This window comes from Rhipicephalus sanguineus, chromosome 1 (genome assembly GCF_013339695.2).
Source record: "Rhipicephalus sanguineus isolate Rsan-2018 chromosome 1, BIME_Rsan_1.4, whole genome shotgun sequence".
Classification (NCBI taxonomy): Eukaryota; Metazoa; Arthropoda; class Arachnida; order Ixodida; family Ixodidae; genus Rhipicephalus; species Rhipicephalus sanguineus.
This window is the reverse complement of record NC_051176.1, coordinates 124,450,538-124,579,104: the sequence shown is the minus strand read 5'-3', so window position 1 is coordinate 124,579,104 and position 128,567 is coordinate 124,450,538. Positions and strand designations below refer to the sequence as shown.

General features: G+C 48.6%; 1 protein-coding gene across 1 annotated transcript; it reads right to left on the bottom strand.

Moving 5' to 3' along the window:
* Positions 1-20,222: 20,222 nt before the first annotated feature.
* Positions 20,223-116,825, bottom strand: LOC119397347 (neurogenic locus Notch protein). The gene is made up of 20 exons (XM_037664783.2): positions 116,446-116,825; positions 90,893-90,974; positions 59,229-59,506; positions 57,940-58,135; positions 57,702-57,835; positions 56,934-57,629; positions 46,204-46,431; positions 44,672-45,019; positions 43,652-44,383; positions 43,251-43,479; positions 40,800-41,001; positions 40,023-40,176; positions 38,776-39,879; positions 38,520-38,658; positions 38,211-38,370; positions 36,077-36,240; positions 35,602-35,985; positions 34,346-34,608; positions 24,749-25,050; positions 20,223-24,491 (listed from the first exon to the last, which is right to left on the bottom strand). Exons 1-20 carry the CDS (start codon positions 116,522-116,524, stop codon positions 23,184-23,186), a joined length of 7,182 nt encoding a protein of 2,393 aa, XP_037520711.1. The 5' UTR covers positions 116,525-116,825; the 3' UTR covers positions 20,223-23,183.
* Positions 116,826-128,567: the final 11,742 nt, after the last annotated feature.

The window sequence follows — 128,567 nt, the reverse complement described above, 5'->3', positions numbered from 1 at the left end:
AAGGATTCCCTCAAGGTATCTACCACCGTTTCACCGCTTCGACCCTTGCACTCCATCTGGTCTCCGACTCGGACTTGACAACAGGCACCACATTTTTTAGTTTCTCCCAACGCTGCGTTGAGCGAGAAAAAAACACGTAAAGTGCTTCGATGGTCCCAAAAAAGGTCATCATCATGATGTCTTCTTTGGCAGCATGTACTCCGACCAGTTGAGCGAATGATTGTCGCAGTTTACAAAGATTGCCAGTTGGTTTTTTTCCGCTATTCTTTGACTGACACCACTTTTTTGTCCAGCCATCACGGCAGCGTTGTCATAGCACTGTGACCGACAGTCCTGTAGGTCCATTTTGTCCTGTTCTAGCTTGCTTAGGATCACGTCAACGAAGCTCTCAGCATCTTTCTTCCTTACCTGGATAAAACCGAGGAAGGACTCCTCAACATTAACTGATTCTTATCGAAGTCAACTTCCACGTATCGCACAACCTCTGACATTTGCTCACGGTGTGCCTGGTCGGGAGTCGTGTCGAACATAATGCCGTAATACTTGGCTTTACGGATTCTTTGCAGCAAGGACTCGCGAACTGTGGAAGCCATCATGTGGATGAATTCGTCTTGTACAAGAGGTGATAGGTACGATGTGGATCCGGGATGACTTTCAACGTATGTGAGGTGTTGCTTTATGACGGGGTCGAAAACAGCAATTACTTCAAAAGACCAATGAGATTTCCGACATTGCTCTCGTGGCCTGTTTGAAGACTCTCTCGGTGCCCTCGCAATGCCAAGTTCTGTGTAGCAAGGAATTTTATGCAATGGGGGACTCTCTTCAGAATTTCACGCCACTTGTGCTTTTCTTTCTCCATCTGTGACTGAAGGTCGGCATCAATTGCTCCTGCGGCACTCATTAAATTTCTTTCCATTTCTTTCCACTGTGTGAAACACATTCGGCGATTCTTTGCATTTTCATGAAGAGTAATTCTCTCGGGTGCCTTCCACTTAGTAAATCCCCCTTCTAGCTCTAAATATGATAGCTGATCTGAGCGGGAAAAAAGGAGGCAACAAATGCAAAATGCTGCCTTTTTGGCGGGAGAGTAGGCTAGCCACGATCGGTTCACTTCTTCACCACGACCATCGCCTAACTTCTTCTTAAACTAACCCTATTGACCGGTTGTTTGTTGGCAAGAAAGGTCCTTCCCGATTTTGGAAATACTTGACACCGAGTTTAACTACTTCCGTTTTCAGAGCGTCAGACACGACTGCTTTTCCAGTACCCGCGTCAAATTTTAAGAGCCTAGGTCATGGTTCTGAACGAGCTCTGAAATAATAGGTTGAGGCTGTTTCGTGCAATCCAGTTCGCTTGGCTTCATAGCATCAGGTTGAACATGCCGAAGTCCAATGTCACTGTGCCGAAGACCAATGCCGAAGTCCAATGTGCCGAACATGCCGAAGTCCAATGTGACAGGAATAGGTTGAAGTGGGGAGAGATAGAAGAGCAGCTGAGGCAGGAGGAATTGGTGGTATATGGGCTTGTAGAGACGCATTTTAGGGACATGTAGCAACCACCTTGCAATCCGGACTACGCATGGGAATATTGAAATAGAACAGAAGGCAGCAGAAAGGGGGGTGGAATCGGGGCATTTATTCATAAGGGTGCAGGTTGGCAAAGGGTCAAGCAGGAGTGCAGGGAACATTTGTGGCTAAAGGGAAAGGTGGCAGGGCAGATGACGCTCCTTGGTTTTGTATACTTGTGGACAGGACCAAAAGCCAGAGAGGAAAACCAAGAAATGGTGGAGTGCATAGCAAATGATATTGACGAACTAGGAAAAGAGTGCGAGATAATTATACTGGGAGATATGAACGCGCACATAGAGGATATGGATGGGTATACTGACTCAACAGGCAAAACGCTGATGGATATGTGTGAAAGGCATGATTTAATCATTTGCAACAGTACTGAGAAGTGTGAAGGGCAGATAACATGGGAGGTAGGAGGGCTACAGTCAACGATAGATTACGCACTGATGTCACACAATGTATGATAGGCTAAGGGTAATGAACATAGATGAATATGGCTCCAGAAGCCTAGGTAGTGATCACAAGCGTATCAAGCTGAGTTTGGAAGAGAAATGAAAATAGGAAGGGGGCAAGATGAGCAACCACAGGGGAACTTTTATTCAGAAAGGCAAATAGAATAGCAACTAAACAAATTGAGAAAGTAATCACCGAGGATACTAAAACAGCGTGGACGTACACAAAACTAACTAGACTGAGCTAGAGCTTGCTAAAGTACGAGCGAAGTCGACCGGGAAAAAGAGACAAACCCAAGAGCTGGTGGGACGAGGAAGTTAAGAGGGCCATAGTAAAACGTCAGGAAGCCTCCAAGAAACACAGATACGCTAAGCAGAGGGGTGAACCGGAAGACGATGTCGAAAGAAAATGGGATAACTTCTTAAGCTGTAGAAGGGAAGCATCCCATCTCATCAATGAAAAGATTAGAAGAAAGGGGGACCAGTGGGTGGCAGAAGTAAACAAGAAGGATAGAAAGGCAGCTGCAAAGTTCTGGAACCATCTCAACTCCCTGAGTAACAAGACAAGCCTAGAGGCTAGAGCAGAGGTTATAACTACAGCTCAAGATGTCAGGCTAGAAGGGGATGAGGCAATGGAATATATAAGAACAATGATGACAGAAAAATAAAAAAAAAAACAAGGAAGCGCCACATGCACCCTAACGGACAAGGATAGAGCAAGTAGCGCAGTGGCTCCACTTGGACAACGAGAGTGGGAAAGGGCAGAAAAGAGAGTTCCTAGTAGCACATCAACACCCACTGATGGCATCCCAATTATGCTCATAAATAAATTGGGTCCGAAGTCTAAGCAAACATTTAGAGAGGCAGCGAGCAAAACAATAATGGATGGTGAAGTCCCCGATGGGTGGAAACTAAGCAGGATGAGCATGATCTATAAAGGAAAGGGGGACAAAGCAGACATAAACTACCGCCCTCTAACAGTGACATCAGTGGTTTACAGGCTGGTGATGCAAATTATGAAGGAAAGACTGCAGGCATGGGTAGATGATGAGGGGGTGCTGGGGGAACTGCAAAACGGCTTCCGGAAACAAAGGAGGTTGGAGGACAATCTGTTCTCATTGACGCAGTGCATTGAAATTGCAGAAAAAGAACACAGACCCCTGTGGCTGGCATTTCTGGATATCAAGGGAGCCTACGATAGTGTGATTCAAGAGGACTTGTCGGAAATACTGGACACACTAGATGTGGAAGATGGAATAACTAATCTCTTAAAGGATATTTATAATGGTAACACGGTAGTTATAAAATGGGAAAAGCAGGTATCCAAGCCTATAGAGATACAACGAGGGCTTAGACAGGGGTGTCCCCTGTCACCCTTGTTATTTATGCTGTGCCTAAGAGGATTAGAAGCCAAATTAGAAGGGAGTGGACTTGGCTCCAGCCTCTCATTTGTCAAGCAAGGAAAACGCATTGAACAGTCATTACCAGCATTGATGTATGCAGATATAGTATTAATGGCCGACAATAAGGAAGATTTGCAGGGATTGATAGCCATCTGCGGTAATGAGGGAGATAGGTTAAATTTGAAGTTCAGTAAGGAAAAATCGGCAGTCATGATTTTTAATGATAACCAAGGCAGTGAGCATAGGATACAGGAGGTCACGCTGGAAATAGTGGATAAATACAAATATCTTGGCGTATGGACAAGCAACGGGGCTGAGTATCTAAGGGCGCACGAAAGATACGTGGCGACTAAAGGTAACAGGAATGCAGCTGTAATGAAAAATAGGGCACTGTGTAATTACAATAGGTATGATGTTGTGAGAGGGATCTGGAAAGGGGTCATGGTTTCCGGTCTGACGTTCGGCAATGCGGTCTTGTGCATGAGATCAGAGGTTCAAGCAAGATTAGAAGTTAAGCAACGTGGCATAGGTAGGCTGGCTTTGGGAGCACACGGGAATACACCAAATCAGGGGGTACAAGGTGATATGGGATGGATATCATTTGAGGGCAGGGAGGCTAGCGGCAAGATAAAATTTGAGGAGCGATTGAGAGAAAAGGGGGAGGAGCGTTGGGCTGGGAAAGTTTTCAGCTACTTGTACATGAGGAATGTCGATACAAAATGGACGAAGCGGACCAGAAAATTGACAAGTAAATACTTAGAAAACGACAGAAGACCGAACCAAAGGGAACTATCGGTTAAGATTTTAAGAAGAAGGTGAAAGAAACTGAGAGGGACATGTGGAAACTGATGATGAGTATGAAATCAGCACTGGAGACCTACCGAACTTTCAAGCAGGAAATTGCGAAGGAAAAGATCTGCTATAATTCTCGGGGTAGTTCTCTGCTGTTTGAGGCCAGGACGGGAGTATTGCGGACCAAGACGTACCGAGCCAAATACGAAGGAATAGACACGTTATGTAGTGCGTGTGGAGAGGAGGAGGAAACGGCTGAACACTTGATGGCGAAGAGTTGTCCAAAGCATTGGGGTTTAGGGACAGTGAATCCGCTCGTGGAATGCGGCATGCATCTGAAGATCAGGTGGGAGGGCGCCAGTGGGGAGAAATGTGCCATGTGATCAAAACCATAGAAGCCCCATAGTTCTCTGCGGCACAGCGGCAGAACACGCGTGAAATCCGACGCAGAATCGCTGCGAAGCTCGCTCGTGATTGCAGCGATGGATGCGATTTTGAACATCGCAGAGAAGCGCTCGCCACGGAAGCAAGATTGCATTTCAGTGAGTCCGAAAGGACCCCCGTGCTCTCGCGGCAAATCTTTCTGCGTACGATATGTCTGGCAGCAACCGACGGAAAGCGAAGCCATGCTTTTTGTCGACGGCGTGCGAGGCGTCCACTTGACGAATACTGTTTATGTACACGCGTATTAAAGGCGAAGCATTTGTTAGCGAACTTCTGCGACTTTGAGCGTATCTATCTATCTATCTATCTATCTATCTATCTATCTATCTATCTATCTATCTATCTATCTATCTATCTATCTATCTATCTATCTATCTATCTATCTATCTATCTATCTATCTATCTATCTATCTATTTTGTGCCCTCCAGGCCGTTTCGTTAATAGGATGTACACCAAAATTGGTATAGCGTAACATGACTGTATGACGAACATAAATGACAGGTCATAACATGAAAATCATGACATGCATGTCATGAACGACATGATTTACATGCCACAGTCTTGGTGCTCTGGCGACCGTTTCGCTAGCTTGGCATACACCAAAATTGGTATTGCGCGATATGACTGTGTGACGAACATAAATTACAGGAGTTAATATGAAAATCATGACACGCATGTCATGTACAGCATGACTTGCGTGCCACGCTCATGGTGCGCTCGCGGCCGTTTCGCTAACTTGATATGCACTAAAATTGGTATGGCGTGACGTGACTGTGTGAAGAACATAAATAACAGGTGGCAACATGCAAATCATGACATGCATGACATGTAGGGCATGATTTAGACGCCACGATCATTGTGCGCTTACGGCCGTTTTCTCAACTGGATATATACCACAATTTGTATGGCGTGGCAGGAGTGCGTGACGAACATAAATAGCAGATCACGCATCGTATATATATATACCAGAATATACGTTTCACTAGCATGGCATATACCAGATTGTACATGCATGCATTCATGACAAACTTGCGATATATAGTGAACTAGATGTCACGACATGAATTACTTCGATTGTCTCAATGACAAACAAGACGACGTATGCAGCTCTTTGCTGGCTGCTTCGCATTACATCGATTCCCACATTGTGTGGGATCTGCTGGTTTTTTCATTTTGAGTTTTTATTAATGGCGATTTCCGTTTGGAGAACTGGAGCAAAGGCGGCGTGAAGTGAGGAGAGACCCGGCAGGGCCACGCAGGGCCACTCAATCCGCCCGTGGAATGCGGCACACATCCGAAGAGCAGGTGAGAGGGTGCCAGTGAGGAGAAATGTGCCATGTGATCAAAACCATAGAAGCCCCATAGTTCTCTGCGGCATAGCATCAGAACACGCGTGAAATTCGACGCAGAATCGCTGCGAAGCGCGCTCGTATAAACGACGTCAACATCACCGGGGTCAGACTACACCTGGTCCCTGAATTATTACCACCCCACTCATAGGCAGAAGCAAAATAAAAACGAATGAGGGAGACATCACGATGAATAGCTCTCGACCGGACTGCGTCTGTTATCCCTACGAAAAGCTTGAAGGGACGTTAGCAAATATCCCCTATTGAAAATTCATCCACCATGAGGAATGGTGGATTCCACCATCCACCATTATGGTGGATTATGGTGATGGAAGATGGTGGCACGTGGTGTATGCTGGATGCTGGCGTATGATGGATGCTGGAGAATGACGGAGCGTACAACGGCTCTACAGCGTCGGCACCGTCGTGCCTAGCCGTCACGCATAAATAATTGTATAGAAGGCGATGTAGATAGCACTAGTACAAAAAAAAAAAAAAAAATGAAAAAAAAAAAAAACGTCCGCCACCGGGAATCGAACGTCCGACCTGCGGATCCCGAGCCGAGTACTTTACCACTACGCCACGCTGACTTTTTTTTTTCTTTATTGAACCACTACGCCACGCTGACACTTGCTCAGAGACTTGCAAAATGGCTAGTCAACATACTAATACACCGTTTGACTTCAGCTTTGTATGTCTCATACTGGAGACAGAGGGGCTCTTCACATCCTACTAAAATTTGCGTAGTTATTAAACGCAAACAAACTGCTGCCGGTAACGAAGGGCACGTCGATAATGGCAACAGCGCTAACTTTTAGAATTCACAACGTAAGTCCAGAGAAATATGTCAAGTGGAGCGAGGAGCGCGAGTATAGTCAAACGGGTGTTACTGGGAAGTTTTAATAGCCGTTTCTCGCTTTTTCCAAAGTGCGACATGTGCAGAGGCTTTCTGTCGACTCTAATCTCATTCGATAAATACGCGCGTACGATTGATTGAGTATTGTGATGTTTTTTTTTTTTTTTTTTTTTTTTGCGAAGCGTACAGCGCAGCCGTGCCAGCGCACTGATCTGACGCTGTATCAATAGCTACAACTTCATAACTGCTGGGCCAAAACAAGTGCAGTGCGCGGGAAAAATATGCCATCATATTGGTTCAGTACAGGGCCGTACCCAGGAATTTTTTTCGGGGGGGGTTCGCGTGTAGAACGGCTGCCATTTTTTAAGATTTATACTGGCTTATTTTCGTGAATAAAACAAGTACATCGCTTACTTGTAATAATTCGATGGTACTTTTCAATTATTTGTACCCAAATAAAGAAATTGGTATGTCAACCTCAAATTCTGGTTAAAGCAAGAAATAAGTTTGGACAATAGCACCACCAAAGCTGGGGACACCGCGACCAACGGCTCCTGATGAAGTAACACAATGTAACCGCGGTACAAAAAACGGTATGTATGTGTTACAAGCTGCCACTCTAGCGTCGCCAGCGCAAAGTCGGCGACGGGAATGGCAGCAGGTTAGGTCGTTCCGTACGTAAGCAGAGACAGTAAAGAGATCAGAGACGTGTGAGGGGAGGCGAACCAGAATGTGTAGGTGCCATGCCACTCACCTTCCTTGGGCATTGCCCAGTGGTAAAGGCGTCACTTTGCCCAGCGTTGAACGTAGAACAAAGGTCACTTGGAGTTGCACTGCGGCCACCATCATTTCCCGGCGGCGCATGGGTGTCCTGCTTGTGTTCGTTCTCAGGTGATTCATATAAACCGGTGCATTCTCCTGAGTCGCTACAGAAGTTCGGACGCGCTTGGCTTTCCACCAGTGCTGAGGAGGGCGAAGTTTTATCCTTCGAAGGAGGCGGTTCTTCTCCGTCCGCTTCATCGGTTCGAACTTTCTTGAAGTAAGACGCAAGACTCCTTTGCTTCGTTGTTGCAGAGTGTCTTTTCATTTTGCTGCCGCAATCCTGTGCACGCACACAGAAGTGGCCAGTGGCTCCAAAAAGACGTTTGCGACTGCTTCGACTGCCTGGCGTGAACGGCGGGCGATGTTTTCTTCCTCTCTTATCCACTTTGCAGTGGCTAGAATGTAGAAGTGTGATGAACGCGCCGGCTCCCGCGTGGCGCATGTGTTTTCTGAACGCCGCTACAGCTGGTGTGCATGCAGGCCCATTATTGTACTCCAGCTGCAGCAAACTGGGTTAACGCTACTTAAAGACCTTTTCACAGAAGACTCCACGGGCACTGCATACTCCCCTTAATATACGTGAACCCCCAAGAATGCACTGCCGAAACATTTGCACTCCCCTGGTACAGTCCAGAAAGGAGGTGTTGCTCCGTTCCTGTGAAAAAGTCACCTTTTCACAGACGGCTCCCTGGGCGCCTGCATAATTCTCTCTGGGCTGCGCTAATTAAATAGCCGTGACCCCCCAAAAATGCACTTTGTAGGCTGTGACGTCAGCCTCTGTACTCCCGCGCGCAGCCCAGCTTGGCGGCGTTTTTTCTCTCCTGTGAAAGTTGACCGCTGGTGCCGGATTGTGTGCCGGCTGTATCCTCGCTTTGTGCGCTTTGTAGGGAGGCGCATATACCTTCTGTGTACAGAAGAGGTAGATGTCCTTGCGTGTGGTTAAAGTTGTTCGAAGTTGCTCGGATATGCCAGTCTTCAGTAGATGTCATCTTCGATGATTCGTTTCGGTGGCGAGGACTACAGTTTGAGAAAAGTTTACCCTGCAGCCTGCGTCCTCGGAATGCGCCGCTGAGTTTTTTCCGCTTAGGGGTTTCGTTCCCTGACAAATTTGCGCACGTCGTGTTGGTGTTGCCGTTGCTGTCGAACTGTTTACCTTCACAGAAGGAGACGCGCTTTTCGTAGGAACCCAAAGCCGACACGTGCGGTCCACACAGACGGATAACTTCTCCAGCGGCAATGCACAAGGAAAGCATCTGGAATCAATAAAGGAGCTGCTACGGGGTGAAAGACGAAAAAAAAAAAAAAAGACTGGAAGGAACGCGAGGGCGAAGTGCAAAGCTGTACAAATAGGGCAGGTGCGCGTGCGGGGGAGGGAGCGCTGAGGTGTTCTGGTAAAAGGGTAGGTTTGAAGAAAGGAAGAAGAGGGAAGCAATGCCAGGAAAGTTGCAGTGTAACTTTGGCAGCTGGTGGTCGCTGTGAAGGCGTGTAAATATTTTAGTATCACCCGAAAAGTTAAAGCATCAAAAAAATTTCGGGGGGGGTCAGAACCCCCTCAACCCCCCCCCCCCCCTAGTTACGGGCCTGGTTCAGTAAGGCGCACGAATTGACAAGTCGATGTTCTCGCATACGTGTCAGAGAAGCGCCGGCGAGTGCGACCGGCGGCGGTCGGTGACCGGAGGCGTTTGCTGGAACCGCGTCGCGTCTATGCTCATCGCTCCTTGTGCGGACACCGTACACAAGAAAAAAATGCTTCATTTAGGTTAGCCGATGCCACAGGTGTGCTGTAAAGTCATTCGTACTCACCGGAATCGTGTATACTGAAACCAGAAGCGCCGATAACACGTAGACGGACTCGGTCGCTACGCTATGCGTAACCTTTGGTGGCAATCATGGTGGTAGAATATGATAGTGGTAGTCATACTTGGTGGGGCTTATCTCGACGCAGGCCGAAGGTAAACGTTCGTGCATTTTAGCTTTGCATGCAATTTCACTATTACCTTAAAGTGCCGCTGAGGTAACTGAGTGTGCAAGAATTGCCAGAGTTGTGTTTCAAGCGTGGCGGTATCAAGCGCAAGCTGTTTTCTGGTCTCCCCGCTGGAAGGACTGATTTACTTCTCGGAAAATGCGCGGCGATGTAACACAGTTGCTGTCGCTGTTCACACCGACACTTCTAGACTTGTAAACATCAAAATGCAGCAGCAGATCGCGGATGTAAACCTGATAAGTACGTGCGTAAAATGTAAACATTCACGGCTGCTGTGCTCCAGAAACCTTGTGGCGGTTATTGGCGCCGCATGAATAAAAAAAAAATAGTGCTGGAAAGCTTAATGATCGGTGTTGGCTTCTTTGAACTGCATATATTTCTGCACATTCAAGAGGAAAACATTAGAACTGACAGCGATTTCACATAATGTCACGTTCACTTCCATCATGCCACCGTCATCCACCATGCTTCCATCCTGCCACCGTCTTCCAGCTTGTTCACCAAGTCATCCACCAAAACATGTTTTGCTCGCCACCATCAGCCAGCATTTTCCACTTAACACCAAAAGAAGCTCGCCACCACCACCACCATCTGCCACCATTTTTTCCACTCTCGCCATCATCAGCCATCATGACCACCACAGCTTCCACCACATCCACTATTCTTTCCACCTTGTCCACTATTGCTTCCACCATGTCCACCAAGATTTCCAGCATCCACCAACCCACGATTTTCAATAGGGTCATTCAGTTTTTCGTTATTTTCTCGCTTGTTTAAAGCTCAGTTCACAGTAAGAATGGCATGAATGTGATCGTAATACGACAATTTGTCATTACAGTTATACTTCCTGTATCTCTTTCGTGTTATTGTGCACGAGGCCCATCACTGGAGGCACGGGCACTGCAGTCGTTGTGAAGTGCTAAGTAGGAAAACTTGATGCCACCTTGCTTCACGGAACCTTGCTCTGACGACGGGAAGCCGGCAGCCGAAATGCGTTTTTTTTTTCTTTAGGGTTCCCGCTTTAATTAGGCTCATTTCACAGCTAGTTCATGTGCACTGGAATCTAGAAACAACAAGAGCTTGGAAAGCGTGACCAATGTTTTTGGCGGCATGCTGCTCTGGTGCTGTGCGCCACAATTAATGCATAAAACGTGCGAGGGAGCAGGGTGTATTATCACATTTACGGTGCAAGTGTTTCCAGGAGAGAATACGCCAACACAAGAACGACGTCAGGAAGATGGAAGCGCAGCGCAGCGCTCTTGCAGAGCACCGTGATAAGCACGACCATAAAATCGACTTTGACGGCGATTCTGTTATAGAAACAGAAATGAATCCGGGAAGAAGGCTCTTGCTCGAGTCTTGGCATATTCAGCACACACCTGGAAACGTGAACCGCTCGCTTAAACGTGAGAGAAAGGGAAAGCCGGTGCCGTGGTGAGAGAACAAGACGTGGCGATGCTTCCATGACCAACTCAGTCACCCTTTGAGGAAGGGACCGAAGCGGTCCCGAAACGTCGGGCTTTCTTCAAACTGTGGCTGGAGCCATTTCAACTTCCACAATCTTAACAGAATCGGAACAATTCCAACTACTTCGCAAATCGCCTCGCACGTCCCCGGCGCACACTTTGCAAACACCTGTAAGTTTCCAGCAGGAATATTTTCCCACAAAACCTCTTGTTCCCAGACTTTTTCTCGCTCTAAGCGTGTTCACTCTCCACATTCCATGCGAAGGTGGGAAATCAGCCTCAAAGCTTTTAAAACATACTGCAGGAAAGCCAAGCCTCATTGTAAGTTCCCTTTTGCACAGAGAGAGAGAGAGAGAGGGGGGGGGGGGGTAAACGAAAGGAAGGAAAGAGAAGGACATGTGTTAGTGCTGAATGGGAAAGTAGTTTTAGGAGGTTCAAACGGCTCCAGCCAAGTTTATAGAGAGCCCGACGTTTGTCAGCTTTGCTGAGACGCTTTGCTGAGACGATTCTGCACCTCACGATTACACTTCTGAACTACATATCAGGATCCACCTCTCTGTGCTCCGGTGGGGGCTACGCCCCCCCTGGGAAAGTTCGGGGGGGGGGCTCGAGCCCCCGAGCCCCCCCGTAGTCTCCGCCTATGCCTGAAGCACACGGCACAAACTGATTTTGATGCTTCGTGCTGCAATCCCCTTTTCGTGAGGTAGAACTTCTTTCAAGTTTATTGTGAACAGCAGCGCAAATCTTTCCAAGTCTGTTAGGGGCGCTAAAAACCACTTGCACGCCGTAGCGGGCACCAACTTTTTTTAGACAATGGGAGAACTTGTGCACATAGGGAATGACAGCGACGTTTCTTTTTGTGTTTTCATCCTTCTGTGTTTTCATCCTTCTTTTTTGTTTTCATCCTACGGCGTGCAAGTGGTTTTTAGCGCCCCTAACAGACTTGGAAAGATTTGCGCTGCTGTTCACAATAAACTTGAAAGAAGTTCTACCTCACGAAAAGGGGATTGCAGCACGAAGCATCAAAATCAGTTTGTGCCGTGTGCTTCAGGTGTTGTCTACAGCATCCCAGTGACGTGTGGGCGTTGTTACATTGGACAGACGGGACGCTGCCTAAACACCCGTCTTAGAGAGCATAAAAATACTCTAAGTAACAATTATGGGTCACATCTAGCTGTCCACTGTAAAGGTTGCAAATGCACGCCTCTTTTTCATAAAACTACTGTTATTTTTAGGCACAGGGATGATGCGGCGCGTGAGGTTATGGAAGCATTCTTCATTAAGAATGCTGGGGAGAGTTGCATCAGCTCTCCTTCAGTGGCGCTATCGCGAACCGAAATTAGTTTTTTGGAGGCGGGGTAGATAGACGCTTTTTGGCTTTTGTGTTTTTGTTTTTCTGGTTTTGTTGGCTTACCTTGCTGCTGTCTGTCTGGTATTATGACGGGAGAGTTTTACCTATCGCTATTTCTTGGTTCTTTTGGTTTTCTTGCCCTTGCGCATGTTGGTATGATCCCCACGTGGCGGCGATAACACACATCATTTGGGTCACCTTCTGTATGTATTCTTTTCTTTGGTTCTTTTAATAAATCTGCCAGTTGCGAGTAAGCGCTCGTCTGTGAACTTCTTGTCCTTTGTCCCGTCTTTTGCGCTGCTCTAAAATAATACTGCCATGCATGTGTGATGCTTCAGCCAAACTTGTTGGGCCAGTCGTGACTATCGCTGGCCATGGCACATGGCTTCATTTCTTCATCCAATATGGAGCGCAGTGTAACTGTACCAAGAAGCAAGATAGAAAGAGAAGAAAAAAAGAAGGCAGGGCCTGTCACATCAACATAAAAACACTCCCTTGCCTTCAGCAGTTGGGAATACGCGTTGCTTGTGAATGCCAGCCAAGGCGAAGGAAGAGAGAGTTGTGTTTTGGCAGTAAAGCTTGATTCCTGGAGGCACAGTAACAGCCAGTTCAATTTCTTCTGACAAGTCCAATAATGAACTGATTAAAAAAATTATTTTAGTAGAACACTCCCCTAATGACACCTTATAACTTCCAGTGATTAGCCAAAACTTGCAATGATGCCTCGTGAGGTGCTCTTTAATATAGCAACACTTATAGTTTAGTCTGTTCAGAGGTAAGTGGGTATTAAGGCCTTTTTAAGGCTTCCCTTACGGAATTTGATGAAACTGGCACAGTCTTGTTCAGTTTCTTGTGCCGATTCCAAATATGCAGTCATATTCATAATTGGCCATTTAGTTACAATGTTCATTATAAATCATTTACAGTTGTTTCTGGGAATTATAGGGGAAAGAACTGACTTTGTGAACATAGCAAGATACTAACAAGCGTAAGGTTTACAATGGTAGGAATACTTTTGGTATGAGAAATATTACCAATTGCACAGCACTTGAAAATGCTGTGGTCAATATGGGGCTAATTCGTTACAGCCATGAAAAAAAAATTATATTAAAATGTGAAATTTGCTCCTATATGTTAATTATGCATTTAGCTACATGCTATAGCAATAAAATCTAATTCTCAATCCCCTAATGACTGAGAAACTGATCTCAAAATTCATGTTCTGAAAGAAAGAGAAATATGAAACAAGCCTCCTTTTTAGTGGATACAATAAAAAATATTAAATATTTTTGCTCAATGTTTGGTGGCCGCCAGGGATATAATCAGTCTGCCTGTAGTTGGAGCATGAGCCATTTACCCACAGCACAGCACAAAAAAAAAGCCCCTTTTTTGTTTTGTTTTGTTTTTTACATTCAAAATATACGGCTTACAGTAGAAAGATATTGTTCATCTTGAGCGGGCTATTCATGCTTTGGTTGCTTTTTGAGTGCTTGCTCATGCTGGCTTCGTGTTTTGTAAGGGGGCGATTTTTATCGTACTGTCTTTGTCATATATGCTTGTTCACAATAAAATTTTAGAAGTCAGCACTCGTCTTTGTTGGTCTGTCTGTCTCTTGTCTTCACATGCAGTCACATTTTGCAACTGGCTGCTTAAAGTTCCTCTGCACCATGTGTCAGTTAGCAAGAAAAATGGAATGTGCTCAGACTTGCTCAAAAGCCATGTTTTTTTGCTTATGGCTCACTTGGACTCTCGAAAGTTTTACTAAACCAAGTTTGCTCTTACTCACTCATAACAATTCTGCTTAGTCGCGCTCACTCTGTCTTATGAGATTCTCCTAAGCTGGATACGTAAAGTACTGCATCCAAAAGTTTTTTTTTTTTTTTTAATAAAAAATTGAAAATAAGGTTTTCATGTCATGAACAGACTTTGTGTGACTGAAATTTATTAAACGGCTTCGTATGAAACTTGGTAGAAATTTGTTGTTTCAAAACAACCAGTTAGTAAAGTGAACAGCCCACTGGATATCCCTTTCAGGTGCAAATTATGATGGACTGCCTAAAAATGTGTCAAATTCATGCAACATTATTCCAAGGAACTCAATATTACATCCGAAGAAAGAAAGTGAGGCAATTTGTTGTTTTGCACAACTTTCAGTAATTAATGGCTATTTGCATGTAATTCATTATCTAATTTTTCTGCAATCAGTGAGGTTCAGTTTTTGCGAAAAAAGAATCAAATGTTAGGCTCAAAATGCATGCCCAGTTTGTTTTTTGGTTGTGTACGTTTCGAGCAAAGAATAATAATACTCTTGACGTTGGTACCCGCTACGGTGGTCTAGTGGTTATAGTGCTCGACTGCTGAGCCGAAGGTTGCAGAATCAAATCCCAGCCGTGGCGGCTGCATTTTCGATGGAGGCAAAAATGCTTGAGGCCTGTGTATTTAGATTTAGGTACACGTTAAAGAACCTCAGGTGGTTGAAATTTCCGGAGCCCTCCACTATGGCTTCTTTCATAATCATATCATGGTTTTGGGACGTTAAACCCCAACAAATATTATTATTATTATCTTGACATTGGTCCTGGAACACGGCACGTCGAACGATCGTTGAACATGAGAACATCTCCAGCAACGTGATCCTCTGCAGCAATACACAGCACGATGAAGTTAAATGAGCACTAGTTGTCCACTTAGGAAGCCTGTACAAATGTGCGCACTGTGTTTCAAGCTATTTGAAGGAACACGCGGTGTGCGACGCACCTCCGTAGTTGATGTGTACAATTGTACATCCCGCCGCTGAAGGGGATTTGCGTTGTTTTCGTAGTCCATGTTTATTGGGGATTGGAGAAAACAGTGTGCAACCATTTTAGCCAAAGCTGGCTATGCCAGCTGATGCATCATGCACAAACGGTGGATTGCTACAGAGAGGACATATTGGACAGAAGCAGAAGTTGTGTTTCGACTCGTTCAAGAAAACTCGGAAGAAAAAATATAAATGAAGGGAAGAATTGATCAGTCTCATAACTTCAGTCAGCATGTAGAATTAAAGCCCAGTTCTAAGGAGGGTGCCAGCCAAAATATCTGCATCGTTGTTGCCAGGGGTGTAGCCAGGATTTTGATTTTGGCAGGGGGTCTGAGCCCCCTATATTTTTGTGTGTGTGCACATGTGCATGTATATATATACAAACTAAAATTTCAATAGGTAGGACCCCCCCCAACCCTGCTATGCCTATATTCGCTGTAATTGCTGTCCTGTCAGCCAAATCGGATGCTCACCATGCTGAGATGATCAATTTGCTCACTTATGTGAGAACTAACCAAGAGTAACAGGAGCAAAAAGCATTTTATTTGGCTACCCACCTTACTACCATTGAGTTCCCCAGCGTACCTTTTGACACGCCCCAAAATTTCGCAAGTCTCCCAAGAATTATCAATGCAGCCTGTGGGGTTGCACACGCAACCCATTGTCTTCAACGCGGCGGCACCTCGGCTTCGCGCTACATTTGTACGCGCAGTGGCGAAGGGGGTTGCGTAGGAGAGGGCACTGTGCCGCTCCCGCTGCCTTTCGTGCTCTGCTCCCTGGCCGAAGTCGAGATGCCCAGTTTTCCCTCCTTGCCCTTTTCTGGAGAGACTCCTCTCCAGACCCCGGGAACGCGCGCCGCTTTCTTTGGGGCCTCTGTCTTCGGTTTTGGGAGATGTGACTGACCACATCGGACCCAAGCCGTGAGCACCACCGCTGCCATAAACCCCTGCAGCGCTCCGGCCATGGAGTGCGAACCACCGCCCCGGACCGGAGTGCAAAAGCAGCCACGCGAGGTGAGATGAGCCTTTATCATTTCCTCGACGTGTGCTTGCTATTTTGTTATTGTTTCCCCCGGTAGTGCGGAACACTCCGCCTCTGAGGTGTTAACTTGATGTGCTTGCTACTTATTGTTGCAATTGGCATCTGAGGTGAATAAACACTTCAGTTGAAAGACTTGTCTCTGTCCCCACTGGCCTGAAACCCGCCGCGGTCGCAACTCAACGCGAACCGCGGGATAGGGGGTCACAGCTCTGACTGTTAGGGCTGCTGCGTAGCACTAGTAATGTGGGCACAGTCTTAACAACATCTACATGACATCCTTTCTAGAACTTTGGAACTTTGTTTCTCTGATAAAAATATCTCCCATGCTCATATATTAGGTCACTACAGTGCAAAAAAAGAAAAAAAAAGAATGCAACACTGTATTGTTAACTTTGCCTCATTCAAACTAAGGGAAAGTATAATTTCTCAACATTCTGATTCCATGACTCAGCTGTAACGGTTGATCATTTTTTAGAGCGCAGCTTTTAGGCGCCCGTTCCTGCGTTGAGGGGCGTCGACGTCGGTAGGGTAACCGAGCGGACGGGTATGTGCCACAGGAATTGGGCAAGCCCCACTACCATGTACAGCAGGTGCAAGTGCCAAACGAAAACAAACACGTGAAAATGAGACAGAGAAAGAAAGAAATAGAAAATAGAGAGAAAGAAACAGAGAAAGCAATAGAAAGGAAGGAAGAGAAAAATAGAGAGAAATAAAGGCAATAAAGGCATAAAAATATTGAGAGACAGAGAAAACCATAGAAAAAGAGAGAGAGACAAAGAAAGGGAAGAAACGAGGACGAAAAGAGAGCAAACGCAGAGTCTGTCGATACCACGAGCCCCAACACGAAGCTGCACTCAGAATTTACATTAGTAAGTATCGTAATCGTCGGTGAATTTTTTTTAGGACACCACATGAGTTGCTCAAGATGAGGCTTGAATTTGGAAAAGCTAGCAGCCAGCGATTGAAGCCCCACTTCAATAAAATCTACATTAACAGGAAGTTCTGTGTATACTGTCATATTGCCTGCCAAGTCCATAAATTAACTCCTGGTAGTCTGTCAACTACCAATGCTAACTTGCATGCTGCCAGTCCTAATAGTTCACGTACGACACAGTTACAGCTATTCCATGCTATAAAAAACATATTCATGTCCATCCTCTATTCTAAGACACACACTGTGCATAATAAGCATGACCAACTTTCTGCAATTATTGACATTTGTTTGATTGGTATTGTTGTACTCGCAAAGACATGGCGTTGAAGTGAAATTGCCGATCACAAAATATTGAAGCATAAAATCATCTACAAGTTCTTCCTATACAATAGTGGAGTGACCTCTGCACTGGTGGCGGTGTATTAATAGTTGCCTGTGATGATCGTATCTGTTGCAGCAAAGCACATTCTCACCCTTTAAATTAGCAAACACACGTATACATGCCGGACACAGATTTCCTTATTTGCACATGTTACTTCTCACTCACTTCATCCAGCACCTTTTGTTCGGACTTTCACTAACCTAACCATAAGGTCTCCCTCATATCCATTGTTCATCCTTTGTGACTTCAACTACCACACTCTTTATTGCTGTACTGATTTTTCCTCAATAATCGGCACCTCTCTGAGTGCTCATCTTCCAACACAGTGAATAAAAACGACTTGCCAATATTCTGGACTTAATCCTCACTACAGCCCCACACTTTGTTCCTACAATAACTTTCTTGTCAGGCATAAGTGATCATTGTATAACGCAGTTTGACCAACGCATTTCTTTTCATTTCGTTACGTCATCGAAACAAATTTGCAACTATAACAATGCTGACATTGACTCCTATAATAGAGTTAGAATTGTTCATCACTGACCTCTTTTCTAATTCTTTACTCAAGAACTGTTGATGAAAATTTGTGCTTATTCAAAGTTTTTTCATGAACTGATGCATCCCATTTTTACAGATGTTCCCTAAACAAAAATGAGAGGCTTTACTTAGTAAGATATCCAATGATGCAGAGCATTGGCAACAAGTACAAGCAGGCTATGGCACTAGCTAAGAGCGAAGTTAATCAGTTTGCTCTGCCATCAATTTTTCCGAGATAATACGAAAATTAACGGAATATATTTAGCGACAAGTTGTCCTTGACTTAACAGTGCAGTTAAAATAGTGTTTGAAGGCCTGCGGCTATGGCAGCCAAGTGTTGATGTATTCGTGTCATTACTTTCACCAACAACCACTGCTTGCCCTTACATCTCAGCAGCAGATTACATTCCTATGAACCCTGTTTCTTTTGATGCAGTGGGTATGGCTAAGCTGAAAACAAAGCTAAAAATATATTCCTTCTCTGGCATGGATAATATCAATTCCAAGTTTCTCAACAACACTGACTTATTCAATAACCCTTTCACTGCCGGGTTTTTTTTGGCACTGTTCCGCACTCCCTTCCTTTTTTTTTTCTCTCTTTTATTCATGTTATGTTGATATTTTGTTGTCAATGCAGTAGGATGCTCTTCAGGTCATGTAAACATTTTTATTGGGGATTATCTCATCAAATAAAAAGTATCACTCACAAATTAACGATTACAAGAAAATTACAAGCAATGGACTAATTAACAAAATAATATAATTGCCAATAATTAGGACTGGCTGAGCCACTAATTATCCATTTTATTCATAGTCTGAATTCATCAAGAGCTCCTGAATTTCGTCTGTCAAATAGCGCGCGCAAGTGGCACACTGACTCGCCGTGGCTGTGCTGCTGAGGCACTGGCAAAGAGACGCGAACCAACGCTGATGATGATGATCTGTATGGCTAATTACCCTTTGTACCGGATGTACTCATTATTGGTGTCTTAGCCTAATGAAAATAAATAACAATAAATACATACGCAGTCAGGAAGCACACACCTCCAGCACCATGCGTGTCTCGTCCTTCCACCACGTCTTGTTTCCTCAACACCTGACGTGTCCAGCACAGCAGCTACTGCCGCGTCTTGATCCACCATTTGCGCAGCCCCTCCTTGGTTTTATGTGGAAGCATGCGCCCCATCTGTTGTCGAAAATTTCGCTACAAGGTATATTTGTTTACATGTTCTCTCCATAGACGGCAGGACACGCCCGCATTACTTTTTTTTGCAAGATTTGTCTCGTGAGTGGAAGGGAGTGATTGAAAGAGGCAAAACGAGTATACTCGGGATTGGCAGGGCTTGTGCGTGTGTCGTCACCAGAGTTACCTAGGGATTTTCAGTGAAAGGGTCTATACTATCACACATTTTCAGATCCCACTGACATTCCATTTAATTATAGGCCCGTAAGTTAACTGCCACCACACCCTGCAAGTTCATGAATTGTGTAATTTGCTGACATTTTTTTTTAAAATCAACTCGTTTTTCACCATCTACCAGCTTGACTTTAGGATTTTTTGTTTTTCATTTGACACTCAGCTTCTGGCATTTACTAATGATTTATTCAGTAAAGTCCATAATGGACTAATGACAGATTCTATATACTTGAATTTTATTAAGAATTTTGATTCAGTGACCACAAATTGTTCTTCATCAAGTTGAGTAAATTTAATCTTGATACCAATGGCTTATAGCACTGGATTGAATGCTTCCTTCCTCATCTGTTCCAATTCTATTTGCAGAGTTCAGTTTTATTTTACTTCGCCAAGGCAAACTAACTTATCAAATTAGTCACTACAAAAAATATGTAAGGTCTTCAGTGTACTTTATGATAATATGTTCAAAACTCCTGATCAAAGGGAATGTTTCATGTTGAGCTGGGGTGTCTTCACAGGTAGTTGATGGCTACAAAATTTTGCACCTGTGTTATAATAGCAACGGCTGGTGGCAAATGCAGATCAGCTCAGTTAGAAAGCTCAGCGGCAATGACACGGTATATTCAAAAAACTGTCTTTATTGTGCATGTTTCTGTTGAACAGTATGAAAATGACCAAGCAGGCATCTCTATGAACACAATTTTTCTTCTGGCATTGTCAATGAAGGGAATTGTGCATACGCATTATTTGGCAGGATTGCATGTACATGCACTGCTAACTTTCCACCTTGTTCTGTATGCTCTTGCACTCTTGGACTTTGTACATATGTATACATCTTATATATATAATATATATATATATATATATATTTGCATAGTCCCACATCACATATTGTACAGTGCATTCGATGTTCCTCATAGCCAGCCTGCTTTTCACACAGTGGAAAAACACTTTCAGCATTTTCAGTGAGTGGTAACAAGCTCTCTATGTCAGAATGAGCTTTACGATGAGCCAAATGCATACAATAAGGCAGAGGCACAGCAAGAAAAAAAAACCTATTTACAATTACACATAGGACAATATTTGCTGAGTATCCTGCTGCATGCTAGATCAATGTAGCCTTTCAACAGCCTACAGGGCGATCAGCGTTGCCAGTTAGTAGTGAGGATTGTAGCTACAATAGTGCACAAGTGTTTTGGCCCCATCTTGTGAAATAAATATGTGGCAATGATAAAACAAAATTGGAGTACTTAATCTGACAAAACTGTAGTATACTGGCAGTTCTCCAGGATTGAGCAAGATTCAACACTTACAGAAGATACTTAAAAGGCTGTAAGAAACAATTTTTTTAAACAATTCTCAGTACATTTACGTGTCTGCTACACTTGTGTGTGTGCTGACCATGGTAAGCTGTTAAAAAGTTTGAATACTGATTCACTGCTGATTGTTAGTCGCAAAGAGCAGCTGAAATGCTGTGATCAGTTACTATCACAATCTTATTTACAAGTGATAACAATACAAAGAAAAAACCTAAGTTAAACTTTTGTCAACACAGCACATTCTTACAATCTTGAGTAACTGTGAGCAACTTAGCGTGTGTTCGCTGTAGCAAATTAAAATTAATGTCTGCAAAATCAGTGTTTATTTCAAAGCATGCATAATACTTTTTCCATGTCATAGAGTCTACAATGGAAATCTGCAATCTGTCAAAGATGGGTTTCATTTTAACACCATGACTGTCACTGCAAAATGCAGAGCTTTTATCTTTCTTTTTCCGACTTTTAGATTTTCCTGTGTTTAATTATATAACAGCAGTAGACTTAGATAACAAAACTACAGTTCTTGTATTAAAGAAAACTGTACACAGGCAGCTCAGTAAAGAGCTTAAGAAAAAGAAAGGTCAGGCCGTTTGAACCTACACTATGTTGAAATGAACTGTCATCTGATGGACAGTTATCTGCTGCTTTGCAAATGGTGGGTGGACTGATATCTATTAATACAGTCAAGGATAAAGATAGGTGTACCAAACACTTCACTGCTGAATAAAAATAAGAAAAAAGACATTGCGGTGAATTTGGCAGTCAGAAGTGTGCCTGCTTATCATGGAAATGCACAGGAAAGCGAGGATGAATATTCCTAGCAGCCTTGTTAAGTTAAGAGTGAAAGCTTTAGAGTGACAATGAGACTCCACCTCTATTTGCCCCGGAGCCCTTTTCTATTTAGGCATTGTAGCACTTTTGAAGCAGCACTTTTGAACATTCTTTGCACGGATAACTCAGTCTTATGTGCAACATTGAAAGGCAGTACCAAACCTATCTAAGTGCTGGAGAAAATCTTAAGTAGTTCAGATGTAGTTCAAGTGCAGATGTAAAATGAGAGCACACTGCCTGCAACGTGGGAAATCCCTTTAGAAAAGTTCATAGTATTGGTTAGCACCACTGAAGTGCACAACTCATTTAAGGCATTTCTGTTCGATGGTCGATGAAGAATACAATACAGAAAGCACTAGTAAAATATTGGCAGAATTGAAGAACTGGGAGGGTGTTTCAGGGTTTCTGTACGAGAAGAAATTAAAAATGTTGACAGGGTAAGCTTACAGGCAGTAATATGACCAGAATTGCTTTACTTGGGTGAAACTAATTTTAATGATTAAGCCCTTTTTTTTTTCACTGTGCAAAGGAGATGTGACTGAAATGAGGATGCTGTGACGTATCTGTGGAATGACAAACAAAGATCTCTATACGATCTGAGTATTGTTAAAGTAACAGGCTGGAGAAAGAGAGCTGCACGGAAGTGTTAAAAGTTGTAGCAATCATGTAAGGGGGAAGATTGGCTGTTTAATGAGCACAGACAAACGTTACACAGGCAAGAATGTCAGAAAGGTCAACTCTGGTGGCAAAATATCATTGATGGGGACTGAAAGATCAAGAAGCTGACATAAAGAGTAGATGACTGATAGGGCAAACTCAAGTAAACCCACTGAAAACATGGACAGGTAAGTTAATCAGGCCTTTTAAAGATGAAACAGTTAGGCAAAGCGTCAAAACAGATTTATCATAAATAATGCTTTATGCTGCTAGACAGAAACATACCTAGCAGTTTTACTCTTAAACATGTTATGATCCACTGGTATAAAAATAACTCTCTCGTCTCAAATTCAGCTGTGTCATGGGACACTTAGAACTTCAGTGTACGATGTTGGAGGCTGACTATGTTAAAATGTACTGGGACAGAGCTACCTCATGTCCATGGCACTCACTGCCTGAAGTGTGCTTTTGACTTTCATCAAATCAGTTACCAAGCAAGAGCATTCCTCCAACAATATGTATACAGTGTGACACGAATGGGCATTTCTATACATAGCAAATCTATAAACCTACAAATTAAAAAATAAAACATGTGTACACGGCATCTTTGTGAGCGTCTGCATGAAGTCCATCACAAAGATGTCCAGCGAATCAGTCTTTCACCGAAGAGCACAACACACACAGTGTCCTTGGGAAGCTCAGTTGAGTAGTCCACCTCCCACAATATATATAATATATATATATTGTTTTTTTCAGTCTGCACTGCACATTGGCTTAGATAAATACAGAGTCAGTGTGAGTTAGTCCTGGCTGCTGCATCGTCTGCTGCTTGGAGTCAGCCGATCCACCGAGTGCTTGTCCCAAGGGACTGGAAATGCCTTCTGACCAGTCGGACTGTGCTGAATGGGGAGAAGAACTGGACCACTGTCCTGGTGACTCTGGTGATGGCGTCAGGTAGGTCTCACCCGGATGAAGGTAGTGCTGGGGTGTGACCTCAGCCCCACTGCCATGGCTGTGCTGAGATGGCGGTGTAGGGTAGTGGTAGTAGGCTTGCTGTACTGGGTAGTCGTATGTCGGGCCCCCTTGCTGCAACTTGTGCTGGTGTGCAGCTCGCATGGCAGCCATATGAGTAGGTGATGTTGGAAGTGAGGGTCTCTGCTTGGCAGGTGAAGAGGCCATGCCATAGCTGCTCATACTGGAGGGCACAGAGGTCTGGCGTTGATGCTGCTGCTGTTGCTGTGACATGGCAGCAGGACCTGTGTTAGCATAGGCTTGCAGATCATACACTCCAGCATAGACAGGCCCCACACAATCCTCATAGCACGGTGGTTGCTTGGTGAAAGTTGCCACAGCCTCTTGCGGCATAAACAGGGGTCCTCCTGGTGACTCATGAGGTGAGTCAAGCGAGTGTGCAACGTCTGGCATCGGTGGTGGATCCCTACATTTCTTAATAGATGGTGTCCTCCTCTTCGGAACAGTGACTGCTGCAGTGTCAGTTTTTGGTGATGTTGCTGACATGTCAAGCTGCTGCAGGGCACTGCTAGCACCATTCTTGGCCTGTGGCTGCCGTCGCTTGCCCTTGGCAGATTTAGTGGACCCAATGACTGTCGGGCTTGACAGCAGCATTGGTGGGCTGGACAGCCCTGAAATATGAGGGCTTGGTACATACTTGTCTAACAGATCGACAATATCAAGGTGCATGCGATCACGAGCAACGTCACGTGGCCTCCTGTCCATATGGTTGGTGATGTCTCGATTTGCTGCATGGTCGAGCAACGCCTGCACAGCTTGCAAGCTTCCTTCACGTGCCGCAAGGAACAGAGGGGTCTCTTCATGCACATCTTGAGCATCACGGTTGGCGCCATGAGCCAAAAGCATACGCACTGAAGCAACATCGTTGACAGCAGCTGCCCAGTGAAGTGGTGTACGTGAGTCGGAGTCTGCTGCATTTACATCTGCTTCTGCATTGATTAGGTCTTCTGCCATACCCTCCATAGCAAGGCGAATGGAAAGAATGAGTGGAGTCATCCCATTGTTCATCTTGGCATTTAGATTTGTGGCACGATTTCGCAGAAGGATCTGCTGGGAGAGAGAAAAAGAAAACACGAACATATAGGACAGGCTTCACCAACCTTATGCCAGCTACCACTTTTGAGTCTGCCTCAGTGTAACTATTGCCTGTTGTCAAGCATAAGGATGACAACCACTACATCTTGTTCACACAGAACATAATATGACAGCATAATTCACATCTGCAATAACATTTTGAGCAATGTACCCCTCATTAAAAATCAGGGTAAAAGAACATGACTGCCTGTGTAATGTCAAAAAATGACTACCTGAAACACTCCTACAGCATCAGCTGCAATAGCTGCATGAAGTGGTGTCCTGCCAGAGCTGTCCTGTGCATTGGCATCTGCTCCAGCATCAAGAAGTCGTTTGGCAGCATCAGCCCGGGCGTAGCGAGCAGCAAGGTGCAATGATGTCTCGCCCGTCTTCTCAGTGGTGCTGCCAAGCTGGGCACCTTGCATTAGCAGGTCTTGAATCATGCTGGCAGATCCAGTATCCTCTTCTCCTGGCTCCTCCCCAGTATCCACACCACCACCACGAAACGATGCAAGCATCAAAGGTGTCAGGCCACCTGCAGGAGGTATAATTTGCGTCAACTCATTTTAAACTGTGCTCTAAATCACAGAATGTGCACACATGTCATACAGTAAAAGCTTGTTAATTCGGATTTCTAGGAACCGGAAAAAAATGTCCGAATTATCGAATGGTCGAAATAAACACAATAAATGCAAGAGTTTTTTCAACATACCTTTACTTTACAAGGTAATCGCGGATGCGTCTCTGTTTTCGAGCATAAATTCGCGCGGACACAATTTTTCTGAGCCCTTCAAGGTGCTCAGCAGCTTGCATGCTGTCTGCGGTCTGCTGTCTGCCAAAACAAAATTCTTTGAGGACGACGAGGGCCTCCGCGGCTTCCTTCACAGTACGAGGGGGCCTGTGTGGCTCATAGTGTGGCTGCTCCTCTTCGGGCTCTTCATTCTTAGATTCGTCACCATGCATCACTTCCTTGACGATTTGCTCATCAGTCAGAGAGCCGGCAGTGGCAACGCCATCAATGCCGATATAATCGTCGAGTGTCACTGCATCAGGCATAACACTTCCGAAATCCTGCCCGACGTCGGCACCGTCGTTCGGCGACACTTCGGCCACTGCGGCATCGCTGGAGTCAGGTACAACAAAGCCACTGTGCCTGAAACAGTTGGCAATGGCGTGCACAGGCGTGCTCTGCCACACATACGCGAAGAATGCTAACTGCACTCAGGAGACTCACGTCGTATTGTTTGCAGACGTCATTTCACAGGAGCTACTTCTTGTCGGGAGAGCCCATTTTTCAGGGCACGCAAAATTTCTACTTTGGTGGTGAAGTCCTTGGCCTCGTACTTGGGCTGCTTTGCCGGCGTTGCCATCGGCGGAGAGTGCGTTTACACGAGAAGTCAGCACAAAAGCACCAGCAACGATCAAGCTAAAGGAGCCGTACTGAATCGTTCCTCGATAAAATGGCGTTCAACGATGCAGCAGACCAACGGGAACAAAGCAACAAAAATGACACCGCGCCATACCCACACGCGCACACGCTATCGCACGCGAAGAAAAGACTTTCAACCAGTCTCAAGTCAAGCCAAGCCGATAATTGATGTCCATGGCAATGCAGCGTTTGAGCTTCACTTTTGTTCTGAATGGTTCTTTTTTCGTTTTCGAGCCTCGCCAGCGGCCCAAAAGTAGCCGAATTATCCGATTTGCGGTCAAATCTGTCTGAAATAACGAGCGCCCGGTCTCATAGAGTGATGCATATATTTACAGGGACCAGATGACATGTCCGAATTAACGAGTCGAATTAACGGGCTTTTACTGTACTACTACTACTACTACTACTACTACTACTACTACTACTACTACTACTACTACTACTACTACTACTACTACTACTACTACTATTATTATTATTATTATTATTATTATTACAGTGCAGTATTATTTATGTCAAAATCATGACTACAAGGATTATGTGAAAGGAGCAGGAAATGGATGAAAAAGGTATATGGGCATTTCTTGCACTACATAATGCAGTAACAATTTAGAAATAATCACTGTTGCTTTTGGCAGTTTATCACGTAATACAACTGCCATATACACAGTCTACCACTATCAGATCACCTACTGAGTTAAGTTATGATATCTTTCACTCCATCACAATCTCCATTGATGTCAACAGGGATGTAGTGAATCAATGTTTGATGCAATGCAAATATTCTCGAGCGTCATTAAAAGATATTGTGAACTTTCATGAGATAATAAGTCATGGGATATTGACTATTACACATAGATTGAAACGGTCTGCAAATTTTGTTTACACTACTAAAATATACTGAGAGCCACAACAAGTACCAATGATTTTTGAGTTTGCTTGCTCATGATCACATGGCACAGTTTTCCTAAAAATCTTCAGTTTTTAATTCCCAAAAGTTATTTTTCGATGTGGCGATAATTTTGTGATTATGTTTGTTGTAACTTGGTCCCAGGTAAAGTGTTTCACCTAAAATTATTTCATCAGCGCAACGAAGTTTCAAAATGTCACATGCCTTTCTTATACCCCTTGGCGAACAGATTCATCTCGAAATCATGGCAGTCTAAATGTGACTGGACGAGTCTTTCCTCATGCTCATTTCAGTGTGAGCAATGATTCAAGGATCCAATTAACATTAGAGTGCTGCACAGGTGCACCTGCATTACTACTAAGCTTCCAGCAAAAGGCTTTCCCCTCACTGTCAGCACGTGTATTATACCTAAATGAATGTATCCAGGCCTTCTTAAAGAAGCTGCATATGTGGTCATCATTAGCTCTGTGTAGTCTGCAAGCTTGTCATTCTCTAACCTGGCACCTCTAAGCATGCTCTCATATGGCCTTTGTCCCTGCACACAGCCACAGGAGATGCCAAGCATCCTCTGCATCTGCATGTGGAATGTGTATGCACACTGCAGTTTAAAGCTACCATATAATCCCAGAATTTAGATAAAGTTTCAGCAAGTGCACTTATTGTGAGATGTATGGTTAATATATGGCTGATAAAGCTTGTTGTGTTTATTATATATTTTATCCATATTCGTGCAGAACCTGCGCCAACGAGACGTGGCACCTCTGCCTCTTCTGTTCCTGCACTTTCATCTTTAATCCCCTCCGCTCTCGCCATATGCTCTGAGCCATGCTCCCACGATGGGAGGCAAAAAATCGCAGCCTTTTTTTTTCCTTGTTTACAAATGATAAACCATTTTATATATATTAGAGTATGAGAAAAATCACTGGTAGCAGGTTTGTAATAAAACGAAGTTTAGAAGAAAGTCAATTACACAGCTTAGGTTGTCACTGAGAATAGTGGGTTATAAGCTGATCTGTCTCTTCAAAAGAGACATTGATACAACACAGTTACCATATGCAGTAGACTCGCGATAATTCAAATGCTGATCATTCAAACTTTCTGTTAATTCAAACAAACTTAAAATTTTTGATTAGCAATGTTTTCAATATCTTTTCAAGCCCCTTTAATTCAAACTGCTCTGATTCATACTTTTTGCTTGTCCGTGCCGAAAGACATCTACTGCTGTAGTCACTTCTAGCTGAACATTTATGGAACTTAGTAATGGGTTGCACTCTCCAGCACCTTCTAGTGGGTCGTCCTCTTTGGCTTCTCCTGAAAGGACACAGCTCACGCTGAGAGTCCGTGTTTGGCCGTGACTGTCGCCATTACGTATTGTCGCTGAGTGCCGGCAAATAAACACCTTAGCAATGTTTTTATATCACTAACAGTCTCAAAATAAGGCTAATTACCTACAAAGCAGCCAAAATATCCAAAACGACATATATCCGAAATATCCAAAATATCCACTAACAATCACATGTCAATTGCTGACGGAAAAAAAAACGAGGCAGTCTGGCATTAGTCTATTACATGCAGAACACTTCTTAAGTTGCTATAGCCGCAGTACGCTGGGGTCACAGGGAAAAGCGTACTAAGATTGGGAAGGGGCTACCAGCTGTCACGGGACATAGCACATTGTGTCCCTTAATTACACACACATGCACATGCCGTATAATAACGAGTACCAGTATGATCACTGACATCTAATAACTTTACTGGCAGTTACTCAGAGCTGTCTATGACATTGCTGCGGCCCTGAATTTTGAGGTCCCCAGGTTGGTGGATATGTCATTGATGTAATTGTGGTCGCCATCTTCGGGTACTAGCACACTGATATGCTCCGTAAAAAGGAAGCGTTGATTTCTCATTGCTCGAATGCAGACAACCACAAGACGCTGTGCTCTTGCCTGTAGGTTCTTTTTTTTTGTGCTGTTGCTCGAACGTGCACAGCTGCTGAAGTGCAACTTTGTTGTCAACCAAGCGCCGATGGCTTGCCGTAAGATAATCAGATAAAAATCAGTCACCATGGCCACCATATCTACGTACTTACACACAAAGAAACTGCATCTCTGACGTCATGAGAAAACGATGTAATATGTGAACGTTTTATTGCAGCACAAGTTGGTATGCTGCCCCGAGTCATATTTATCAGAACTTTTGATAACTGAAATAAATTTCTGGAGTCCCGCTGAGTTTGAGTTATCAAGAGCCTACTGCCCACAAAACACGAAACCTCTATAAAATGTTTTATAGAGGTTTATAGAGGTTTTAAACATTTTAAAGACGTTTTATAGAGGTTTTGTGTTTTATGGGTGGATGTCTGGGACTTCCAAGATCTCACAACATTCACTGCCCATCAACACCTACGTACAATTTGCATTTCTTATGTAATAAATTTCACCTACAATGATAATACATATTTTATAACCTCTCTAATGGAGTTTCCAGCCAAGCCAACATTGCCAGTTCATTTTGCTGCGTGTCATATATATAATGCTAAAGGTCAATGCAGTTCGAAAACTAGATAGTATAGTGCCAGTATAGTACTAATACAAAGGTAGTCTTGGGACCACAAGAGAAAGAAAAAAAAATTATCATGAGACTAGGAAACAGCAAAGACATAAGCATTCATTATACATCATCCCTTATGCTAATTTTCAACTAGTTTCACATATGGGTCCTTTCACTGGTAGTCCACTATTTTGCAACCAAAGGCACTGTAGAGCCGGGTTGTACGAGACGGACACGTCTTTTCAGTAACAACGTCTAGTTTATTCTGCCCAACAAGAGCGAGGAAAGTAGAGCAAGTGCGCACACTGCACCGGAAGTGGCGAGAGTGAAAGAGAGAAGAAAAGGGAGCTCGCGGTCCGGCACCGAACCGAGGCGCCCCGCAGAGTTTTTACGACCGCGGGGGTGTGCGACGGTGGACGCGTCGCTACAGATTGCTCCCCCCTTAGAGAGGAAGCTGGTGCGACGAGCGATTTTCAGTTCAATCGTCATCCCAATGAACACGGCGCAGTGGTGGTGACGAGAGGCACGATGGAGAGGAGGAGCCGTTGTGTCCAGCGGAGGGAGGCACGGCGAGGTAATTAAGCGCGGGTGCCTCGCTGAACGCTGGCTTGAGTCGCTCAAGCGCGATTGTGTCGCGTGTCCCGTTCATGTCGACGACGAAGTTGGCAGGCCGGCGCTCCAACACACGGAAGGGGCCGAGGTAGTGTGGTTGAAGCGGGGAGCGCACAGGGCCGTACCGCACAAACACATGTGTCGCTGTTTGTAGGTCCTGAGCGATATACGCTGCACGTGGCTGGCTGCGTGTAGGCTGCGGACGAATGTGTCGAAAGACCTCGCGCAGCTGGTCGACGTATTCAGTGGCCGTTAGCTTGGTGGCGCTGCCGCTTTCTTCGAAGAAATCGGCAGGCAGGCGAAGCGAAGTGCCGTAAACAAGCTCGGAAGTGGAACAGGAGAGGTCCTCTTTGAAAGAAGATCGAATTCCAAGAAGCGTGAGAGGGAGGCGGTCAACCCACTTGTCGGGGCAACTGTGCGCCGTGAGTGCTGCCTTGAGATGACGATGGAATCTCTCGACGAGGCCGTTTGTTTGGGGATGGTATGACGCTGTTCGTAGGCGTGAAATACCAAGAAGTTTCAGAAGCTCCGAAAAGAGGGACGATTCGAACTGACGACCCCGGTCAGACACAATCGTTGTCGGACAGCCAAAACGGGATATCCAGCTGGAAACAAAAGCTTCTGCGACTGTAGCGGCAGACATGTCGGGCATAGGCGTCGCTTCGGGCCAGCGGGTGAAGCGATCGACACAGGTGAGAAAGTAGCGATAGCCTTGACATGAAGGTAGCGGGCCAACGATGTCAATATGCACGACGGCGAAACGTTCATCGGGTTGCAAGAAAGGCTTTGACGGGGGAACGGGGTACCGTTGAACTTTGGCGCGCTGACAAGGTGCACACTCACGGACCCAATCCCTGATGTTGGCGTTCATGCCCGGCCAGACAAAGCGTGACGAAATTAGCTTTTGGGAAGCACGAATTCCGGAGTGAGAAAGACCGTGATAGGCATTGAATATTTTCTTCCGGAAAGGGCTGGTTAGGAATGGTCTGGGTGTGCCTGTGGTGGTGTCGCAAATTATTGGCACATCTTCAAATGTCACTGCTTCGAGTTGAAGTGATGTGGACGCTTCGCGTAGGTGTTGAAGCTCGGTGTCGTTTGATTGGGCTGCAGCCAGATCTTGGAGGTTGAAGGGAAATGATGTTGAGGTAGAGCTTTTGGAGCGACTACGCGTGATGGCATCCACGCGACTGAGGGCGTCCGCTGCAGCGTTGTCAACACCGCTGATGTGGCGTATGTCGGTTGAGAACTCCGAGATGAAGGCCAGCTGGCGCACCTCGCGTGGTGTGTACAGGGAGTCAGAGCGGCCGATTGAATAGGTGAGAGGTTTGTGGTCAGTGAAAATTGTAAAAGAGCGGCCTTCAAGTAGGTGTCGAAAATGCCGCACGGCGAGAAAAATGGCGAGCAACTCACGGCCGAAAACACTGTAGTTTGTTTGGGCAGAGGTCAAGCGCTTGGAGAAAAATGCAAGGGGCTGCCACTCATCGTTCACCTTTTGCTGGAGTACGGCCCCAACCGCAGAACAGGATGCATCAGTCATGAGTGCCAAGGGGTAACTCGGGTTGGGGTGCGACAGCAGTGTGGCTTCAGCCAAAGCGTGCTTGATGGAGTTGAAAGCTTCGTCCGCCGCGGTGTTCCATGGCAGTGCAGTTTCCGAGTGTTTGCCACAAAGCAAATGGTTGAGGGGTTCCAACAACGTAGCACAGTCTCTAATAAATCGGCGGTAGAAGTTTACGAGCCCTAGAAACTGGCGAAGTTTGGTTATTGATGTAGGCTTGGGGAACTCGACGATAGATTGCACTTTGTCAGGAAGAGGGCTAATTCCAGTGCTGTCCAAGCGATGGCCCAGAAAATTAAGAGATGAAACCCCGAACTCACTTTTGGCAGTGTTCACAACGATTCCGTTTGCTGACAGGCGCTCGAAAAGTTGACGGAGATGTTGCACGTGTTCCTCGTGGGATGTGCTTGCCACCAGTAGGTCGTCGACGTAGGCGAACACGAACGGCAAGCCGCGTATAACCGTGTCGATGAACCGCTGCGATGTCTGTGCAGCATTTCGAAGGCCGAATGGCATTCTCAAAAATTCGAAGAGGCCAAATGGGGTGGTAATCGCTGTCTTAGGAATATCTTCTTCTGCTACTGGAATTTGGTGAAAGGCTCGGACTAAGTCAATTTTGGAGAATACTGTTGTTCCATGTAGAGCTGATGTGAAATCCTGAATGTTAGGTAGGGGATACCGGTCCGGAACGGTTTTTGCGTTCAGGGAACGGTAGTCTCCACAAGGTCTCCAGTCACCTGACTTTTTGGGAACGAGGTGGAGTGGAGACGCCCAGCTGCTAGATGATGGTCTTATTATTCCAAGTTCTATCATGTGTTCGAACTCAGCCCTGGCAACTTTGAGCTTATCAGGAGCAAGTCGTCGCGGGCGAGCGAAAACAGGTGGACCAGTGGTGATGATGTGATGGCGGACATCATGTTGCACGGGTTTTGTCCAGTCAGGTGGTTGCGTGATGTTTGGGAACTCTCGAAGAAGCTCAGAGAAACGGTCATTGGCCACTGTTGTAGTTGGGGCGATTATGCATGAGTCATGGGAAACGACACCATGAACAGAGAGAAGTGTAGTAGTGTCTAGCAGTCGATGCCGTTTCACGTTGACCAGCAGTCCATGGTGGTTTAAGAAGTCAGCGCCAATGAGGGCACGGCGTACGTCAGCGACGAGAAAAACCCAACGAAACACGCGGCGCAAGCCGAGGTTTAGAGTGAGCGACCGTGATTTGTACACGGGGATCTTGCTACCGTTGACAGCTTGAAGGTAGGAGATCGGGGGTGTCGTTCGGTCGGATTTTTGAGCCGGAATGATGCTGACCTCTGCACCAGTGTCCACCAGGTACTGCTGGCCTGTGATTCTGCACATGACGTGTAGTAGGCGACTTTCTGGTTGGCCTTGACCCGTCGTCGCCGTTAATGGTCGGCCTGCTTGTTTTCCTGCCACGAGCAAGGTTGGAGACAGTGACGCGCGTCCTTCCCAAAACGACGGTGGTAAAAACACATCCTTGGTGGTGTGGGAGACCGGGAGCGTTGTTCTCGTCCATACCGCGGGGTGCTTGGGCTGCGGTCTCTTCGGTGACGTGGTGGGGTGTAATGACGCTCCGCAGCACAAACCAGTTCTTCCAAGCGATGGCAAAGTGCGTCGATAGGAGAAGCAGGGGCAGATGGTATCTGTGGAACGACACTCACGTTGTTGGATGATGGCGTGACGTTGCACACATATGGCGTCGCTACCTCCAGGACTTTATCTGCCAGGCTGGCCAAACTGTTGAGGTCCAACGTGGATGCAGTGGCGAGGACCATTTGCACATTGGCCGGAAGGCGCTGCAGAAAGAGTTCGCGCAGCAAGTTGTCATCTGTGGGGGTTGTGCTGCTGCTCATCAGTGTACGCATATGACGAAGAAGCTGGCTTGGCCGGCGGTCCGCCCAATTCCTCCGCGGAGAGCAGTTGTTGGATGCGAGAACGCTGTGATACCGTCGTTCGCTCCAACAGAGCAGCCTTGAGAGTGCTGTATGGTGTGGCGGAGGGCGGTCCTGAAAGCAGGTCACATACCTCTTCGGCAGCGGCAGGTGACAGTGCCGAAACAACGAGATGGTACTTGCGTTGTTCGGTGCGCACGCCAGAAAGCACGAATTGTGACTCTGCTTGCAGGAACCAGATCGAAGGGTTGCGGTCCCAGTAAGGTGGGAGTCGGAAGGAGACCGCAGAGACGTCATGATCGGTCGTGCCAGTAGCTTCCGTGTTGGGGTGTGTCTCGTTGCGTGGCATGGCTCTACAATACTTCGGCAGTGCCGCGAATCACGTCCGGGTCACCACTTTGTAGAGCCGGGTTGTATGAGACGGACACGTCTTTTCAGTAACAACGTCTAGTTTATTCTGCCCAACAAGAGCGAGGAAAGTAGAGCAAGTGCGCACACTGCACCGGAAGTGGCGAGAGTGAAAGAGAGAAGAAAAGGGAGCTCGCGGTCCGGCACCGAACCGAGGCGCCCCGCAGAGTTTTTACGACCGCGGGGGTGTGCGACGGTGGACGCGTCGCTACAGCACAATCAGGCTCGTACATAATTACTGAGTATGTGCAGGATCTAACAGAAAAAAGGAGAAATTTATGTGCAGTGGTCTGGGGAAACAAAAAACAGCTGCTCAGCTACTGATTACTGTCAATGCAGTAATGTTTTTTCTTCCCTTTTTCCAAGCGTTTAAAACACTTTTCTTTCTTCTTATACTATTTGTAAAATTTCAGTTTGGTACTGTCTCAACTCAAAGAACTTTTGAACCATACATACCAGGTCCTCTGACGTCAACATTGTGGTCAAGATCACTGCCTTGTGGTGGGGTGAGTGCTTGCAACACTTCAGGCAGGCGCACGTCTGCAGCATCCAAATGTTGCTGGGTCCATGGTCGAGGGTCCCGTTCATCCTCATAGTCCGAGACCACCGTATCCCCACATCCCGAGTCTGGTGAGCCACGTGCACGCTTTGCTGGCGGTCGCTCCCCCTCATCATCGCTCCATGCCTCTGGTGGTCCATCACCGTTTGCTTGAGCGACTCTGCAGTCCAGTTTGAAAGAGTTGTGAGTGGAAAAGCAATAGCACTTGTGCAACTCACCAATGGAAATTCGCCAAGTGGCCATTCTTTCCATTTGTGTCTATTTATTAAGCCAAATTAGCCTGATTTTGGCCTCGGCCAAAATTAGAGGAGAGTTTGGTAGAATCTGTGATTACTTTGTAGATTTAATTGAAAAATAAATATTGAGTCATGGGGAGTTTTAATATGAACAGCACCAGTGAGAGCACACAGAATATATTGCACAATATGTCTAACACCTTATGCTTCAACGAGTACCCTGCTTGTAAACAACCTCATAGATATGAGCAGGCCTGCATACTTGCATGCAACAACACACAAGCAACCGTCTGTTTGCAGGCTCAAGGATTAAAGGGACTGATGATTGGCCAATATGTGCAAGTGGAAAGACTGAATTTTGGTGACAGTGTCAAGCATTCTTTTCATGATTTGAATAGGGGTTTGTATTTTTAAATTGTGTTTGACAGTCACAAAAACCGGCACGTCGCACAGCCTGGCGACAAGTCTTGGTACTGCGCTAATGAGTTGTTCGGATTGCTGTACATAGTCTCCTGTTGTTTAGGCGCACCACATTTCATGCTTAAAATTAGTCTGTTTATCATTAGGTATCCCCACTTTATTCTATGCTTATTACGAAGTAAAAAAAGTTGAAACTCAGAAGCGGTGCTGCCTTCACAGCAACAAGTGGAGCCATGCCAAACTGTGGTGCATGAGCAGCGAACTACAGTGTACGAACATGAACTGCTATTACGCTCACCTACCACTGTTTGCAGCATGTGTTGCGTGTATGACTTTGTAGGCGCTGCAGATCGAAACATTCTGATGAAAAATGTTTCACGGTATTTTCTGCATTACCACTCTATGATCAAACACTCTGAGCAGCAAGCTTTCTGTTGCACTAAAGAACAAAGGTACCATAAAAATTGGTTGTCAGTCCCTTTAAGCTTGTTACTTGCCTCATCTCCTGCCCATCGGGACCCTTGCGCCTCGAGCGGCGTCTCTGGCCATTGCTGGTGCTCAGAAATCCCTCGGGAAACCATGTGATGCCCCGGGCGCGTTTCTTCTGGGTGGTGAAGAGGACACCAATAAGGAGCCCAGCTAGCAGTACACCGATGAGACCGATGACAATGTTCAGTGCGCTAGTACGGTTGCCTTCGCCTCCAGCACCGCCCTCCTCTCTACCGGAGCCGAGTACTTCTTGGATATGAAAAGGTGTTTCCAAGGCATGTCTAGCCTGAGCCGCTGCCAAAAATTCAGCTGCCTTGGCTGCAGACTGAAAGCATTCACTTCCCTGGGACTTGAGGCAGCGGCGATTGTCAATTTCAAGGTGTACAAGTGTTCTGTAAAAGCAGATGGAACTTGGCTCAGCATTTGTGCATTAACATTCAGGTGGTAGCATCAGCAGAAACACCACATGTCATCAATGCTCACCCAGTGCGCGGTACAGGAAGGACAGAGTGGTTGGGCATCTGACCTTCAGTTGCTTTCCATGGGTAAATCATGGCCTGACCATTAGGGTCCTTTTTGAAGAGCACATTCGTACGCAGTGCATGTCCAATGTCACGAAGGAATGCAACAGTGTTGTTCTTGAAAACCTGTAAGATGAAGCGCAAGTGTTTGGTAATGTGCTCACTGAAACTCTGAGGATGCTTTAGAATTTTAGAACTACTCTTTATTTTCACATAGCTTTCCTTACGGCAGTAGTGGTTGATGAGATTTTCCAAAAAAATTGAAATGACATAACTTCAAGACGCTGCCAGTACAGTGAAACCTCGTTAATACGTACCTGCCGGGAACGCGGCATAACTACGCACTAAACGGTAGTACGCATTAAACACCAAGTACAAATTTGCATCTCCTAGCGTACGCCATCGCCCAAATAAATAGAGTGCCACAGCAAATATTGCCTAAAGTACCCACCGCAAAGCCTTTTCTTTCCTGGCACACTCGCACGACCGCCCGATAACGCGTAGTGGCGACGCCGAAGAGCATTTCGAAACTATTGCAGGGTCCCTGATACGTGGTCAACGCAGTGACCGACATAGCGACAGAAGGGACTGTGTGATTTCCGCGGTATATGTGTGTGCGTCTAACTGCGATCTGCCACTAAACGAAAACTGACAGTTCCAGTGAAACGCGGTACGGCCGCGTGGAGCCGGGAGCCGATCGTCTCCCGGCTAGTTGTGTGCAGCGCGTCGCCTACTCGGCTCACGCCGTCACTACCGGGCCGCTTGCTGTGCCGCACGCGCGCATTTATCGTGGGAATTTCGTTCGTACCCACTTCGCTCCAGATCGTGCACAGATGCGGCGAGTAGCTTGTTCGGTTAACGCAGCGATGACGAGCTTCATGCAAGCGATGCGCACTCCGCGATTCTCTAGCGGTGCTGGCAGCGGACGGAGGCGCGTTGTGTGGTCGCCTAATAAAAGCTTGCAGTATGGTTACAACCGCGCTACGCTTGCAGTATCGTACACGTGCGTTTAGTGTGATAGCGTCAATGCAGCGAGGTTTCTCGGCGCCCGCGACCCGCAACGCTAACTACGCAACAGCGATCTGCTTTCGTTTCTACAAAGCGGTGCGCGCCTTATGACGGCTTAGTAGCGTTTGCTGTCGGACTGAAGTTCTTCGACGTGGTTGAAGTTCTTCGACCCTACCCGAGCATTTGTGCCATTAATTCAACTTCAGCCTTGAAGACGGCCGCGCACAACGAAGCGGCAGCGATCGGCGGCCCAGCGCGTTCAGGTTGTCGCCTAATAAAAGCGTGCAGTAGGCTTAAAAAGTAGCGCTGCGCCGCACGCGTGCCCGAGCAGATAGCTGAAGATACTTATTGTGATAAGGTTGTCGGCGATAAGTCATGTCGGCGCGTTCGTCGGTGGCCGCCACCTCGCCTTCGTTCTTTCCCGATGCTTACCCGCAAAGGCGTCGCCGCAATCGCGCGGAAGTCGGAATCGGGGATCGACTGATCTGCGCACTTCTCAAAAAGGCGGAAGACCTTTGGCAGCACATTCTGGCGTCAGGAAGTTGAGCAGCACAGTAAAATTTTATGGCACAAAAAGTTATCGCGGTACGCAGGGTACGCACTAACCGGTAGGCATAGGGCGAACCACTACGGCTTAAGCGGTCAGCGAATGCATTGGGCTCTATGGGACTCGGTCGGGGATTCGTCGCAGCTACGTTTTAACCGTTAGTACGTGGGCTCTTTCTCAAGGATTAACAAATCCTTGAGAAAGAGCCCACCTAGCACAAGCCGGGACAGTATGCAGGCACACAATCCTGGTTAATGGACAAATGCCACTACATTACAACAGCTTTGCACAGCTTAATTGCAAGGTCATGATATCACCACAGGTTTGCTACAAAATGCATAAGCATACATAAGGCCCTGATAAGGCACCACCTCAATTGTTGCTGTGGGTGCATTGTGGTTTGATAAAGGCCTGCAGAAGCCTCCTTGTTTGGCGTCACATTTTGCTCCAACAGATAGCTTATTTAACTGTCTTTTCATATATATGTTACCTGTAATTTACTATGCCATTAATTATTAGGCAATAAAACCAAGAAACAAACCTCTGGCTCAATGGAAAGCATGATGACAATGGAACCTTCAGCAAGGTATGGCGGTCCTTTTTCACAGTCCAAGCCATCCCAGTTGCATTCTTCGTTGTTGCAGCCTTGGTCACAAAATCCATTACCATAGTTCCTCATGCAGTAAGTGTCATAGTGTTCACTGTAAAACAAACCAAATAATATGACTCTGTCAATTATATTTATGTTAGAGCAAGTGGATATTGCTAAGACTACTATAAGCCACGAGTATGTCAAATTTTCACTCAGATAGTCTTTGCATTGCTGCTGTAGTGAACAAATCATGCTTACTTGCAAGGTTGAAGATCTTTCTGACAGTCAAAACCATCAAAGAGGCAGTCAATGTTGTTGCATTCCATGTTACATTTACCATCCCTAAACACCTCCCAGCATTTGATGGCAGCAGTGCAGTTCATCCAGGGGTTGATACCTAGCAGGAAAAAATTTGAAACAGTGTCAGTGCAGAAAAATCAAAGCCACAGAAAAATATACTTTAGTGACTGTTTGACCCTGATGTAATAAATGGCCTCATGCAGCCTGAAATTACCTAATGAACAGTCTCCGCCGTCAAAGTCGCAGGCATACGTGTTGCACTCTTCATCACAATGACGGTTGCCTGCCTTCTTCTCACACCGACGCATGGTGCACTGCTTCTTTTCTTCTTCTAGGGATTTCAAAAATATGTCATAGATGCCTTCCACAGGTGGTGACAGACTTCCTCTGTAGCCACCATCATACTCTTCACAGCGAGGTCCTTTCCACCTGGCAGGGCAGTCGCACTCTATCCTGCCACCTGCAACTTCTCTGCAAACGCCTCCATTTCGACAAGCCCCTAGTGTGCAGGCACTCTTACTGAGTTCCTCTTCAATGATTTCACATAAGCTACCAGATGTCCTATGGGGGCAGACACAGGAGTGTCCCCGACATTGACCTCCATTACGGCATGGCCACTTGTCACTGCAGCTCTGGTTGGCACAGGTCTCACCACGGAAACCTTCTTGGCAGATGCACATTGGTCCACGAGGTCCAGGATGGCAGATACCACCATTCAAGCAAGGGTTTGACGAACATGGGTCCACTTTGAGCTCACAGTGCCTACCAGCATGCCCTGGGCGACAGTCACAGCGGTAATCATCAATTAGCTGGACACAGTCCAGTGTGCCCACAGGATCACAAGGCTTTGAGAGACACTCGTTGACATCTCCTTCACACCGTGGTCCCACATATCCTGGCCTGCATTCACATTCATAGCCATTAACTCTATCAAGGCAAGTTCCACCATGATGGCAGGCTCCTTCAAAGCATTCATTGACGTTGTGTTCACACAAGATGCCTACTGTCCCATGACGGCAAGAGCAGGCAAATTTGTTAACGAGATCATGGCAGGTGCCTCCATTGTGACATGGATTAGGGTCACAGTCATTTATATTGTATTCACAGTTGAGCCCTTGGAAACCTTCTGGGCAGTCACACTTGTACTGGCCTATTAGATTTTGGCAGGTGGCTCCATTTTGACAAGGGTTGCTAAGGCATTCATTAACTTCACGTTGGCAATAGCTGCCTTCATAGCTTTCAGGGCAGACGCAGCGATGGCTATTTCCAACGTCTTCACATGTGCCGCCGTGCTCACACAGGTCTGTTACTTTGATACCTGCACACAAACAGCATTTTTCAGGTATTTTGCATATTCATAAAAAAAGAATAATTTTGACAACAGCTGCAACAACTGCACAAGTTGATGTTTATGTAAGCATTTTGTTCTCAGGTATTGTGGTTCCATAAATTCAGACTAACCTTTCTGGGATGCAGCATCTTCACATGAGACCATGGACACATCACAAAGCAGACCAGTCCAACCAGGTTTGCAGATGCACTGGTATGTGTTATTAGACTGCTTACAAGTAGCTCCATTGAGACAAGGTGTTTTGGCACACCAATCCACCAGCATCTACAAAAGAAAAAAAAATGTGCTGTCAGGATTACCTATAGCTTCATATAGCTTCATTTCGTAAAAACCTATAGCTTCATTTCATAAAAAAAAGCTATTAAAACTATACCTTAATTTCTAGCTAACCCATAGCTTAATTTGGTAAAAAAGAAAAGCTAAAAGGCGGCTTTGTAGCACCATAGAGTGACATCAATAATACACAATTATATTTTCTTGGCACATTACTACAGTGGTGCAACAATCTGGCATTCTCCCATGGCCAATCCAGACTATGAATTATAGATCATATGAAACACTGGATTTGGTGTTTTATAATAAAACATAAATGAGTTTGCAAAGCTTTTGTTTAGCACACACCATAAAAATTAATTTCATTCAGAGTATCAAACTATTTAGAGCAAGGATAATTGGCATTCTTCTAAGGGTTTACAAGTTTAAGACTTCACGTGCCATTCACACATTCAAGTCCCGCAGCATGTCCACAAGCTTTTACTACTGAAATGTGTAACTTACATTATGAACGATAGTTTCAGCTAATGAAAGATACAAGCTCAATATGTTGCAGCTCAATAATTCACATTCAGCGTGAAATTCCAAGAAAACAGTGATGTGTCACAGCCCACCTCACAACGAGGTCCTGTGTAGCCAAAGGGACAGTGACAGGTGTGGTATCCAATGTGATTGACACAAGTGGCTCCATGCGCACAGGGCTGGGAGTCGCATTCATTGATGTGGTACTGGCAGTTTGAGCCTGTGTAGCCTGGACTGCACTGGCACGTATAGTTGTTTACACCATCGACACAGGTTCCACCATTCATACATGAACTGCACAAGAGAAAGCAAGGCACATAAGTATTCTTGTCAGTACCATTTGTGAGCTGCAGTAACCTTATGTCAGTGAAAGCTCCTTTATAGATTAAATTTCTCAATGAATTTTCTTTAAAATGAGTAGCTAAAGCTCCACATAAACAGTACGCCCAATGAAATTGACCTGCACAAATGCATAGCTGATTGTCCAAACCATATTCTTCATGCCCTCACTCACATCAATAAGTTCTCCCCCCAAAGATTGCTACCCCATGACACAGCAACAGTATAAAATATTAAGCTGCAGCCCCTAATATCATAGCTTCTAAGCCTTCTCTTGAATCTATAGGTTTTCCAGTTTCCATGCGTAAGCAGTAATGCCAGAAATAATGCTGAATTTTTTAAAAATTAGAAATTATTTTCTTAATGACAAAATTAACTTGCAGAGCTTCCAAAAACAATAGCATAGTTCAGACACAACTAAAACACATTACGAGCTCAATCCTAAATTTCATTTCACACACCTGAAAACTCCCTTCACATCGTATTGTCATCTGCATCATGTTTGATCATGAAGAGCTGCCGTTTGAAGCCAGTTGAAGCTTGTAATAGCAGTTGCCCAACTCCTAGTACAAGCTTGTGAATGTTTCCAGTGATCTACTTTGTGGACACCCTATTTTGCATTTGTCCATCATCTAATTGTTATTGAGTCATGGGACAGCATGTACAAAACATATGTGGTGCTAACTAGTCAATTATGTTATCGGAAAGAAGTAATGTATAAGTGCTCACACGTTCAAGGTAAAGTAATGGCAGGTAATGAACCCATAACATTTAGCACATTCAACCTTCATTGGACACAATGGCTGTAACTAACAATTGCCTCAACATATTAGCCACTAAAGACACATGTGGGCAAAGGCTATTTTAATTTACCAGTGCTATTATCTGGAGCACAATACCTAATGATGTTAGATCAACAGGTAATTTCACTACATCTCTGAAGAAAATGCTATTTCAAAATCAACACTCTCTGTCCAGGTAAACTTCATATCTAGCTGGTATGTCAAAAACAAGCAGGTTTTCAGTGTTGGTTTGTCAATATTGTGCATAGATATATATAGATATATATAATGTGTACGTGTCTGTTGTATTAATATGTCACTGCATTGTGTGTTTTATTGGAACTATGGGTTCAAACAAGTTTTTATACAGTTCGGTAAATGTAATTTTCTGATATATATATATATATATATATATATATATATATATATATATGGTGTGTGAATTATATATATAATTCACACACCATAGCTATTAAGAATATGTTAAAGGCTTTTTTTTTTCTCAATGAAAAAGTTAAATTATACACACACCATGGCCAAGTTCCGCCCATTGTGAATATAAATCAACATTTTTGCCGCACGCAGCTGGTTGAGGTTCGCATTTCTGTCACAATAACAAACAGCAAACGTATGTGCTATCATCGACAAAGTGCATGTGGCAAAATTGTTTGCATGTTTTTAGAAAAGGTACAAAGCCTTAGCCTATAGCTCATTTGTTCATGTGGAATACCTACACAAACAGCACTACATAATTGGTAGTATGACTAACAATTAAATTTAAGGGTTTTATTTGTTAACTTTTGACTCATACCTGCAGAAGCGTCTTTCTGCTGGCAGAAGTATAATGGAAGAAAGTGAAAAATCTTAATTACCTAATCTAAAAGGAAAATTTATCAGTGGGCTAGCTACTTAGACACACATATGTTCTTGCATAAAACTATGAATGGATGAGACTGAAGCAAGTACACAAACAGAGGACACCAAGCACCTGTCCTATGTTTGTGTACTGGCTTCAGGCTGACCTTTTAATAGTTTTGTGCACAAATTAAAGTAGTCTAGAAAGCCACTATATTATTAGCCAAATGTGTGAACAAATATGGTGAAAGCAATAAAGGTTAATCAGTCTTAGTATGCATTTTTTAAACTAAATCATGTCATAGATTACTGTGAACTCAATCTATTAAAGCTGGTATCTCTACCCATGGCTGTCAGGGTTAATTGTGCAACTGTGGCAGAATCAAGGGTTTTTGAAGTCTTCTTTTTCTCCTAAACAACTAAATTTATATAAGGTACAATTAACATTACTTTGCCTACCTAGACATGTTCACAATGATGCATAAAGCAGGTTTATTAGAAACTGTGTTTTAAGAATTCATACCACATTTATATGCTCTAGTGCATATGAGAATATTAGAGGCTCACCTTGAGGTGCAGTCTTGATCATTTGTTTGACAATTTGTGCCACTGAAACCAGGAAGACATGCACAAGCATAGCTGTTGACATAGTCATTGCATGTAGCTCCATTGAGGCAAGGGTTGCTGGCACATTCATCGATGTCTACTGAACAGTGCTTGCCACCAAAGCCGTCCACACAAAGGCAATTGTACTCTCCTATTCCATCTAGACAAGTGCCTCCATTCTGGCAGGGATCTGTTCGAAGTACAGGTAGTAAAAGATTGAAAAAACTGTTAGAAAACACACACTGCAGTAGCCCTGTATGTAGCCATACTAAAAATACTAAATAATGATTTCTATAAGCTGTATACGTAACTTCAACTTATGTCACAATCTACAATGACAAATTCACTAGAAAAGAACTCACAGGATGCGCAGTCATCAGTGTTGATGAGGCAATCCCTGCCTTCGTAGCCTTTGGTACAGGCACATTCATAGGAGCCATTTGTGTTGATGCATGTGGCTTCATTGCGGCACGGCGATGACACAGCACACTCATCGATGTCCTCATCACAAAGCCTGCCAGTAAAGCCAAGCTTGCAAGAGCAGGCAAAATCTAGGTAATTTGAAGATGGCGAGCACTGTGCACCATTTCGGCACTTGTTTGGTGAGCAAGGATTCAGTTCAACCTCACATGTCGGTCCAGTGAAAGGCACTTCACACACGCAGCGAAATGTGCCCACTAAGTCAATGCAACTTCCTCCATTGCGACAAGGGTTTGGACTGCAGTCATCCAGGTTGGTTTCACAGTTGCGCCCGGAGTATCCTTCTATGCAGGCACATGAGTAGTTATTCAGTGCGTCATGGCAGCTGCCTCCATGCTGGCATGGGTTAGACTGACACTCATCAATGTCCTGTTCACAGCGATGGCCACCATAGCCAGGAGGGCAGTGACAGACAAAATGATTGACTTCATCTTCACAGGTACCGCCATGCTGACATGGGTTGCTTGCACATTCATTCACATTGGACAGGCAACGAGCATCAAAGTAGCCACGAGGACAGTTGCACTTGAAGCCATTGATGAGATCAATGCAAACACCTCCATTTGCACAGGGGTTGCTGGCACATTCATTGATGTCTGTTTCACAATGAATACCTGAAAGCAGACAACATATTGTGAGCCACTCTTAATTTCTGTGATGTTTCTTTTGCTGCACAATAAGTCATGTGGTCATCATAAATACATCAAGTTTGTTATCAACAATGAGCGATCTGATTCGTGTGCAAAGCTGCGCATTTTGGTAAGAAACGTCAAGAAGCATGCTATTAGAAAAGTTGTATCTGTGCCAGTTGATTCATCTTGTGTAAAGCAGAGCACAGCACAGAGTAAAGCATTAAAGACAAGTAGTAAGGGAAACACATGCCATCTTTATATGATACATACCTGTGTATCCTGGAAGGCACTCGCAAGTGTAAGAGTCAATCCCATCCACACATTTTGCACCATTTCGGCATGGGTTGGAAAAGCATTCGTTGACGTTGAACTGGCAGTCTGGGCCAGATGTACCACGACGACAACGGCACTGGTAGCCATTGACAAGGTCTTCACAAGTGCCACCATGCTGACATGGGCTGCTCAAGCACTCATTGATCTGGTTCTGACAGAGAAGGCCTGTATAACCTGGGTGGCAGTTGCACGTGAAGGCGTTTGTACCATCTACGCAGTCTCCATGATGGCATGGAGAGGACTGGCAGTCATCCATATTTGTTTCACAGTTACTTCCAGTAAAACCTGCAAAGGATAAAGAAGTCTGTCTAATAATGTTTGAACTGTTTATATAGTGCCTCTTCCTAGGCAGCAACCAGTGCCAGTGCATACTTTTGATGAGTATGTCACATGGTTTAAGGCTGTGAGTCTTTCTAAGTTCTCTTCCCAACTTGTCACGCTGTAATCTTACATCTTAACTTATGCCGGTGTTACACGGTCCCTTCTGATTGCGATCGGACCTGATCTGGATCGCATTTATTGATCGTGATTGGCACAAGCTGTAGAGAGGCGCCTATCAATGTTGAGAAATATGATCTTGATTGGGCTTAATCGCAATCAGCAGTGCACGGTGTGACGCTGGTATTATTTAATTATTATTTTGTGCATGCAAGTATCCAGTATGATATGTCAGTTCAAGAATCTGCATGTTTATGATATGGCCAACACAATCACATGGTTGTGCAGATGGTTTCAGTAATTGTGCAGATAAATTAACTTGATTGAGTATCTTAATTCAAGCACACACTTAACCATTTGTCATCATGTCACTGCCCTCAGTCAGCGCCACATTAGATTATGAACTTGACCACTTTTTACCTGAACACCACGTATGGGTCATGTGAGAGACAGAATATTAAATTCTAAAGTATTTAACAACCTTTATGGCACTTTGCTGTACAGGTTGTTAAATGCCATACAACCTGTATGGGATTTAACAACCTGTGTATGCCACACTAAGTATGACATCTACTTAATGTACAGTGCACCAGGATTACAACCATTGCTGTCATCTCAACAGAAGCTTGTGCAAGAGACATCCTGCACATACTTTTATTATGTTGTTTGCTTTTGTTGTTAACATCACATGCCAACATATCTGGTCTATGAAAGTTGCTGTACAGCCATTATATATATAATGGCCCTTAATCTTGACCCTAAACTGTGGCCCTTAATGACATTTACACATTCAGCATAGGAAATTAGTAATTGGCAAATGAAGGTTTATTTGTGTATAGCAGGCACTACTACTAATCAAAAATGACCATAACTACCTGTATCAGTCAGCATGCACCCTTTACGCACTGCATTAATTTCATGGAGCACTTAAAAGTTGGCTGTTTCACCACCCAAGTTAAAATGTAAGTGACAAGAAAACAGCAAATTATTGCTTTTAAAACTTAAAAGCTGGCCTAAAAGATGAAACACACCTGGTGGGCAGTGGCAGGTGTAGCTGGCGATTCCGTCATGGCATGATCCTCCATTACGACATGGAAATGAGGAACAGTCGTCTTCATTGGTCTCACATTTTTTGCCTGAGAACCCTACTGGGCACAGGCACTGAAAGCCATTGATGCGATCGCTGCATATTCCTCCATTCAGGCATGGGTTTGGCAGGCACTCATCTATGTCCACCTCACAGTGCACTCCCCGGTAGCCTGCATTCAAAGAAAAAGTGTGCACTTATTAAAAGGAACAGGTACACTTGCTTTGATAGTTCAGTTTTCTGTTTTGAAATACAAGTGAATAATGGAAGCAATTTCTGTATGGCATTCCTGATAGGCATATATCCAATGCGTTCCCAACGCAAGTATAGGTGCCTATCTGTGAATAGCACCTTCTTGATAAACCATAAATATTCCAGAAAGCTATATTTTCTGGCCAGATGCAGTGTGCCCCTCCTCATAGGCGTGCGCAGGGTTCCCCTTCTGTGGGGGCAAAGGTTCGTCGCAGCGCCCCCCTCCCAATTATGTCAATGTATGGTGCTGACATTGCGCACCCCCCCCCTCCTATTACGTTAGAGTGTGAGGCTGACTTTGCGCCCCCCCCCCCCCTGTGCGCACGCCTATGCCCCTCCTCACAGTAACGTTCCTAAACATTTAAACTACCCCATACACCATAATTTTAAACTCTGAACGTTTGTGTTGTTCCGTTCTCCTCCATACATGGGTACCTCCGACTGTGTATTAGTCGCGAACGTAGCCTTGAACATATTTATATAGATTTAAAGCAAGCGCGAGCGCCAATCTCTGTTGGCAACACCTCGCGACATCGCCGGGCCCCCTGTGACGTTTAGCCTGTTCTACAAGTAATGTCGATGTCACTACAGACACGTTTGCGGGACACACACAACTATGATGGCGGCGCACGATGGGGGCTATCGTCCCAGGAGAACATGCCTGGTATGTCACACCCTGTTACCGCAGTAGACACGTCGTATCATTATCATTCCATCCCACAAGAAGGGGATGGATGGATGGATGCTATGAGCGTCCCCTTTAAAACGGGGCGGTGACAGGTCTGCCACCAGGCTCGAAAAAAAAAAAAAAAAAGCTTCCTTGTTTCATGTTGGCCTAATACCTTATCTACATTAATTAAATCTATGTTATTATACCAAAACAATATAAATTCACGGTCCATCTCTCTGCCTCTTAAGGCAGAATGACCTTATTTTTCCCCCATTATTTATTTTTGTTCTTTATCTCTACTTTTCTGCCACCAATACTCTAACCGTCTCTTACTTATTTCTATCGCGGACGTGTTCAGCTTTCCATTGTTGTCCCTAAAACCCAAGGCTTCCTGTAGACTCGTGCCCACACGTATACCTGGTTGAATATCGCCACATTCAATCAGTACATGTTCCATCGTTTCCTTAGTTCCCCCACAGCATGTACATTGTTCTTCGTTACTGAATCTCGCTTTATAACTACGCGTTCTAAGGCAGCCCGACCTTGCTTCAAACAGTAAAGCGCTTCCCCTTGAATTATCATAAAACCTTTCCCTCCTTATTTCGTTTTTTCCCTTTCGGTAGTTACTCAGAGCCGGCTTCTTTTCCATCGCTACCATCCAAGAAGTCCTCTCCGCCTCTCTGACCTTCCGCTTAATGCTCCTTGTTGCCATATCGCCCGCACTGCTAGCCGTATATTTACTGGTGAGCCTCCTAGTTCTTTTTCTCCACTGCGTGTCAACGCTTTTCCTATACAAATACCTGAAAACCTTCTCTGCCCATCTACTGTTCTTCATTTTCCTCAGCCTCTCTTGGCCCAGATTCAAAAAGCGCCCTCTGAGCGCCACTAAAGTTCGAGCGCACGTGATAGTACGTCGCTCCACCACGGCGGGGCGCTAGTTGCTTAGATTTTTAAGCGGATGTTTTGAAGTGATTCAAAAATTGATCAATATTAATGACGCTTGCAATAATTGTGCGTTACGTTAGAATTTTTGCTGTTCGATTTTGTGAATATCAATGACCCACTCATTAAGGTACTAAAGTCGCAAACTAATTTGGCTGTCCGTGGACCTTTAAAACATGCTGCCGCCGTGCATTTTCCAGGTCGGTAGTAGAGAAAAGGCTAAAAACATTATGTAGAACCTGACGTCTGCGGTTGCAAATATTAAAAACAATGTGTCTTTGAGTAGTGATCATGAAAAGATCACATCAACATGAAGACACTCCAAGAGGTGGGATTTTAGACAATCATTATTAATGCAATATGATGAGCTTGTACTTTGCGTATAAATCCACTAAAGCTGGTGCGTAAATGACCGCTTATCATTATTCAGACATGACAAATGAAGAGAAATCATTGTGCGTGTTCACACCCCCTTCCCCAACTTCCTTCTTTTTTTTTTTTTACTTGGAAGGTTCTTAACCCAGTAGTGCCACTTCTTGTATGCGCAAAACTAATCGAGCTTATTGACAAATATGACACGAGAAAAAAAGGGAATATACATTTATATAATTTTTTCATGGAACTGGATTGCTTCGTTTGTCTGTCATGAACTCACGTCAACATGATGGTTTTGTGTATTAGCCATAAAGAGAGAAGGGGCAGGGGACATCTAGTGGGACCATTTATTTTATTTGCAATAAGTACGTATAATTTACGTTACATTTAAATACACCAATCAGTTTACTCGTGGTGCAATAACTTATCTCTAATTAAGAACCAGTCGCGTGTGTACAACACTGCCTCAGCGATCGTGTTATGAATGAAATGGCCGCCATGGGAAAACAGGAAATAGGTGTCGGTATTAAAACGCGGTTCAGGCCTTCCACGGCTCCGTGTATTTGAGTGGTCGGACGCTGGACTGCCTGTCTCACGCCGGGTCGTGTACGCAAGTGCCCGTATCAACATCATCTCCATTCTCACGAAAATGCTTGCCGCCGCGGCTCTTTCCTCCTTGTCTTGCGCGAGACTTTCTCACTCGCTTCTTGTGAGAGAAAGGCATCGGCGGGCCCGCTCCGATAGGTTTGCGTTTTTATACACACTGCCTCGTTGCGCTGGCACAGAGTAGACCTCTCGCCGCAGTCGGTGTACACGCGTTGGTCGGCGCGCTCTAATCCACCTCAATCGGGAAATTATCGAGCCGGACTTGTTTGTTATGCGCTTCTTTTCTCTGAGAGTGTCCCTCCTCTCCATTGGAGAGACACGGCAGCCGCCGCCAAGGGTCATGGGAGTGGTCTCCCCCCGGCGGGCCTTGCTCGCTCAGCCCCACTTGGGGGCTGGGAACGCCGCAGCCCAGTTGCTGCCGCTGCTCTAGAGGCACACTGCCGTCGCCGCATCCATCTTCAGCCTTGCGCCCCACTCTCCTCCTCCGCGCCTTTTGCCCTTGCTCACGCACGTGATCACTCCGCACACCCTTACTCTCTTCTTTTTCACACAGCCGCCGCGTAACATGACCGAGGAAGCAACGGAGAGGGGCGCCGCTGCAAAGGCTGCAGAAAATAGAGGAGGAGGCCTCAGGTAGGACGGCGCCAAGCGACCACCGCACCGCGGCCCCGTCCAAAAACGAAAAACCAGTTCCGTGCCTCTCTTTCTTGAGCATCTCGCGCGCGTGCGATTTTTCTTCGAAGCTACTGCCGCGGTATTGAGTGGCTGCTCTTGGCACGCAACATTCGTACCGACTGCCGCTCTAACGTTCACTTTTCTCGGCGGCTAAACTAGGCCGACCGCTCGTGCCGCACACACTGAACAGACCGGAAAACTTAGCCGAGGCATAGATAGGCATCATGCTGGAATGTTTTGCTACCTTTCGAAAATCACAGGCGATGTCATACAGTGCGAAATATTTTCAAATGCGCGGACGGAACGCAGAGGAGACGGTTCTAATAGCCGCCTCACTAAGCACGCGTCTAAATAGGAACGTTAGGTGCTCATGTACCCAACAAGATACCCAATCAGACAATGTACCCTCGAGAGAAATATGCGTCATAATTGCTGCGGTAATTTCTCATGTCAGCGCGTTACCGCAAGGTTTCCAAATGTCAGTGACTCGCGCAGCGGCACGTTACCTGCGTCTGCTGAACACTTTCCTCAGCTAAGCTCATGGTTTGGACACTGCTTACCACAGAATACAGCCACTGGCAGGCGTCTGATAGCATATCCTAGTACTTTATTTTAAAAAGAAAAGTCTCGTGCATGGAAAGGAAACTCTGATTGAAGATCGCACGTGTGGTCGTTCACCTCGATCGGCGCGCGTCATGTCGTCGCCACGCATACGGTGTCGACCACGTTGGTGCGACCAACGCAATGCAGGCCCGAGGTCATGAATTACGATGGAGCGCGAAAACATCTGCACTGCGGTCCGTGCGCGAGGGCCTCTTGCGAGACATCTGCGCCTGAAGGAGGAGGCCGGCACTTCCGGTCGGATCTGGCGGGAATGAAAGGCCGCCCGGAGAGGAGGCGCACATCCCTCGTCGTTTTCCCATGCCCACGGGAGCCTCGGCCAGGTGCACGGGGCCTTTTTTCAAAGAGAGACGCCGCTCGCTTTCTGTCGACTCACGATTGCGCCGCCCGCTTCCTCCGTCTTCGGGAACACAGAGCGACCCTCCCCACCTTGAAGATGCACGCATGCGGGGCCGGTAGTTTCCGGTATTTACCCGTCATAAATGCTCACGTGTCGATTGCAATATATTAGGAATTTGGTTTAGGCCGAAGACATCGCTACATGCTGGTCGTGGCAGTGGAAGGCAGGCAGCTGGTCGGTGCATTGGCAACAACCGCTTGTCAACAAGCTTAAATCTTTGCATTGCCGTATGTTGGGCAAGCACATTTAGCGCCAGCGGGTGAACAGACAAGGGAGACGGTGACAACACAAATAAATGCACTAACTTCAACAATATTATTCCCCGAAGTATACGGAGGACTCTTTCCGGGTGACAAAGTTGTTGAACTTGGGGCATTGTGTTGTCACCGTCTCCCTTATGTCTGCCGTCCGCAGGCGCTAAATGTGTTTTCCGAACTTAAAAGGGCACAAACTGTAGTTTGCTGAAATATTCTTTCAAATCATCTGCACGCCAGTTAATCTGATTAAGAGACTGACTATATGAAAAGAACAATCAAGGTCAAAGTTTACTTTAGGTGCTCATACGCCAGTACGTCAGTATGACGTCACTGATCTTTTTATTAAATGCGAAGCATTTCTTAGCGAACCTCTGGCACTTTGAGCGTTTCTATCTGCGTATCTATCTATCTATCTAGCCGCCTACGTCTGGGTGCTCTCATGATCGCCTCCTTAACTTGGTGTAGACCAAAATTTGCATGGAAGGGTAAGAGTACTTGACGAATATGATTGCCGGTTCAGGACATGAATAACATTGCAATCCTGTCGCGTACGTCGTCAAACCCTTTCCACTAGACACGTGTGGCACATACCCGTTTACCACGGGCCGCGGGGTACGGGTATGCGCCACAGGTGATAGACAGTTTATATCTACCCAGGAACAGCGAGGACAGACATTGGTAACTTAAATGCTAGATCGTTAAGGAAAACCAACATCGGCAGCGTTGACTCAACGAATGGAAAGAATGAAAATTAGGATCCCAGCCGGAATCGAACCAAAGCATTCTGCGCGGCAATCAGATATTCTACCACTAAGCAACGCCAGGTCTATAAACTGGCTTGGAAAAACAGCATACGCAGGCGTTATATCGGTGCAACGTCAATTGTGGTTGTGGTGCTGGCTGTCTAATTTTAAAAGAACGCAATAAACACTACATGATAATCCTACAATGTGTACTCCTACGATGCAGGCGTCATATCAGATTAACGTCTGTAGTTCCAGTGTTGGCTCCGCTTTTATAGCAGTCTAATAAAGATTACGTTTGTATTCCTATGATTGAGCAAGATATATTGAAGCATTTCTCGACCCCAGAGGAATGCATTAACGAAAGTTACATATGATATCCACATCACCGCACTGTAAAATGCACTTCGTCCGCCAGAACGACGCAGTCTCCTCTTCATTTCTTACACGAGGCTAGGCGATGGCCTCATGCTGACCGAGGATGATGCCAGATTGATTGACAGCCGCTTTGTGGATTAGGCTACGTAGGCCACATACGCCCAGGTAGCCTACGAATACGACAAACACCAGCCACTGAGGTTGGTCTGCGTAGCACTATCCAGGCCTACCAGCCTCGACGGCCTATACCTCACCAACGCGAAGGGTGGCTTCAGGTTCCGACATGTCGCCGGCTCTGTCGACGGACAATTTGTCGACGAAATGACCGAGGCATCCACGAATTTCAACAGCTCTACTATACCACATACTTCACTACACATGGACCCCTCTTCACCACGATCACGACCGGATACTATAACAAGTCATGACCAGCTGCTGGTGCTCACTGATCACGGTGATGACGCCCTTGTTCAAGAACTGTCAAGAACTTCTTCCACACATGCACACGGGTTCGTGAAACGTGCGTGTGTTCTCGGGACACGTATAAGCACTACATATCACCTTAACGCTTCTGGTGTTGGTAATACCCACGTTGCCATTGGCAGCGTTACCCAACCGTAAACAAGTGGTTATATAACACACATGCGGCTCTTCAGCATATATATGTGTGCGCATAAAATTTATACAAATCTTTAGTATCATTTTGTAACGTGTCGCTCATTTAAAAAAGTTACGCCAGTCACCTACCCGCCGCATGCTTCGCATAACATCGACTCCCATGGTACGTGGGATCTGCCGAATTTTTTCGTTTGAGCCGTCCTGGCGCCCGTGAATTATTAGCTGACAGAAGTCAACTAGGCCCCAACAAACTGCGTCAAACTATGTGACCTCCTTCCGGTAAGCTGGTGGGTGTCGCGACCCATCCTTTCCTCTTGTGTCATTTTGGCTTAAAGCTTGTTGAGCCAGTCAGTACTTCTGCATCTTCACTCACCGCACGAACTACAGAACAAGGACCGTGCACAGTGGTTTCTTTGTATTGCAGAATCATAATTTAGTAATACAGCTCAAGCAGGGGCGTAGCTAAGATTTTATTTCGGCAGGGGTCCAACCCATCTACAACATTATGCACGTGTGCCTCTCTCTCTCTCTCTGGCCACGCCTATGAGCTACTGCCCCTTTAAGACTGCAAGCCTACGAAACAATCTTATGGAATTGCAGTGCGCGCTTGACGGTGTGAATCAAAATTACGATCGTTCTTTTGCCCCCTCCCTGCTGCTCAGAACTCCTCCTGGTGTTTTTCATTCAGGATGAGAACGATAGACCTGTTCATAACACCAGTGGATGGGGAGGGGGCGGATCGCCAAGAAAAAAAAATAATAACCAGGGGCTGAATTCACAAAACTTCTTTTTTGTAAGTGTGTTTTCCCATTCGTCAGTCGACTTCACTAATATGTCCCACATAGTGATTGGCTGAAATATTCTCTTACGAATATTTTTAGCGTAACACGTTCTTGTGAATACGGGCCCAGCTGCTGAGCAAGCGAAAATTGTCCAGAAAGAATACATTAATAAGTGCGTCGAATCCCGAGACACAGAATGCCGGAAAACCCGGATATCAAACTGTGAGCATTCGAGGCAAAGCGGCAAAGAAGTTGCACGAATGCAGCAGCCAACACATGACAGCTTCGACCGCAACGCATGAGAGCTGAATTGCAGGAGTTTTCAACACTGAGTGGATGAGCTCTTGTACTACATATGCATCTTTATACAGTACTGTGCTAGAAACGTCTGTCAAAAAAAAAAACTAATCTGTGAATTAAAAAATTCCCGCATATCCACGAAGTGAATGATGATGAGTGGGCGAAGCACTGGGGATCGTTCGGTAACCGTGAATCTCCCGTGACATTGCCCACTCGCGCATGTAAATTGAGTGAGAACGCGTGTGTACAGTTATATACAATGTGTTTTATTGGTCATAACTCGCATATCAGTGTTCAGTTGTGGATTCCGTTTTGTCTTCATTATTACTGCTTTGTGGTCCGTGAAATGTAGAGCCAATAGTTCTTCGATCGGATCTAGCCTGAAGTTGGCAAAGACGAGGTCGCGCCGCGCCCGAGAACGGTCTATTTCGGGACCCTGTGCGCGCTCTGTAGACGGTTTTGCGCATGTTGTCACCTGTTAATCGATGCGCTTGTTTTACGAGCAGCTTTCGAGCGGCGCCGCGCCGAGTACGGTCTATTCTGAAACCATATGCGCGCTATGCTCGCTCTGTAGACGGTTTATGCACAGCTGTTCTGCGCCTGCGCTTCGACTGTAGACTACGGCGGACGGAAGGACATCGTGAGATCTTAAGTTGTTTCGCCCCTAAAATGATTATAAATTCTGGGATTTGACGTGCCTTATCCCAAGATGTGACTATGAGGCTGGCGGGATTAACTTTTAGCTCCTGAGATTGTTTAGCGTGCACCTAAACCTAAACACATACGTGCGTTTTTGCATTTCGGCCCCATCGAAATGCGGCCGCCGTGGTGGGTAATCGAACGCGCACCCTTATGCTTAGCAGGGTGACGCCACACGTAGCGGACACCAGGACGTATTAGCACTAGTCAGCTCAGCGCTTTCTTAGATCTGCCGATTACGGCGCCCGAGAGTGGTTCAGAGTAAAAAAAGAAAAAAAAAACGTAGCCGGCAGAACGACAGCGTTCGTTCCTGCGAAATGTTCTTGCGTAAGAACAACTCTGCGAGGTGGGGCCAGAACGGGTGTTCGCAAAGCTGTTGGTACGCAAACAGAATTCACAGTCGGCCGAAGTTTCCTTCAAGCAAGTGGTACGCTCACAGCGGCACCGCCGGAATGACGAGGTGATGATACGCGTGCGCGACTGGGCGTACGCTCTATGGGCCGCGTTACTTCAGCGCCAGCGAAAACTGCGCATGGCCGAACCTTTCTCACGTCCTCCCTGCGCAGCATCTTCTCGTTTTCCCGATGCTCCTAGTTTTCTCACAGCGTGCGCACTCGACTTGAAAGAACTGCTCGCAGCTTCTTTTTTTTTTTCCCCTTTAGTGATTTTCTTTCTTTCCCTCGGTGCGTGTGTTCATATACATGCGTCGGCGCGCCGTAATCGCATTTGCGCCGCGACTCCAGGCAGAGTGACGCGAAGTGGCAAAGGCACGATTATTTTTTCGCGTGCTCTCGACGTGGGAAGATTGCTCTGGGAACAACTCGGGAGAGAGCTCGCTGCGGCTCGCTTGTCCGCGCCGTTTTTCTCCCAAATTTTTACTGGGTCTACGACGTGCACGTTTGTTTAGCGCGTAAGGCTTGGTCGTATCTGGCTGCGTGTCGCGTTCAGAGGGAGCCAACGCATACACACGCGCGCGCATACGTTCCCTTCTGCACTCCGAGTCAACGATCTTCTACGCATCTTCTGATCAAAGGATTTTTTTTCTCTCAAGAAGGGAAAAAGCACGATGAGAAAATTCAGCGCGCTTTGACGTTACCTTATTCACAGATTAGTTGCTCACGATGCCTCGAACGCGTGTTCTCAGGTGTATGTATTTTAATACTAATTCTACAAATAACTATACTCCTGTCCATTTTGGTGTGATCCCATTGTATTAAAAAAAAAAGTGTAGGCTCCCGTCGAACAAAACTGCCAGTCAGGCCTCTCCTCATCGGTAACGGCCTTGGTCCGAGTTTTCCTTTTTTTTTCTTTTTTTTTTGTTCCAGAAGACGTGGCGCGCGTGCTCACAGCTGACCAAAACATCATCAAGCAGGACGCGCTGCCTTTGGCGACAAGCTGTCGGTTGTAGCCCTCAAACTAAACTATACGCGCCTTGTACATTTTCCTTCACGTCCGCCCAATAGACGGTGTGGCCCGTTTTCAGCCTGCTCGCGCGAGTTGGCGGGTGCCTATTGAATTTTCGTAAGCGGTTAGCCTCACACACTTCTGCAGGCGTTGAAGCATGTCTTCCCCCTCCGCTGCTTCCTTCATTTTGTATACGTCAGAAAAAAATATGTATATCGCGTAGCATTACGTACCAAAATCACGACATGGTTATGAGGCACGCTGTATAGGAGGATTGGACCACCTGGTACCTCGATTTTTGGCTTACAAGTTTCACCTTCATTTATGTTCCCGAATCATTCTAATTGCGCATTTGACGTACATAATGTTGTACATCCGGTGCCTCCGTAAGTTACTCACAAGCGTGAACCTATTTATAACTGCAAATTATTATTATTATTACACGACACTCTCTTTGTCACATAGTCAACAGGAACGCTTCCACAAGGCTGTTTTAAAGGGAGGATGTCTACATCCTGCTTTCATTGCCTCTAAAGTGACCTTATTAACATATTTTAGGAAAGCAGTGGCGTACTTGCCTTCTCTGTAACTATTGCTTAAGCTACATACACGGTTTCGTTTCGTGTGGGCTGTCCAATAACAAAGAATGGCAAGGACAATATATCCAGCGTTCATTGTCTGGAGGCTGAATACGTGGCCCTTGCCATTGTTCGCTCTTGGCAGATATAAACTACACGAGCTTTAGTTTCCATGAAAACTGACTAGCTGCTTGTTCAGTCTACTGCCAACATTGACTCTCTCCAACCACCGCCTGAGGAGCTGACGTCGTCAGGATGGCTGAGCAGGGGCGAAGTCTGTGCTCCTGCTCAGACCACTGGAGATGACGTAAGCACTCGCAACATGAGCAACAGAGGCAGCATGCAACTCTAGGGAGCAACAGGGGCGCACTTACCAGGCATGCAGACGCAGCGGAAGCCGCCACGCTCGTCCAGGCAGGTGCCTTCGTTCTGGCAGGGGTTGGAGTCGCATTCATTGATGTTCACCTCGCATCGGGGCCCGGCGAAACCACGGGTGCAATTGCAACGGAACGAGCCTGGTGTGTTGACGCAGAGACCCTGGTGTTCGCAAGGGAAGCCCTGGGCGCACTCGTCCACATCATCGGTGCAGTCGACGCCCTGGAAGCCATTGGGGCATGAGCAGAGGTACGTGCCGTCGATGGGACTTGTGTCGCAGATGGCACCCGCGTGGCACGGATTGCTGGCACACGCGTCGTCCAAGTGGCACAGCAGTCCTGTTTTGCCGGGGGCGCACTGGCAGTAGAAGGAGCCGACTCGGTCGTGGCACGTGGCACCGTTGAAGCACGCGGCCACGGCGCAATCGTCGATGTTTTCCGAGCAGTCAGCGCCCGTCCAGCCGTTCACACAGATGCATGAGTAGCCTCCTATCGTGTTGGTGCATGTGGCGCCATTCTTGCACACGCTAGGCCGCAAAGCGCATTCGTCCACGTCCTTGGTGCAGTACGGCCCCGTGAACGTGGGCGGGCAATGGCACGTGTACGAGTTGACGCCGTCCAGACAGGTGGCGCCATTCTGGCACAGGTTGCCCGGACAGTCGTCCACGTTCGTCTCGCAGTTGGTGCCCGTGAAGCCTGCGCAAGAAACACTTTTCAGTGCCGTCCGTATCGCAACGGAGAATCGTGTTTTCGTCGAGCGAGCCTTACCGGGAGGGCAGGAACACTGGTAGTTGAGCGAGTCGATGGGCCGACACGTTCCACCATTCATGCAGGGGCTGGGCTCACACGGGATGTACTGAGATTCGCAAAACTGTCCAGTGTACCCGGCTTCACAAACGCAACTGCAAACAAAGAAAGAAGCCATGCAGAATTACTAACCGTTCCTCCTGAAAGTTTTCCACACGCGTAAGATAATATGAACGTGCCGTATAATCCCGAGACTTACCTGAAGGAACCCTGGGTGTTGAGGCATGTTCCATGCATGCACGGTCTTGTTTGGCATTCATCCACGTCGACTGCGCACGAGGCTCCGCTGTACCCAGGAGCACAGATGCACGAATACGAATCCTCCTTGGACTGACAGCTCCCGTAATTCAGACACGGCTGCGATGCGCAGTGGTCAACCTTGTCGCAGTACTTGCCTGCATCAACAAGTATGCCCAGATCAGGTTCACTCATGTGCACTGCACAATGACTAGCTGAATGTAGTCGGTTAAGGGGACTGACAACCGACCAGAACGTGTCTCAAGACACTGATGGAAGTAAAAAGACTGAATTATAACAGAATCGAGTATGAATTCCTGCCATGTCCGTGCGATGGAGGCCAAGTAGACGGTCACGTCAAGCTATCACAGGCTGCCGATATGCAATGACAGGGAGAATGAACGCAGAAATTGCGCGAGAAGGCCGAGCAAGAAAATTAAGGGGAGACGACCGGTGCCATCTCTCGCATAAACCTTGAAATAACGAAAGCAACCACCGCAGTGTTCTTGTGAGAACATTTACATGATTTACAGGGACAATAAGCAACTGCTGCCCTTAGCGCCATCTAGTATGTAAGAGCCCTACCTACTGTTGAGTTCGTTGTTCCGTGAGTGCGTGCGTGGGCGCGGCGTCCAAGTCCGTCAAAATAAAACTAGGGTCGTGACTAGGGCGACCAGACGTTTTACCGCGATTGCGTTAGGGCGCACGCTCGAAGAATAAATAACCAGTCTCTGTCAAAATTAGGAAGAAATCACCATTTGTTTTACGTATTTATTTCGGGAAAAACTTCTCTATATCGGGTTAGGTGCCAAGTTGGTTTCGTTAATTCCATCGGGTTAGGTGCCAAGTTGGTTTCGTTAATTCCGGCTGATGACAACATTGAACCATATGGGTACCTCTGACGGGGAATAGAAATTTTCTTCGTTAGATCAGGAACTTCGTAAAATCAGGTTTCGTTAGATCGAGTTTCAACTGCACCATACAATTTCGTTGTCAGTCCCTTTAGCTTCAGGGGAAGCTGGATGCTTGGGAGTGATGAGAAATCGTTGAACAGGTAATTTCGCTAGAGGCAACGTTTCGACAAGAGGACTTGTCTTCGTCAGATCAGCAGCTGCCTTTCTTAGGGAGACCTTATGAAGACAAGACCTCTTGTCGAAACGTCGCCTCCAGCGACATTTCCAATTCAGCTATTCCCATGACGATTTCGTTGTCACATAATATTCTATATGCCCTCTATTTGGCGAGACTCACCTCGGAAGCCGTTGGCGCACACGCATGTGTAGTTCTGCAGTGTGAGCAGCTGGCATGTGGCCCCGTTATGGCAGGGCTGCGAGTCGCAGGCATTGGGCACCTTGATCTCGCACATGGTGGCCGAGTAGCCCACGGGACATCTACACGAGAACTTGGGTCCGTTTGTGACACTCATCTCCACGTTGCACGTGCCGCCGTTCTGGCAGCGGAAACCCGGGCCGCCGGTGTGGCACGGATTTGCGTGCTGGCAGTACTCGCCGACGTAGAGCGGAGGACAACTGCGAGACAGAGAAATACGGCATCGTTGAATATATTGGACAACCCATGTAGTACGGTGTTTGTGCTCACAAGGAACGCGATACAGCCAGGGAACTCCTACCGACGGCGCTGCATACCGCAACAAACGTGACAAACAGACATGATGCCCTTGCCATCCCCGCCCAGCACTGAAAAAATCCGATCTGCTTAGTTCTGTTTCAGAGCTATTAGAAAATGCCCTGACCACAAGCCGCCTCTTTCCTGAACGGTCTCCAGATGGCCACGCATAAAGGATGCAATCCGAATTTGGCTACTGGCATGTCCTCAACAGCCTGCCAATGGCTTCGATAAGAAATTAGCTTTGTCGCGTTTGCAGACAAAGGTCAGGGCTCACATCGGGACGAACACCTCCTGCGCTCCCTAATTATCGACAAAATGTTGAGCATTGCAAATCTGTGCCCGTTTTGCGGCGACGGCGGCTCGCGAGGTCGAAAAGCGTCAACGGTGCCTTTCAGCCGAAGCCCGTTCATCGGTGACGAGAGAGCACTCCGAGGGCAAGAAACGTCCGCGGCCTGCCTTGTCGGTTCGCGAACTACGAGCACACGGGTGTGCACCCGTGTTACAGTGAACTGTACCCACGGCGACCGAACACTGCGAAAGTCGCCACCATGCCGATTCCATAAACTGCCACCACCCCAATTTTCATGCTCGCGCTGCCCGTTTTACTAAGCAAGTCGGCTGCGGAACCTTGCGAAGCTCGCAAGATCACAATGGAAGCGGCCCGCTGGGAGAGAATGTGCGGGGGAAGGGCCCCACAAATTCAAAAGGCTCGGGGCGGAGTTGTTCGCTCTGGGATTGGACCCCGCTTGCTTCTCGCCGATGCTTCGCCTTTTTGCTTTATTTATTTCGTCTGTGTAGCAAAGGTTCCACCGGCGTAGACGACACTGCAGCGGCGTGTTGCACGCCAGTGCACAAAACTGCGCACCATCGCGAGCTTTGTCTTCTTGATTCGCCAATTATTTGTTCCTTTCTTCCTTGGGCAGTGCGCCTGGTGAACCTGACGGCTTAACTAACGCTAGCTTTCATACGAGACAGAAACCGCAATTCGTTCATACAGCAAGTAGCAGAAGTATACAGCGTCATGGATCGTCATTTTATAAATAATTTTAACAATAGTAAAACAGACGTCAATACTATCAGTGCAAGTTAATAAGCACGCACATGCCTCGTGATTTGCTACTGCAACACGGCGAAACCGGTTGTCCGTGTGCCGCGGCGCTAGTGGTTTCGACTACACACTGTGAAGACGTCGCGTAACGATTGACTAATCAGCGTCTGGCTAGCGACTAAGAATGGTCTCGGGGCGCCTACTGCGTGTTGTCTGAGCAGCGAGCAAAAGGTATTCGTTTCGATGATCGAGCGAGCGCCAAATCGCCTCGGACAGGGAGGCTCTCAGCTGCCGTCGCTGGAGGAATAATACGTGGCGCGTCTGCCGAGTCGCGATGCGGTGCGAGGAAGGGAGGGCGGATTTCTCGTCGCCGTCGAGCTCACCGCGGGGGTCCCCCACTGCTACTTGCTTAATCTGGCCAGGAATCCTCGACCGTCCCCGAAAATAAATGGATATCCGCCAGGGGATTAGATCAGTTCGCCGGTAGCCGTGACGGGGGCTACCAATCGACCATGTTCTTGCGCGTCTCAGAGGCGTGTGCGGCAGCACACACCTCTGAGGTCTTCGTTGGAGACCACTACACCTCACCCCGCTGCCACGAAAAGCCGCGTGTTGCTTAGGAGTGGGAAGCGAATATGGTGAGGAAAAGGTGCTACTGTAGCAGCCCCTGTAGAGAGCACGGAACGTCTCTCCGCAGCTGCCGTTCGGCCAACCGCCACGCCAGGGGCGTAGCCAGAAATTTTTTCGGGGGGGGGGGGGGTTCAACCATACTTTATGTATGTTCGTGCGTGCGTTTGTATGTGCGCGTGTATATATACGCAAGCAAAACTATATATACGCAAGCGTGTATATATACGCAAGCAAGAAAAATTTCGGGGGGGGGGGGGGGTTGAACCCCCCCCCCTGGCTACGCCCCTGCGCCACGCTCTCTCGATCAGCTTTCGCTTGTAGTTCTTAGCGCTACTGGTTACATCCTTTGTTAAAGAAGAGCAGGGAAAGCGAAAGAAAACCAAAAATAACGCCATGGAGGCTAAAGCAAGGTACAAGAGGTGATGCATTAATTAATTCGAACGGTTTCCGCAGTTAGATGTGCCGGGAGACAGGAGCGACGTGTAGAATGGTTGAACAAGCCCAGACGGTTATGAGTAGTCGGAACAAGGAGGGCCCGTATCGTTCATGCGCTAGAATTGTTCTAAGAGCAGATGTCAACCAATCGCGATGTTGGGCATACCATTAGCGAAGGCGGCCGAGCCGCCGAGCTAGCTCTCACTCTCTCTCTCTGAGCGTGCGTAAGAGAGAGAGAGAGAGATCCGCGATGAAAGCAACGTACGCACTTCGGTTTCTTTCTCACAAAAAGAAACTCGTATTCTAGAATTCTTTGTAAAACAAGGTTCTAATTGGGCGTTTCTGTTTCTGTTCTAATTCTAATTCTGTTCTAAACAAGATTCTAATTGGGCGTTTCTGTTTAAAGTGTCCGGCAGCTGTGTTACAGTTGTCGGACACTTTAAAAATTCAACATCAGACCCGACGGACACGGAACAAAAGTGCTTATTGAGATAAAATAGTCACAGCCCGCATGACTTACACGGTGCTGCGCTAGCGTATTAACTACTGATAAAAACGGTCACAATGAATAAGGGAACACATGAGACGACAAATGAGCCGTTATGGCGTTGAAGTGGAAATTTTCGTGCGGACATCCTTGTGTTGACAAAAAACTAATGTTTGTGTATCGGAAACGTTTTGTAGTTATTAAATCCACTCCCGCGTTGCATTGTGCGGAACGGTTTTAAAACCAGAAAGCAACGGCGCAGAGCTACGCTTGAAAGCTGTTGACATCGCATGTGAGCCTCGTCGCGCTGGGTCTTTCACGAGCCACATCCACTGACTGTATACATGGTGTCCAGCCACCAGGCGTGCGCGAAACACCCGACATTTTAGGACGAGGTAGACGGCGTCTGCAGGACGACGTAACACCCACATCGATCTCCTGTCATGGCAAAAGACGCCAGCAGTCGACTCGCTTTCTCGTAAGAAATGCATCGCGTGTCACCGCGCATATAATTTGTTTTCCTCTCCAAAGCTTCGACTTCAGTGTGCGCGGAGCAGGTGCGCGCCGTTGAATCATATTGGCCGCGAGATCGAGCGGAGTCTCCGCCTGGCGGCTGCTGGCTGAACGGCGCCTAGTGTGGATTGCTCCATGCGTCGTCTGCTAGCCACGTTGTGTTAGCATGTGCGCGTACGTCGTGCAGGTGCTCAAAAGGCGGTTTGTTCCGTTGCGTTAGTGCAACTTTAACCGCACGTACGTATGCCTAATACGATGTAAAGAAGCATTTGGCCTTGATCGGCTGTATATGTACATCCTGCGATACATTAATGGTGCAGGTCGGGTCCCCTTAACGGCCCTCTCACATTCTGTATATGTACTGTAATAAGATCAGTGAGTGCACTTGTCGAGAGTGCTGTGTGTGGTCGTCGTGCCCTCCGTTCACGAGAGTCATATCAGTGTAGGTGCCGCTATGCGGTTAAAGCGCATTGCAAAGTGCACTAGGCGTGCCCTAAAGATGAGAAGTATTAAATCTCATGTGAATATAGCCTTTTAGCAGCTCGGTGGTAAAAAAGGCTCTCGTGCACTTGCGCGTTGTGGTTACGTGTATAACTTCGGGACTGTCGTTATAGGTTACGCGACGAGCTTTAGTTGTGTGCGGTACTAGCCCCACTACACAGAAATATTTCTGTCAAGTCACGCCTGACACTTCGGTACTTAAATTGTCCCCTTAAAAGAACAGAAAATAGAATGACCCGGAAATCGCAGAACTGAGTTGCCTAGCGCAGTTTAACTTGTGGCGAAATTTATATAAAAACACCCGTGTACTTAGATTAAGGTACGCGGTAAAGAGCCCTGATGGTCAAAATTAATCCAAACGGCGTAGTTTACATTTATGTCGTAGTAATTTCAAGCGAAGCCACATCTTTTTTCTTTACATCTTGAGCGTTTGTGTTGCGTTGTTATAGATTGACGGAAGACTGCGGACATTATTCATATGAAACACGTACTTTGGTCCCGTGAAATAACCGGGCTTTTGTTCCATTACTGTCGTGCAAGTAATTAATCGAAGAAAGTTCCGTGCTGTACAGTTACCTTTGTGTACTGTTACTAGAGTAAAAACAAGCGTGTGCGTGTTAAACGCCTCTGTAGCGCTAAAGCGCTGTCAGCCACGTAGGTTTCCTCAGTAAACCTATCAAATGTTATACATTGGAGAATTGAATAAGAAATGCGGATGAATATTTGAGCACGCAGTGCACAAAGTGCTATTTGAACTCATCGTGCAGGAATACGGGCTTTCTTTTTGTTCTAGAAGTAAATTTACAGCGCAAACGCAAACACGCACCACAAAGAAAGAAACGACACACACAAGCGCTGTGTGAGTCGTTTCTTTCTTTGTGGTGCATCTTTGCGTTTGCGCTGTAAATTTACTTCTAGGATTATGAACCAACTAGGCCCAAAAGAAGTTTTACTGAAGTTTCTTTTTGTTGCGGGGTATCCAGATGAACAAGAAGTAAATACTTAATTCAGTCGCGCTACAGCAGTACGTATAGTAGGTGGAACACAAGCTAAACATGTGCAAATAAAACAACAAGGAAACGTCATCCGTTGCGAAAACGCCGACTGTTGCCGAAGGCGGGCAACCCATTCGTTGGCAGAATGCGCTACTCTCACAAGTAATAGTAACGTTCGGCGCGCTACGTGCATTAATTAGGGAATGAAAAGCGCACATATATTACCAGAAAGCTGCAGTCAACGCATTTTGTTTGCCGGAAATTGGGTCAAATCGCTCGCAACAAAGCGCTGTTGTGCGCGTTTGTATACGCGCCGACAACCGCCCATCCACACTAGCGCGGCGACGGTGCTGCCACCTGTAGCCCGATCTCGCGGCGAATAGACGTCATCTCTTTTTCGAGGCCGACACGAGAGACTTGTGCGTGTGTGTTTCTTTTTTTTTTTTTAATCTGTATACGTCAGTGTTAGCGGCTGTTAAATAAGTACTGACACGATTTCGAGACATCGCAAAAGGGACATTTTTGGTTTCCTCGGTATGCAGCGTCAACGCTGTCCACACACCGGAGTGGCAGAACACGTATAAAATATTTTAATTTGACTTTGAAGTTTTCGTCGCTGAGCATCTGCAAGCCAGCGCCACTGCAATGGACGACGAGTCAGGACAGTTCCCCCGAGTTTGCGAGTTCTGCGTCCTGCATGCAGCCTAAATCGTAGAAATCACTGTCAGGGTAACTGGACAACAATTCACTCATCGTTGCTTATGTGCACCACGAGCAGATGACCGATTTGCCGCTAGTACGTCATGAGTTTCTGTATCCCCGTGACGCCACACTGCTATGAAACGTCACTGAGAGGCCGCCCCCTCGATATCGAAACCGAAAGTGTCTTTTTAGGGTAGCGGTAATTAAAATATATACGATGCATTCCCAGGCACCAGAATACTCGTTTTAGGTTTCTCGACACCAGTATTTTTATTCAGAGCAACAATCCGAAAATTTTTAAGATTCGTGAGAACGCTTTCAGAAATGCGGTTTGTCCACAGCGTTTCAATTGCAGCCACGGCGATGCCACTTGCGGTGCCATTCTTGTTCGGGTCGAGGCAACGCTGAGCTGACCGGACGACGTCAGACGTAGAGATGGGACAGAAGCGCCGTTATCTGCGTCCCTTAGAGATGGTGCCGTATAAACGGGCGAGCTTAAGCGCTAGAGTGACATGCCTGCAGGATGAAGCCAGTTTGAACGATTGTTCGAAGCATTAATTACAATATTCATGCACTGCGGCCGGCCTCTCGTCACCGGGCAAGTACAAGGACCCATAGGCGTGCACAGGGTTCCCCATGGGGGGGGGGGGAGGTTCATCGCAGCGACCCTCTCCCTTGTAAGTCAATGTACGAGACAGATTTTGCGCCCCCCCCCCTCTTAGGTGATTGGGGGGGTTCAATGTATGGGGCGTATTTCGCCCCCCCCCCCTCTTAGGTTATTAAGGGGGGCGGCCGCCCCCCTGCCCCCCCTGTGCGCGCGCCTATGCCAGGACCTCTTAATGTCACCGGAACCTGGTGCTTCTTATGCACGAACTCCTAGACCCGCATATGTCCCGGATGTATTCGAGAAGATATTCCACGGTTACCATCTAGTGCTTGTGCTCCAGAGCATTCTAATGCGATGGACAGCAGTTTCTCGTGCAAGGGGGACACGGGACTTTTTGCCACTGGCTCCGCAGCTTCGAAGACTCCTAGGTTAGGCACATGAGCAACGCTATATGCTGGAAGCAGAAAAGACACGATGTCTATTCTGGCGGCTTAACGATATGCGCATACAGAAGCGGTGTGGATGTTCATGTCTCTGAGTAGCCACGCCGGCATTCTTGCCCCAGAAAGAACAGCATCCCCTCTCAGGGTAGCCGTCTACCAATGCTGCGTACAGTTTGCGGACGTTGGGGTCCCATGAATGGGGCTCTAGATTGCTGCCCATTCTGTGCGCGGCAGAAAAAAAAATGCAACCCCGGAATCCCGCAGAGTCTGTGCACACACTGAAACGAGGCGCTCCGCGAGATCGCGCCCCCGCCGTGGAGCAGTGGGAGGAAGGGTGGGGGGTAGGAAAACAATTTGGGAGCAGTGCCGATGCTCGGGAAGAAGCGCTTTCTCCTCTCTCTTATCTCACTGCCCGCGGGCGACAGCGGTCGAGGGGAGCACCCACGTCCGGGAAGTGAGTGCTCGCCAGAGAAGCGCGGGGGAAGCTGGTCGCAAGAAACGGAGCAGGCAGCTCCGTTTCTTGCGCCTAGAAAAATGCGGTGGCTCTTCTTTGAAGATGACGGGAAACGAGCTGCTTTCGCGCCTACAAGAACGCTCTCCCGCCCTTGACGATGTTACAATACGTGAGAGAGCAAAAGCTAGCCAGCCGAATTGGAAGTGCTAACGCGTTGCTCTCTACTTCACCTTTAAAGTAAGGCCTAACGAAGGCCCGCGTGCCTGCAACCTGTGTGTTCTGATGTACCAACGTCGACGTTTCAGTGTATGATCTGTGCTTTTTTCAAGGCAGCTAGAAAGGAAAAACGCACATCTCGTGTCGATTGTCTTGCGCGCACGCTATCACCCGTTCACGCATACACACACAGGTGACGACAGCGGTGCCCGACGAATACCCGGCATACTTCTGAATCGTTCTTTAAAGGGACACTAAAGCCAAATAACAATTTATGTCAGAGTGAAAGCTCAGTGTATGACAACTTCTAAAACGGCAATATTATCGACAGCAGTGCCCTACTTACCGAGAAATTAAGCTAAATGTATCACATGATGAGCGCCACGAGTGGGACATTTTCGAAGTGATCCCAAACTAGCAGCAATAAAAAAAGAACCTTCCGTGCATCAAAAGATGTAATAAAATGCTGTTTGTTCGTTTCCGTTTGATTCATTGAAAAAAGAACCTCTGTGGCGTTGCCATGGGGAACGGCGCGCGTGGTTCAAAGGTTCCGTTTTCGCCGAACTGCGCTTCGTCCGGCGCCCTGCTTCGCTCACGCGGTCGCGTCTATAAGCGGTAGTTTCGGGATCGCGTACTGCCGCGTGTTTTGCGCGCTCGTGAAAGTCGCTCTGACAGAAAGTTCGACAAAATACCGCATGCAACGACGCCGGTACTACGAGCCCTCAGCAGCATACCGCGTTCATCGGGGCTCAAGTCGCTGAATTGGAGCCCAGCGTCGCGAGCCAATGTCTCGTTGTCAAGTTCTCCGTCCACATCCATTGCGGCCATTGCGGCGATTGCGGCAAGCTTCGATGGCCGTTATTGCTGCTGTGGGTCCCGCTACTTTCGCTCTGCTGCTACTAGTGTCGGCGGCCGCGCTGTAAAGGCGGGCAACGTTGGGCGCGGCAGCAGTGACGTATGAAAGTCGGATTTCAGGCGGGTGACTTGAAGTGCGCTAACGCAATGCGGACCACTAAAACGTGATTTTATTTCAAAATAAGCACTTCCTTGGCATAAAAGTAGCACTACGAGACTTCTGGACCGCTATTTCAACAATCAACGTCGGCTTAATATTTGCTTTTAGTGTCCCTTTAAAAACGCTGGAGCAAGTGAGAACCGCTCCAGCGAGCTCCCATTTTGTCGCGCCGTAGCCTGAGCCTGTCTTTACAACCGCTCATTCGTATACGACCGACAGCGCACTACATGAATGTTTCTTGGCTACACATACAAGTTCTTTTAAGGAAGCCAGAGCTTGCGGCTATAAAAACAATGCGCGCGTGTGCCCGAATGCCACTCTGAGCAGAAATTCGCTTGGGAAGGCAGCTGTGTACGACCAGGCCCGTAGCCAGGGGGAGGGGGGGGGCGTCCCGAAATTTTTATGATACATGGTGTTTTACCGAAAATAAATAATGAAAATAGGCGTTTTTCTCAAACAGTCAAGGCTTTGAGCAAGTGCCCCCCCCCCTGAAAATAATTCCTGGCTACGGGCCTGCGTACGACAGAAAGTTTCCTTCAACGCTTCCGCTTCTCCATCACAAAGCACGTATGCTATGCGTCGCTCCATTCTCGTCTATAGCATACGGTCATCTGCATCGGCCGCGAGACCTTTGTTGCCCTCTCATCTACCTGTCAAGCCAATGCTGTTCCCACGCATTACGAATAATTTTCCACTGCATGCAGCCTGGCTGTAAGTGGCCGCTTCAGTTCGCGTGACGTATGGTCACCTGGTCGCAATGTGCCCTCGTGACCCGCCTTGAGCGTGCGCTGATTCTCTCACGCGCCGCGCGTCCTCGGCCGAGATGCGACCAGGCGCCCGAGCCACGCGGCCAGGCTCCCAGCCTTGAAGTCGTCGAAGAAGCGACCAGTCGTCCTTGCCGGCACCGCTGTCCAGCAGCGCGCTCATGCAACACCATCAGCGACCCGCTTCGTTCTTGACCCCGAAGGTATCGACGACGCCACAATAGAGAGACTGCTTTCGAGCGAGGTTGCCATGCTGTTCATGTACAGTCAAGCGGCAGATGATATTCCGGTGGTCGGCACAGGTGGCTTGCTATATGTACACCCGCCCACAAAAGTTTTCGGAACACGGGCTCCACTGAAAATGTGAATTTCTGCTCTGTTATTGCACGGCGCTTCTGACCTAGCGGTTAGCTGTATAGGTCGCAGCAGGCACTACTACAGGATTTGGAGGGTATGTTGTCACACAAAGTGGGAATATAGCTTTCTCGAAAATTTAGCGTTCCGCAAACTTTTGGGGGCGGGGGTACATACAGGTGATAACTGAGCAAGTTCAGTAGTCAGACCTCGCCGTGGCACGCATGCGTGGTTTCTCGAGCGAAAGGTACTTGGGGACAAAAAGAGAACTGTCTGGCGTGCGCAACGAACGGCGATCAACCAGCTCTCGCGGCTGTCGGTCGTTGAAGCATCTCCAGCCCGAGCCTGGTGACCGCACCCGTTGGGTGTGCACGCTGTTGCGTCTTGCAAACGTGTGCCCCACCCGAACATTCGCTGGACCGGCCAGGGCGCGGCCGTGCGCTACCCGGCCGGCGGGGGTCAAGGGATGGGTACACGAATTCACCGAGTGGCATGCCTCCATGCGCCACTCGAGAAGCATGCTGATGGCTCACTCGAATGCTACTCCACCTAGCTCTGCGAGGCACCGGCGACACAGTCGGTGTGCTGTTGTCCCCCCCCGGACGCAAATCAAAGAAACCTAGGAGACCGGTTTATTTCTGAGCCACGAGTAGCATGCGCTCAAGCGCAGGCCGGCTCGGATGGCGAGCGAGCCGAGATTTCAAAGCGCGATGCTCTCGGCGGCCTCGCACAGGGCAGCCCCGAGTTATGGCTGCCGAGGCCCGTCCCAGGGCGTGCACAGCGAGGCGAGTGTGGTCTACCGGTCGGACGGGTTCTTCGCCGCAGAAGAGGAGCGACGCCCATCTAGGCATGTTTGCCGCCGCTGCCCTGCCCGCCGAGGTCGACGAATCCACGCGGCCAGCAAGCTTGCTTGCTCGTTCGATTGCTTCCACGGCGGCGGCACCGTTTATTCCGGCCTGAGTTGCGCGGTGCCGCCGAGGCGCGCCCAGCGATGGCCGCGTCCCTTTTCATTTTGCTCATCCCCCCTTTCGCCCGTCGTCCAGAGCGCTCCTTTTTCTCTCTCCGCCTCATCTCGAGGGGTGCGCGCATAATAAAACGAGCGCTCGGGCGAAGCTCCCTCCGTCACCGTCGCGAAAAGACGCCTCGTCGTATCTGGCTCCCCTTTCTTCTGCGCCATCTGTCAGTCCTGACGGAAGGAATGCCTCCTGCTGCCCTGCGCTTTTGTTTGTTCCGTTATGTTTCCGACTTGGTGTGTGTGCCCCACGCACTCCGCTGCAGTCCGGTTCCCCATTATTGTCGACGAAGCGATGTTGCGTGCGTCGCGCCGATGCAATTTCGCAGGCGGACACAGCTGCGGCCGCAATTTTTCAGCGCCAATTTAAAGCGCGCACGCGCGCCTGGTGCTACAGCTTTTCTTCTCTCCGGTACCCCACCCCCCTTCTCGCCTTAAGGCAGCACATTTCCTCCACCACAAAGCCCGCATCTTTTTATAACGCGCGGCAAAGAGCTGTTCTCACTCAGCGTGACCGTAAAGCCACACTTCGATTTCTAGTCACAGCTGGGACTGGCGATGAGAGCAACGGGAACGCAGAGACGGGTTGAGGAGACAAAAGAAACGGTTGGAGCTACCACCCGACATCGACGTCACTCAAACTGCACACACACGTCAGCGTACTGGCCGTGGGCGTTCGTTGCCCGTGCTTGACCTCTGTGACCGCGTCGGTGGATGCCTCCTCGGGACTCTGGTGCGAACCCTTATTTTTGTAAGCATCACGACAAGCGATGAGAAAAAAAAAAAAAGACTGACATTTCACAGGCGGCCTTCTGTGTGGGACACCTGCGTTCAACGCTTCTCGTACTCCTCTGTTGTAGGAGACAATCAGGCGGCAGCGCGCAAGACTGCAACCGACAAAGCAAGCGACCCTAAACAAAAGTAGAGCCATGGGAACTGTGAGAACCGCAGTGCACAGCCAGAAACATGCGCATCGAGCGTTTCTGGAGAAGGCGAAGCGGCAAGAGAAGCGTGAGAAATTTTACGCCCTGGCGGTTCAAATCGCACATTTGCAGCCCTTGTCTTTGCATACTGCTGCCGCGTTGGCTGCTCACAAAGACCGAGAGAAAAAGTGTCCGAGAGGGCCATCGCGGTCGCGTTAAGTAGCTTTGAAGACGCCGTCCTGACCGACGACACGCACGGCGGAGGTCGCTGAACAAGAAACAAAAACACCTGCTCAGTACCACCGAACGCCCCGCAGTCAAAACAAAGAGCGTCCCTGAACTTTTGCCAACGCTGTCACCGATAAATTTCAAAGCGAGAGACAATTTCGGCGAGAAACGAGCCATAAGGTGGGAGGCGACGAAAGGCAATCAGGAAGGCGGAAAGCGAGCGGCTCTCTTTGTGCTGGGAGCCCTTTTTCTGCCTTTTTTATTTTTCGGAGCGGGCGGAAAGTGAACAGCGTTAGGACGGGAACGCGTGGGACGGCAGTCGAAGAGCCATTTGCGAGACCCGAACGCTCCGCTCCCAGTGGTAGCGCACAAAGCGCTGGGCACAACAGGCTGCCTCGACTGAAGTGAAACCGGAGGTATATCTTGACGTATGCTTTGCGTGCGACGAATAATACACAACGTTCAGAATTAAGCGAACGCTAGCATGCTTTTGGACATCCATGGAAGTAACATTCGAGAGTTTCATTGAAACGCGACTATACAGGAACGCGTGAACGAATGGCGCAGGTTATGTTGGCGGTGTCGGGCATTCTCAAAGCTTCTCTCCTCTTTTAAAGTGGTTTGGACAGGGAGCCTTGATATCGTACTTGCATCATACGACTGTTCTGAAGCTATATACTGCGTATAATTATTCACTGCCAAGGCGCATTCATCCTCATTGCTACCGCGTGGCAACTGCCATACAATAAGAAAACGTGCCCTCCCGCCTATTCTGTTCGCAAGGTACGAAGCCCGTGCGAGGCTAGCAGCTTCAAAAATCAATTAAAAGTATGGTAGGCGTCAAAAGGTGTTCGCCACAACAGCACACGTTGTAGTATGCACACTTTCCACTGACACAGCCACGTGTGCCGCCTTATTAACTCCTATCAGCCAAGGGAGCTTCGAGCACCGACCGCATGGAGCTCCATATACATGGAGTGCGCTGAATCGGCCCGCGCGCCGCGTCATGCGGCCCCGATCAGGCACTGCAATTTTGCGGCGCCAAGGCGGCATGCAACGCCAAGTCCTGTCGAGCGCCATTTTGGCGCTGCCTCGCTCCACTGAGCACGCATCTACCGAAGGAGGAGTGGCACGGGTCAGCGTCGAAGAACAGCCGAAGGGGAACGGCGGCTTGGCCGCAGGGGCAAGGCCCAGGGGAGGCGCATTCCAGCAGCACTCACATGCCGCCGGCTAACTAACCGGGAGCCGTAAAGATGCCAGCATCCTCGGGGCAAATGAACAAGACCGGGAGGCCGCTGCGGGCGAAGCTAATGACAGGCCTCCGGGCGGCCGCTGCCTTCTCCTGGCCACCGGGCGGCTCGGCAGTAGAGGGAGAGGGAACACATGTATAACTGGCAAGGCGGCGGCCTTGGCGCGGCTCCGGCTCGCGTTGAGCTCGCTGCTGCCCACGTCATGCCCAGAGATGATGCCAGGCTCGGAACATGCTCACCGAGTCGGGGAGGGCGGCCGTTTCGTGCTTCGCCATCCCTCGGGCGCATCCCCAGGTGCGCTGCGTCGTGCACGGAAGGGCGCTCGGCTGATCACTTTCCGATCGCAATCTCCGGGTGCGCACGCAACATGCAGTACGGCTCGAAAATCAGCAAGACATTGGCTGCCCCTCGGGAATTCTCCGTGGTGTGCTTTGTTGTGGTGAGGCTCGTACCGCAACTTGTTCTCGCGCCCCGCGCGTCGCTTGCAGCGCTTCCATAAAATCCGAAACTGAACTGATAGAGCAAAGGCGACATGCGTTATAATAGAGACAACTTACACATATTACACGTATCAGACTAGTCAGTGTCGCGGAGATTACATTTGAAAACTTTTTGAAACGTGCTCTTCATTTCTTTTTTTTTTTTTTTCGAGCCTGCCATCGCATCAACTTGAAAACTTCGGTGCGTCACGCAATTTCCCCTCTCCACAGATTACGCAGCAAACTCGAAATGTAACCATCCATTCGCACGGCAAGAGAATACAGAACAAGGAAACCTCGGTCGATTTCGGTGATTTACATCAGTCATTCGCTAACATGTCCATCGTCAGGTTAGGCTCGCGGTACGAATACATAGTTTTCATTGACGTCACCGTGGTCGCCATCTTGGAGTAGTAGCTGGTTGAGATGCTGCGTGAACTCTTACTCGAACGCGCGGAGGAAGAAACGGTGACGTCAGATTAGTGCCGGTGCCCCCTAGCGTTCCTTTGTGTTCCCCCTTGGCGCGTGTGGCGAACGGAAGAAAGCGGGGAGAGCACAGAAGAACGCGGGGACCGAACGACTGTGTGTCCTCCCCAGCACTGACACGCTCTAATGAGATAAAAAGTCAGGGTGGCCGCCATGTTGAGGTACTCTGTGACGTCACGTGAAAACTATGTATACGGGTGCTGTAGCATCTGGGTACTTCGATCAAATACAGTGATTTTGTTCCGACAACGCTCTTTTATATCGAGGATTTCACGTTCCGTTTGTGGTCTATTTTGTCCTCCAACACTTCTGAGCACTATGCGCTACAACATTAAAATATGGTGTCTATGCGAGTTCTCCATCTCTCCGATATTGGCATGCTAGAATAGGCCGTGCGCGGACGCACATGAACTGAAACGCGGCAAACATGCGCCCACGGTGCCAAAGTGTTGGTCATGGCCTGCCACCGGTCAAGAGCTGCGCGACGAGGGCGCCTTTAGGCGTGCCACGAGAGTGGGCCGGCCGACCTCGCATCGCGAGCCAGCTAGTGCCGCCAAACGCGTGCGCGCTGGCACGCTGCGCTGTGCGAAATTATGGGCGGTGTTTCCGCTCCCACAGGCCGAGAGTGCCAATTCTGCAATGCTTTTGAGAGTCGCAGGTCGATGTTATTTACTGCATACATGTAACGGCGGAACATTTCCGAGCCTCGCGTGCGTGCTGTCTCGAGATATATAAGCACGCGGGCACGGCATCCAGGGCCGTATACGCAACTCTGGCGTTTTGCAAATGCGTCAGAGTGGTTTCATCTCGGGCGGATGTTGCTGCAGCGCTCGAACAGCGATGGTATAAAGTCTAATGGAGTGGGCGGAATTCAAGCACCGATGATAGCCGCCGATGCTGAGACGGCTCGCCGCAGACGTCGAACCCACAATCTGCATCCACGTGTCTTGTCGAGCTGCTGGATGGACGGGTGGCTTAATGCGCGCGGCGGTCGTTTCTGGGCGAGTTGGTCCTGTCCGCGCAATGACCGCAGCGCTTGTGCGGCCGCCTCGGTGGTTCCGCAAACAAAGCGACTTCCCAGGGACGCCGCAGGGGCGGCGCACCGCTGAGCCGCCGGAGCGCGGTTTCTTTTAGCCCCATTGTCCTGGAATCCTCCCGTGGGCAGCCACGGGGACGCATTAGGCTCACCTGAGACCGCGCCTAACACGACGATCGACCAGAACGGCCGAGACAGCGCCCGCTCCAGGAGCTTGAATCATGCCGAAGGGACCATTTGGTCGGCCTCCAATGTATAACGATCCGATTCCAACCGAGGCGGCCACTCATTGTTTCCCAGGAGCTGCTCGCTGGGATGACCCCAGCAGTGGTGCATGTCGGAGCAAGGCTCGGAAGCCGGAAAGCACAAATGCCGCTTCGCACGCGACTACTAAAATTCTCCGCGAGGCGGAGGAGGCGCGACATGTTTGCTCGACTTGCTTTGTTCTCCCGCAGCGGAGGATCGCATAAAAAGTGTTCGCAGTGACAATGCATAGATAAACACGCGCCGCCAACCGATTGGGGTAGCAGCAAAGCTTGCTCGCATTTCGCTCGACTGCCCTCGCGGAAGCGCGCTGAAGGACCATCAGCGACGAGGTGGCCGCTGAGGCTCTACAACACGGCAGCGCGCACTCGTACGGGGCGTGCACAGGCAGTGGTGCTGGAGGACAGTCGCAAGCACACGACGGCGGAAGATCGGGAACGGCGGCCCGCCGCGAGGACACCGATCCCGTCGCCGCAACGCGTGCGAAATCCGCGCGCGCCCCAAATAGGCGTCGCCTCGATTGGGATGCGGCGCACGTCGGCGGCACCCCCGTCCGCCGAAGGGCGCGATTGCATGCAGCCACCACAAACCGACCGAACAGCGGCGGAGATAAGGTCCTCTCCCAAGCCAGTGAAGAAGAAAACAGGCTGCGGCTCCTCTCGAGAGGAAGAAACCCGCCGGGGGAGACGACCGCGGCGTCCATCCCGGCCCAGGGCGCGCGTGATCGCCATGCAGAGATGGCGATGCCGGTCAGCGGGAGTGCGCCTTGCCAACCGGTCCGCGCGGCTCCACGCCGCTGGAATGCTGCGATGCATCTGTCTTCGGCGGCAACGAAGATAGAGAGAGGTCGCCGATCGGCGAACTTGTACAGAAAGGCCGCTGGGACTGCGAGCGACCGCACTTCGGAAATGATTACAGAAGCGCACATTGCATTTAGCTGTGCGCGTTTGTGGTTTCCTGAAAGCTTGGCCACGAATAGGGGACGACTCGATAAGAGAACTGGCGTACGCTCACCGAACTTCGTTATCGCAGAACTGTGGGCAAAGAACGCATACTTTCGTTGTACAAACACTTCTTGACGGGCGCGGAATACCAAATACAACGATTTCGTTATACCGGTCATTTCGATATAGGCGCGAAATTCGCGGCCATGCAGATAGTGCGCAGTATAAAGCATCGTTTTAACATTTGAATTAGAACTGAATGTAATGAGATCACTTGAGACAGCGCGCTGTCTAGCATATGTATTTATTTGGCTGACTCGGGGTCGCGTATATGTCATATATCAACCTGCTCCCAGTATAGCTGCGATTTCCTTGTGTTCAGGTACGCCTTGGTATAGCGCCGCTCTGCTTTTGCTCGCTGAGAAGCGCGTAACTTATCAAAATGGAAGAATAACATACTAGAAAACGAAGGCCTCACGAGAGCATCTGAGTTTGCATTAGAGCAGAAAGCGCAGGATCTCTAGTGAACCAAGGAGACAGCGAGCGATAAGATAAGTCAGGACGGAGAGCCTACAGGCTGACGTGCCCCACGTCACCTGGCGGAGCGTAGGAATATACGTGCGGAGCGCCGTGTGAGTATGCGTTGCCATAAAAGGCGCGCTTCTGCCGTCTTCGAACGAGCAACAAAGGCTGTCGAGCACAACTCAGCGCTCGCCCGCCTTTCTCACAGCCACTGCCGTTCGTCGACGCTAGTCGACAGAGGGAAAAAAAAAAAAAAAAAAAAGAAACTGTGTACTCGGGTAGTGGAGGTGAACGGCGTTCCCGTGTCGGTGTCTGCAGGCAGCAGACAATCGTACCGTCTGTCTCGGCCTTAACTGTAAGCAATCAAGCACACTTCCGCACCAACAAGTGAGCAAAAAACACTGTCGTAAATATTATATTGTCTTCACTACGCTCTGCTGTAACAAAAAGCTGCGGTAACTACGAGTGTGGAGAGTGAGTGAGCGAGCGGGCAGCTAGTGACTACGCAAATTCGTGCGTGCGTGTCTGTGTTATGAGAGAGAAACCCTTGGGCTTTGTACGTAACCTGCCGCATGACATGATTTTTTTTCCTCGGAGGGGCCAGCAATGACCACCGATCCGCGGTGAAATAAAACGCGACCTTCGAGGTCTCCAAGTGGATACAGTTTTGAGCTTGAGGATCCAGCCCGAGATTCTTACGCGTTCACTTTCTCGTCTCGTCAATGTCGATCGGCCAGCCGCCGGAGGTCTTCGTCACCGCCGTGCGTGTGCAGCAAGAAGCCTCCTTTCCCGGAATGCTGCCCATCAGCCGGGCCACGTGACCTCGCCGTTGCCACACTCCCGTCGCTGGCCCCGTATAATTTCGTTCTCGGCGTGCGGTGCGTGGCCCCTCCTCGGAGGCTGCTGTCCCGCTGCTGGCTGTGGCGGCGGGGGCCGCACCGAATCCGGTTCGTGACCCACCCCGGTGAACCGCGAAGGCCTGTGTGCGTCGTCGGACGGCCGCTCACGAGCGCGCGTTGTGGCCGATTACCACACGATGCGCGTGCAGTCAGCACGGTGGCGCCTTCGAAGAAGCACTCACGTGACCGGAAGAAAGTAGTAACCCGCGAGCCCGGAAGTGCGAGCTTTCAAAGCCGTGCCTTATTGCACGCGACGTGTTTTCACGAGTCACGACGCCCCATAACGAGTTTTCAGCAGACGCCAGTCACGTAACGAATTTATCGACTGAAATATTATTTGCGTTTTTTCTTTTTCTCATCCTTCTCCGATTGATCAAAGATGAGCATGGTGCATGTGCAAGTCCCGGTCAAAGGGCTTAGGAAAACGTCACGGCAAAAGCTCTGGTAGCTGTACGAGTGTCTCGTAAGGCTATATGGCCAGGCATGAACATCACTCGTTCGGCCTCTCGAAGAACCTGTACCGCGGCGTTCCACAGTTTACCTTCACATGGGAAAGAGGTGTCATGGCCTCACAGTGTTACTCGGAAGCACTGTGTAACGTTACAGCGAGAAGGCACATTAGTCTGTACCGCTATCTACACTGCGCTTCACACGAACTCATCAGCCAACTGAAGCCTGCGCGGCTCTAAACAACAGCCACCTGTTTGATGCTCAGGAGGCATCCGAGACCTTTCTCAAAAGAACGGGTCGGGAACAGCGGGAGCGACTGTGGCTCAGGGCTGGCGAGGTCGCCGCAGCGAGGCCATCCATCCGCCGAGCGCGGTTTCGCCATGGCATCTCGATGCGCACCGGGGAGCCGCAAGCTCCGCGCGGCCGCGGTAGCCGGCGAGCGGAACGACCTCGCGGACCGCATGCAAATGGATGGCGCCGAGGAGCGCATCGGCGGCCGTTCCCACCGGTGGCGACGATCGGCGCCGATAGCTGCTTCCCGCCGCTGCTAATGAGACGCGCTCCGGGCGGCGCAAGATGCAAACGGGGTGAGCTGCTCATGAGAAGCAGAACCATCTTTGCTCCACTTTGCAAGCCCGCATCTTCCTTGTTATGCGCGGCATCTGCAACACGTAACGCAGCCTGATTTTGCACAGCGACTTGCTCCGTGCATCACCCGTGTTCGGAATGCACGCCCCATTGAACACGCTCAAGACCATGCATCGATCCGGGCGCATTCCTTGCTCGGGGTGTTATCTCGCGACGCTAGTAGTTGATTGCGTGCTTTTCTTTACTTTCTTTTTGCATGGATACTCTCTCATTCGCTCATGTGACAGTGCCAGTCATCTATAGCGCTTAGTTGACCATTTTATACCACGCGTCAAAGGCATGCTGTTTCCTTGCCCCGGGGGCGTAAAGTAATTCTGCCTGTCGTTCCGTTGGTTGCCTCGCCCGACGTCCTTGCGAGAAGCACACCACACCACGCACGAGTCCTTGCCAGGAGAATCGGTCGAAACGGCCGCTCGCATAGAGGGCAGTCGTCACGCCCGGCATATGACTCCGATGGTGCAACGACACTGGATTCAGGAACAAGGCACCTCAGATGCTTTCTTTTTTTTTTTTTGCTTCTTCTACGAGCGAACGGCATTGCGCAATACACACAAATGGATGCAGCAGCGTTCTGCGGCATCTGATGTTTAATTCTACTCTGCTGTTATCCATTTCTTGGTTGCCGTTCTTCTCAATGCGGCCTTACATTGCGATGCCAGTGCCTAATTGGAAGCGCATGAAGCATGTACTCACCTCATGATCTGGCCTGTACGCTATGTCTTACCCTTCGTCAGTTTGCACAACATTAAGAGTCAAACAGGAGGCACCTACGTGGCCGTCTTATCATCAAGGGTTGCGTTCCCATACAGCAGCTGCTTGCTCTGGGCGTACGGCAGATGTCGAGGTGGCCCCTCTTAGAAGCGCGCCACATACACCGTTTCTCTCGCGAACTAAATGTTTTTTCCCGCGCTTTGTACAGGATATATATATATATATATATATATATATATATATCTTGCCCCGTTGTTTTCGGGGGCGCCATGTACGTGAGCGCCATCCTTGCTGTATGTCGACGACAACAAACCGCTTCGCGGGCGAGTCGTGCCGCGGACTCATTTTAATTCTCGTAGTGAATCGCAACACACCGCGAGGACTCCGCTGCTACGCGACAAGATGGGGCGGCCGATAGACAGCAACACACGCACACGAGTGCTGGTGGTTTCAAGACACGACGTTCACTAACTGCGTCGCTGCGAGGCAAATTAGCAGTTCGATCACGTCTTCCTTCCGGCTTCGGAGAGCGCCCTCCCGCGCGCGCGCGGATCCGGTTGGCTTCTTCGACAAGGAGTAATGCAAGCAGCCAAGCCGCGTCCGACCAATGGTGTCCCATGTCGCATTCTCCGTTTTTTTTCTCACGGTGCGACGACGGTTGGGCGCAAGCGCACCTTTTTCTTTCTTCTTCGATTAGCACCAACAGCGATTGGCCAGAGTCAGGGCGCTCCATTTCCGTTTTCCCATATCTCGGGCTTCTTTGTCGTCCCCGTGTCCCACAGGACGACGCTAATCTGTCTTCGTTCATCGACGCTAGTCGGTGTGCGCGTCGAGTATCCGCCTGCGCCGCCGTATACTCCATGTTGCATCTGCACGCGCTGTCGCGAAACGCACTGGGAAAAAAGAGAAAGAAAGGAGAATCGACAGGAGCGCGCAGGCGGGGCCGTTTAGCCGATATACATATAAGTGTACGTGTACCGTACCTGTCGTTCTCACCTCTTGTGGTTTGGTCGCTCGTGCAAAGGCTTCGTTCGTGGCTGCACGCAAAGCCACAAGAATAAGTAATAGTTAAGAAAAAAAAAAAAGAACGCTCGAGTTCCAGATGTGGGGTCGTGCATGAGGGATACACAGCGTGGCGAAATGCAGAAAATAAAGGGGCGGCGCGCCGAATGGCCGTCCGTCCTTGTTTGCGCCTAATTGGCGCCTTCCTGCGTCGCCCCGGAACATGAGCAACGGCCGCTCGTCCTCTCCTTCATTGGTGTATATAGCCGTGTCACGCCGGGGCCCCCCCTTCTCTCCATCCTGTCCGCGCTGCCGACGCTCGGGTGGGCCATCCCGGTCCAGTTTGCTCGTTTCGCTCATCTCCTCACCCTCTAGACCTTGTTTTCGCTCTTCCGTCTGCTGCGCTCCCCTCCCTTTTCCTAAGTTTGCCGTCCTAATCAACGCTGCACTTCGCCGCGGCCACAGCCCGTCGGCTTCCGCAGGGTTCCGAGGAGGACGCTTCATTTCCGTCATACAGACCCACGAGGCGTACAAAAATAAGATCCTCGTCAAGGGGCCAACGAAAGCTTTAACGCACCGAGCGACACTGTTTGTCTCAATGAGGATGACGGGTGGTGTGATATCTGCGGAAGTGGCGGCGCGCGCTAATAAAGCGCCCACTTGATGCAGGGTTCACTAGCGAGTGAGTGTCTGACGTGTTGCTGGTGGCGTAAAAGTTTTCATGCGGAACTTTTAGAGGTGGGGAGAAAAACAAATAATAAAATAAGAACGCAACCTATTTAATACGCAAAAGCTACGTCGCCAGTGTACCATTAGAGGTGCAACCAAGCCTACGACGCAGTTGTTTTGCAATAGTTTCACTCTGACGATTACGAGAGAATGTACGACGAACACACCGCGTATCTCTTAAATTATAAGCACTATCGCCTGATCGAGCCCATAGGCGGCGACGGGCCGATGACTAGCTACGTAACACATCATGCCATACCTCCAAGTTTGTACGCAACCAGGCGCGCGCTGTACGAGTCTCTGCACCGCCGCGGCACTTTCTTAATAGCGAGGCGTCGCGGGTGGCCTTAGACCCGTGAGTCGCTCGCCTCTAGACTCTGCTGTGCGGAGGAGGCCAAGTTCTCGAGGCGCGCGCTTCGACGCCGCCGAGCTTCCTGGAGATGCGCGGTGCTTCTCAAACAATGGAGGCCGAAACGAAGAGTGCGCCGAAATGTGCCGACCGCGATCAGGAGACGGCTCCCCCTCGCCGACCGGGCGGCGGCACTCGTGCGCCGTCCTGGAAGATCGGAAAAGCGGACGACAACGGCCCGGAAGGAGGCAACGGGCTTTCGCCGTGGAGTCGCGCGAGAAACCGACGGTCCACGGTACGTGGCAACTGTCGACTAGCAATAATGACGACAAAAACAATAAGGACAACGAGGATTCAAGGTTTGATAAGAGCTATCGATTCAATCATTTGCGTCTTTTTTTTTCTGCCTTGCTAGTATTGTATTGACGTTCCCACGGGACTGCAGTATGTGTAAATAAATAAATAAATAAATAAATAAACGCATAAATATGATCAAGTCTTTCTACATTTAAAATGCCGTCACAAAATCTCTCCCATGCGACGACGTGAAAGCTTGTAAATTCTAACAATATAATAACAGGAGTTCTAATAACGACCAAGCGGCGACCATTGCAAAGTTACAAACTTTATGAATTTTGCAGAACTCCGTGTTCTGTGGAAATCACGTGTGGGGATCGACTATGTTTTGCATTCACTCCACTACAACGGATTTTCTGTTTGCCTATTCGGCTTGCCGTGAGTTGAGCGCCACTTTCTCCGCTCGCGTAGTGGATACGGGGGACATGGGAAGGTAGGGATCAAGGGCCTGTCGCACTGCGTGCGGATCCATGCATTGAATACGAGCTGAGCGGAGCCCTCCTCCCAAGGCCAAACGCCCAAGTCAACCAAGCAGAACGGTCGTGAGGGCGAGCTGTCTGCTTCCCCACTCCTGTCTCCTCGCACGGGACACGACTGTGCACAATCGCACCGTGCCCACTCGGTTCCCAAGGACGCGACTCCAAGACGCGACCGCGGGAAGCGGGGAGCTTTGGCTCGACACTCTTGCAGCCACGCGCGCATCGCATTTCAAAACGCGTACAACAGCGGGATTCGTATCCGAAAGCGCCGTTCCGTTTGCCGACGACGATTGTGGTGGTGGTTATACGGGTCAGGCCGAGGGGGGGGGGGGGGGGTTCGAAAAACTCGATAGCTGCGCGGAGCTGTTCTTACAGCAGGGCGACCCGCGAGGTTCTCTCGGAGTGCGCCCCCGGAGGCAAAATGAAAAGTGGTTGGGCGGAACTGACACCGGGGTTCCCAGGGTTTCGCCTCTGCGAGCACCACGTTCTCTGTAGACAATGTCACAATGGTGTGCTAACAGCAGCTTCCGACTACGCACCAGAAAGGTCCATCGCGAAGCGTCACGCAACGCTGCTTCTGTGTGCACGATGTGGAAGAGAAAGATCAATGGCGCCAGTTGAACTGTGCAAGTTCTGTATAACTTCTTCTTCGGACGGGTACAATTTGATACGAAAAGCACAACGGCGGGCGCCCACGTGGTAACAACGCGCAAGGCAACGGGGCGCGCGCGCAGGGATGTGCAAGTTTTAGCACGAAGAAAAATGTAAAGTGTAGGCAGCGTTCTCGGTCGCCATCCTCGCTGCGGCGAGCGCCCATCGAAGGGACGGCGATCCGCGCTGCCGACTGGGCACCGTTGGCTCGCGGCCTGACCTCGGTCGACTCTCGCAGCGCATTTACTCTCCGCAGAGCGCGGCCGGTTCGCGGCACTAATTGGGTCAGCCTGCGCCGGTGTGTGTCCTTGCGAAGCTGGCTCCGGCAACGTCGAAGACCGGAACATCGTGGCGCCTTCCCGCGATGCTCGCCGACTCGTTCCGTCGGTCCTACGTACAGAGAGCGGTGCATCGGCCGTGATGAGCTCAAATCTTACGCTCTCTTGTTGCGTGGGTAGGCCGTCTGCTCTGCGCCACGGAGGGGGTCACGCGCGGGTCAATGCAGAGTGCCCGTCGTGTTCTAAACTGTGGTTGATCGCTCGCGAAAGATCAGTGACGCAAGCCGTGCCTCGGTCGCGCTTCCGCCAGCGCGGTTCCTCGGTTTCCGTCATGGAAAATATAGTTGCAGCGTTCTCGAACATTTTCCAAGTTGCGGTGCGAATTTTGGCGCTAGACCACACGTAACGAACGAGAGCAATCAGCGCATAGCGGGCGGGGAAGCAACGTTAACGTGAGGGTGAATATATTCTACGAAGCACGTAACGTGTGTGTTTATCGAAATTGTTAAAAAAAATAGATAAAATAAATAAATAAATAGAACTGGGGTCTCGAATCTGAAAATTTTTCGTTTATTATAGGGGTGTGAGAATATTCGAAACTTTCAGCGAATCAAATATTGCCTTATTCGATTCGCACTCGGAAATAAATAGTCGCCATTCGTAAATAAGAGTTATTTCGAGTACTCAAGCCCTGCCTATGCGAACAAATTTAATGCTAATAAGCTAGCTCCAAATGCCCCGTTTGCCTCGTAATGTGCAATGTAATGACAGAGGCAGGCCCGTAGCCATAGGGCCGAGGTTCCTAGACCCCTTCCCTCCCCCCCCCGAAATTTTGGTGAAGTCGGTGTTTTTACCAAAGATAAATAATGAAAATATGTGTTTTTCTCAAATAGTCAAGGTTTTCAGCAAGCCCCCCCCCCCCCCCCCGAAAAAAAAAAATATTCCTGGCTACGGGCCTGGACAGAGGGTTGTTAACATTGTGAATATAACCGTACTTAGAGATCGATATCCACAATCTAAAACGGTAGTTCATTATCGGAAAACTATTAGTTTCGTTTCTGGCACTGTTCGATCTCTAGCGTAAAAACTGTGCGCATGGGGGTGTGAGGGGGAGCAGAAAGAAGCGTTTCAAGCGCTAGCTAATTGAAATCTGCGCATTTCTAGTAGCACTCTGCATGCTGCCAGGACAGAATAAGTGAGCTTCCAACTTCGTCTCCATTTATGTTCGGCACAAAACGCTGCAAGTATACAAAAACGTTAGGGGGCAGCTTGCACTTACTCGCGCAAGGCCTGGGTCACAGCAGAGCTGGTGAGCACGCTTCAGCTGCTCTTGTTAGCTATCTGTACAGAATGCTTGGGCGGTCATTTTGCGCGTGCCAGTTCATGATGATAATTTTCTATCTACGACACACGGCAGACCTCGACCATAACAGCCCTGTTGTAAAAGGTATGACTGTTGATGTCACGCTGCTTGAATATGATCCTTTCTGGCTTCATCCTTCGTCTTTTTTTTTTAAAATGCGAAGCATTTCTTAGCGAACCTTTGGCACTTTGAGCGTTTCTATCTACGTATCTAATCTAGCCGCCTACGTCTGGGCGCTCTCATGATCGTCCCTTAACTTGGTGTAGACAAAAATTGGCATGGGAGGGTAAGAGAATTTGACAAATGTGACCGTCGGGTCATGACACTGAACATCGTGAAAATCCTGTCGCGTACGTCGTCAAACCCTTTCCTCCAGACACGTGTGGCACATACCCGTTTACCACGGGACGCAGTGTACGGGTATGCGCCAGAGGAGATAGACAGATTATATCTTCCCAGGAGTGGCGAGAACAGACATTGGTAATTTAAATGCGAGAGCGTTAAGAAAAACCGGCATCGGCAGCTTTGATTCGACGAATGGAAAGAATAAAAATTAGGATCCCAGCAAGCATCGAACACAATCATTCTGCGTTGCAATCAGGTATTCTACCACAGAGCCACGCCAGGTCTATAAACTGGTTTGGAAAAACAGCTTATGCAGGCGTAATGTCGGTGCAACGTCAATTGTGGTTGTGGTGCTGGCTATCTAGTTTTACAAGAAAGCAATAAACACTACATATGTACCCCTACGATACATACGTCATACCAGATTAACGTCTGTGGTTCCAGTGTTGGCTCTGCTTTTATAAAGTCTAATAAACATTACATTTGTATTACTATGATTCAGCAAGCTATATTCAAGCGTTGCTAGACCCTGGAGGAATACGCTAACGAAAGTTACGTATGATATTCACATCATCGCACCGTAAAGTGCACTTCCTTTTGATAATACTGACGTATCTGCTTTAACGTGAGTGCTGACATTACGTCAGACCATAAGTTACCCTTTAAACGCCAGTGTTGTCGTCGTGCCTGGTAAGCCTCCGATGTGCACACAATTACTACACTTACAAAAACACGTCGATCCTCGTCGTATAACTTGGCTCAAAGCCAAAAATGCAGCATAAAAGTACTCGCTGACTGCTTCGCATGAAACCGATTCCCACAAGGCGTGGGATCTGCCGATTCTTTTTTTCTGACGTTAGATAGCGTTTATTAATGTTTAATTTAACTCTTTTTCATGCATTTTCCTTATTAACTACAGTGTGGCGAATCCTCACCGCGAATATGGAGTCAGGTTCCTTAGACGACAACAACAGCTTCGGACAATGTTGCCCCGCTTCATGTGTTATTGCAGCATAACCAGTCGCCCCAGACCGTCAACTTGCATGAGATGCGGGATTCTCCAGCAAGCAGCAATTTCGGGTACTTTAACGTCGAGTCAACTGCGCATATCTGCGCGACCTTGTCGAAAAAAAAAAAAAAAAACACTCGGGAAATGTTGCGCGTCCCATTGCACGGAGATGTCGACGGCAATTTGACTGCCGCAAGGCGCTATTTATGTCTTCCGCGACGGCCCACCGCCAGCAGATAGGGAAAAAATAAAACTCGCCGCGGTCCCATTTTGCCGCGGTAGCCCATCGAACACGGCGTGGCCTTCTTTCCCATCCCTTCACGCAAGTCGTTCGAGCGACGGCGGCGCACCGAAGACCGCAATCGTTGAAGGGGGACTGTCTCATGGCCTAGCGTGCATTCATTTTGACCAGAAGGCAATAATTAACGCGTCTCTTCCACGTGTGAGGCGCTTCACTGGAGCCTTAACGTCCAGCAACACGAAACCCTGTGCAGTGCCAATTACTGTAGTCAACGCAGCATTACTCGGAAATTACAGCCCTACAGGCAGATGACGCTCAGTCAAGCTTGTCGAAGCGATATGGTAAACGCAGTAAACCGAGACTGTCGGAAGCGTTGATATCATCCAATATTTCCAGCGCTATTAAGAAGAGAAAATAGAGCAACAGTTCAGCGTTCTTCCCTTTTCCGAAATCCCTCTTTCTTGTTGAAAGCCCTTCAAAGACACGCTCATGCAATGTCGCGGCATCGTTCGTTGTACATGGACCCTGGCTCGAGGCACGACCGGCGTTTCTGCAGGTGACGTCATCACTCCCTTTTCCTAAATATTTGATGCCCGGCCACTAACAACGGACTGCCCAAATGGTAGCCTGTCCGCAGTACCGATACCCGCGGAGCAAGTACGGTATCTTCGAAAGGCCCTGAAGTCCTGAGCACGGCGCTTGTTGTTAACGGCACGGCGCGTTGCGCGGCGTCTATGGTGGCCACCACGTAACCGACATTCCCTGCCTGCCAGCCAAAATCTGGGGAGCAGCATCGGGAGGGGAAAATAAGGGTATTCAGTAAAGGGTCGCTCCCCACCGCCAACGGTCGGTGGCCCGGTCGGCCGTGAAAGGAGGAGGCTGCATCTCCCTCGGTCGGCAGCCGGCGGACGCCAACCGCCGCGCAACACACCTGCCCTGTCACGTGACTGCTAACGGCATCGCGCCCCGAGCGAACGACAGATGTTCACCGAGCGCGATGCGGCAAACACCAGCCAGTGCGTCCTTTAACCATTAAATATCCCCCCCGCTCACTCGTCTCCGCAAGGCTCGTGCGCCAGCGGCGGTTGTACCATACCAGGTGCCAGCGCGGTCCTGTCGACGGCGCTCGATTGTATAATTCGACGCGGCTTCGGAAGGCGCCTTTCGCCCGTGCAGCCGAGCGTTTGTCCTAGAGGAAGCGCGTCATTTAAACTGCCGGCCAGGGACGGCGTCACACGGTGCCCGTCGGGAAAGCCGAGAATGCACCAGAAGCCCAGAGAATTCAGTTTTTAAATTTAGCGCTTTTCCTTTTTGTCTATTTTAGTTGTACTGATTATCGCGACGACACGCCACATGTGGCTGACACCGCACACTGCCGAAATCGACCGATGCGCCCTATGCCAATGAAAATCGGGCCACAACAATACATCTGTACTCAATACCGTATAGAGTACCGTAATATACTGCAATAGACCGATCTCACCAGACCATCTGCGCATGCGCGAGTTTCCGACAGTGGCACTGCCGCCATCTTAGTTGTAGTTCTCGGAGCGCTGCTGGTGCGGCTGCTTGCTGCGTGCTTCAGGTATATTGCCGTTTTGCACCAATCCTCGACACGCAAGATGATTGAACGCGGTGGAAAACTGTGTCTGCACCTCCAATGTATGTTATTTTATTTCAGGTTAAACTGCATCCTAGCGCTAAAATAAAAAAAAGAACAGTTGATAGTGCTTACATGTGACGAGGTCGTCTCGTTGGGTTGATGAGCTTGGGTCGTTTTGCTGAATAAATATTAGTAATAAAAAAAGAAATCACGTTCCCGTCGTAATGAGAGCAAATATCTTCTTCAGTGAACGCAAGACACGCAAGCGACACAAGCTACAGTATCCGGGAAAAAAGACTTGCCTAAACTGTGTAGAACTCTCCGCTACACGACAACAGGAGAAAAAAAAAAGCCGAAGGGACGAAAAACAGAAGCTTATTGCGCTTTTTTTTTGTCGAGGCGACTGTTTTCATGTAGACTGTGTTGTCAACGCAAGACTTCGATCACAGTAATAAGTTAAACGTGAATGAAAAAAACTGTCGCCGTGAACCAGGTTAGAGGCGCGTCCGCTGAACGGTGACTGGCCGCTCATGCCGTTTGCCAAAGGTTAACATCACAAAAATCTCGTGAATGGCATAATATTTCCTGCTGTACAAGGAATGGATGAGTCAGTAAGAGATTTTGGCGACACACGCAATGCGGCGGACAAGCAGTAGCTCGCTCCGGCTGGCGGCGGAGGCCTCAGCCGGTGGCTCGGCGCCGGTATCGTCGCTAGGCCTACCGCTTCGAAACGGCAGTGTACGGTTAATAGCCCACGCTCATAAAGAAGTTCAGCTTTGATACCGCTGTTGCCCGCTTTATGATGCGTTCACAATAATATCGCATATTGAAAGGAATAGGGAAATCCCGGCGGCGGAGTTGGGTGCGATGCCGGCATGGCCGAGTTTTCGCCGTGCGCTCCACGGCGCGAGCTGTACACAGCATGCAGTTATAATCTTGGTCTCGTTCATGCTAGACGCTTGACAGTCGTCATCGCATTTGGTGAGAGGTCGGTTTAGGTCTCCCTATATATTAAAGCGATCTCTGTTGAGCCCGGAAAGGACGTTGTATCCAATCTGTCGCCGCTGGCGGCGATCGCCCAGGCAAGGGGATCGAGCTCGCGTTATATGAACTTTTGCTGTCGCCGATCGGTCCATCGTTCGCGCAGCAAGGTTGTTATGACGCAATAGGGCACTGAAAAACCACGATGCATCATGCACAGGGAGTTCACAAACACGTTGAACAAGAAAGTGCGCGGTAGTTGCGTCTCTGTCCGACTTCGTTGCCTGTCGCACACATTCCTGTCGGAACTTGAAATCCCAGCACACAGCACGTCAACCCAACCATCGCAAATCATCCAAATAAGGCCGCTAATGCAGCTCGCCAAAGCACCAGCTGTAGGCAGCTGAACGTACCGAGTACTACAAGTACCGGCATGCACTGCGGCAGCGGTGGCGTAGCGCAACTCGCGGTGAGATCGGTCTATTAGTACTCAGTACCGTGGCTTCGCCCGCTCTGCTCTCAGCTCCGCGTACGTGTCCCATTACTGACTCGTATGTTACAAACATACTCCACCCGCCCAAACTTCTTATTATTTTAATGCTCCGGTTAAATGCTGAAGCCAGCACTCCCGATTAGAAGAAGAGAAAATAACAATTTCTTAATGTTTCTTGCGTTAAAAAAAGCTTCATTTGCCTAAACTCAGAGTTGAAAGTGCAACATTAGGTTGTAATGTTGATGCTACATCCTGAACTGTGAGCTTGTAGTCTTTGAAACACTTATACACATACACACCTCGTCTTAAGGGCACGTCTGCATCGCAATTTAAAAAAAAAATCATAAAATAAAGGAACGCAGTTAACAACTGCTTTTAGTTGTCTGTGGACGACTGAATACTCTATAGGTCAAAGTATTTTGTCAATTTCAAAAAAATGGGACAGTCAATAGTAATGCTGAAACCACTCGCAAGTAATTATAGTAAAAGATCGTTTATTTTCAAGAGGAAATGAAGAAAGACACAAAATCCCTCTGGCCGCACCTTAAATGTTTACTATCTGTGCGGTATCGTAACTCTGCTTATCGTGCGGATGACAAGTTTAAGATGACAATGCTTTCCTGATGCAAAAAAAAAAGGCTCATTAATCGCCCATGAGTTTCTTGTCCCGCGTACTCCCCGCGTTCCCATGGCAACTTATTTGCCAACCTTTTATACGCCCATGCTCTATGCTTGTCCAGAACCCTTCTTTCTTTCATTTCTTAGTTCCTTTCCATTCTCCCAATCTCTTCTCGCTGTATTCTCTCCCCGTTCACATATACTCAGCCGCGTTTGATGCAGCTCGCTGAAGACACAAAGTATTTTTCTTAGGTCCCACAAGTACGCTACGTTGTTGGCCACAGACATCGATCACAGCGTCGATTTCTAATCCTGAGAACGGCCGGGCCCTATGACGCACACGACGCCGGTGACGCCTTTCTGACGAGGACGCACCGCGCTCAGGAAGTCAAGACAACAGCGGCAGTTCAGTATGCCGGGCGGAACCATGAAGCGGGAAGTGGTGCAACCGCTGCGTCGTCGCTTCACCTGCGCGGCGCCGCCGACGCCGGGATGAGGTCGCAATACGGCGCGTGCTGCATACATTCTCTCCACGAGAAATGGCGTGTAACACATGCATACTTACGGTCTGCGTTGGCCTTTCGTAAACGACGTGGCATAACATGGACGAAACTCTTTTTCAATTGCAAAAGACATGGAAGAAATTCAGCGGGCCGCGGTCCCTTCAGGAGAGGTCGCTTGTTTGCTGCTCGCCCGGAAAAGTGTGGCGACATGTGCTGTATCATCTACTCCATGCAACACACACGTTTAGCTAAGCTATCAGGAAGTTTACGGGAGCACGAAAAAATGAAGAGAAAGCAAACGAGCAAGAGAGATATACGAACGCCGCCTCATTGCTTTTCTCGTTTGTCCTTCGTTTCGTTAAGTTTCTATATTTGCTCTCACCTTGCTACGCTGTTTTTTTTTTTTTTTTTTAGCGGTCCCCGCGCATTACCAAACTTTCGCCCGTTCGCCCATCGACCGTCGGTGAGACAATGGCCTCTCAAAATTTCTTAACACACGCCTGGATGCTGTGAAAAGCGCGGCATGCGGTATGTTCGACAAGCTGTAAACATCTAACGCACAGCAAAAAAAGCAAATCATTGAGAAGCATGCGTTCACTGCCTTTTAATAGCCCAGAGCATGCACGCGATGGCTAAATGAACTTAAAGCAACAACCAAATCTCAACGCTCTTTCTCAGGGCGTTCAGACTTCGTTACAGCTTTTGACAACACTCGGCGGCGAGCTCATGACAAGAAAGATGACTCCTCCTGCCCCAATCCCATTTTTCTTTTTTCTTCTTTTCGCTAACAACGTTCGGATCAATGGTATCTTCGTCTTTGCTACGCATGAGTTTGTACTTTGCCCGCGATCTTATGTCTAATGATGTTTTTGAGTGCCCGAGCTGGGGCCCGCAAAACTGTTCATAAAGTGGCTTCGCGTAGGCCTCGGTCTTGTCATCCATATATGCAAAGCTAGCCGTCGCGAAAGCTTTTTTTTATCGTTTTTTTAAAGATGTTTTGCGCTTTCTTGCTCGTCCCGCTGGAAGGTGCCAAAACATTTCTCAGAACCAACAATCGCTTTTTTTTTTGTAACTAACATTTCCGCGTCACAGTTCCCACACAGGAACGTAACCAGGATTGAGGCTTGTGCCGCCCCTCGCCCCCTACACGCGCCACACTAGTGTAGGCAAATCGTGCGTACTGTCCAGCTGGGGCAAGCCATACGTGCTGCACGCCCGCAAAGCCGAAACAACTTGCGCGCGCACGAAGCCGCTTTCGCATGTACTCACTTGCAATGTGACTCGCCGCTTGGGTTGGACGACACGCAGGAGGCTCCATTCTTGCATGGATTTGGCGAGCAGGACACGAAAGCTGCGACAGAAGAGGCACGGGAAAAAAAAAATGGTGTCAGGTAATCTGCGGGCAGCATGGGACAAACAGCATACTCTAAACAGAGCCGTACAAAGCGTAGTTGGCGCACTCGAACGTCGACACCCGAGTGTCTACAGAGGTGTCTTGACAGTCACACGTAAAGTGGCACTCCACATGCTCGAGTGTCATAGCCAGCCGGAAATTACTTGAAACTGAGTGAACTTGATTATTCGCAGCTGTATGCAATACATCCGTGCTTAAAGGGACACTAAAGAGAAACAATGAATCGGTTTAGATCGATAAATTGTGCTCTGAGAACTCTAATGTCGTTAATTTCGTCATCACAGGTTTATTAATAGAGGAGGAAATTTCCCCGCGGGACGTCACGGATTTCAAAGTGTACTTATCGTGTTTTGGCGCCATTGGCTCAACAAAATTACCCCAAACTTGGTGTGTTAAGTCTATGGCTCCATCAGAGGACAATGTACTTCATTTTTACCGATTAGGAACTACGTAGTCCCTAGTAGGCGCCGTCAAAACATGTGACGTCACGGCGAATGGTGCGGAAACTTCAAGGTGGCGTCGCCAGCCACATTTTCTTTTTGCGAGTTTTCTCGCTTACTAAGCGTCTTCTCGCAGCAAGTGTGGTGTTTTTGGTATCGTGAAAGAGTACTTTACAAATATGAGAAAAATCGTTTTGCTCTTTAGTGTCACTTTAAGACCAGAAACGTGGCCCAGTTAGGTCTTGCACGACACATCGTGCAAGCTTGAAATGTTTCGTTGGTTGTTCTTCCTTTTTTTTTTTATTCTTGCGGTGCTGTCATAAATCCCCATCAAGGACAGGCATTTCGGAATGAAACAAAATATTCTGGGCCCGTCGGCTTTGAAATGAATAGGAGGCCGAAAAAAATAAAAAATAAAGAGGAAACCGTGAGTCCGTTTTCGGTATTCGCTTCGGGTGTTTCAGTCCGTACCCGTGGAAGGTACAACTCGCCAGCTCGGACTTAGGGGCGCGCGCAACTCGCGCTCCTGGATCAAGTCCGGCGGGCGGCTAAGGCCACTGGAACCCTGGACTTAGGGCCCCAGACACAAAGACACCAAGATATGCCTTCCTTTTTTTCCTTAAACAATGTTACACATGTATAATCCGTACCTCGCCTTCACGTGCAAGTTATTTTCCATGTGATAGAAGTCATCTTCGTCTGCGGCACGTTGCTTTCGGTCCTCGTCGTTTGATAATAATAACGGCAAAAAACGACTCGTTGGACACCGAGGTACTATGGTATAACTTATACTCTCAGCTAAACTAAGCACAAACCCGGTTCGCGGAATTTTTTTCACGAGGCTGGCGCATGCGGTCGATTGACGCTGTATTTTGATCGTGCGTATTGAATATTTACCAAGGGAGTAAAAGCGAGCTGCGGCGGCTTCTGAACAGCCTTCGATCGACTGCTTTCATGTTCCGGATAGATAAGCAATTTCACTGAACAAAAGCGGGAAAGAGAAAGACAAAGGGTGAGGAGAAGAAAGATGGCCGTTTCCGTTAAGACATTAGATATGCGACTGAGCTTTTTTGACTTTCAGGAATTATAGGCCCATATATCAAAAGAACCCCCTCGCCTGTTATAGCCTCTCTCGGCACACACACAGACGCCCATGTACTGCGACTTCGCGGCGGCCCTAAAACGCACTACTTTATGAGTACGGCCTTCAGCTCCTTTTTCCGATCGCCTGCGTGCCGCGCGAGCTTGCTGCGCGCTTTAGAAGTTCGTCGTTGCATATTTTTTTTTCTTCCCCTCGCTTCTGCATGCGAGTCACTCTCCTACGAGGCGACCAAGCTGGTCCTTTTTTTTTTCTTTATTATTTTTCCTTCGTATTCCCTCCCTGTCAAGGCTCGCTCCTTGCTTCTTGTTTCCACGATGCGGCAGCTCGGCGAGCTCGAAACAAAGTGCCAGTCACCAAGCGGGGACACGCACTCACGGGGCTGCGTGCGACAGGGCAAAATGCGAAGACGTCCGGCTGACAGAAAGCAGGCCGCTCCGTAGACCACGGCGCCGCAGCGAAGCAGTGCCGGTGGGAGCGAGCGCCCCGGCAAACGCGTCATCCTCAAGCCAGGCGCCGAGAGGGGAGCAGCGCTGTTACGTCCTCCCACACGACACCCACCGGGGCCGTTTCGCTGTTCCAGAGGCTTCCGCCAGCTTCTTTCACATATTCTTTTTTTCGTCATTAAGCGAAATTTAAATGAACCTTCTACGGGCGATGCCGTACGGCGTTAACAGAAATTGACGAGGCTGCACGCATGTAATCGCTCAACCCGAGCTCTTTTCTTTTTCGTTTATATATATATAAAAGTGCGACGAAAAAAGCACTCACGCCTACACAGAGAACACCATGTTTTCGTCGACAAGCGCAGCTGCGAGCTTTTCTCCTTAACGTGACATTGTTCGGCAGGGGCGTAGCCAGAAATTTTTGTCGGGGGGGGGGGGGGGGTTCAACCATACTTTATGTATGTTCGTGCGTGCGTTTGTATGTGTGCGTGTATATCTGCGCAAGCAAAATTGAAAAATTTCGGGGGGGTTTGAACCCCCCCAACCCCCCCCTTGGCTACGCCCCTGTTGTTCGGGCACGCAGCAGTTTACATTGTTCTAGGGGCAAACAAAAGGCGGTAATCACTGCGCTTATGTCTGGGCAAGAGACTACGCTTTCTACGATTGGTCCGCAATCTCGTTAACACCACTAATTAAAATCGACGCACCACGTGTCGCATATGAAGCGTCCCGTAGCCGCCATGCGCGTTTTGAAGCCCGCGAGTGCGGCAACAGCGAGGGCAGAGCGTTGTTCCTTTGTTCGGCTTTTCGGTCGCCGCTGCATCGGGGAGCCCCCTGCCGGCGGGACTCGTCTCGTTGGTGGGCTGTCGCCGTGGGCCTCTTTCCCTCCATTCCGGTTCCTGGGCCCGCTCTGCTGGAGACCCAGCTGAGGCCAGACTACTACCGGTTCACCTCTCTCATGCCCGGGCTATGAAACAATATGTATTCTCGTTCACTCTTTACCGGCTGCTTACGACTATGCGCACTCTTCCAAGTACCAGCGTGGCAGGCACATGATCAAACCACACGTCACCTTTAAAACGGCTGCGATACATTCTGAAGATGTTATAATCTCAAACAACAGCACAAGGCAACAAGTGCGAGGTGGTGTTTTGGTCTGCTTTCCCAGTGGACGCAAGCAGCGACTACCAACGCTCTTCTTTGACTTTGTCAGTATATTCACCTTCATTACTTAAACTCGTTTATACAGGACAGATAACCGATGGTCAGTTAGAGCGACGGATTGGATTCCAAGAAACGGGAGACATAAACGTATACCAAGAAACGGGGACGGCAGAGGGTTAGATGGAGTGAAGAAATCGGGAATTTCGCAGGCATATAATAGAGAGTTTTAGTTTAGCGCGCGCAAACCTGTACGTACGCAACGGCCTGCGCGCTGCGTACGTTAGAGTTGAGGCTGTCTCCTACATTTTTAGTTTACCGTACGCAACAACCGAAACGTGGACTGCGTCTAAGCGTCAGCACCTTCGTCTGGATGGATGGATGGATGCTATGAGCGTCCCCTTTAAAACGGGGCGGTGACATGTCTGCCACCAGGCTCGAAGAAAAAAAAAAAAAAAAAAAAAAAAGCTTCCTTGTTTCATGTTGGCCAAATACCTTATCTACATTGATTAAATCTATGTTATACCAAAAAATATAAATTCACGGTCCATCTCTCTGCCTCTTAAGGCAGAATGACCTTATTTTTCCCCCATTATTTATTTTTGTTCTTTATCTCTACTTTTCTGCCACCAATACTCTAACCGTCTCTTACTTATTTCTATCGCGGACGTGTTCAGCTTTCCATTGTTGTCCCTAAAACCCAAGGCTTCATGTAGACTCGTGCCCACACGTATACCTGGGTGAATATCGCCACATTCAATCAGTACATGTTCCATCGTTTCCTTAGTTCCCCCGCAGCATGTACATTGTTCTTCTTCGTTACTAAATCTCGCTTTATAACTACGCGTTCTAAGGCAGCCCGACCTTGCTTCAAACAGTAAAGCGCTTCCCCTTGAATTATCATAAAACCTTTCCCTCCTTATTTCGTTTTTTCCTTTTCGGTAGTTACTCAGAGCCGGCTTCTTTTTCATCGCTGTCATCCAATAAGTCCTCTCCGCCTCTCTGACCTTCCGCTTAATGCTCCTTGTTGCCATATCGCCCGCACTGCCAGCCGTATATTTACTGGTGAGCCTCCTAGTTCTTTTTCTCCACTGCGTGTCAACGCTTTTTCTATACAAATACCTGAAAACCTTCTCGGCATGTTTTTCTGCGCCATCTAGTGGCTAAGAAATAAACTACAATAGCCGATCATAGTTGACACAAGTCAAAGCACGAGATAAGGCAAGATTTTACGCAAATTTTGTTGAGGTGATCTGTGGTGAACGATGACGGTTGGTACAACTTCTACGAGGCGAGCAGCAGCGAGGGAGGGAAAATGCCTTCCAGCATCCTTTCGAATCAGCGCCTTTTGGCCACTCTTTCATGGGAAGAGAGACGATTTGATGCTCACAAACCGAGAGCGGTGGCTTTTGAAGGGCGACTGCAATCTTGACGACATCGAATATCTCCTGCATCTTTGCAGCGATCACAGTCCACTGCATTGGGTCCGCGGACGGATTCAAGCTACTCACGTAGGCGAGGAGCTCCAAATCGAGGGCAATTCCGAAATGGACGCGGCATTTATTCGCTGCCATGACCGCCGTGCCGCTTGTGCTGCTGTCGGACGCAGCCATTTTGCTTGTCTCGACCGGTCGAGATCTCGCGAGAGAAGCGCCCGTAAGGTACGCAACGGCCGTAGCGGGCGCAACGTAAGCGCCGAGATTTAGCGTGCGCATCTCTTGCGTGCGCAAACGCACGCATCTCTCTTAGGTTCAGCGCATGCGCAGTCTTGCTCTCTCTCACCCGTTGTGTGCGCAAGGCCGTTGCGCGCGCTAAACTAAAACTCTCTAATGAAACCAGCTCGCACAAGATGGGGTAAATTGGATATCATTGGCAGAGGACTTCGTCCTGCGGTGGACATAGGCTGAAAATGATCGCTTGCACCGTGCACTGCTGAGTTGCAGTGTTGAGTGCACTGTTGGCTTTCTGCGTGCAAGCAGACAAATTGACATCTTGCAATGCAAAAATAAAATTTACTTCGCATGCGCGAGATGATATATTTTCCAACCGAACATCGACCAGAAACTAGCAGAAAGAAGCATTCTTTCCATTCAACACTCTTGCCCGCCCTTTCTTTCGTTTCTCCCTTTCTCTTTGTAAACGGCACAGCTTATTATGAGACAGCCATTACAGCAGCATTTTTTTTTATTTCGTGGTGCTCGGGTACCTTTGCTGGTACGTGGAGAGGCGGACGCACTTAGAGCGAGAAAAGCATTCCGTGAACGAGAGTTTTCGGCTCGAAAACGCCCTTGTAGGAAAGCCAACTTACAAGATTTTTTTTTAAACGGTCAATCAAAATTTGGAAATGAAATAACGCGACGCCCAACCACTAAGCGGCGGAATATGTTAGCACGTGCTTCTATCATATTCTTCGAAGCCGGGCACCACGTGATTGCAGTGTAGTGTGAGCAGAAAGGGCGGCGATTGACGCGATATCGGTGACTCACCGATGGGCACCTTTAATTTGTCTCTCTCTCTCTCTCTCTCAATTTTTCAAACCGGCGCGAAAGTCGTCGTCGCTCTCGCAGTAGGGAGTCGTGTTTGCACAAGGTCGACAACTTGATGAGTTTGATCGGAGCTCAAGAGCGTGCAGTTACACTTTTCCCACGAAACAGGGCGCCTTTTTCTTCTTACTCGTGGCGAGAGATTTCCTTTACAGCGTTCCCACGAAGTGGGACTCCCGATGCCCGCCCGTGCAACGGAGCACGTATTGCGACATGCCCGGCCCAGTGCGCTTTATCTAATTTGAGGTGCACGAATGCGTCTCGGCTACGTGTCCAGGGTGGCGGACACAACGCGCCGAAACTAGGGGGAAAATGAAGAGGTTAACTGAATCCTCGATCCAAGAGGATCCAGCCGTGCTCACGAAGGACAGTGTTATGCCTCAAGGACGCGGGGCCCTTCTGCGAACAGGCCGCATGCACGCTGAACCCTGACAGGAACGCGACAGCAAAAGCAGGAGAGCAGATAGAAGAGAGAGACGCGTGCACACAGTGTTCCACTGAGTAGAATATTGACCGCATCAGTGCAGCCGGCCACCCGAATTTCACCCTTCTGTTTCTCGCTCGCATCGCTACTTGATGATGATGCAGTCACTGACCAAGTCGAGGTGAAAAATAAGCAGAACGTTTCGGGACGGACCCGTACGGATCCCGTGACAACTTGCCGCGTTTTGGTCATTACGTTCGGCGCACCGACGGCGAAATGAAAGGGAGTCCCGATGTGGCGCGGTTTGTTAGGCATAAAAAAATTCTGGGAAGAAAGCTTCAACGGCGAGTTTACACACCGTAGCTTCCGCAGCGTCATCGTCGCCTTACATCAAGGGGACGCAAGTAGATTGCATAAAGCAATGAACCCAAGTACAAGCCACAAAAGTATGGCTGTGTATGGGGGGGGGGGGGCAAAATCTGCTCCATACATTGCCCCCCCTAGTCACCTCAGAGGGGCCTCACTAAGCGTTTGAGTCGTACTAGGCTTGCCTCTGTTAGCAGCATGCATTGCTGCTGGAAACACTTTCCCACAGCTGACTTAGCATCATAGACAGCCTCACCAAGCCGCAACAAACGGTGCTTCAGTGTCGGCCAAAGCACACGGACAGAAGCGACCGCGTCGCCTACCCTGCGTCGGCGTCACGAAACATCAAAGATGCACGCATGCAAGGACGACCGTGGGAGCACGGCGCGAGGGTTCCGAGCGCCTTTTGGCACAATCACCGACGCGACCGGCGTTGACCTCGATCGGGAACCAAAAGCGGCTACCAGCAGGTTAGTCCTCTCAGCAAAGTGGCCCCAGAATTGTGGACTGCCCGAATTTTCCGCGCGCTCATGCGTGCCCCAGCTTGCGCACGCGTCAGCGATGCAGCTCCTTCCTTAGTCCGTGGATCTGCATTCCTGCGTGCCGCTCTAATCCGGACGCTACTGCCGTTTAGACGAGGTGCACTGGGGCGCGACGCCCCAGGTTCGATGACGAAGCGGTAATTTTGGGGGGCCGACTTGCAACAACAAGGTGCTGCCACGCAGTGTCATGCGCACCACGAGTGAACTGCGCGGACCGTGCGGGATTTCGCCACGCCAGCTCCAGGGTCGGGTCAGTCGACGCGAGGCGTTCGCTATAATAGCTGCGAGCCAGTTCAGGCGAGAATCTGACCTTATATAGTCGCAGGTGTATTCGATGAAATTATCCTATACAGAAAAGTGCTACGATGGGACGAGTAACCTTTTCCTCGCAGCGCGCATGGTTGTAGCCGAGTCATTCGAACAAATAGATCTGCTTGTGCCAGGCTAGTTCAGTCGGTATGAGCGGAGAGCCCGGTCGAAGTAAATTGAGAAAAAAAAAGAAATTGACAGTTCCCGCGAGGAAACTCGAGAAATTGAGAAGCATGCAACGTGCAATGGAACGAAAAAGAGAGGTGTAACATTAAGAGACAGAAAGAGAGCCGACTGGATTAGAGAACAGGAACAGGCGGCATTCTAGACGACATTAAAAAGGCGCGGGCAGGTAACTTAATGCGAACGACAGATAGGCGATGGTTAGTTGGAGCATCGGAATGGATAGATACCAAGCGATGGGAGACGCAGCCGAGGACGCCAGAGCATGGGCATGCGCAGGGTTCTCCATTAGGAGGGGGGAGCGCCCCTCCCCCCTCCGTTGGACGAGTCCGAAAGAAGAGCTCCACAATAGATGCAAAAATGAAAATAAAGCGATGACGTTCTTCTCAGAGCGGAAATGAAAATTAAAATAAAGCGATGACATACTTCCCACAGCGGCCTGCCATTAGTCCCCGGCTTTCCGGGGGTAAAGATGGGAAGCAAACATCTCTTTGAATGCAACATTAGCGATCCTTCGGAGCCAGTCTCGAGTATCGTCAAAACGCATGCGTAGCTGCAACCCTGGGCATTAAAAAATGACGTGGAAGGTCCGACTGAGCAAATTTGTATGGGGCAGAATTAGCGCCCCTTTTAGGTGATTAGGGAGGGGGGGGTGCCTCACCTGCCCCCCTCGTGCGGCAGAGTTAGAGCGAGTGACAAAATAAAGTTCACAGCCATAAAATGGAACCAGCTCGCACAAGAGGCGACGCCGGGTGAAATGTAGGGACGTCAACCAGACAAGAGCCCAATTTGCTATCCTACGCTGTGTGTGCTCGATGTATAGAGCAACCAAAGTATTTAGCATTTTGGACACTGTAGGTGCATCGTTCGCATTCTTCAGAAGCCGCTGACCGCGCCACCGCTAAGCACCAGCGCACAAACGCAGTCGCCGCCACATCTGTGTCTTGTGCGCGCGTACGGGAGCTTGGGGTCTCCGCCCCACCAGCAAGCTTTCTAGCCGCGCCCTGCAGGTCGGTCAAGCCCGGTGGACGAAGAGGCCGCAGCGAGCAATGAGGGCAACGGCGCACCACCACTGCTGCAGGTACCGGCCGGCTGGCTGCAGGGCATCGCGGGCGGCCATTTCGGCTGCCCGTAATGACGGCCGCCAGTGCAAGGAGAGGAGGCGGCCGCGTCTCGCTTCCTTTCCCGCCGGCTAATTTCTCACGCGGTGCAGGGGACGAGCTCATCCTGTGTGTCCTTCTGCGCGTGACATGGTTCCCATGACTGCTTCGCGGTGGTTTATCTTGCTTTCTTTTATTCGCCCGCGCTCCGCGACCACCGGTCGGCCGTCCCTTTTCGCAGGGGCTACAACGCTTCATACGCCACGCCTGCTGGTCGCCGGATCATAGGGCTGCGACAGATCGAGGAAAGTGAGGCTGCGAAACCTCCGGAGGCCAATACCCAGGCATATCGAAGCCATGGCGCGAAAGGCCCGTGGAAGTAGCGCTATCATTGTCGTTGTTATAGAACGTCAGCAGGCGCACGAGCGTCGTCCACCGCCTTCCAGGTCGCAGGGGCGTTCCGTGACCAGTCAGCGTCGAAACGGCCACTTCGATGCGCCCCATCGCGCTGTTTTCTTTCGCGGCCTGCGCACGATCGGGCGAATTCGATTCTCCCGTGCAAAGTGCAAATGCCAGGTGACTGTATAAGGCGACTGACACACCGCACATGCTTTCTGAAAAAGAATACGGGTGCCCCGCGAACAAAGCTTTGTGACTGTTCCACTTGTGTTATACTTGGGAGCAGTACCAACGCGTTCCAGTGCCAACACAGCGACGTTACCGGCTGTACTCCTGCGGTAATCCCCGTGTACGCGCAGTTGTGGGGAAGCGATAACGGTAAATGAATCTGACTGGACACAAGCCTATCCTCATTTGCGAAGATGCGCCCCACAGTGCCTCGGACGTCGTTTATCTGCGTAGGCATTTTCGCCTTAGCTTTTTAAACTCTCGACGCGCTGAGGCGGGACATTAAAAAACGGCGCTTTGTACCCTTAGTGTCGTCATTAGTTTACAACCTCCTTCCAACAAACCATTCTTCGCTTAAGTGGCTGTGTGCAACGCGGTGAAACAAACCGGGGCAGAAGTGAAAGGCTCAAAGACGTATAATGGTCAAACATCGGCGTCGGTGCCCGTACGGCGTGAAAATATTTTAAAAAAAAAAAGGAGAAGAAGAGGCAACGACTGAGCTGTGTGTGCGCACTTCCTAGCGAGTAAAAGGTGAAGAAGGAAGGCTCAGCCGCGCAACAGCGGACGGTCAGTTTGCGCGCGGTCCACAAAGGAGGCGTGTTCGGAAAACCCGTTCTTCGGCCGAACCCGCACGGCGGGCCTCAACAGGAGACCGCGGCGGCGTTAAATAACTGCGAAAAGGCTCGGCGCCCGGGCGCATGCAAATGGTCGTCCCAGCATTGTGTTCCGGTGATATGACGTGCCGCGGCGACAGCGGACGAGCTGTACGCCCCAAACTCTTCTTCCCACCCCGTCTTGGAAACAAAAGATCGCCGCATCGACTACTACTGCTAAGACAAAAGGAGACAGTGCTCCTCCTGCGGAGGCGACGCAAAAGCGAGGCGAAGCTGTTCCCACGCAACAAATGAGAGACAGTTTCTTGTTCTCCAACTCCGCCTAATTATTTTGTACGCTGCTTCTTCTCTCGTATTTTAGTTACACCGGCGCGTTTCGCATAGTTTCGAAGTCATCCAGGTCTATTCGTTAGGAGTTATCAATAAATAAATAAATAAATAAATAAATAAAAACGCCGGATGCGAACGTTTTGGTCGCCATGCAAACAGACGTCGGACACTAGACACGCGACCATGCTCTGCTGTTTATTACATGAAACTGCAATCTAAGAGAAACGAGAGTGAACATGTTACGTTGCGTACAGATTATGTTATGATACAATGCGTTGGTAAACTTAAGGCGCGGTGTTCGGACCTCCGCGTCGACGGCTCTTGGGCTCGTACGCTCCTTATTGCAGATTTTCCAAGGGCGTAGCGAAACGGCGTAGTCGTCAGCCTTGACGGCACTCCTTTGCTAATCTCACTGTATTTCTTTCTCTTCTCTTTTTTTTTGTATCCTCCTCCTCGCGTATTACTAAACTATCGAACTACTGCGCATCGAACGCGCTAGCGTAGATGCAAGCTTTTTGATGATCGCGCCCACTTTTTCTTTTATATATAAGCGTGCTGCCATGCGGGCAAAAACATTCCCATGAGGCGCGTTTGCTGGTGTTGCGTTCTTCGAGAACGATGCTTGCGCAACGGCTGCCCTTCTGGTTAACGGATCTTCCCACGCTGACCGAGCAACAGGTTTCTTTTATTATTTTTTTTTCCTCTCGAAACGAGCAGCCGCGCGACAAACAGTTTCATCGATTTCTGTTTTTGCCTCCAACACCACGATGAGAGCGGCTTTTCGGTCTTTCTTTATTTTTCCTGGCTCATTAAATTTCTCTCTCCTTTCGCTGCGAACGAAGACGAAGTAATCACGTCCCAAACCGGCTGACGTGAGTGCGCGCAATGTCGCTGGAAGCTAGGCCGAACTGATGCTGCGGCCATGCGAAGAAGCGCGCGAGCGATTCTCGTTATCGGGCTCGCATGCCCAATCGATGGCTCCTCGTGGGAAGCACGCGCGGCTTTTTCTTGGCAGCGTCGCGCTGCTCGATCGGGCGCTCTCCTCTCGAAGAGATCGGGCGACGAGAGCGCGCTCCGGAGGACCTTTTTTTTTTTTCTTTTTCATTTCCCAGGGTTGAATTTCTCCGTCCTTGGCATCTGCCAATGCGCGCACACGAGCGCACGCACGCACACTATTCTACGCGATCTGTGTATATAGAAGTTTGCCACCGTGCGTCAACCGTTTCCTTCCCACGCCGCCAGCGAGAGAAGCGATTCCAGAGGCCCTAATTACGGCTTCTCAGGAGCACACGCGCGTTTGGCTCAGAGGCTGCGCTCTCTCCAAGAGGGCTCGAAGAAAACGAAAGCGAGCTCTTCCATGCACCGTCGTTTATTGAGCTACACAGGCTACTGTGACAAAAAAAATAAAATAAAAAGAAAGTGGGTGGGTGGGGTTGGGATGCGCGCTCCGCGGTAGCTCCTGCAACAGTTCTGTACTGGTGTTTTTCTCTTTTTCAACTCTGTGGGCTCTCTCCCCCTCTCTCGTCTAGTGCCACTGCCAGAGGCGGTGGAGGCCAGGACCACTGGCAGCAGCGACGGGAGAGCCCCGACGCGACGCAAGATGTTTCCGCGCGATGCGGTGTCGCGTTTCATGACGGCCGACAGGCTCTGCCGCAGATGGGACGAGCGCGCTATTCGCCGAATGGCGACCACATGTGCGCTCGCGTAGTGTGTCGCGCCTTGGAAGAAACGCCACCAGACTCGCACAGCCCGCAATGCGGCTCCCTCGTCAACTGCCGGCCCGCACATTGCCGGGGTTTAGGCTCGTCTGCTTACTGCTTCCTTCGACAGTGGGGACGAGAAGGAGGGGGGCTTGCATCTGGCCGCGTGTCTGTCGAAGCTGCGCTTCCGTATTTGCGGAGCGAGAAACCTGAATCACGACCGCGTAATTTAGGAACGGAGAAAGAAAAAAAGAAACAGCACAGACGAACGCACGGACGGATGCTGTTTGCTGGCGGTTTCTGGGCAGATGAAAGTTTTTGAATATATACGCAGTAGTACATAACAGGAGTGCGGAGAAACATCTTGGGGATGAGTGGGGTCTCGGGGAGGAAAACAAAAAGTGTAATGAACAAATGGGTCTAGAAGAGCAGAGACGCAGCAGCCGAGTTTCCCGCGCCAACCAAGAGTGCATCGGAGGCTGCACGCGAAGGCGCTACTGAGGGTAACGTGGGAAAACTGGGCCCCGAATGGCGCATCTGGCGACAACCGCGGAACGCAAGATGCCGACGGAACTGCTGCGCGCGCGTCAAGCCGTTGTCGGGGGAAATCCGGGCGCATCGCGGAGGCTTCTCGACGCGCTGCACCCGTGGGCTTGGGAATCGGCGATGACGCAATGCGCCTGCTCTGCTCGACGCGACTGCTGAGCGTTCAAAAAAAAACTAACCCCGCGTTTCTCACCGGCGATGCGCAACAGATGCGCACTGTGCGGGAAGCTTCTAGCACCGATCTGAGAACGCCGATTGGCTGGCGAGATGAAACAATCGGGCACATCGACAGCCAATGACGACGAATGCGTCGAGTGTCGAGAAAAGTTTTCGCAACATTCAGCTCAATAAAGTGCCAAACGCACACCCGCGCGAGTATAACGTCATTGCTGTGATAACGAAGGTATAACTGCGCGCAAGAATATTCGCTATGTTTTTATTATTGATCTGGTGGCGACCTTATTACGAAAGTCGGCTACCACTTGACTGGCAGCATAACGTTCACACTGCCCTTCTTCAAATCGAACCCGCGTTCTTTTGCGCCTGAGGTTGGAGGCAAGGTTTCGAGAAGGAAGCTTCTTCGGGGCTGTAGTCAATGACGGCTAAACGCTCATGTGGCCTCACGATCGAGCGCGGGGTGCTCACTCAATCGTTGAAGCGGTTATTCATCTTGTTGGTGCTTGTCCAAGCACGATAAGAGTGCTGGGATGCAGACCAAGCATTGCTACAAATCCGCCCTGACAAGCGCTGCTCGCTCAGCATATGTCTATAGAAAACGTAGGAAAGTGATACTCGGAATGAATAAGGCACGAGTAACGCAATTCGCGGGCGCATCAAAGTTTTTCCTCGCCGGATGGAGAGCTCTTTCGGCGCTTCACTTTCTCACCGGCAACAGTTTCCCCAGCCGCTCCCGTGGTTTCGGTGGCGCAGCGATAAGTCGCACGCAATTGATACGGGAGGAACCGCAATCTCAAAGCTTGCGCGCTTCGCGGCTTTTAAACTCACGTTGTGAATGGCCACGCCGCACTGCATGGAGTCTGTCAACTTGCACGCTGCTGTCAAGTCGCGTGCACGCGAGGTTCTTGAGACGTGATCCTTCCGGACATCGTGTCACTTGTGCCGACGCTGATAGCGGTTCATAGACGACGCGAGTTTCAATCTAACGAAATCTCCCGCTTAGTGCGGTCCACATTTTGTACAATGCAGTGTAATATAACTCGTGGCGCGCATTGCGTGCCTTTACTGGAGAGGACATCGAGTGGTATATAGGGCCATACGTTTGCAGTTATCAAGTATTTACTAGAGCGACGTAATGTTGAGCTGCTGCGATTAATCATGTACACGACGTAGCGCCTTTTTTTGGCTTTCCATCGGTGCAGTAGTTGTAGGAAAGCGCACTAAACCCAAACCCAAACGCGGGGAACAGCGCAGGGGTGGGACGACTAAAAAGAACAAAAAGAAGCGCTAACCGCCTCGATCCCTGCGTTGTTCCTCACGTTCCAATATTAACCAACCAGCCCGAATAAACACTTATTCAAAAATCATCGTGCGCTAACCACCTCATCTCAACTTGATGTGCACTTTTTAAGCGCATGGCTATGCAGCCAAGCTTTATGAAACTGGGTTACAGATAGACGTGAACCTAATGCGCTTAAAATGGAACTTCGCTCGCACCAATCCCACATAACAAGCCGTCTTAACGCCGCCGTGGAGTTGTGATATGCGCAAATGACGACGGCGGTCGACAGGTGCGCACAAAAAGCGCTGCGGTGCGCCGCCGAAATTATCCCAAGCACGGCCGTGAAACAACGGAAACGCATGCGTATATATACGGCGGGGGAAGACGTGGAGCGTGGCTCCGGGACAGCCCGTCGAAAGCAAACGCCGAGCTCCGTCGGCGCAGAGTTCGCTTTCATTGAAGAAAAGCTGACCGCGCCACGGCGCCCGTCGATGCGCGACCGCGATTCGGGCCGCACAGGTGTGTTCGCTGAGGGACAACACACTGCACGCCTCGAAGGCGCCGCTCGTCACTGTTGGCTGGGCCGCCGACGCAGTGCAGCGAAATTCGCGGTTCGCGCTCGCTTTCGCCGACTGCCCGTTGCGGGGCTCGTGGCTTTGGGGTGTCGCTAGCGTCGCCCCCCAATGGCCACGCGCTGCGTCGGCGGATGACGCGGGTGTACTGCAACAGAATGGGCACCTTTGTGCTGGGCGATCGTACATCTTCTTGCCCATGCCTAACATTTACTAACAACCCTTATGGTGAGAGCGCAGTTGCTAGGGCTTGGTGAGGTTTTGCACGCAGCTTGCGAAACCTCAGGCCGACTCTAGCCAACGAATACTTTACGTCAGGCTAGCATTTGTGTGCTCAGGACAATGCAGTTGAATGCCGATCTCGGACATCCGCACGGGCGCCACACGTGCAGCGTTGACTGGTCCCATTGTGATATTGCCGGCAGCCAGTTGCACGCTTTTATATATCAGAGTTCTCGGCAGCCCTTCGCATAACTGGCTGTCCGCCTACAATGTGCGCGGACAAAGCAGCAAAACGCGGTTTCCGGGAAACCGACTCAAGGGGGCGCAGTACGAGCCTCGATGCCCCGGTTGCACCGGCCGCGCGGACAAAGACGGGGGCTTCCTGTCCAACACTGCTTTTGACGAGACCTCTCTACTCAATCAGCTGCTTTCTCTTTCCTTTTTATTTCCCCACTGCATTAACCTGCACGTGGTGCTTTATTGCTTTAAGTAGATATACTTTGGGACGGTGAGATAATTATGTGAGCTTTATCGGACACACTACAAGTGATATGTTTTGACCGTTACGTTATTGCCCAAAAGCCCTTGCATCACTTCTGTCCGTCGCCATAGCGTGCTCACTGTGTGAACCGCATTATGTAAAAGCAAGGTATCCACTTGTTATACGCAACTCGGGTCCTTGAGGACCCACACACGTCAATGCACTAAACTTCTTTGCAGTGATTGCAGTTATAAGAACTTCACATCTGTATTTGCGTTGTATGACGTTGCCATAGGCCCACTAACGTATACTGGTCACCACCACGAACTCATTCCATTGATAAAGAAAAGACGAATGAACAAAATAAGACAGCCAGTGAAGTGCGCCAGAGCTGCGCCAAGCAGCTCTGGTGCACTATGAGTATGAGATGATAAATGGCGATTTACAAAAGTACGTAAGTAGGCTTTTCTGCAAGCTTTTTCTGTAACTATAAATTATCGTACGCGAACTCGCACTACGTTTTCTCGCGATAAGTGCGTTCGCCCCTAGCCATTCCAGTGAAGGTGCACAAGTACCACAAATGCTTTTCAAAAATATGTTGCGGAAATGTTACAGCCTCATAGTTGCCTTACACAAAAGAAGCGAAAGGAATGAACTACTGTTGCATGGAAACTGTTGCATCGCTAGTCGAGCACTGCGCTTTGGAGCAAGTGAGGGAGACACAGGCTGACAAGCTGGTAGAATGGGCGCTTACTTTCGGTGTACGTCGCAATATAAAGACAAGTTAAGGGAAGAGAGAAAGAGAAACAAGGTAAGGGAAACATAGGATAAGTAGCTGTGGCTACAGCTGAGCCAAGAACTGATAATAACTACAGTTGAATTACGGCAGAAACGATAATTAGTACTGCTAGTCTGTAGCCGAGATAATTTGGTTAGAACATATTCTTGCTCGCGCATACGCAATAACATAATAGCGCGCGGCTGCATTTTCGATGGAGGCGAAAATGTTTGAGGCCCGTGTACTTAGATTTAGGTCCACATTAAATTTACGGAGCCCTCCACCACGGCGTCCCTCATAATCATATCGTGGATTTGGGACGTTAAACCTCACATGTTATTATAAATAACATAATGGAAAGCGTCGATTTCAGAACCGAAGTGAAAGTTAAGTGATGCCGTCAGAAAGAACTTAGGAGAAAAAAATGATAACGTAGGGACGAAAGCTACGGTTGTACAATGCGGAGTGCTGACGACGTCACGGGTAGGGGGAAGCATAAAAAAAAGTCAGTTTCGCCGCAAGGGCGAAGCAATAGATGCGATAGCAACAAATTGGAATTTTATACGAAGTAACCCTAGCAGCTCACTCCTTTAGGTAACTGCAGCCAGCGAAGAGACCTTCGAGATGCCAATGGCTTAAACGCAAATTTTACGATGAGAGCACAACATAGAACATGTACAAAGCTATGAGCCATCTGCTGATCACCTCTAAAGATACGGGACAGAGCAACCACGCCTGGTCGGTTAAAGTGCGCATTTCCTGCCGGAACCGCGCAGCCCTCCCTCCTGCTCCCATTTCCATGCGCCTATCGACGGCCGACTCGGTTCATCTCTGCTTGAGCGACGTTCGTCGGCAGCGCTCGCGCACTTTCACTCGCACATAGAGCATACAACGCGCAGGGCAATGTTACCGATTTTGACTTTACACGGATCACGGCGACGGCAAAAATGCGCCTGGAGTCTCCATGTAATTGCTATCGCAATAAAAAAGCTTATATGTTCTCACTTAGGGAAGCAAAGGCAGTTTGCACGGCCGTCACTTCCGGTCCGTTCTGCGTGCGTGTCCGCCCCCTCACGGAAAGCACGGCCGGATTGGAGCTATGCACGGGAGTGGGCGCGCGGAGAACCCAGTCCGACCATAGCTAGCGAAGCTGGGATGTCGTGATAAGCTGCTTGCGTCATGATAACGGCAATTCTCGGTTGCCGCACAAGGAGTAACACAGCTAGGAATTCAACGAATGTATATCTAGATAAGTCTCCAATATTTACCTAGTGTGATAACGGGGCAACTGGAACGCACAATGTTGCCGGGCAAAAGTTACTTTTGGCTAGCTGGGAAATTTTGGAATAATCCCCAGAACATAAACGGCTTCTTTCCGGATTTAAGTAAGCGATGGACTCATGGCTGGTGATGATCGTAAAAGACAGTGACGCTGCTGCGACCGAAGGTCCGAAGACGTACTGACACCACCATGAAGGATATTTACATTCTAAAAAAAATAGTGTAAGCAAACACGATGAACGAATTTACATTTCAGCGTATCTCTCCCAGCCGACCGTCCGGTCCTAAATGCCGTGTCCTGACCCGTCATTGAGAAGCAGACTAGCCTTTACGCGGCGCGATGATCAAATCGTCGCTAGGCTAGGTGGCCACGTGCTCCACCTTCGAAGAACGCGAGTATTTTTCTCAATGTGGTTGAACAAGGACGAGACCCAACTGGTTGTGGTAGCTTAGCTGCTGAACTGTTGCGGTGCCAACCTCGGCGAAGTGGGTTCGATTCCCGGCCACCACGGCCGCATTCTGATTGAAGCGGAATGCAAAAACTATCGTGTATGTACTTATACTTAGCTGCACGCTGAAGGACTCCCACGTAGTCCAAATAAATCTGGAATCTCCCCCTACGCGTGGCCGACAATCATACTGTGGTTTTGGCACGTGAAACCCCAGCTTTTTTGTTATGTTTTAGACAGGCCACCACCACCACCTCGGACTATCCACGCAGGTCAAAGGCCACCTCGACGTCGGAGAAACACCAGACGAAGGATTTCGTGGTGCTGCGCCGTAAGAGCGTTATGAGGTCCTTTCCGGGAGTAGGCGACGTACCGCGATCATTCCGTTCTGCCTGGTTGAGGTGTCCTCACTTGAGAGACAGTTATCGTGCACTCCACACCCAATTTCCATTTTCATTTCCTTCTTCCTTTTAAGAAACACCCCCCCCCCCCCGTTCTGCCTCGTAAGGTCCCCACCTGGGCTGTCTTGAACAGAGGATTAGGCACTGTGCAGCCGGGCGAGCTGCTAAAAGGACAGCACAATGGGACTGCAGATTCCTTCTCCGTGAAGTCTTTAGCACTGCAGTGGTGGTGAAGGGGTAGAACGGTTCGATTCCCACTGACGCCGGGCACCCACTGTATCTTTCTCTACCCTCCCTCCCCATCAGGGCTGGGCGCCATCACAACAAAGCAAGATGCGCCGCGTTTCTCACCTCGCTTTCCTCCATCTTGGTCGCACCACTATTCAAAACCAGTTCAATTTTTTCTGCTTCTCCGAACACATCAAGATGCCAACCCGAAGCTAATTGGGACCGACTAGCTCACGTCCAGCTGCTGCAGTCACACCAATACACACGAAAGATCGTCCGCGTACTTAAAAGTATTTTGGGGCTGCTCGTGTTTCACGAAAGGCTGTCCCATTTTACGAACTGGAATTACCTCGCGACTACTAGTAAACCAAAACTATCGGAACGTCGCGAACACCCGATTTGAAATGTTTGGAAACACGCTCGCCGGTCCTGCAGCATGTCGCTTTATGCCAGCTATCCCCGTGCCAGCTGTCCCAAGCCACGTCATTCGTCGCGCTCGAAACTGAATAATGGCGGCGTCATCGTGTTGACACGAGCGCTGCTGAGGTTTTATTTTTACTACGGCACCAGTTTTACATAGAGAAGAAAGAAAAGGCAGCGCAGGCGATCCTCCAACCAAGAAGCCGCAATCCTGAGTTTCGCCCTGTCCAGCGGCCAAGTGCCGGGTTTGCACGCGCGCTCCGCGTCCCACTCGCATCTGTTTGCACCGCCGCGGCGTTGTAGCCCCAGTTTCCCACCGTCACGCTCGCGAACCGTGCGGGCGTTTCCCACGGCAGCCGCCACGATGGCGGCCCCGTATGACGTCACGAATTTAAACACGTGGCTTTAGTTCGAAGAAACACTAAGGGGAACGTTTACGTTCTGGTTTCTTTTTTTTTTTTTTTTTTACGATTCCGGCAGCTGGCTCCGCGTCCGCATAAGATGATTGCGTGAGGAAAGGAAAACAAACTTGCTTCGATAATGTGCTCTTTCGGTTGAATTCCGATATGAAAGAGGAACGTTTGCTCGATAAAGGGCGAGGCTATGCACAGGATCACGCTGGCGTCGTTGCAGACTCTCCGCGTTTAACGGAAACGCAGGGCAGGAAAACGTCCCGATATGCCGTACACTACGGGATGTTTTCGTGAAAATGAACGGAACGGAAGCAAGACCAGCGTGAACCTGTGGTGTCCGCTTGCGCCTGTTTTGCTTTTTCGATAGCCAGAATGATCGCTATTTATATAGCTAACTCGCCGACGCATTGGTATGCGGCTCCAGGAAAGCGCCCACTGAAGCGCCCTTTGAGCTCCATCGTTTTGCGCAGGCGAACCCAGAGCCTTTCTCATGACGTGTAAAGGCGCGAAAAAGACAGAATAGAAAACACAGGACGGACGACCCAGCAGGAAAACTCTTATTTATAAAATTGCTAATCCCGATAACACAGTCTTATCGAACAAATATGATAAACCCAAACTACACACTAAAGTAGCGCGTCGTGTTGCGTCGTTGTCTTTTTCGCGCCTTTTCACGTCACGAGTCAAAACCAACGCGCCCAACTTTCCATTCTGCTGAAAGTATTTCTGTTGCGCTGTTCTAAACACGACGCTGCCGCTGTTCCGGCTGACCATCATTATAATGCTTTTCGTAAATGCTTACATATCGTTGTAGCAAACTATATGTTACGTTCTGTGTACACGCGACAACCCGCGTTAATCAGTGTGAGAAATGACCGGCCTGCGGGTGATAGGAGACCCGAATATATCAATATCTTCGTTGTTGAGGAGAAAAAAAAACAGACAAGCATATCTGCTGAAGTCAGCCGCTGCGTTTCTTGCGTTTCACACGTTTCTTGCGCTGATGTGTTTTGTACCGTCCTTCATCGCTGTCTTCAGTTCTTTTTTCTAAAGTTTGCTCAAGAAACGTTGATCAGCCACTGCATGCGGAAGTGTTCGTGTAGAGTTGTCGCCTACGTCACTCGTGAGGCTAGAGGCGCGCACGCCTTTTGCGGCTCGTATGGCACGTTGGTATGGCGGCCTTCTAGCCACCATAACGTTGGTAGGCGCCGCAACACCGCTCGCGCCTCCGGCGATGCTCGGAGCAGAACAAAGGCTCGGATAAGCGAGAGCCGGCGGCAGAAAAAGCGCGCGCTCGGAGAAAGCCGAGGGCTTGTGCTGAGAAGGCGCATTAGCGGGGCCTCTTCGTGAGTCGTGCGTCTAATGAGAGAGCCGGCGCCAAGACAAAAGGAGAATCCGCGCGCGGCTTTGTGGCCGCCGCTTGTGTGCTCTGGCCGCGCTCCGCTGCGCCACTCCGCGCGTCGCCGAGCGCGTGTCGGCACCTCTGTGCGACTATGACGCTATACTTGGACGCCGGCACGATGGGCGCATATGCAACGTAACTCTCAGGACGGGATCAATACTGGCCTGAGTGTGAATGACCAGCAGGAGGGCGAGCGGGTGGGGGGGGGGGGTCCTCTCTCGAAAGCCGGACGTGAGGCGACGGCCGAGTGACTCGCCGACACCATGACATAATGCACGCTAGCGTCGCCTCCCGGCCATGCACACGCCAAGCAGAAATAGTCCGAGCTGGTGATCTTTTAATGGCGCGAATAGCACTGCGCTGTCTTACTGGCTGCCGTGCACGGCTATTGCTTTGAGATGTATTGCCGTAAGGCTTGTACTTTTTTTTTCTCTGAATTCGTTGGTTCCTCGCTTTGAACATGTATTTTTATGATGCGTTTTTTTCAGTTGTGTCATATCTCAAAATTACTCGCATTTTTTGCATTGGGAGAAGAACACCTTCATTACTGAACGGCTTCCTGTTCCGTATTGCTATAGCAGTGCATCTCTCTCTGTGCGATCGAAAAATGTGTGTTAAACAGCGTCCGCTACCTCGTGTTAGGTCAGAACGAACACGAGCCAGCGATACACCAACATTTGTCTCATTGTTTGCACTTCTTGAATACGGTTCACCTGAATATGCAACGCCAGAGTGACAGCTGGGCTGACCGGTCGTAGCAACAAGAGAAATTATTTTCATAAACAGCTGACGTGAGGGCCTTGAGCGCACCAACGGAATCTTAGTACGCCCAAGAATCGGCGCTGCCAGCGTTGCGTTGAACTACTACGACACTTTTGACGCAGGGCCTATCGCGTCATTCTGAAAGTTTCGACCCGCTGTTTCAAAAGCTCCCTAATCACGTAGTCTGGCACATCGTACTTTGTAACGTTTCTTTCCCTTTTCTATTTCGTGTTTTCTTATTCGTCGCGATAGTTGACGGATCCCGGCGATTACGTAGTATTCTGAGCCGTTAACGGAAACCCCGCTCAACCAAGAGAAACTGAAATTAGCAGTTACGATATACGGCTCCTTGACCTCAATGGGGGGGTGGGGGGGGGGGGGGGGCACGGATCTGCTGTTTGTATGACTGCACAATGAAGAAACGCAAAAGCACAGGCGCTTGTGCCATGTGTCTCTTCCTGACTTTTTGGCGAAGCCAAAAAAATTATACTAATAAACAATAAAAATAAAAAATATACTAATAAACAGGCGTCGTAGTCTTACGACTCCAAGGGAGCCGCATAAGTCAGTTACTACAAGACCGGTAAAAAAAAAAAAAATTTTTTTAAAGCGGAAGGAGGGGGTTGACAACTAAGGAGCTCCATTTGTTGCGTCAGGCCCTCTGAAAAACCTATGACGTTTTGTCTTGAAGTCGCACGCGAGGGACCAGGCGACTAGGCCCTGGTCGCGTCGTTGGCAAGACGGGGCAGGGAGAACAAGGAGAGGGGCGCAGCTCGGGCCGGCGCGCATAGTTCACACGGTCTGGGCCATCTGCCGTGCGCGCGGGCCCCCGTCCTCCTCCCCGGCCATAGCAGCTGCTCGGGGGGTGACTCCCCTTCCGCCGCCGCGTCTGTGCGGGAAGTGGCTGAGCGCACCTGCGCGCCATCTCGCCTGGCCCCCGAGGCCCGAACCCGGCAACTTCCTCCTACGGGACGGGAGAACCTCTCTCGATACCCCCTCGCTTATAACTGGGACAATTTTAGAGGAAACTGGTCGCCGAAGTACATGGCTTACCGATACCTCATTAGCCTCATCCAAACCATCACAACCTGAACATGTCAGTTTAATAGAAAACCAACGCCACGTTTAAGGCGCCTTGTGTCAAAATGGAGCTGTAATCACTACCGAAATGCTAATTTGTTGTTTCGCAATGTACAAGGTCGCTCATAATTCAGGGACAAAATGAGACTGGTATTAAAGACCTCAGAGCTGCTGATGTTTAAAACTAAATTCGGAAAATCATTCTTTCAATTTATCGACATCATTATTAAATAGGGCACACTTCCCAGCGGAAGGCAGAGCGAATGTTGTGTTGTAGTTCTACCGGCTACAATACTAGTGAGATTTTTCTAATGAACATGGCCAACCCTGTACAGACGTTACTGTAACCTGCAGGTGCTCAAACATTACCAACACTGTGAGTACTCTAAGGAAATGCCTAAAAGAGAGCGACCCGCAGGTGTATAATACCAGGTGCCCAGGTACGCGAACTATCTTTTTTCAAAAATTACTATGGGGTTGTCACGCCTCATTGTTCCCTCTCAGCCCACGCGAGGTGAACGAGGAACCTGTCGTTCGGGGGACGCACTGTCACTGGAACTGCGAGCGGCTAAGGCACAAGGGGCGAGAAAAGAGGAGCGGTATGGTATTACTGTAACTTGCTAAAAGACCCTGTATGCTACCTTTAGGTAGCATGCACGGTATTTCTAACGAAGAAAAGCGAAGTTAAGCAGCCGGAGGAGACTGCGAAGCTTGACGAAAGTAATGTCCGCCGCGTAATGGGCATTCCCAGAGGTCAACATTGTCCAAGGGATTTTAGCAGAACGGTCGAACCCAGGATGAGCTCCCTCTGTACAAGCTGCGAGCACGCTGCTGGTACAATGGGAACTATGCTCGTTACAGTAGTCGAATGGAGGAGAGGGGCTGAGTAAACCAAACGGGGGGTGCGGCGCTAACAGTTATTTCGAACTTCGCGGAAAGCCGATGAACGTATTCAACCTCGACACGCCCGGCTTTATTAGTTATGCAGAAAGAACGAGAAAATGCCATTACCTCCTTCGTGACGAGTTTAACTATTTACGAGGTAAAATGCCAGAAAACGGTTCCTTGTGGTCAAGTGAACATTGTCACGTAAGTTGGGAGATCGAGGGTTAGCTCCGTGGGAAACAGGAATGCAACGTCGGCACATGCGACAGCCAGTGAAAGCGCGGCAGTTAAGAATGCGTGGGGCCTGAAACAAAGCATGTTTTTTTTTTTTTTGCACCAGTTTTTCAAGCTGATTGAACGCGCCGAATTAAGAATGAGACAATACTTTTTATTCAAACCTCAACACGGATAATTAATGGTTCTTTCTTGCATCTTGAAAGCGCACGTATAATTTAGATGGGCCCTTAATAGCTACCTTATTCAACGCGGTAGACCTCATTAACGCGGCCCCGTTATCTTCAGAGATGTTCGGTAAACACACCTCATCTGGCAAGAGCATGCAACCCCACCTCCACGCTGCGCTTCTTTTGGTAAGCGTCTGAAACTATCAAGCCCTTCCAGCAGTCCAATAATCATCGTACGATAATTATCGAATATTTTTGCGGTTTTCTTTCAGAACACAATGCTCTAAAAATCTGAGCACTAAATAAATTAAGCAATAAAAGAACACAGGTCATCAAGCACCACTTACGCGCCTCTTGCATAAAACTAATTAACCTTCTAAACAAGTAACAAAGTAAATGAACAGGCTTAATGCCGGCTAAAAATGTGACAGTTCAAGCGCGCAGCGCAGTTTCAGATCGCGAAACGCCCGTCTTTTGTCAACGAACCACTGACTGCCCGAGCGGAGTTAGGCTTAGCCACCGCGGGGGGGCCTCCGCGCGTGAGAGCGCGACGCCTGCCAGGTAAATAGTTTCCTCCGCCGGAGCAATGATACACCATCAAGCCCCATCACCCATTTTACTGCGGCAGTTATCCCGTGGCTAAGTAACTCCGAGGGCTCATTTTCAGCGCGCGCCCGAACAATGCCCTCCCGCTCAGCTCGCTCCTACCTCCGCTACTCGAGGAGCAGACGACGACTAGGCCTAATCACACCAGTGGCGACCCTCGTGGGTCTGATTCGGAAAGCGCGGACAAAAATAAACACGCGTCCACGAGGAAGGGGTGGAGAGCGGCGTTTAGCGCAATGCGACCACTTTGTTCCTTTTCCCTTTCGATGAACTCGCTAGTGTCAAAGCGGGCACAGAATAAGCACGAGAGCGCGCTCCACCGCAAGGTTCGCCAGATGGTGGAGCACACTTGTAGGAATACGCGGAGCCTACCGAAGAGCTACGCGCTCCCGGTCAGAATGCTCGCATGTTGCACGTACAGTACTCTCGACGATAGGCGCAATCTTTCGAGTAGTGAGCCTTATCTGGAGGCCCAAGAAGGGGGGAAGAGACGAGAGCAGGAACAAGAGAGCCGCGCCGATCTTTAGCGCTGCTGTGCCGTGGTCCCGAGAAATATAATCGCGCCTTTACCCTGCGCCTCTCGAAAACCGACAGGCTGAACCTGACCTTTTTTGTGGCATTATTATTTACCGGAGAGTGAGCCAGCTCGATAACTCGGAGGTGGTCGAAAGCGAGGCATTGTCAATACGACGTCGAAGGCGTGTGAAAACCATGCGTTCCGAACCCCGTCAAAATCGCATGCGGCCGATCACGTGAACCGTGACATGCTTCTAAGTAAATGTGAGGGGAATCCTCCAGCACGGCATACTGAGTGGTAAAATCATGGCCGCACTGCTCCCGAGTATCGTTTCATATCGTCAGCACTTGCGGCCATTTCCGACCGACAGGTAGTGAGAAATGACCACAATGCTGCCAGAAAAAAAAAAAGAAAGAAATGGTGGGTCAAAGTTGGAAATATCTGCTTTCCGACGGAGTGACCATTATATATGAGAGATCCGCTCAGTACCTTGCGCAGAACAAGCGTTAGCTCCTGAGTGAGTCCCACAAGAAAGGGCGCAGCACTGCCGTCATGCTGCTGCACAGTGGTGAGCATCATCACAACAGGCTGCCAAAAAGTAGCAAGACAGTTGCTCACCTTGCACTGTGGCTGGTATCGTAGCTGCAACCAGTGCGAGCCACAAGACAAGGATCACCCCGGTTTTCCGAGGCTTCATTTTCGGTAGCGTCCGTCTGTTAATCCGAATCGCAAGGGTCTCTCTGCTGCGCTGTTCGCTGTCACCGCCAGCGGCCTGTCATTGTCTGCCGGGTGCGCGCTGCCACAGTAATCCAGCAGCACGTAATCCAGAGCACGCCGGCACGCATCAACGCGATACTCTTCCCCTCACACGCGCACAATCTCAGTGGTCCACTGACTGACACTTTCCGTTCACTCAAACCAACATCGTTCACTCAACCAACTCGGATGCGAACACAATCATGCCGCACCGCAGCACCATCGACACAGCACTGAGAGCGGACGCGGACCTGTTCGAAGACCCCTCTCGGCAGTGTTCCCCCTCGCCTTCTCCTCTCTAATCCGCGCCCCGTCCGCGAACGTCCCGTCTGGGAACCACCTCCGCAAGAAGGTTTTTGAACTCCTCCCTTTGTGTCTAAAACTTTGCACGCTGCGGCGAAGTTGCTCGAACTCTCAGAGAGTGGAAGAAGCTTCTCTCATTAAAAAATTCCTACGTTTCATCGGCTTGTTTCTCGGACAAAAACAACTTCTGCGAGTGCGAATCGCGCGCACTACTTTCCCGCGCGCACACTGCGCTGGAGCGAGGAGTGGTTGTCACGTGACTTGGCGGAGGAATGTTGCCTGCCAGGTGGTTCCCTCTGCCTCGCTTCTCCTCCTTTCCACCGTCCTGCGTCCGGCTCTGCGCGCTCCGCGCTACTGCCGCTGTGACAGGGAGAGCGACTCCACCAACTCCACCGCTTCTTTCCACTGTGGGCTCTTGCCTTCGGGGCTTTGCTTTTAGTCGCCCCCTCCCTGCTCTACGGCCCGTCTTTACTTTTCAGCGCTCGCAGGCCTTTTCTCCACGAAGCCTCCCCCGGCTCTCTGATTATGCTTTTGACGCGCTTGTCCAGTGTGGGATTGACTTTCTTTGCGCGCGCGTGTGTATATCTTGTTTTCAAAAGCTCGCGACGAGGGGAACGACTTGCGTCCCCTCGTTGTCATTAGCGCGGGCAATCTTTCAGTAATCGACGGACCGTCTCAAAGCCGTCTTTCTCGAAAACGTGGGCTGCAGTTGTAGCCTGCGTACGTCGAAAAGTTATCGGTCCGACGAACCATTGCGTGCCAGCGTGTGCGCGCCGGGCTCCTTTCGTTTTGTCATTGGTATGTTCAGGGGCGAAGCCATAAACTGTTTTCGGGGGGGGGGGGGGGGGGGTAACCGCACCGATATGTATGTACGTTCTTGTGTTCGTATGTTTGCGCGTATATGTACACCTACAAAATGTAAAAAATTCGGGAGGGGAATTGAACCCCTCACACCACCACCCTGGTTACGCCACGGCCCACTGGGTATCGTTCATCGGCACGGATACTTTCTCTTTTCTCTCTCGTAATGTACCGATAAAACTCCCATAAAGAATAATAAAACGTTCCTTCTTCCGTGCTTGCTAATGTTAAGCGTATGTTAGGGAAAGAAAAAAAAAAAAGACAAATTCCATCTCCTTCGCGCCCTGCTGTTGCGTTAATTTTCTTTTTCGTCATTATTTCTCGTCATTTCGTAATATTTATCATTCTACGCAGGGTCGCAAACAGTACGCGTGTCCGGTTGACCTCGCTACATTTCCTACCTTCCTCCTCTTTGACAATTTGTTTTTTCGCTTATGTAACACGTTTCAAAAGAATGGTCTGCTGAGCTAACGAGATTCGAACAGAATTTCTAAATCGCGATCGGCTCATTTGCGCAAACTGCGGAAGAGAGGCAATTTCGGTCGAAAAAAATTCGATCGCTACGGAGAGCGCACTGTGTGACACCGCGGTATAAACAGAGAGTACAAAAGAAACATCTTAGTGCGCGTTTGCACCAGTGCTGGGCAATGTGGATGCACCACAACCTTGTTCTGAGCACTTTGGCAAGAATAGATATATTTTTCAAATATAAGGCTTGGGAACTACACACTGGCATGCTGCTATACTGGTCTTTAAACCTGGTATGCCACTTGCGCAATCGTTTACTAGCCAATCATTACTACGAGTTGTCAGTGAGCTGAAAGTTCTTTCTATGGTGTGATTGAAGTATTACTGATAGAAGAGAGTGATATCTGTCTACAGAAAGGCGCAAAGGTCAAAGTGCGCTGCAGCTTGCTCTGTCATGCTACTCTCCACTGGCAAAGAAGGACGGTAAAAAAAAAAAAAAAGGAGTAACGATGATAAGAGTTTACAAGGATGCTGCATCTCCGAAGTCACGCGCAGTTCTTGTCTCTTGGAACCACGGCTGCGCTGTCTACGCAAGACAAATGCCTGAAACAAGCTTATCAGAGGGCGAGGCTCTCATCTATGTGTCATCGGAGAGACTGGCTGATGTTATTGCACGTATACTGTGTGATAATTGCAAGTAGCATGGCAGCAAACGTAAAGTAATTATTTCTTTTTACTTTTTGCTTTGAGTGAGAACAAGGCGCGTAACATAATGAGACTTATGAAATGTCTAGGCACTTTTTGACATACTGAATTACTGACTCAGTAATTACTGTGTGTGCATACGCGTGTTCCTGCGCAACAACGTGCGGTTGCACTCCGTGTAATTGTGACATTAGCAAAACAGCGATGATAGAGAAGGCTTGGGCCATCGTTGTCTAAACTGCGCGCCGCCAGATACGCAGCGGTAAGCAGGATGCTATTCCTATGCATTTATGTAACGACAGCTGATTTTAGGACGTCCTGATGTTTGTATCAAGGCATGTCGTTTGCTTTCCTCATAACTAATTTTCGTCCGTATTCGCTTATCTGACTCTTCACGAGTGGAAATACCTTAAAATGTAGCCAGCTTTCTTATCGGAGGCCTCGAGTTGCGGAAAAATGGAATGTCAGAGAGATGTATTTTTGTAGGTTCTTTTTTTTTTCAGTCTAAATCGGGCCTTCTTCCTTTCGGGGTGGGTGGGGGGGGGGGGGGGGTTACTCTACGCGGCTGACGTGGCTTGGGCGAAAAATTATATACTTGACTAATTCACTAAAATAAATAATTGACCTTTGTACATTGCAGTACAGCACTTATCGCTGTGAAAGAAGTAATGAAACGAGCCAATAGTGTAGTCAACCATACATCACTGTCTCTCGATCGCGTCTTATGTTTCTCTCAACACGGTTCTTCTTTCGACAAGCATCAAACATGGCCGCCGTGACCGTGATACCACTGCGTCGACGCCTGACAGTGCGCACGAAGCGCTGTCATGCGTTTCCGTGCGGATTGTAGACCGTGCAGCGCGTAGGCGTTTCATAAGGCAATGAAAATGCGCGAGATTGCGCGCATCGCCTTTAGTTCTTTAGCATCTAAATAACCGCTTCTCGGAAGCTGCCCTTCAAAGAAAAACACCACCGCCAGCTGCTAGCATCATATTGATTTTTTCTTTTTTTCAAATGTCGTAACACACACACACACACACACACACACACACACACACACACACACATATATATATATATATATATATATATATATATATATATATATATATATATATATCTGTGCACAAGTGTATGTGCACACGCGTATTCGCGACTCTTTTTCCTCAGGTTTCTTAGTTCTCTCTCTCTCCTCTTTTTTTTTTCTGTATGTACTTTTTCTTAACCTTTTTTTCTCTCTCTCGGCTCGGAGAACGATGATATAAAAGCGCATCGAAGCCTGGTAAATTTCATCCTGATGAAGATCGGTCTCCGATCGAAACGTCGACCAACAAACAGTTTTTTAGAAGCGTATACCTTTCCCCTATATATATATATATATGTATATATATATATATATATATATATATATGTATATGTATATATATATATATAATATATATATATATATATATATATATATATATATATATATATATATATATATGGGTCATTCCATGCCAAGTGTCCCAGAGGTGGCGCTCGCCCACCGCAGATTTTGCTGATAAAATTTGTGCCCCTTTCCTGTGCCACATAGAGTATTGTGGTAAAACATTTTTGCTCGTAAAAAATTTTGACGGTCATGGCGGCCCCTCGAAGTTCGCTTGTATTTGTTAAACTGTGCCTAATAGAAAAATCTGTATAAAATCTATTTTTGCATGTTGAGCCTCGGAACTACGCTTGCGCTATCGCAGAGGTTCTGTTTAGTTGTCCTATTCATTAATTCCGAAGTTTTTGTGTTTCACTATGAGCTGCGTACTTCAAAAACTACGAAAATCTTCAAAGTTCGTGATTTTTTCTTGAGCTATCTGAAGCTCTCCCTAACCAATCTATATAATAGTATGATTTTCAAGAAAGTGTATTTTAGTACAAAAATGTTTAGATGCAAAATAGACTTCAAATATTCCCGAAAAAAATTGTGAAATTAGAGAAAGTGTGCGATTTGTCGCATGTTTGACCGTATTTTTCATACTGATGCGGTCCAAGTAAAAATCCTCGTCATGCGACGTTTGACAGTAGACAACATGTTCAAGTAATGAAAAAAGTCTAATGAAATCGTTTTTTTTTTCTTTTAAGCAAGAAAATAATTTTTGAATTTGGCTTTCCGAACGCGTCCTGCATTTCTTTTTGTTGGCGCTTCGCCACAAAGCACGTGGTAGCCCTTGCAGCTGACACTCATCACAGGCAGCGGCAAGATGCGAGATATATGTCAGTGGCTCGTGAGTGGTCGAAAGTCTTGTCGCGTTGATGTCAGGGCAACGAGTAATGAATTCACGTTACAATGTGAGCTTGCTTGGCGGGCCCAATGGGAAGTGTGGACGCCCGAGAGCAGCCTATGGCTTCGTTGGCACACAGAGCTAGAGGGCCGTGTGCACTGTGTGCCAACGTAATGTGTGCCAACGTAATGTGCACTGTGTGCCAACGTTTATATGTAACGTTTACTGGACACAGCTAGGGATTGCTAAGAAAAAATGTTGTAGGGCATCATATTGTAGTAAAGTCTTTGTAGTCGACTGTATTTTAAATAAGAGATATGTGGACGTATTTCCTCTAGGCGACAGGTTTTCTATGGGAACGAAGTGCGAAAAAAAAAAAAGACGTGTACTTTGATTTAGTCACGCTAAAGATTCCCAACTGTTATCACAATCAATCCGGAGTGCCCCGCAACGGCATGCCTCATTGTGGTTTTGGCGCGTAAAACACCAGTATTTATTATAGTTCATCGATGACGTCCTAACAATTATAGCAAGTTCCTTCTCGCCGGCTGAGATCCTGCATGCGACACGGCGGTCTTAGCGCAAATTCCAACGCGGGCTCTGACCGGCGCTTGCGGAAAACATTGTAAGTCTTCTCTTCATATATGATCTGCAAACAAGTGCGTGTATTTATACAGATATTAACGCTTATCATGTACGGAAAAACAAGGAAGCCAGCGACCAGCACAATCGCACCAAGACGCAGCATAAGAACAAAGAGGAAGTGAACGAGGACCGCGGAGTACGTGACATTCTCTGTTTATTCTCGTTCGTCCTTTTTTTTTCTCCTTCTTATCGCGCGTTTCTTCCTCTCATTTCTGGCAGGACTTTATCTTCGACAAAGGGGTGTCTTGCACCCGAAAACTTATCCATGCACACACACACACACACACACACACACACATACACGTGAACGTGTGATCATAACTCACTCACTCACTCACTCACTCACTCACTCACTCACTCACTCACTCACTCACTCACTCACTCACTCACTCACTCACTCACTCACTCACTCACTCAATCAATCAATCAATCAATCAATCAATCAATCAATCAATCAATCAATCAATCAATCAATCAATCGATCGATCAATCAATCAATCAATCACTCTTCGCAACACGCGCAACGCAACTCTCGACCGCTGCATATCTGAGAGTTGACTGCAGCGCTGCAAAGATTCTGATGCGTGTCACACAGCGGAATTAATCGTGCAATTGCGCATACTTGGATTTTCGTAACTTGGCGAATTCAGACTTTTTTTCTCGCTTCTGCAAATTGTGTTTAGAACCATAAGAAAACTCAATTGTAAAACATAACCAATTATAATATAAATACAGTCGCATATACGACACCACTCGCAAACCGGAACTACGGAATGTAGAACGCTGTCGCACAATCCATGGAAAACAAGTTATTCAATACCGGCTAACTTCGCTGTTAAATTCGTTACACCAAAAGTAAGGCTGTTTATATGGTAACCACTGCCAGAACTTCGTGTCATGTTTTCTATCAATTGTTGTCTTAGTTTTGCCAACTGTGCAATTATATGGTGTTTTTACGTATTTTAAATATTTGTTTCATATATGCCAGCGGGTAGCACTATCTATTGATTATTTACGCAGAAGCTGTTCCAAATGGATGACGATTGCTTGTTATAGGCATTAAAATGGACACCGAAGTGAAGCATTACATGAGTTTAGATAAATTATTCTTTTAAAACGCTATTGTCATTGATTTCGCCATCATAGGCTAATTATCAGAAGAGAAAATCAAGGTCAAAGCCACCTTTTTGAATTTCGCGCCGAAACTTCAACTCGTGAACTTCTTTTCTTTATTGGCATGGTAGCGCAATGAAACGGGACACAAGAAAGACACGAGACGACGACACACACACAGCGCTGTAACGCTGTGCGTGTGTCGTCGTCGTGTGCCTTTCTTGTGTCCTGTTTCTTTGCGCTGCCATAGCAATAAAAAACGTGCCATACTAAGAAGCCCGCTTTGCAACTTTGCAACTTTAGCAACCGGGAACGTCACCGTGACGTCGAGAATTTCAGTCTTTTCGCGTATTTTGGCCACATTGGTTCAATGGATCTTTTTTAAAACTCGGTACGTTAAGACGTTGGGTCTCTTAGAACACAATCTGAACCATGTGCGCCGATAAACGATTACGTAGGCACTAGCCGGCGCCGTCAAAATCTATGACGTCACGGCGAGCTGGAGCGGAAACTTCAAGGCGGCATCGCCACTTGTATTTTCTTCTCGCGCGTTCTCTCGTTTACCAAGCGTCTTCCCGCGGCATAAGTGGTGCTTTCGGCATTGTGCCATTCTAATTTACTGATGCGAGAAAAATCGTTTTCCTCTTTAGTGCTCCACGTGGGCATGCGCAGGCTTCTCCATTAGGGGAGGCGAAGTTTCACGGGGCCATTGTCGTGCAGGATAAGAACTTTTTCGAAAAATACTCTTCCGTTCTCATAGAATGTGATATAGTCCACGTCCTTCACTAATAAGCAATCGCCTCTGGACGGCCGCACCGTGACAGTGTCCTAGTCTACGGAGTCAAACCGAGCATGCATGGTGCGAGAACTGTCTACATTCGCGTTAGCCCACAGCAGTACAACTAATAAAGGCGTTTCACGCAATGTGAACTGCACGTGAACACCACGGCGTGGCGCCACGCAATGACAACGGCGTAGCGGAACTTTGAGCGGACGGACGGTAGTAGGAAAAGTAGAAAAATGAAGAAAACGATGTGGCACATGTTAGCACCAGGACGCGTTATGTCGCGAAGGCTGGCGAATTAATTATAAGCAGAGTGTTCTTGCATGTGTTCGGAGATTCTTTCACGAGCATTTCATAAGATAATAAGCAACCATTAACGAACAAACAAAACAAAAATAACACGGACTAATCTTCTTTATCTCGCACCCTCGACCCATCTTTTCGTCTGGTGGAGGGTGCGAGAAAAAGAAGAAGATTATTCCGGATTATGTGAATACCACACCGTGGTATTCACATAGTTAAGCGCGGCAGGACCGTCCCAAAGTTCCTTATAACTAGCAGTCGTAGCATATGTATATATCCGCGCATAGTGCGTTGACTCCCGCCAAACACCGCCTTTATCTCATTTTCTTTTTGTCAAGAAACAAACCTCCTGTTCACTTGTTTTACCATTATTATTTTTTTGGGTTATTTAAGTGCATAGGACCTGCGGGGACCAATATAATTTCCTTTGTATACTTGTGTGTACATATAAACGTATTTAAATATGTCGACCGGGCATGTGCGTAATCGGGCTCCTGCAAGCGCCGTACAGCTGAACTGCGACGACGTAAGCTCAAGCCGGATGAAACTGGACCGTGAATGGGGCTAAATTCTCGGTTGACGGTACATGCCGTGGTTGCGCACAGATATGCATGTATGTAAACGCGCTTCGCAGCTTAGACACGCATCATGACGCTTCGGTGAGCCAGTCCCCCTACATTACTGCGGGCCAAGCCACCATCGAAACAGTGCCGGGACCCGCATAGTTTCGCGTACGCCAAGATGGTGGGCTCGTAAGAAGCGGGAGGTTGACATTCGTGTTAGCTAAATATGGCAACCGCCGAACACGAAAAGTGCTTGCGAAACGAGAAATGTTTTGTGCAGAGTCTGGCCTTCAAATCGCGGGTTTCATCGCACCGGCCGCTGTTTGTTTGGGAATCTTAACTTGGACACACACAAACGAACAAACACAAGCACGCAGCAAACGTCGCTTTGTTAGGTGCACAGCTTGACAAAATGTCGATGGGCCTCGCCGATATGTGTCACCACGCTTCTCTGTGATGAAACATATGATGCATGCGTCTCCAGATTGTATCTGTAAGATGACGCTAATTAAGTATGTTTCAAGTTATAAAGCATCTGGTCAACAAAGGATAATGTAGTGCAAGATCACGCAGTAGTTTTAGCCGTCCCAGGTTATACTTGACGGGTCTTGCACAAATATTTTCTATTGCTCCTCCATCACGAGGACACGGGCGCGATTACTGGCCACGGCGGCCGCATTTCCTTAGAGGCGAAATGCTAAAACACCCTTCTACTTAGATTAGGTGCGCGTTCAAAAACCCCAGGTGTTCAAAATTAATCGTCTGTTCTTCACAAATATCCCCTCGTAAACTGGACATCGATGATCGCAGTTCGGTTGCCAATCGTGATAACGTGTACTTGGAGCACAGCTCGTTTAAGTGAAAAGTGGAATGTGTCTATATACACACGCAGGAAGCAAGCCGGCTGCCGCAGAGAAATGCACCTTCAACATTATTTCATGATATTTTCGGTATCTGTGTGATGCATACCGTTAATTTGTGTGTCGATACATGCATTTCCCGCCTGCTGTCCAAGCCCTCGTCATAGACTGCTGTAACTAAAATTCCAGAGAGCATTCCGGCAGCTATAACGTGCAGCTGGTTTCCCACGCTGACCATCCGTGGGAAAGCTCGGCACTTCATTGCTCAGGCGTCGCGACGCACATTCCAAAAATGTCAGAAGTAAAGCTTCGACGTGCGGTTAGGCTGTAGCTTTTTTTTTTCGACACACTTGGTGCGGGATCATTTAGCGACGCGAGACGCGTAGTAGAGTATACGTTTCTGGTAGCAGCTGCGCGTACCAGGAAAACCCGCTACCGTCCCTTCATCTGCTGCATGGGCGCAGCTTCCACTACCACTCTCCTGAAATGGTCCGAAGAGCAGAAGGGGCTATTAGAAAAGTTGCTAGAAAATGTGCGGTATTCAACGTGACAGGTCAACAAAGGACCACGTGTACTCTTTGGTGACCATCTCATCGCAGCTGTTTGTCCCGTTTTCACACGGCGCCATGAAGATCGGAATGTTGGGCAGGATTGACTTGAGACTTTGACCTTCCCACACTTTCAGAGGCGTTAGTTATACGAAAGGTGGGAGGGAGGGGGGGGAGGGGGCAAGGATGCGCTCGCCCTCCTTTCACACCTGAACTCGTCGACGGGGTAAGGGAGACCTCGCTCTCGCGGGCCGCATACCTTAGTTCATTTTGTTCTAGACGTGAACCTCGCGCGAACAAACTTCGAAATTTTGATCACAGTAATGACAAATTTATTTTGTGTACCTCCCTCAATGCGCAGGGTCCAGTTGAAGCTTCGAAGCAGTATTTCTCCCTCCGTTGCTTTCTCCCTCACGAGGGGACTCCCCTGGCCGTATTTTTTTTTAGACGAATGGGCTGTTATGTTTCAGGTGCAACAGCCGATTGTGACAGACTTTCTTCCTAGCGATTTTATGTGATTCCAAAATAGCCTTGGTGCGGCCTTCTTCTCATGGATTTCTGTCATCCAGCGACCACTTTCCCCTTTAACCTTTGCTTCGACCAGTATACGTACAATGGAGTTTTTTTTAGTATTCTCGGCCCATTTCTTTTTATAGTTTACATAAATGACCTGGTAAATATCTACAGTGATGCGAAATACGTCATGTACGCTGACGACGCTAGTCTATTTTTTTCGTCACCTGAACTTGGTAGCCTTCAAGAGCAACGCCAACACTGCCCTGAAGGCTCTCCAAGAATGGTCAGCAGCAAACGTTCTGCAAATTAATACAAAAAAGACAAACGCCGTGATTTTCAGACCGAAATCTAAGCAGATAAGCTGCAATCGCATCACTCTCCTTTATGCACATGAAACAATCGAAATAGTAAGTAGTATAAAAATACTGGGCGTTACCTTCACACAAAATATGATTTGGGATGTACACATCGAATAGGTTTTAGGGAAGTTATCTCGTGTGGTCGGTATGATGGCGCGTCACAGATTTATATTACCTTTTAAAATAAAGCTTCTTGTTTGCAATGCACCCTTTTTTTCTTCCTTATATTATTGTTTTTTGGTATGGGGTACGACGATATACCAATCTTGAAAGACTTCATATACTGCAGAAAAAGTTTCTACGAGCACTTTTCAATGTACTCTATAATTCCCATACCTCAGATTTATTTTTGAAAGGAAATATCATCCGTGTGTTTAACCTTTACAATTATAAGTTAAGTCTAGCGTGTAAACTAGAAATAAAGGAAAACTTAAAGATTTTCCATGAGTTATCTAATCTTGCACTCATTCATATGGCACTCGTCACATAGAACAGTGGAAGGTGGTCACTGCGCGGGCAAATTATTCTATGCAGCGAATATCATACACGCTACCAACCCTTTTAAATTCATTTCATAAATTACAAATTGATTTGCAGATAACTTCTGCACGAACACTGCGCGAACATTTCATCAATCCATGCTCACATAGTAAATAGGAGAAAAATATTGCTTTCTTCATTCTTTTTTACTGTTGTGGCTGTTTCTTTTTTGTATGAAATTGTATAATTTTTTGGATATATTTGTATTCTGAATATTGTGTTCTATATGATTTTCTTTTTCTTTTGTGAAACTGTGCTATCGCTGCCTGCATTGTAGAGGTGGCTGTGGGCCTCTGTCAAGTTGCTTGTGTTTCAAGCAACTTTTACCCGCAGTCTCCTCCATCGTTGATGGAAATAAAGAAGTTATTATTATTATTATTATTATTATTATTATTATTATTATTATTATTATTATTATTATTATTATTATTATTATTATTATTATTATTATTATTATATTTCCATCTTTTGCTGAGTTCGCACTGCGGGCGCTTCGCCTTTTTTGCCTGTCTATGATCCCGTGATGTTTCACGTTTTTCCTCGATCGCTTCCCGAATTTCCTTGTTCAGCAGCTTTTTGGCTTTCTCTTTCCTTTCCAGCAAATCGTTTGCTTCTCTTTCCTTATTTCTGTCGTCATTACACGTAGCAGCTCACTATACTCCCAGTACTTGCCCGTTACGTTGCTTACTTCTTCCTCAACTTTCGTGGCTCTATTTGTTATTTGTTTGTCTTTTAAAGGAGCACGGACACAAAATTTTGAAGGCAAGATAACTTGTGGGATACATTCGCGTGGACACACACACATTACCTAGAACATATTTAAAATAAATCTTAAAGTGCGGGTCGTGCCACTGCGCGCGGAACGCGCCCCATGGCTTCAGTGTAAACAACCGACCGCCACCTGCCTCGCGAGTTTGTGTTGGTTGCCACGGTCTACGCGAGCGCTTTTTTCCAGCGAACCTTTTCAACGGAAAGAGGGGGCAGACTTGCACGGGAGTACAAAGGCTGACGTCCTTGCCTGGGAAGTGCATTTTTGGGGGGTCACGCATATTTGCAACATCTCAGAGGGGGTTACAGCAGCACCCAAGGAGCCTTCGCTTAAAAGAGTTGTCCGCGTGGCGTTCACGGGAAGGCAGTTTTGAGCTCTTTCGTAGCCAGCTA

What these genes read in the sequence shown, in the direction of transcription:
- LOC119397347 (XM_037664783.2), bottom strand. Translation starts at nt 116,524, where the DNA reads ATGAAGCCTCGGAAAACCGGGGTGATCCTTGTCTTGTGGCTCGCACTG. An exon ending in GATACCAGCCACAGTGCAAG is followed by an intron (nt 90,975 to 116,445) that starts GTGAGCAACTGT and finishes CTTCTGTCGCAG; the next exon opens with CTTTCGTGTCCTGCTCGCCA. An exon ending in CCGCTGCGTCTGCATGCCTG is followed by an intron (nt 46,432 to 56,933) that starts GTAAGTGCGCCC and finishes CTTTGAATGCAG; the next exon opens with GCTACCGGGGAGTGCACTGT.